The 144179-nt window shown below is 43.1% G+C and overlaps 1 protein-coding gene across 1 annotated transcript; it reads right to left on the bottom strand.

The window, feature by feature from the left end:
- Positions 1-24754: 24754 nt before the first annotated feature.
- Positions 24755-143776, bottom strand: RAB15 (RAB15, member RAS oncogene family). The gene is made up of 7 exons (XM_077464655.1): positions 143307-143776; positions 112234-112294; positions 88887-88947; positions 69540-69617; positions 65613-65702; positions 42108-42173; positions 24755-35922 (listed from the first exon to the last, which is right to left on the bottom strand). The coding sequence occupies exons 1-7, from the start codon at positions 143518-143520 to the stop codon at positions 35767-35769; spliced, it is 726 nt and encodes a 241-aa protein (XP_077320781.1). The 5' UTR covers positions 143521-143776; the 3' UTR covers positions 24755-35766.
- Positions 143777-144179: the final 403 nt, after the last annotated feature.

The following is a 144179-nucleotide window of genomic DNA, read 5'->3' as shown; positions in this document are numbered from 1 at the left end:
TAACACACAACCTGCTTGGTCCACAAAAGTTCTTATAAGGACTGGTAACTTGGTATAGGGTGCTACGGTACATAGGCCTGAGTGCGTTACAGTCTGCTGTTCTGTAAGGACCGCTATCGGTCCACAATACATAGGGTTGCCGTGCACTACTGCTGACCGCTGCCCTATACTGCAGCAGTCCTTCATTGGTATAGGGACTGACGTACAGTCTGCTAATCACTAACACACAACCTGCTTGGTCCACAAAAGTTCTTATAAGGACTGGTAACTTGGTATAGGGTGCTACGGTACATAGGCCTGAGTGCGTTACAGTCTGCTGTTCTGTAAGGACCGCTATCGGTCCACAATACATAGGGTTGCCGTGCACTACTGCTGACCGCTGCCCTATACTGCAGCAGTCCTTCAGCGGTATAGGGACTGACGCACAGTCTGCTAAACACTAACACACAACCTGCTTGGTCCACAAAAGTTCTTATAAGGACTGGTAACTTGGTATAGGGTGCTACGGTACATAGGCCTGAGTGCAGTACAGTCTGCTGTTCTGTAAGGACCGCTATCGGTCCACAATACATAGGGTTGCCGTGCACTACTGCTGACCGCTGCCCTATACTGCAGCAGTCCTTCATTGGTATAGGGACTGACGTACAGTCTGCTAATCACTAACACACAACCTGCTTGGTCCACAAAAGTTCTTATAAGGACTGGTAACTTGGTATAGGGTGCTACGGTACATAGGCTTGAGTGCGTTACAGTCTGCTGTTCTGTAAGGACCGCTATCGGTCCACAATACATAGGGTTGACGTGCACTACTGCTGACCGCTGCCCTATACTGCAGCAGTCCTTCAGCGGTATAGGGACTGACGCACAGTCTGCTAAACACTAACACACAACCTGCTTGGTCCACAAAAGTTCTTATAAGGACTGGTAACTTGGTATAGGGTGCTACGGTACATAGGCCTGAGTGCGTTACAGTCTGCTGTTCTGTAAGGACCGCTATCGGTCCACAATACATAGGGTTGCCGTGCACTACTGCTGACCGCTGCCCTATACTGCAGCAGTCCTTCATTGGTATAGGGACTGACGTACAGTCTGCTAATCACTAACACACAACCTGCTTGGTCCACAAAAGTTCTTATAAGGACTGGTAACTTGGTATAGGGTGCTACGGTACATAGGCCTGAGTGCGTTACAGTCTGCTGTTCTGTAAGGACCGCTATCGGTCCACAATACATAGGGTTGCCGTGCACTACTGCTGACCGCTGCCCTATACTGCAGCAGTCCTTCAGCGGTATAGGGACTGACGCACAGTCTGCTAAACACTAACACACAACCTGCTTGGTCCACAAAAGTTCTTATAAGGACTGGTAACTTGGTATAGGGTGCTACGGTACATAGGCCTGAGTGCGTTACAGTCTGCTGTTCTGTAAGGACCGCTATCGGTCCACAATACATAGGGTTGCCGTGCACTACTGCTGACCGCTGCCCTATACTGCAGCAGTCCTTCATTGGTATAGGGACTGACGTACAGTCTGCTAATCACTAACACACAACCTGCTTGGTCCACAAAAGTTCTTATAAGGACTGGTAACTTGGTATAGGGTGCTACGGTACATAGGCCTGAGTGCGTTACAGTCTGCTGTTCTGTAAGGACCGCTATCGGTCCACAATACATAGGGTTGCCGTGCACTACTGCTGACCGCTGCCCTATACTGCAGCAGTCCTTCAGCGGTATAGGGACTGACGCACAGTCTGCTAAACACTAACACACAACCTGCTTGGTCCACAAAAGTTCTTATAAGGACTGGTAACTTGGTATAGGGTGCTACGGTACATAGGCCTGAGTGCAGTACAGTCTGCTGTTCTGTAAGGACCGCTATCGGTCCACAATACATAGGGTTGCCGTGCACTACTGCTGACCGCTGCCCTATACTGCAGCAGTCCTTCATTGGTATAGGGACTGACGTACAGTCTGCTAATCACTAACACACAACCTGCTTGGTCCACAAAAGTTCTTATAAGGACTGGTAACTTGGTATAGGGTGCTACGGTACATAGGCCTGAGTGCGTTACAGTCTGCTGTTCTGTAAGGACCGCTATCGGTCCACAATACATAGGGTTGCCGTGCACTACTGCTGACCGCTGCCCTATACTGCAGCAGTCCTTCATTGGTATAGGGACTGACGTACAGTCTGCTAATCACTAACACACAACCTGCTTGGTCCACAAAAGTTTTTATAAGGACTGGTAACTTGGTATAGGGTGCTACGGTACATAGGCCTGAGTGCAGTACAGTCTGCTGTTCTGTAAGGACCGCTATCGGTCCACAATACATAGGGTTGACGTGCACTACTGCTGACCGCTGCCCTATACTGCAGCAGTCCTTCATTGGTATAGGGACTGACGTACAGTCTGCTAATCACTAACACACAACCTGCTTGGTCCACAAAAGTTCTTATAAGGACTGGTAACTTGGTATAGGGTGCTACGGTACATAGGCCTGAGTGCGTTACAGTCTGCTGTTCTGTAAGGACCGCTATCGGTCCACAATACATAGGGTTGCCGTGCACTACTGCTGACCGCTGCCCTATACTGCAGCAGTCCTTCATTGGTATAGGGACTGACGTACAGTCTGCTAATCACTAACACACAACCTGCTTGGTCCACAAAAGTTCTTATAAGGACTGGTAACTTGGTATAGGGTGCTACGGTACATAGGCCTGAGTGCGTTACAGTCTGCTGTTCTGTAAGGACCGCTATCGGTCCACAATACATAGGGTTGCCGTGCACTACTGCTGACCGCTGCCCTATACTGCAGCAGTCCTTCAGCGGTATAGGGACTGACGCACAGTCTGCTAAACACTAACACACAACCTGCTTGGTCCACAAAAGTTCTTATAAGGACTGGTAACTTGGTATAGGGTGCTACGGTACATAGGCCTGAGTGCAGTACAGTCTGCTGTTCTGTAAGGACCGCTATCGGTCCACAATACATAGGGTTGCCGTGCACTACTGCTGACCGCTGCCCTATACTGCAGCAGTCCTTCATTGGTATAGGGACTGACGTACAGTCTGCTAATCACTAACACACAACCTGCTTGGTCCACAAAAGTTCTTATAAGGACTGGTAACTTGGTATAGGGTGCTACGGTACATAGGCTTGAGTGCGTTACAGTCTGCTGTTCTGTAAGGACCGCTATCGGTCCACAATACATAGGGTTGACGTGCACTACTGCTGACCGCTGCCCTATACTGCAGCAGTCCTTCAGCGGTATAGGGACTGACGCACAGTCTGCTAAACACTAACACACAACCTGCTTGGTCCACAAAAGTTCTTATAAGGACTGGTAACTTGGTATAGGGTGCTACGGTACATAGGCCTGAGTGCGTTACAGTCTGCTGTTCTGTAAGGACCGCTATCGGTCCACAATACATAGGGTTGCCGTGCACTACTGCTGACCGCTGCCCTATACTGCAGCAGTCCTTCATTGGTATAGGGACTGACGTACAGTCTGCTAATCACTAACACACAACCTGCTTGGTCCACAAAAGTTCTTATAAGGACTGGTAACTTGGTATAGGGTGCTACGGTACATAGGCCTGAGTGCGTTACAGTCTGCTGTTCTGTAAGGACCGCTATCGGTCCACAATACATAGGGTTGCCGTGCACTACTGCTGACCGCTGCCCTATACTGCAGCAGTCCTTCAGCGGTATAGGGACTGACGCACAGTCTGCTAAACACTAACACACAACCTGCTTGGTCCACAAAAGTTCTTATAAGGACTGGTAACTTGGTATAGGGTGCTACGGTACATAGGCCTGAGTGCGTTACAGTCTGCTGTTCTGTAAGGACCGCTATCGGTCCACAATACATAGGGTTGCCGTGCACTACTGCTGACCGCTGCCCTATACTGCAGCAGTCCTTCATTGGTATAGGGACTGACGTACAGTCTGCTAATCACTAACACACAACCTGCTTGGTCCACAAAAGTTCTTATAAGGACTGGTAACTTGGTATAGGGTGCTACGGTACATAGGCCTGAGTGCGTTACAGTCTGCTGTTCTGTAAGGACCGCTATCGGTCCACAATACATAGGGTTGCCGTGCACTACTGCTGACCGCTGCCCTATACTGCAGCAGTCCTTCAGCGGTATAGGGACTGACGCACAGTCTGCTAAACACTAACACACAACCTGCTTGGTCCACAAAAGTTCTTATAAGGACTGGTAACTTGGTATAGGGTGCTACGGTACATAGGCCTGAGTGCAGTACAGTCTGCTGTTCTGTAAGGACCGCTATCGGTCCACAATACATAGGGTTGCCGTGCACTACTGCTGACCGCTGCCCTATACTGCAGCAGTCCTTCATTGGTATAGGGACTGACGTACAGTCTGCTAATCACTAACACACAACCTGCTTGGTCCACAAAAGTTCTTATAAGGACTGGTAACTTGGTATAGGGTGCTACGGTACATAGGCTTGAGTGCGTTACAGTCTGCTGTTCTGTAAGGACCGCTATCGGTCCACAATACATAGGGTTGACGTGCACTACTGCTGACCGCTGCCCTATACTGCAGCAGTCCTTCAGCGGTATAGGGACTGACGCACAGTCTGCTAAACACTAACACACAACCTGCTTGGTCCACAAAAGTTCTTATAAGGACTGGTAACTTGGTATAGGGTGCTACGGTACATAGGCCTGAGTGCGTTACAGTCTGCTGTTCTGTAAGGACCGCTATCGGTCCACAATACATAGGGTTGCCGTGCACTACTGCTGACCGCTGCCCTATACTGCAGCAGTCCTTCATTGGTATAGGGACTGACGTACAGTCTGCTAATCACTAACACACAACCTGCTTGGTCCACAAAAGTTCTTATAAGGACTGGTAACTTGGTATAGGGTGCTACGGTACATAGGCCTGAGTGCGTTACAGTCTGCTGTTCTGTAAGGACCGCTATCGGTCCACAATACATAGGGTTGCCGTGCACTACTGCTGACCGCTGCCCTATACTGCAGCAGTCCTTCATTGGTATAGGGACTGACGTACAGTCTGCTAATCACTAACACACAACCTGCTTGGTCCACAAAAGTTCTTATAAGGACTGGTAACTTGGTATAGGGTGCTACGGTACATAGGCCTGAGTGCGTTACAGTCTGCTGTTCTGTAAGGACCGCTATCGGTCCACAATACATAGGGTTGCCGTGCACTACTGCTGACCGCTGCCCTATACTGCAGCAGTCCTTCAGCGGTATAGGGACTGACGCACAGTCTGCTAAACACTAACACACAACCTGCTTGGTCCACAAAAGTTCTTATAAGGACTGGTAACTTGGTATAGGGTGCTACGGTACATAGGCCTGAGTGCAGTACAGTCTGCTGTTCTGTAAGGACCGCTATCGGTCCACAATACATAGGGTTGCCGTGCACTACTGCTGACCGCTGCCCTATACTGCAGCAGTCCTTCATTGGTATAGGGACTGACGTACAGTCTGCTAATCACTAACACACAACCTGCTTGGTCCACAAAAGTTCTTATAAGGACTGGTAACTTGGTATAGGGTGCTACGGTACATAGGCCTGAGTGCGTTACAGTCTGCTGTTCTGTAAGGACCGCTATCGGTCCACAATACATAGGGTTGCCGTGCACTACTGCTGACCGCTGCCCTATACTGCAGCAGTCCTTCATTGGTATAGGGACTGACGTACAGTCTGCTAATCACTAACACACAACCTGCTTGGTCCACAAAAGTTCTTATAAGGACTGGTAACTTGGTATAGGGTGCTACGGTACATAGGCCTGAGTGCGTTACAGTCTGCTGTTCTGTAAGGACCGCTATCGGTCCACAATACATAGGGTTGCCGTGCACTACTGCTGACCGCTGCCCTATACTGCAGCAGTCCTTCATTGGTATAGGGACTGACGTACAGTCTGCTAATCACTAACACACAACCTGCTTGGTCCACAAAAGTTCTTATAAGGACTGGTAACTTGGTATAGGGTGCTACGGTACATAGGCTTGAGTGCGGTACAGTCTGCTGTTCTGTAAGGACCGCTATAGGTCCACAATAGATAGGGTTGACGTGCACCACTGCTGACCGCTGCCCTATACTGCAGCAGTCCTTCAGCGGTATAGGGACTGACGTACAGTCTGCTAAACACTAATACACAACCTGCTTGGTCCACAAAAGTTCTTATAAGGACTGGTAACTTGGTATAGGGTGCTACGGTACATAGGCTTGAGTGCGGTACAGTCTGCTGTTCTGTAAGGACCGCTATAGGTCCACAATAGATAGGGTTGACGTGCACCACTGCTGACCGCTCACCTATACTGCAGCAGTCCTTCAGCGGTATAGGGACTAAGAGTTTTGTCACAGGGTCATTTAAAAAATGACATGCAGAGGAAGAGGCAGGCCCTTCCGCAGGGGTGGTAGGGGTAGGGCAGGAGCAACAGGCTTGAGCCAAAGTGGGAAGTTGCAGAAGGTGCGTTCAATTACTTTAAAGGATGCACCAGACTTGGTTGAGTGGCTCGCTCAGCCTTACTCTTCTGCACCCTCCTCATCCTCTCGATCTGCACCCTCTTCTTCACTCTCTGCTATGTGCACCCCCAAAGACACTACCACCAACAACACGACCACCACCACCACCACCACATACCTTCCGCTTGAGTCACTGGAATTATTTTCCGATCCATATCAAGAGGACATTTCTGATGCGCAGCCACTCTTGGTATTGGATCAGGAAGAGGAGGTAGCAACAAGCGCTACTCAGCAGTCTGACGCCAGTACCCAGATCAGCCCAAGGAGGAGGTTGGTCCCCGGTGTTGCTGCCTACTCTACTTATAGCGGTGGGGAAGGTGACGTTGATGATGACGTGTCTAGTGATGTCACGTGGGTGCCCACAAGAGAGGAAGAGGAGGGGAGTTCAGAGGGAGATATGGACCAGCAGATAGGGAGGAGAAGCAGCAATGACTTACATTGCACAGCAGGGACAAAGCAGACTGCAAATGTATCAGGAGCGAGTCATCGACCATGTACGGTCACATCTGGCGCTCCCAGGACACCGGCACATGGCTCCGCAGTGTGGGCTTTTTTTAACGTGTCCGCTGCTGACAATAGCGTTGCCATCTGCAATCTTTGCAGTCAACGCGTTAGTCGCGGTAAGCCCAATACTCACCTAGGGACGACCGCCTTAAGAAGGCACATGAGCAGCCATCACCGAGCCCAGTGGGAGCAACGGAACACACAAAGCCACACTGCAGGCTCTCACCGTCCAGCCTCGTCTTCTACTTCTCCTTCTCCTCTCTCCTCACAATTGTCCTCCACTCCACCTTCCATCACGCCAAGCTCACATTTTTCTGCAAAAAGGCAGGCTTCCGTGGGCCTAATGTTTGAGCGTAAAAAAATGATGACGCCGGATAACCCTCTTGCCCAACGGTTGGCGGCTGGCTTGTCAGAACTCATAGCCCGCCAACTACTGCCATATAAACTGGTGGACTCGGAGGCCTTTCGCAAATTTGTGGCCATTGGAACACCACAATGGAAGGTCCCAGGAAGGAAGTATTTCTCAGAGAAGGGCATCCCAGAGCTATATGGCCATGTTCAGCGGCAAGTGAATGTATCTCTGGCACACAGTGTCGGTGCCAAGATACATCTGACCACAGACACGTGGTCTAGCAAACACGGGCAGGGAAGGTATATCAGTTTTACTGCCCACTGGGTGAACCTTCTGACGGCCGTCAAGCATGTAACCCGTGGCACCCGTGTAGATTTGGTTTTACCGCCACGGATTGCATGCAGGCCTGACTCTTCTTCTCCTCCTCCTACTCCATCCTCCTCCCTCTCCTCCTCAGCTGCCTCCTCCTTTTCCGCTGCTAGCGTCTCTTCCACTGCACCGCCCAAGCTCCCCAGAACCTATTCCACATGCCAGGTGAGACGTTGCCATGCCGTGCTGCGTCTGTTGTGCCTGGAAGCAAAGAGCCACACTGGCCCGGCACTCCTTTCAGCTTTGCGTTCACAGGCAGATGAGTGGCTAACACCGCTCAATTTGACAGTTGGTAAAGTGGTGTGTGACAACGGTGCCAATCTGCTTAGCGCATTGAAACAGGGCAAAATCACGCACGTGCCGTGCATGGCACACGTCTTAAACTTGGTCGTGCAGCGATTCCTTGTCAAATACCCTGGGGTCCAGGACATCTTGCGGCAGGCAAGGAAAATCTCGGCCCATTTCAGAAGATCTTACACGGCCATGGCTCGCCTTGCTGACATTCAGCGGCGACACCATCTGCCGGTCAGACGTCTTATTTGCGATTGCCCGACGCGATGGAACTCAACCTTCTATATGCTTGATAGGCTGCTCCAGCAGAAACGTGCAGTTAACGTCTACCTGTATGAACTCTGCGAAAGAAACGGTTCTGGGGAGCTGGGTTTTTTTTCACCGCGCCAGTGGCTGCTCATGCGCGACACATGCAGACTTCTGCGGCCATTTGAGGAGATCACCAAACTGGTCAGTCGCAGCCATGGCGCCATCAGTGACATGGTACCTTATGCCTTCTTTCTGGAGCGTGCATTGCGTTGTGTCATTGATCAGGCTGTGGAGGAGCAGGAGCGGGAAGATGAGGAAGTCGCAATGCTGGATGAATTCCCAGGGGGGGCTACTCTATCTGAGACAAGTCAACAACAGGAGTCTGATGAGGAGTCAGAGGAGGATGGTGCCGGGGCGGATGAGCAGGAGCAAGAAGAGCATGCTTTAAACCTTTCTGGGATCCCTGTTGTGCGAGGATGGGGAGAGGAGAATGAAGAGGACGACATTATCCTGGATGATGAGCAGGAGCCAGGCCACCACACCGCTTCCACTTTAGTGCAAATGGGGGCCTTCATGCTCCAGTGTTTTAATAGGGACCCCCGTATAAAAAGCATGAGGGTCAAGGACCAGTACTGGGTGGCAACGTACTTAGACCCCCGGTACAAACACAAAATGGCGGAAATGTTACCGCCGTCGCAGAGGGCTGTCAGAATGCAGCACTTCCAGGCCTTGCTTCGAGAAATGCTGCATTCTGCTTTTGCGTGCGCTGGCAGAGGAGCAATTCCCACTCCCAGAGAAGGATTTGCGGGTACCAATCCAACAGCGCCTGCAAGAAGAGGCCGGTTTGAAGATGTGTTGGTGACTTCGGATATGAGGTCATTCTTTCAGCCGACCCATCGACAGGTGTCATCCGGATCCAGCATCAGGGAACGCCTAGACCGTCAGGTGTCCGACTACATTGGGTTAACGGCCGATGTGGACGCTCTGAGGAGTGATGAACCCCTAGACTACTGGGTGGGCAGGCTTGACCTCTGGCCAGAGCTTGCCCAATTTGCAATCGAACTGTTGGCTTGCCCCTCATCCAGTGTCCTGTCCGAAAGGACGTTCAGCGCAGCAGGGGGGATTGTGACCGATAAGCGTACTCGCCTAGCTCACCACAGTGTTAACTACCTCACATTTCTAAAAATGAATGAGGCATGGATCTCGGAGGAATTCAACACATGTGATCAGTAGACCATGTATATGTCTATAAACAATTTTTGGAATCAAGCACACAGACCTTCTTAATTCATTTGGCTCACTTCCCTGACCCAAAAAAGCACACCGTACTATATGCCCCTACCCTCCTCTTTGAAGAGGTTGAGCGGTGTCATATTTCTACTGGGGCTGCTTATTATGAGGGGTTCCCACCATCCCTGTGCTGTGCTGACTTCCTCCTGGGTGTTCTTATTATGAGGGGCTCCCACCATCCCTGTGCTGTGCTGACTTCCTCCTGGGGGTTCTTATTATGAGGGGATCACACCATCCCTGTGCTGTGCTGACTTCCTCCTGGGGCTGCTTACGGTGCTGCTGTCAGCGCTGTATGTCACGGAGCTGCTGTCAGCGCTGTATGTCACGGAGCTGCTGTCAGCGCTGTATGTCACGGAGCTGCTGTCAGCGCTGTATGTCACGGAGCTGCTGTCAGCGCTGTATGTCACGGAGCTGCTGTCAGCGCTGTATGTCACGGAGCTGCTGTCAGCGCTGTATGTCACGGTGCTGCTGTCAGCGCTGTATGTCACGGAGCTGCTGTCAGCGCTGTATGTCACGGAGCTGCTGTCAGTGCTGTATGTCACGGAGCTGCTGTCAGCGCTGTATGTCACGGAGCTGCTGTCAGCGCTGTATGTCACGGAGCTGCTGTCAGCGCTGTATGTCACGGTGCTGCTGTCAGCGCTGTATGTCACGGAGCTGCTGTCAGCGCTGTATGTCACGGAGCTGCTGTCAGTGCTGTATGTCACGGAGCTGCTGTCAGCGCTGTATGTCACGGAGCTGCTGTCAGCGCTGTATGTCACGGAGCTGCTGTCAGCGCTGTATGTCACGGTGCTGCTGTCAGCGCTGTATGTCACGGAGCTGCTGTCAGCGCTGTATGTCACGGAGCTGCTGTCAGCGCTGTATGTCACGGAGCTGCTGTCAGCGCTGTATGTCACGGAGCTGCTGTCAGCGCTGTATGTCACGGAGCTGCTGTCAGCGCTGTATGTCACGGTGCTGATGTCAGTGCTCTGTATTACGGTGCTGCTGTCAGTGCTCTGTATCTCCTGCACCCTCTTGTTTGCCTACCCTGGTCCCTGACCTTCCCTCTCCTCCATTGCCTTCATTAGCTCCATAGTCCTGAATTGTCAGAACAATTTCCCAAATAAAAAAAAAATGCTTGTAGTTATCGATCCCAAATTCACCTCATACATGTATTATGCTATTGTCCAGGTGGTGGGACTACGTGCTACCCCCTAATAATTACCCCGTGGCCGCAAATTCGACCTAAAGGTTTGCGAAATTCGCCTCCCATTGAAGTCAATGGAGCCCGCGGCGAACGGTCGTTTTCGCGAACGTTTGTGCCCGTTCGCGTTTCGCGTTCGCGAAACGTCCCGTCGGAAGTTCGTCCATCACTAATGCTTAGGTCGCAGAATGTTTGCATAACAACCTTACATATTTCGCTTCCTGATGTACTTGTTGGCACTGATACTAACTTTATCAACTCTTCTCTCATTGTGTGACCATCAGAATATCGACCAATAATGGCCAACTGAGCATGCGATGTGACATCAGTAGTTTCATCAAGAGAGATGGAAAAATATTTACAATTCCTTATGTCTCTCTTTAATTGCTGTTGTACGTTTGTGTTCAGTCTCATTATTCGGTCTTTTATGATATTTCTACTGAGTGGTAACTCAGATATTCTCTTAATAATTGCATCTTTATTCTGCATATCGTGAAATAGAACTGGCGCACATCTTAGGAGAGTTTCTTTAATAAATTCTCCCTCATTAAGCGCTTTTGCATGCTGAGCTATGGAGTGAGCAATGCTCAAACTTGCAGAGTTTAAATTTGTAGAGCCTTTTATAAATTTAAGGATGGAGTTAGATTGGCTTTTATAAAGGTGTAGCTTCCTGGAAATGTATTCCCTCCTATCATCCTCACTTTTTTCCAAGAGCTGGGAATGATTAGTTTCAAAATGTCTATTTATATTCCACGTTCTGCTTACTACCGTTTCAGTACATAGAACGCAAAATGATCTGCCATTTTTTTCTATAATGCCATACATCTCGCTCCATGTCTCTTGAAAGGGTCGGCCACTGCTACTACCACTCCCTTTACTTAACCTTTGTTTTTTATTTTTTGGGTGCTCCATCAGTGGGCCAGTGACAGATAGAATTATAGATAGCCAATTAGGGGTTAACTAGCCTAACAAGCTAACACAACCTCCCCCTCACTTATCTCAGTTATTGTGGGCAATTACAAGTCCATGGCACCCCAATAGTTTCTGCTAATGGCGCTCACAGTTCCCGTTGGCACTCCGCTGTTCCCTGCTGTGGTGGGGTCGTAACCGACAGTCCCAGGAGTAGACTCTCTGTGCCGGCCTGACTGGAGAGAGGCGCGCACTGTTCCCGCGCTCCTCTCCTGCGGGTCCTCCTTCGCCGCGCTGATGACGTGTGTGCGCACTGCACGCACGCCTTACCAGCAACCCCTGCGCTCAGAAAGGGGCGGCGGCGATACAGTAAGTGAGTGTGGGCGGGGGAGATCACACGTCCCACCCCAACCCCCCCCCCCCCCCCCCCCGGTCCTCCAGCACAGATTCTCTCATCCTCGGCGGCCGTGCAGGAGCCGAGGATGAATCGCATGAAATCCTGTGCGTGTCACCCCAAATGGCTACGCGTGTCAGCACTGACACGCGTGTCATAGGTTCGCCATCACTGCCCTAGACTGACACTGTTGCTGTCCAAAGGTGGCCCCTGTGCTCATTCATCCAGAGTGGGGGCACTCTAATACAGGGGGTGTATTACAGGCCAGATCACCAAGTAAAAACAGAGGGGAAAAGCATAAAAAAAGAAAACCGATGCAGCCACCATATCTAATGATTGGAAATCTGCAATATATTACATTTTGGGTTTTGGATTTAATACTGCTTTAAACTATTTGCATCTGTCATGGGCTCTTGGGCTCCACAGCTCAACTCTCAGTGCCCCTTAGCTCCCTGAACTTTACATTTACCCAGCCTGCTACCATCCTGTTCCCAACCACCAACACAGAGGTCTCACCAGTCCACCTAAGTGTGAGGTGCCAGGCAGTCTGACATGCAGGCTGAAGATTTCCTCCCACAGGCGTCCGAGTCTCAATGGGCACAGTGCGCTCTACTTCCCATGGTGAGACAAAATATTTGCCCCCAGCCACTCTCCTAATGTGGTGAGGAGGAAGTGGGTGTGGCCTACTGTTATGGCAGGCTGATGCTAAGCATCAGGCTGCTTGGCTGTAAGATCACACCCCAGCTTGGGTATATACCAGCATTGGGGCCAAGGGGAGGAAGACCTTTTGGTTTTGTGAACCCCTGTACCTGTAGACCGACTGCCGTACACACATGGGCCAAAGGTAGGACAGTTTGTTGTGTGCCAAGTACACATGGGTCGAATGTGGGATGCATTGGCCGGTTCAATAGAAACCAGCTGACATTCGGCCCATGTGTATGGTGATAACCAGGAGTGGACTGTCCAGGGACAATACTTGTAGCCGCGGATGCTGAACCATAGAACCATTCCTGATCAATATACCAGACCGAGAATCAAAGATAACCTGCAGAGCCTGTCAGGGCGAAGTAGTTCAGCGTGCTGGATTTGAAGAGTGGGTACTACCAAATCCCCATGCACCCTAAGGATTGGGAGTCCGCTTTCATTACCCCGGAGGGGTTCTTTGAATTTGACAAGGTACCTGTCTGGCGCCCCGGCCACTTTCAAAGGCTAACTGAGAAGACAGTGGGTGATATGGACCTGATTGAGGTGTTGGTGTACTTAGACGACATCATTGTGTTTGGCAAGACTTTGGAGGAACAGGAAGAGCATCTAGAGGAGGTCTTAAAGAGGCTCCACGACAAGGGGTTGAAGCTGTCTCTGGAGAAGAGCCAGTTTTATCAACCCTCGGTCAACTATCTTGGCCACATTCTGTCTGCCGAAGGAGTGGCCACTGATCCCCAGAAGTTGGAAGCCGAGACCTATCAACGTGTCTAAGCTTAGGTAATTTCTGGGATTCTGCTCCTATTACAGGAGATTCATTCAGGGATTCGCTAAGATAGCCGGCCCACTCAGTGAGCTGCTGAAAAGTGAAGAGGAGGACGATGACCCAGATCCGACAAGGCCTGTCAAACAAGCTGGAGGGCCCAGAAAACCCAGAGAATCCATTCAGGAACAGTGAACTACTCAGTGTGAGGAAGGTTTTAGCAACTTAAGTGGAGCCTAACCACTGCTCCAGTTCTGGCCTCTGCAGATCTGCCCAAGCCATACGAACTACACGTCAATGCCAGTCGAGATGGGTTAGGCATGTTGCCATATTATGAACAGGACCCGTTGCCTACATGAACAGAACCCGTTGCCTACATGAGCATAAGCCTGGCACCCGCCAAGAAGAACTACTCTACACACAAACTTGAGTTTTTGGCTTAGAAATGGATTATCTGTTTTGGGCGGACTTCATGGTCAAGATGGACAATCCACTTACATACATCCTCACTACCACCAAGTTGGATGCCACTGGTCACAGGTGGTTGGCTGCTCTATTGGAGTTTACCTTCAGTCTGAAATATCGCCCAGGGGTCTGGAACAGATGCGGATGCTTTGTCGAGAAGGCCTAACGGTTCCAGAGATTCGCCAGAAGTATGTACCCAGCTGACACCTGAAGGTATACAAGCTCTATGTCAGGGCGCAGAGTATCAAGCTGGAGGTTGAACTACAACAGAAGAAATTGGAGTCTCAGCAGCTGGCGTCCCCAGTTGTTGTTGTAACATTACCCAGATCAGGGATGAAGGCCTGCCAAAACTTTACAAGAGAGACTTGAGAAAGGATCAGATGAAAGACTCCCTTTGCAGCCTGGCATTGAAGGCTTTGGAGAGCCAGCAGCCTGATTTGTTTTTCACTGACTCTAAGAAGGAAGCCCATCTGCTGCATAGAGAATGGGATCAGTTGCAGCTGTGCCATGGAGTGGTCTACCGAAGGGGCCCCTCTGATGGCCCAGAAGAGAAATGGCAGTTACTCCTACCTGAGAAGCATAGGGGGGCGGTGTTAGCTGCTTTAGACAAGCATGGTCACCTGTGGCCTGAGAGGACTTTCAACCTGGTGAGGGATCGGTTCTACTGGCCCTGCATGAGGGCTGAAATCAAGGGCTACTGCCAATCATGTATCAGATGCATACAGAGGAAGACAATGGGCCATCTGCAGAGCCAAGGGCCCATGGAGTTGGTGTGCATTGACTTTCTAAGCTTGGAACCTGATCTGACTTGACAGGGAAACATTCTGGTAGTGACTGATCACTTCACTAGATATGCCCAGGCCTTTCCTTATGAAGGACCAACAGGCATCCACCGTAGCTAAGATCCTAGTGGAAAACTTCTTTGTACACTATGGTTTGTCCCAACACATCCACTCCGATCAGGGGAGAGACTTTGAGACCTGCTTGGCATCAAAAAGGCACGAACCACCCCATACCATCCTCGGGGAGATTCTCAGCTGGAGAGATTCAATCGGACCCTCCTGAATATACTTGGGACTCTGACTTTGGAACAAAAAAAGAAAATAAGGCAAGCATATAGCAGCCATCATGCATGCTTATAACAGTATCGCTCGTTACTTTCCTTATCTGCTGATGTTTGGACAAGATGCCCGACTACCAGTTGACTTGGCCTTCGGCCCCTCCTTAGACCATACATCAAGGTCAGGTGACTCCTGTAATCTCTTCTGTTACGATCGGGAGTCTGTTACCATCTTGAATAATTGCTGTCATCTGGAGACTACTTGACCTTAGGGAACGGAGAGAAAGAGTTATCCGTCCACCCAAGAGACTGGCTTATGATGTGTTGAGTGAGAACGCTTGATCCGCCTGAACTTTCCACTGCAAATCTGGTGGAGAGCCTGGCTGGGCCATCCTGTTAAAGGTGACCTGTAGACAGGACAACTGCTCCTCTCATGATAATTGGTGAGAGGTTCTTCTGTCTACTGTGTCAAGAAATTAGCTGTTTGAGCGTGGGTTCATGAAAATTTTAATTATTTGCTTGTTGTTGCATTAACCTCTTTTGCTCCACGTGTACTATAAAAGCATGTACTAGGTAAAGGACTATCATTTCCTTTGGAGGACCAAAGGTTCTTTGGTGGGGGGAGTGTGTAGCGGATGCCCTGTTATAACGGCACCTTGCCCAGCTGGCTGTCGTGAGTACAAAGGCTCTCCACTGAGAGAGCGTGCCTGTCAGCCCTGCAGGGATTTCTCCCACCTCCTTTTTTCCTCCTCACTGACCCACACAGAGCTGCTCATTCTGTACCTTCCCCTGGTTCCCTATTGGCTGGAGAAGAGCCAATGACCGAAGCAATTACAGGAGCAAATGAGGACTTTAACAGCAGCAGCAGCTGCTGCAAAGGATTCTGGGATATGTAATCCTCATCCAAAAATGGCCCCATAGCTTTCTATGAACACAGAATTACAAGAGCCAGCCTGCTCTGGGAGAGAGAAAAACGAAAGAATCCATCTTGATCTCCTGAAGGGATTCAGTCACCACGAGGCCTGAGAACAGACTGGACTTAGGGGAGAGGTGCTTCCTCCCTGGACAGTCCACCTCATTGTTCCAGGTATCCACAGCCAGTCAGGATATCCAGCCTGAGAGGAGGGGAATTCCAGTTGCAAATCCAGGCACACCTGCACCAACAGTGTGAAGCGTTCCAGTATGAGGTGACCTGTCGGGCAACCAGAAGAGCCTGCCTTATCCAGGATGTTCACTGGGCCTTGATCACAGGATTGGTGAGGACACTTACCCATTTGCAGAAAACAGACACTGCACACAGAGTTACTTCACTTTGCATATCCAGCTTTATGAACACTGTATACAAACATTATTGCTCTTAGTCACCTAGCTTACACCTGTAGTGCCGCAGGACACTAGGTCATCCAGATACAGAGACACTGTATACAGACACCATTGTCTTCTTTCATCTTGCTGATACTTGTCGTTCCACAGGATATAATGCCTTTAAACTAGCAACCACAGTGCTCTTTCTTTACACTTTGTCAAAGCAGGAAGATCCTGTATTCTGAGGGGTCTAAGTGCACCAATGAAAGTGGCTAGCTGAAGATACAAGGCCTCATCTTTTTTTCCAAGGAACTGAATTTACAGGTTCCCTACGGCCACACATGTCCAGGGCTCTGTATATCTAGTGGATGTGTGGGATAGTCTGCCTTGGGAACTGATCTATTAATAGTTGACTTGAGTACAGTGTTTGAAGTTGGGCCTGTGGTGTCAAGGGACAGAAGAAAGAGGTCTGACATAACAGAAGGTCATTCCTCTGCTCTCCTCCTGCCTGGACTCATAGAGTCACAATAAGTAAAGGTAACCAATCCAGTATAAGTTGCCATATTGTGCCCCCCTTTCGGGATGCCAGGCGCATGAATTACAGCAGTGGGGGTGTTTTTTGAAGCACCTGATTAGAGTCAGAGGCTCTAATAGGCTTCAAAATAGAGTGGGCTCGTGGTGCAGGGAATTGCGCTACAAGCCCACCCAGGTGTTACAACAGTGAATTAATATTCCCTATTGAAACACTGATCCTCAATCCGGTCAACCAGAAGTGGGTCTGAGACCGTTTTACATTTGGCCGAAAAGAGTCCTGATTGGCCGAGGAGAAGAGAGGAAATGGAAGCTGCCACAATGCCAGTGGAAAGCAGGGGAAGGGGAAGCCGCTGCCGCCGAGCAGGGGAAGCCATCAGTGAAGCCCAGGAGAAGTGATGCCCACCATAGATGGGGTAAGTGCTCCAGATCTGACCAATGGACCGAGGGGGGTATTACTGTTTGCTGCCCCCCCAAAACAAAATAATTTACCTCCAGCTGCCACTGTTACTGTCTGTTACCCTTTTTTTACACAGAAAACTTACAGTAAAGACAATTCTGTGTTTTATCATAACGTGTGTGTTTTCCATGGGTCCTCGCACTTGCACTATTGTCAGGTGTGCCAGAGGGGCAGAGGCTGTTCTTGGGGTTGAGAGGCAGAGTGTGGAACCAATTATACTAAAGCGGGTCCTGCGGGGTAGCGCTACATATACTATGCGGTAAGAGGCTGCTTTTTTTTTTTAAGGAGCGCTTTTTTTTGAGCAATAGAGCACCTTTGTCCATAAGCACTGAGCACTTTATTTGACACAACTTTGTTGGACGCCTCTTAAAGGGCCACGTACAGGTACGTTAGTTTTCCTGTACGAGCCCTTCTGCCGACGTATATCGGCATGAGGCGGTCGGCAAGTGGTTAAGACTGTCCATACATTTTGGAGGGTGCCTTGAGATTGTCCAAAATTATAAAGGGTGCCTTGAATGAAAATTGAGAATCATTAATCTAATGTAGCAGGTAACTTTCCATCCAGGCTGAATGAATCCACGAGGGAGAGAGCTGCCTGCTAGCAGCTGCATGGGCTTCCCACCTTCCTCTCCTCTCTCACACAGACACACAGAAACTGTTTACTTTGTAGCCTTCCTACTGGAAGAGACTGAGAGCCAATCATCAGGGAGCAGCAGAAGAGAACTGTGGAATATGAAGTCCCAGCACAAGGTAGCCTGACTGACTGTGTGAGGGGTAAGGTGACCACATTTCCAAACTGCCATTTAGGGACACCCCCCCTTCCTAAAAATCCGCTTGTGCTGTAACGAATCACAGCACAGCTGGGGCGGCGGGTGCGCAGTTTACCCAGAAGCACTGATCACGCCCCTCAAAAAAGGCCACCGCATCACCACTTTATTCACTGACAGTACTTGTCCTGGCCGCCTGAGGCCCGTTATACCTTGTTCCAATGCTGTCTCTACAGCGATTACACGCAAGACGCAGGATTTATGATTTCTCCAATCACAAGCAGGGGGTGGGGATTGTGCCTCTCTAGACATTCCCGGCCAGGACAAGTACTGTCAGTGAGTAAAGCGGCAATGTGGTGGCCTTTTTTGGGGGCATCAGATCAGTCCTGGGGGTGGGTGGCAGTGTCAGTTTCATTCCGGGACACTGTATTGTCCTGGAATAAAGGTGCCCCCGGACAGACCTGCAAAATGCGGGGCTGTCCCTGGCAATCTGGGATGCCTGGTCACCCTAGTGAGGGGGAAGGACTGCAAATCCCTGCCTGCACTGCAGAGAGTCAAGAGGATTGTGGGGGAGACTATAAAAAGTACAGGGGGCGGACCAGGCCAGGAGGCCTTGTTTTCTGGATCCCATCAGGAGAGCAACCCTCTGTTGCTGTGTGAGCGAATTTGCGGCCTACCAAGAGGAACAGAACCCACATGCTTCCAGAAGGATGCTGCGCAGCAGCGTGGAATGTCACGGAATTGGCCGATTCAATGGGACGGAGATGGAAAGCCATCACGACACATCTGCAGCCAGGAGAATCAGTTGATCGCTCTTTGGAGGACAGCTGAATGCGTACAGGATTGGTGAGGGGGCTTCGCCCGGGAATCTTATTGCCTTCCATAAAACACCACACCCGAATACTGTGCACAGACACCTGTTATCCGGATCACGCAGAGGAGTGCTTTATCACAGCACCAGCTATTTTACATTCCTTCTCATTACCCTGTTATATTGAGGGACCCTTGTCCACAGAGCTCCTACATGCCAGTGAAGAGAACAAACGCAAAGCTTTGCTCCTAGAACATTATTGTGGTGGCTCTTAAAGGGCATACGCCACTGGTGTTTGTATTACTTCATTGTGTGTGTATTGGAGGTACTATAGGCTGGCCTGGGATTCCCCTTTAGCCATAGTATTATATATCAATCAATAGCTTGTTTGGGGAGTCCATTTATTCTTTGTATGTTGTTGTTCTTTTATTGTTACATAGTGCTATTGACTGTTTTGAGAACTGTTTCAACCAAGTCCTGGCTACTTATACAGGACTTGGCTGACTAATATTAATTTAAACTTTTCTCTGGTCCAAGTACACTTGAGAGAGCAGAACTGAGTTTGTGTATTATTATTATTATTATACATTACTAGGTATGCCAGAGGGGCTGGGTTCTTTGGGTTTGAGAGGTAGAGTAACGGACTGAACAAACAAAAGCAGCTCCTTCGGGTGTATTCGCTATACTAGTATTCAGATTTATTGGTTTGCAGCAGTTCTCAATATTGGCTAAGCGCAATAGTTCTTTTTATTATTTTGGACAGTCTATTGTAAGGCCTCTTTCACACCATGGCTGCAGTTTTTCGGCCAAGCCCTTCTTCCCCCGGACAGCCCACCAATAACCTACAATACAACTTAAAGGGGCGATTCACATGCTGTGGCTGTGATGCTTTGTTTCGCATCGGCAGCAGATCCAATCCAGCATGTTGAGTTGACCTCCTGCCATTCTAATTCAATAAGGCTGTGCCGCAAATGTGAGCCGAGGTGACGCATTTGTCCCATTTAACATAAAAGAGACATTCAGGAGATGGCAGGATCACTTGGGCCCCGTTCAAAATAGATGAACTTAACCGAAAAACTTGCAGAATCGTATGAAAAATGTGCCAAAACACAGAACGCAGGTTTGGGTGGCATTCATCTTTAATTGCAGTACAAAATGCACAAAAAAAGCGAACAAGCACACAATGTTAAATAAAAAAAAGGCTCTAAAGTCTGCTCCAAAAAAGGTTACATGAGCTATTTTGGAATGTTCTTTACACGTAGGGCTATTCAGGTGACCGGGCTGCCCTTCACTGTCACTCAAAAAACTCAGCACACCACTCAGATGTAAACGAGACCTGACTGCTGCTGCTTATCCACACTTTAAGGCCCCACTCACACCTTCACATCTCATGAACATGCACTTTTACTTTTTTTTTGTGCAACACACATAGGTGACAAATGTGCTGAGGAAGTTCCTGCACCTTTTTGGTTGTTTAGCATCACAGGTTTTTTCACCCCACATTTTGTCGCATGTGAAAATGCACATCTGCGGACTGCATTTGGAAAGCCATTAACAATAAATGGCACTGCACGGGTGACACAGGTTTTTTACTGTACACGCAGATATGAGTGTGAACTAAAACCCTTAACTGGGCCAAGCATGAGGCAATGGAGCTGGGTGACTGGTATTTTCAGCCTATGGATTTATGATAGTTCTAGATTCCTATAATGGGACACGCCACCTTCCATACAAGAAATAATATAACCTGTAATTGCACATTCTGTCAATAGAGGGCACATTGACACCAGCTGGCACGCTATAAGGCGATCATAACATGCATGAGCTGCTTGTGTGCACACACACCCCCATGTACCATGAAATCTTGTTGCAATGTGTTATATTCAGGGTTTTTTTCCTAATTAAAACTTCCATTTAATTCTATGCAATACAGTGCGTCAGAACACACTGTGCATATGCATTGATGTGAACTGAAATTGCATAGCTTATGCACTGGGGCAATGCTTGTATTGGAATATACTGTATAAAAACTTACATTACACTCACTGTTGCCCTCTAGTGGTCATAATGAGGTATGTTCCTGTAGTGACAGCACTACTGAAGCTCACGTTCTTCCAGTTGCAATTTATCAAACTTTTCAATAGAGAGAGAGTGGTTGCCGGTGTCTTATCATATAAGGTCCTCCATCCAATAGTGTCCGCTGCGTACTGCGCAATTTTCGGAATCTGTGTTGCTGTGTACTGCGCATGCGCAGTACACAGCAACACAGATTTCGAAAATTGCCGAGGATGAACGGAGCCTGCACTATATGATGGCTGGACACTATATGGCAGAACACCGGCGGTACGCGTGCATGCCGCAAACCCGTGATTTCCAGCAGGAGAGACACCCCACCCCCCGTATATGTACGTTGGGCGGTCGGCAAGTGCTTTATGGTACATTTCCTCAGTTTAAACGTTCAATATGTTTTCTATTGTGGATAAAATATGGGTTTATGAGATTGGCAAATCATTGCATTCTGTTTTCATGTATATTTTACTTAGCGTCCCAACTTCATTGGAATTGGTGTTGTATAATAGTATTAAAGCGGAATTCTACAAAAAAAATTAAGTCAGCAGCTACAAATACTGCAACTGCTGACTTTTAATAATCGGACACTTACCTGTCCTGGAGTCTAATGATGGCATGTCAGGGAGTCATCTCCCTTAAAACGGAAGTTCAATTTTTGGGTGAAACACCGCTATAATAATAATAATGCAACCTGAAAATTTAAGATTTGGTCTGATTATGGTTTTATGCAAACAGGCATCAGAATTGCTGCTTAACCTCCCTGGCGGTATGATTAGTTCTGGTTTTAGGTGCTGAAAGCGGTACAATTATTTTGCATGGAAATTTGGCGTTTTATATTGTAGTCCTGTAATTCTTAGGAATAACTCTCTTAAATCTGTTCAAACCAAAGTCTAGCAGACATCCCGGGTATGATAAAGTTTATAATATAATAAATAATAATAAAAATTATTCAATAATGTAATCAAATCCCAAAACACTGAAATTTGCTCATTTGAAGAATTGTCGCTGTCATTAGATTTAGTGTTTGATGACGAATTTCCCCAAAAATCACTATCGCTCAATTCTGCAAGTGATTCTAATTTATTATCGCTGTTTTCTAGTTGGTCTAAAATCACTTTTGACATAAAGGGACACTTTTTGGTTGCTATGGGCAATCTCCAAATTCCAGGCAGAAAAAACTGTATTTATAATATAAAAGTGCATGCAGGGCACTGCACAGACCACTAGGGACAAAGGGGGTGTGTAATTTTTTTTATACAGTACTGTAATCTGTAAGATTACAGTACTGTGTGTGTTTTGTGTGTTTTTACTTTTTTGAATTTGGCGGCGATCTCCGCTCCCGTGCGCCATAACGTCGCAGGGAACGGAGCTCGGCGGCATTCGGGCACTGTGTGAATCGAGCGGAGGACAGCTCGATCACACAGCGCAGAGGACATTGCTGGATCCAGGGGACAAGGTAAGTAACTTCTCCCTGTATCCAGTGATACGATCCCGAGTCTGGCTCGGGGGTTACCGCTTATGGTACTGAAATCCCAGCCCGAGTCAGACTCGGGATTACCGCTAGGGAGGTTAATACACACCATCTTCCTCCAGTATCGCTGTACGCCCAATAAAGGCCATGTCATACTGGTGATTCTGCCATCAGCAACAAATTCAACTTCCATTATCTTACAAAGGTGCTTTCTTTCTATCCCAAACCTGTGAACAGCTATTGCATCATGGTGCCCTCCCTAAAGACTGCAATGGCAGTGATGGAAAGACTTCCAATAGAGATAATGGAAGTTGGATTTCAGTGATTCTGCTGCTGGCAAAGTGTCACCCACCACCCTAACCACCTGCCAGAGCAACTCCAAAACTGCAGCTCTTGTGGGATGTTCCCAGTCTGCAGTGGTCAGGACCTACCAAAAGTAGTCTTAGGAAGGAAAATGGCAACCTGGCAACAGGGTCAAGGGCAGCCAAGGCTTGCTGATACATAGATGGTGGAAGGCTGGGTCATGTAGTCTGATCCAATGTAAGAGCTACTGTAGCTCAAACTGCTGAAAAAGTTAAAGTAGAGCTATAGGCAACACTTTTTAAAAAAAATGTTGGACAGAGTAAGGGAGGGTTATAACTCCTGTCAGTTTATTTTTTGCGACCTGTGTCCCATTGCGGAGATTTACCTTCACTTCCTGTCCCATAGCTAAAACAGGAAATGGGAGGAGAATCCCTGCAAATGAACCGCTTGCCGACCAGCTCACGCCGATATACGTCGGCAGAAGGGCATGTACAGGCATATTAATGTACCTGTACATTGCCCTTGTGGGAGCGCGCCTGCCGCAAGCTCCATGAATGTGATCTCAGGTCCTGCGGACTCTGTCCGCAGGTATACCTGCGATCGTCTCACGGAGAGGAAGAATGGGGAAATGCTGATGCAAACAAACATTTGCCTGTTCTGTGTAGTGACACTGACACTGATCACAGCTCCTTGTAATCGGGAGTGGTGATCAGTGTAGTGTCACACATAGCCCCCCCACAACAGTTAGAATCACTCCCTAGGACACACTTAACCCGTACAGCGCCCCCTCCTGGTTAACCCCTTCACTGGCAGTCACATATACACAGTAATCAATGCATTTTTAATCGCACTGATCGCTGTATAAATCTGGTCCGAAAGAAACTCTGAACAAAGCGGGATGACGGAGGAACATAAACTGACCATGGTATTATGGAATAGCAGCCATGATCACTATGGTCAGAACACGGGGACACAGGCAGGATCAACCAGGTATTTTACAGCAACCCTGTCCTCAGGGGCCACTAACAGGCCAGGTTTTATGCATTACCTTGGGGAGATGGAGACTAGAATTCTGCAATCACTGAGCAGCAAATTAGATCACCTGTGATGTATTTCAGTTATCTTGCAAACCTGTCCTCTTTTTTTTTTATTTTTTTTTTTTAGGGTTACAATCGCTTTAAAGGATCTGCTACAAATGGCTTAGTGGCAGATACCACAGCATACCTTCAGAAGCCTAGTGGAGTCCATGCTTTGATGAGTTATGGTGTCTGGTCATAATGTTATGACTGATCAATGTACATTTCTAAAGCATATAGTTCACTGTTTACCTTGAGTTCTGCTTTAAATCCTTTAAAGCGGTTGTATACTCTTTTTTTTTTACTTTTACCTACAGGAAAGCCTATAATAAGGCTTACCTGTAGGTAAAAAAAATCTCCTAAACCTGTACGGTTTAGGAGATATTGCCCTCGGTATGCGCCGCTGACTGCAGCGGCGCATGCGCACAAGGGGATTCTCGGCTGAAAATCCGGCAGTGGCCGACCGGCCAGGATGAAATCTCCCGCGCGCATGCGTGGGAGTAACGATATCACGGCTTCGGACACGCACAGCGCCGGAGCCGCGATACCCGGAAGAAACGCTGAGGGAGCATGTCAGCTCCCTCGGCGTGGATCGGGCCAGATGTCGGGGCCTCGTTCTAAGGTATTTCATAATGAGCTAGTATGCGGTGCATACTAGCTCATTATGCATTTTACTTTGCAGGTGGTAAAAAAAAAAAAAAAAAAAAAAAACATTAGCGGGTTTACTACTGCAAATGTGTATTGCCTAAAGAGTGTGTGCATTTTTCTCAGTTTGTTTTCCTGAAATCACATTGGGGGCTGTGTTGCGTGGCTGGTTTACATGCAAACAGTGCTTAACAAAGCCGCTCTGTGCGCCAGTATGGTCTACTAGAATAAAAACACTTAACGCGGTAAGTGATGTAAAATAGATGTTTATTTTTAAAGAGCAGTTAGCTTTTGGTAATATTATGTTGTCGGACTTCTGCCTGCGGTATTTCTTCCTCCGAGCACCGTAAACATAGAAACAGTCTGTAAACATGCTGACACACCATACGATTGTCTCATTGTTCAAAATGACCTACGTCAGTATGGTATTAAATGGTATTAAACAATATTTAATTAAGCATCAAAAGCACAGCAAGTACAAATGACATTATGTTAAGACTAATCAAGGGAGAACATTTCTTCACACTATGTACCACAACTACTGTATTTTATTGTGTTATAAAAGCCTTTGTCAATACTGAAAAGACTGGCTTCAGTTATCAGATCACGTGTGATCTAGGCGACCAGATGCTAGACAGACATTTGTAAGTACTGATAAGAAACAGGATATGGAAAAGGGTCTTCTGCTCTCTTGGTGTCGTAGGCTGCATACAAATAGGTGATGGATGTAGAAGTGGACACAGCACCTATGTTGTAATCAAAGCATTGGCTCCAGTGCTGAGAATTTTCTGGCACAATATAAGGGGAGCAATAGGGGAAGCAGTTTTAACTCAGTATCGGTGCTCAGAGGAGCTAAACTAATGAAAATATCCGCACCCATCAATTGTAACCAGGACACAGGAATGTGAATGCATGCTATTCCTATTTAATGGCATCCCTTTAGTGTTGTGACTGTAACATTGATTATGTTGCCACCTCGTCCTTTTTTAAGACACACATGAATCACACAGGCACCATGGCTAGCTAAAGTGATCATTTCTCTTACTATCTAATGTAAACATCTAACAGTACCTGTGGATACAGGCCAATGCAACTTCTTCATGTCACTGCTCTCTGCAATTCCCAGAGTACAGCTGTGAAAACTCAGTGTAAAAATTAGCTTTATTTACTTTCACTTTAACTTCTTTTGTCTCTCCTTTTTGGACCTCAGTACAGCAATAACGTTTTTACAGCAGCACAGGTACTATTAGATGCCACAGCAAGAGGAAAAAGCTGCCTCTGGATCTGGTTCTGAATGGAAGTTTAAATTACACCCAAGCTGTGGCTTTTTCTCTGGTAAGGGACTCTATAGATTTTCACCTAATTGAGAGGCCATAGATGTCTGGTAAAAAGCTAGGCCACTTAGCATGGGACAGAGAGAGCAAGATTGGCAGTGTTCCAAGTGGCAGCAAAGGATCTAACAGGTGGAATGTTGACCAGTATGTAGGTAATGGTAGCTGAAGAGTAGTAACTCTTTTTCAGGAAAACATTTTGATGCATAAGGTCCTTTGCCTTTACCTAATTGGCCACAGATAATATGTAATTCATGTACATCAGGATTTAAAGGTTTAAAGGTGGCAATCCTACTCTTCTAATCCTAGTCTGGATTGATGTCTGTTACCTATGTCTTTCTCTGCACATCCTCTATCAGTGCGCTGTTGGTGTGGAAACACAAGGGCAAATTTTAGTAGCTCAATTACACTACTAAAATGCTAATAAATATACAAAAAGAGTAGGGATCCTTTGCGACGCAGATGGAATAAATGGCTTCTATTGTAAGAACTGCACAAGTAGTGCATAGCAGCAGTTTATCGCACATGATTACACAATGTTTCAAATGGGTGCAGTTAAAGCAGACCTTGCACATCAATGTGGCAACCATCTTCCCCCACCAAACCCGATTACAAAATGCTGGAAGAAAACTGTAAAGTAAAAAAAAAAAAAAAAACATTGAATGCAAAACATGGAAATTTGATAATCCCAGATGCCGTGTGTTTTGGGGCAGGGTCTGCTTTACTCTTACCTAAGTGCTAGTTGTAGATCTCACATCATAGGAAGTCACTTGTTCTATCTTTGCAGGGATCAACTGCTACTCCAACTAAAATTGTGTGTGTGGTTTACCCAAAGGTGGCCATAGTCATCCAGGTTGACCAGCCTTTTAGATTATGGTATATGAGAACTTTTAGATTATGGTATATCCCAATCACCTGCAGTTATGCATTTGTCTCTAAACCTGCTTTGAGATGTCTCCCCAGCTATATCTTGTCTGATCAAGGGTATTTAAATTCTCTGCCCCTCCAGGCATTTGTAGCATATTGTGTGGATTAATTTACATTCCAGCCCTTCTTCCTCTATACTCTGCAATCTGGTACTTCTAGGCTTTGACTTTTCGATAATGTTTGCTACAGTTTGGGCTTTGGCCTTCTGATTCAGTTCTTTAATTTTGTTATTAGTTAATCTATTACCCTCTTAACATATTCCCCTAAGCCGGCCATACATGGATCAAAATTCAGCTGGCTCAGCAGGGACTGGCTGAATTTCGATCCATGTATGGGCAGCCTGGTTCCACACAAGTCGATCTATCCAAGATAGACTTGTATACAACTTGTGCCAGATATAGTCGGCAGCACTGATCATTGGATTCTGCCTGTGTGGACGTCTCCCTGCTGTCAGAATACAATATCACAGTGCAAGTGATTCCCCCATCAAACTCAAGTGTGTAGATAGGAAAATTTGATTTTTGATTTTTTTTTCATGGAACTCGCTCATTGAATGAACACAAAAAGGTCAATATTAGCCAATTTTTGTGTTCCGATTTCTGACTTGTTGCTCCATGTGCATTTTGTTTGTTTTGGATGTTTATGTATACAAATCTCCCAATGAACATAGTAACGCATGTCAACAAATCCAAAAAAGTTTATAACAAAATTAACAAATTCATACGGATGATGTCACAGTAGTTCAGGCCCACAGGGAAATCAATTAAATTTTAAAAAGTGTTTGATAATTCGAATAACGAATGGAATTTCATTCTATTTGTTAATTCAGATGCTAATGACGCCAGTCAATATTGTGCAATTAGCTCACGCCATTTCTCTTGGTGGGTTGAACTAGTATCCAAAAATATTTAATCTCTCCAATTCGAATCCCTCCGATTCGATGATATATTGAATATATACGGTAGAAATCGTCTGAGAAAGCTGCAAATTTTTTTATGCCTAATGCCTAAGATATTAAAGTGGTTTTAAACCCTTACAAACTCCTTTTTGCTACAGGTAAGCCTATAATAAGGCTTACTTGTAGCTACCCTGGATATCTCCTAAGCCTGCACGGTTTAGGAGATATCCCCTGTATCTACATGTGCCAACGTCATCGGCACATGTGCACTGAAGCAATGGCACGTACATGCCGTCTGCTTCAGTGAGTGTGTCATTACCCGCGGCTCCCGAGTGCATGCGTGGGAGTGATGTCATCGCGGCTCCAATCACAGCGCCAGAGCCCACGATACTCGGAAGTAACTACAGGAGTAATGTCCCCGGCTGGTGCTGTGTACGGGCACCGCAGCACGGGCCTCAATCTCAGATAAGTATTGCATAATGAGCTAGTGTGCTATACATACTAGCTCATTATGCCTTTGTCTTGCAGGTCTTTTTTTTTCTATGTGGGTTTACAACCACTTTAAATGAATTCCAAAAACAAACTAGTTCAACATAGCAAATATGGCAAAACTAAATTCTTCAACAAACGAATGCATCTGAAACGAAATGAAAATTTCTGGTGCGCACATGTCTACTTCTTAGCATGTACCATATCCTGCATGTTCTCTGGTATTCATTTATTCCTGAATTATTTTCCCCCTATGTCCCTGGTCCTCTGTGAAGACCTAAAATTATGAAAAATCAAAGGTATATTGTAGGCACTATGTAGGTGCCAGACACCATCTGCATTGTTTCAAGATCCCCCTTCAAAGCCCTGCTGGAGCCATCATTGTAAATACCACATGTTAGGTGTGTGTGGATTACAAGCATGCCCTATGCAACCACCCCCAATCCACCCCTCCCAAGTGACAGTGCCCTATGCAACCAATTGCCAGACATGAATTCTGTCAAAGCTTATGTGATTACATGAGTGAGGACAAAATTAATTTATTCTTTTAAAGTTAAACTAGTGTTTCATCACTGAAACTCTACAAGGAACCTCAGCAAAAATGACTTCTTTGCTTAGAAGATGGAAAATTTTGCATATTTATATGCATATGCCATTTTTAAGTACAAACGTGGCACAGTTTTTCTTTTTTGATCTAACCTTAAAGGACTGCATATTGAGCAGTAAAATCCGTAGGGGTCTTTCACACTACCTTGCTGTTGCGGTTTTTGAAGGATTCAGTTCAGTGAATGAGGTCATGCAGTTTACAGCTTGGCAGTGTGAGTCCTATAGAAAACAATACATTTTTGTGTTTTGTCTACATTTTAAAACCCTGCAAAATTATTTAAAATGTGACAAAATTAAACAAACGCAACAATAGAGAGGTGGTATTAAATAGGCATAAAGTATATATTGAAGTATTCTTGACTTTGTAATACTTTTTACAATTTCCACCATAAATTTTTTAAAGGCATAGATAGGAGAGCTGGCAAATTAAACCTAGTTATGGACAAAGTTATGGGGGGGGGGGGCTGAGAGAGAGACACACTTGTTCCAGCGACACCTGTCTATAAGGGGATTTCCCTTAACTCTGTGAGATTTACTCATTACGTGTTGTGTCTCTAAGACAGGAAGAGAAGGTAATTCTTTGCAGTAGGACACAGATAGCAAGCAGAACTCAGAGGAGTTTTGACTATTTCCTACTCTGTCTAAAACCAAAAAAAATATTGGGCTTTAGATGCACTTTACCACTTTTAATGATCATGTATTTAAAGTGTACATCCAGTCTGACTTAACACCCCTCACCTAAGCCAGTTATGTATTTATAAAAATACTTGTATTTTGTATATTACAGTACCTCGATCTGTATTTCCAGTAATCCCTGCATGCTAGTATTCAGTCTGGAGGAAGGTTCAGCAATATTGGCCAGTCTGGCTTTACTGCCGCATTTCTCAACCTGGGTGCTGTGGAGAGTCCTTAGGGGTGCCATGGCAAAAGGACAAAAACTGCCCCAACCCTGCACACTACGATCTGAGTGTATTCTGTGTTAACAACTGTATGCAGACAGGATAGAGAGAGCACAGTCTGCACCTACTCCTTGCTTTCTCCTCTTTGCTGCTATCTGTACTCCTGCCGGCAAGCCAGAAAGCTGTGCGGGTCACACGCCAATGTCCTACCAACCAAGTATGTCATCTGTTGTTAAGGACACTACTGGCACCCGCACATCTGTCTGGCTTGCCAAACGGAGTACTGACTTGCCAAAGAGGAGAGAGCCAGGAGGAGGTGCAAGCTGGGCTCTCACTCCTTTCTGTATACAGGATTTAAAACAGAACATTCTCAGATCAGACTGTACAGGATTTGATTATCACCTCCTATCTCCTCCCTAGAATGCTCCTGTCCCAGCAGCAGAAATTGTGGATAGGGCAGTAATCAAGCCCTGTACAGTCCCGATCTGTGTTAATTTTTGTATATAGGCAGGAAGGAAAGGCGCTGGGGGGGGGGGGGGGGGGGTGGAGAACACTGCCTACACCTCCTCCTGGCTCTCTTCTCCTCTCTGTGCTGCTGTCACTACTCCTGTAGTTGTTATGAATGATATGTTTCTTTAAATGCAACTCTTTGGTGCAGAGAGGTTCATTTTGAACTTCATCCTACCATTCAACCTGTGCAATGTGCCTATCGCCATTAAGCCACAGGTTAAAGCTCAACTAGATGTATATGAAGCTGAAGGACATCTAACTTCAGTATCAGAGCCTACAGATTGCATCAGTAACATGGTTGTTATAAGAAAGCCTGAAAAGATCAGAATATGCATTGATCCAAAGTTTCTGAATATGGCCCTGAAATGCTCACACTACTTAATGCCAACACTCGATGGTATTTTGCACAAACTACTTAAAGCACATGTCTTCAAACTTGTTGATGCTAGAGCTGCCTTTTTACAATGCAAACTGGATAAAAAGAGTAGCTACATGACCACGTTCTGGACTCCTTGGGGCAGAAAGAGATGGCTCAAACTACCATTTGAAGTCTCTGTAGGACCTGACGTATACCAGCGAAAGCAGCATGAACTATTAGGTGGTCTGCGGTAATACAGATGAGGAGGCTGAGCATGACCATGATGAAAAGTTAATAGCACTACTGGATCATTGTAGGCAGGTGGAGCTGAGGCTTAGTGTAAAGAAATTGCAAGGTGGAAGAAGTCAGTTTCCATGGACATATCCTGTCTTCACAAAGCTTAAAATCTGACCCGGATAAGATTAAAGCCATTGTGGACATGCCACAGCCTGCTAATGCCAAAGCAGTACAGAGATTTATTGGCTTTGTTACATACTTAGCGAAGTTCCTGCCACACTTATCTGAGGTGTGTGAGCCATTAAGGCCACTTCTGGATAAAGATGCAGTTTGGCACTGGCTTCCCAAGCATGACCGGTCAGTAGAGGATATAATTGGTCACCTCTGCCCCAGTGTTGAAATACTATGATGTCACAAAGCCTGTTACGATACAAAGGGACTCCAGTAAAAATGGTCTAGGTTGATGCCTTTTGCAGAAAGGTCAGCCAGTTGCATATGCGTCCAGAGCTCTTTCCTCAGCTGAGCAAAATTATGCTCAAATTGAGAAGGAATGTTTAAGCATTGTATTTGCTTGCAGCGTTTCCATCATTATCTTTATAGACAGGATTCAGTTACAGCTGAAACTGAACACAAACCTCTGATGGCCATATTCAAAAAGCCCCTTTTTGTGTGCTCCCAAGCATTTGCAGAGCATGATGCTTACATTGCAGCATTACAACCTCAATGATGTCTACCAGCCAGGCTGTGAAATGTGTATCAGCAATACCCTGAGCAGAGCTACATCAGATAATGTGGCACCTGGAGGTGAGCATGAGCATCGTACAATTTGTCTGCTGCAACAGGAACAAAATTTATTTGCCGATATCAATCAAGCGGACTGTCTTAATGTCACAGATCAGTGACTACATCAACTTATACAGCACACCAACAGTGATGCAACTTTACAAGCTTTAAAGTCTATTGTTTTGAGTGGGTGGCCAGATGAAAAAGAGGCAGTACCTGGAATTGTAAGGGAATACTGATCTTTTAGAGATGAGATCAGCATACAAAATGGTATCTTGTACAAAGGTCCAAGAGTCATTGTGCCAAAGTCACTGAGAGCAGAGATGTTATTTACGCATACACACCAGCCATATTGGTGGTGAAGCATGCTACAGACAAGCTTGTGATACTCTTTACTGGCCCAACATGCATGGTGAAATCAAAGACTTTGTCAGTAATTGTCCCAACTGCAATGAATATGCCCATTTATAACAAAATGAAACCATGATGTCACATGAGATACCTACACGTCCTTGGCAGATTATCAGTATGGACTTTTTCAACTACGCAGGCAAGGAATATCTGCTATTAGTCAATCATTATTCAGACTTCTGGGAAATAGACCTTCTTCCCGACTTATCCACTGAAGCTACAATTAAGAGGTGCAAGTCTCAGTTTGTACGTCATGGCCAACCAGATACAGTGATCTCTGACAATGGCCCTCAGTTTGCAAGCCTACAATTCAGAAAATTTGCCTCTGAATGTGAGTTTGAGCATGTTACTTCCTCACCACGTCATCCACAGGCTAATGGCAAAGCTGAATCAGCTGTAAAGATTGTTAAAAATGTATGCAAGAAAAAACAAAGTGATGGTAAAGACCCAAGGAAAGCCATTTTACATTGGAGAAACACTCCAAGTGAAGGCATGGATAGTAGTCCGGCACAAAGATTGATGTCAAGGAGATTAAAGATCTCTTTACCAGTAGCAAATAGGCTGCTTGAACCCTCTGTCATACAAGGTGTTACTGACAAGTTAAGGATTAAGAGACAAGTGTCAAAGGCACGATATGAAACATCATCCAGAAATTTGCCAGAATTTAATATTGGGGAACGAATACCTATGAAACCATTACCTGGACATCAAACAGGCCATTGGAGAATAGGTACTTGTCTGCAAAAGGTTGCACCGTGCTCCTATCTTGTGGATGTTGAAGGAAATCTATATCGATGCAATCGAGTGGATTTGAGAGTGGCAGAGCAGCCTGAATCTCAGTATCCCGTAGATAGATCAGACTTGCCCAGTATCACAAGGACATACTCACCCAATGACAGTGAGGCATGTACAGAGGCAATGCCTCATACCAATGACAATGACAGTTCTGGGCAAGCAAGTATACCTGACAGCTGTCAAGTGCAGAGCATGCCAGTACGTGATGAGAGGAGCCCAGTAACTAAAGTAAAGGAATCCTTGCACAAGGGCCAGTCTTCACCCGTAGTGGTAGATGTTCAAAACCACCTATGAGACTTAACCTATAGAATGTGTAATTGCTGTGTCCCTTTTGAATTTCACAATGCTCATTTATTAACACTAAAAGGGGAGGATGTTATGGATGATATGTTTCTTTAAATGCAACTCTATGGTGCATCGCTGTTGTACTTCTTCCTGTGTGATGTTTCCTGTTTTTGCTGGGTCTTTCAGCAAACATGGCTTCTGAATAGTAATGGCTTGTGCTGTCTCTTTACATATATCACATCAAACAGTAGTAATGAAAGTGATGTGATGGGAAGAGAGGTTTTGTACTAGTTGGGGGGATTTGGGGGGGGGGGGGGATTCACAATCTACAGACCACTGCACTCTGCCTCATAAACTACATTTTAGGGCTTGTTCACACCATTTGCAGTGCAGTAACATGTGCCAAACCATGTGTTCTCCCTCAACACACAGAAATGCACTACATTTTGCAGACGCATGCGGGTGCCATTAGTTCTTACTGGCAACACCATGCATCTACCAAACTTGCACCTGCTAACATGCATAGTACCACAGTACCATGTGCTTTGGTGTGTAGTAATTTTAATATAATGGCTCCTTTTTTGTGTTTCATGCGCAAAGAGCAGCCCATTAAAAAACTGCGTTGAGTTGGAACGCAGAAAATAAAGTGCATACTCGCATGCACCTGCTGGTGTGAATGAGCCCCAGAATTGTGCACAATTCTAAAGGGTGCTTTGACTGAAAAAAGGTTGAGAAACACTGTTTTAAAGCATTGAGCAGCCTAGCAAGTCTAACAAATAGAATACGTTGATTGAAGGAGAACACAGAAATTATTTTCTATCTACCCAATGCAGTGGGAAATAATAAATGATCAGAACCTTGTATAGTGTCTGGCAGGGGTGCGTGGATTGGAAAACAGGCTGAGCAGAATTATAAATCCTTTGACAGGCAATTCACTTACATGTATCAGATTTAGCCAAAACCATATAATATGAGGTCAAACCTTAGGAGTTTCAATGTGTATGCAATCAGGCAGCCCCTTGCGCTACATGGTTTTTGGTAAATCTGAAGACAGAATTCAGCAGAAAATCTGATAGTGTGTATGGGGCCTTAGACTTTTTTTTTTTTTTTTTTACAATGCAAACCCTACACACAGTACTTTCTGAAGTCATGCAACCTTTATGAATCCACATTAGCCCACTAATCTTTCCAGGGATGCCAGACTGACAAATACCAAGGTTACCAGTCAAGTCTTGATTTTAAGAATAAACATGTATTTTTAAATGTAACATCACCCTATAAATGAAAAGTATGGAAGATATGAATATTTTTCTTAGCAGCAATGATGCAGATTTCAGAGGATAAATTAATAAGGCAAAGCTGAGATGTCCTGCTGTACTGGAGATTGCAAAAGGTTTGTTTGTTTTTATGAGTATCATTGGTCCAAAGTTATATCAAGTCTTCATCATTGCCACTAACTATTGAGAACATAGGAACAAGGAAATCTGAGCTCACAGTAATTAAGTACCTACCAGAAAAAGCACTTGTCTAAGTCCAGTACAGTGAATCAGTAGTTCAGCTAAGTGATGTACTTGTCCTGGAACTACAATGAAACTACAAGCAAGTAGGAAATACATATATACTGTATATATGTTCATTTTTAGTATGGAATATCAATTTTTAGTTGTGCATAGCTTTCGGACTTGCAGCCATTGGTCAATCATTTGGCTATCTACATCCCTTCTTTAGTTCATCTTGCTCTTGAGCTCTTGAACCTACTATGCTTTGGAAATCTTATGTTGCAGACGTATTAGATGTCTACACTACATCTAAAGCCATCTGATGTTTAGCACCGTCAAAACCCTATTAAAGAAAAATTACTTTTAGCTTAGTGTACAGTGCATGTCAAGCTGTAGGACCTCTAGGCCAGTGTTTGCCAAATTTTTTATTCCATACCAGTAAGACATCCCTTGCAATGCCTACACACCACCTATAATTAAATTATTATAAATTATTATAAATTAGCAGTCATGTCACCTACCAACACAGCCAACATCAATTAGGATGTCATTTGCTTTAAAATGACTTCAGGAGCCCAAGAGCCTGCTGTTTTATAACTTTCGGTTGAATCAATACACTCTCGCCAAACACTAGAGTAAGCACAGTTTTCTACAAGTTGTTATACAATTAAATATTTGGACTACCTACAGTGAGAAACTATTGGTATGTGTCACACTTTAGAAAACACTGCTCTGGGATACTGTTTCTCAGATAGGGAATTCAGCAACTTGTCTAATGTAATGTGTTTCAAATACAGACCAATAGCACAGGGTTATATCTGCAGGTCTCTTGAATAATTATATTATTCGTCATTATGTGTTTACACAAAAATGAACAAAGGAAATAAAATTATATCTGAAAATATTCATCCGTTTTCTTTGCTTCCCAATTTCGGTTTAGAGTGCACCATGGATAATGTTCATGGAAACACCTGAGGATCAGTATTACCCTTATTGTGATGTTGGCAGCCATCCATTTCCCTGGAGTGGTAGACATTTCTTACTTTCTCTAAGAAAATATACAATTCCATAACTGAAGAAATTTGCAAAGCTCTAGTCATGTCTAGTAATTGGGGCCTTAAGGATTAAAACATTTGACGCTGAGCTTTCACAATAGATCCGTAAAGAAAACATTCCATCTTTGAACTTGATCTTTACACCTATCCCTTTCACTCTCTCTTCCACACAGAGTTGTCTAGCACCAACAAGACTTTGAGTTTGCCATTGCATCTGCTTTGTGGCCATCATCTTCCAGATCAGCTAGATTCAGTTCATTGTTGGAAGTTAAGCGTAAACCATCTAATTCCTTCTTATGAGCCATAAGAACCAGTTCTGTCAGTCGGGTGAATGACTAGAAGGGAAAAAAAAAAAAATTTGATAATATTACTAACCAATTATTTAACCAGGTATTTTGTTTAATGTACTGAAATTCCATATCACTAATGTAACATTAGTGGTATAATAAAATATGTCACATATAGGCTAAATCAATAAGCCAAAGTCAGTTTACAATAATTGGAGCAATTAAACATGTATCTTGGCGTGCTATGGATTTCTGCAATTTATACAGCTATCATTGCTCTAACTATTGTAAATTGACGCCTTACTGGTTTCTATATGTCTATATACTGTATTTAGCACAATCGCTCTATGGTGTGCTTTCCTAAATAAGCTAGCATGCATATTACATTTCTGCCCCACACTACAATACTGCTAGTGTGGGGCAGAAATGTAATATGCAGTGAGTCTGAAAAGTACACATTTCCACCGCAAATGGAAGGCAGGACTAACACACAGATTATAAAAGACAGATAATGTTTTTTTCCCAAGAGGAAAGAAAATGCTTAATTTCTGTCACCTCAAGGAATTTGCTACCAACCCATCAGGCTTCTCATCGTATCTCCTTGCCACAACACCTATAAAGTAACCATACTCACATCATAACGCCTACGAGTAACCATATTCAGTTACTACAGTATAGTATATACTGTACTAACGTACATAATTAGCAAGGCTGATAAAAACACATGTCCAGCAAGTGCAACGAAAGGTAAAAATAAATGTAGCGCTACCCCGCAGGAGTCGCTGGTGATGCTAGGTCTCCAATAACACACTTGGTCATATACTAAAGATCGTTACAGTGGAAGAGAATACTGGAACTGGGGCCTCTATTATCAGTTTCTCCATCACAGAAAGTGTCACACTTGATGCTGTTATACAGGGCCTACTATACTCCCAAGAGACTGTTTTTGTTTGGAAGGAGGACGGACGCCAACTGTCCTAGATGCCGAGGCTATGGGGACCTTCTACATATGATGTGGAAGTGCCCAAAGCTGTTTCGATACTGGGAAGGAATAGCAGAAACTATAAATAAAACATTTGGGATTAATCTGGACCTAGATCCTAAAACCTGTATACTAGGACACAGGAAAGTGCCGGGCGAACAGAAAAGTACTACGCTTGCAGTTACACGCTGCTTATTTCAAGCGCGGAAACTGATAGCACAGAAATGGCAGTCCGAGAGTGCACCTCTTGTGAGTGAGTGGTCCCGGGTTATCAACGATTTAATTTGGAAGGAGAAAACTGTATATATACGTAGAGGAAACCTTATAGGGTTTGAGAAAATCTGGAGGCCGTGGCTGAATGAAATAGGGTACCCACCTAATCAACAATAGTGGTAGAAAGAAAAGAAGGGAGGAAGAAAAGGAAGGAAGGAAAAGAAGAAGGATAAGGGTAAATGAAGTACAAAGTAGCTTGAAAACCATGAAATACAGGCTTAAAAATTAGTCTAGAGATAACAAAGATAAATCTAGAAAAGAGGGATACTAGGAGAGGGAGGGTGAGGGGGAGGATGGGGTAAGGGAGGAGGGATGGGATGGGAGAAGAGGGGGGGGGGGGTAATAGAATGTGGGATAAATTGATACCAAAGGAAGTGTGAATATGTATAGTGGATAAGCTTAATTGTTGTTTATATAAGCTGTTTGTTATGATATTTTGTATAACGAGGAAAAAAATAAAAATAAAGAGAATTTAAAGTTAAAAAAAAGATCGTTTGCACCTGTGGATTTAAGAGTTAGCAGGCTACTACTCCAAGAATGCACAGGAAAGAGGCCACAAACAGCTTGGCAGTAAATTAACTGAATGTATTAAGGCAATTCAATGCAATACGGTGAAAATCAATAGAGCGATAAATACATAGACAAGGAGCACTATAATACAAAAATGGGCAACAGTTCTCTAACTTGCACTTAAAGAAACTTCAGCACTGTTAACTTGAATCTTAACTGAGCTACTAGAGTCTCTAAATAACCTCAGTCTATTTGGAAGAGTCAACAAGTTCCTGGTGTACACCTTGTGCATACAACCCCAACAGTGGGTGGGTGTATGCATTCCTAGAGTGGGGGTACCCCTGGAGGTGGTGAAATAACCTGGTGCCTCGTAATTAATGTTGGCCAACTTTTGGTGGGGCCCTTCTTTAGGTGGTACACAGTCCCTTTAAGAGTTTTAATGCATCAATAAAGGTTAAGCAACTAAGCAGATGCTGTCTCTGTTTTGGCTAACCATGTGTGGCGGGTGGTTATGGTGGCTACTCTGGTCCCAACATCCTGGCAACTTGTGATTCCCATAGATTGGGTCCACAATCCTCACACAGGCTGAAGTCTCTCAGCCCGGACCCTGAAGATACAGCAATTCTCTCAACTTAGTCTCAGAAAACAGCTCCAGCAGGCTAAGGTACGGGCCTGTCCCTTTTCCCTGATGTGGGGGAACAGGCGCAGCAACAGGTCCTCTTAGCTCCCCTATAATGGCTTGGGTCCATAGGCTGTGGGGCACAGACCCTGGCTGCAGATCTGTCCTTGTTGCTCTCTTGCCAGGATTGCCCACATAGCTTTATACAGTGCCTTGCGAAAGTATTCGGCCCCCTTGAACTTTTCAACCTTTTGCCACATTTCAGGCTTCAAATATAAAGATATAAAATTTTAATTTTTTGTGAAGAATCACCAACAAGTGGGACACAATTGTGAAGTGGAACGAAATCTATTGGATATTTTAAACTTTTTTAGCAAATAAAAAACTGAAAAGTGGTGCGTGCAAAATTATTCGGCCCCTTTACTTTCAGTGCAGCAAACTCACTCCAGAAGTTCAGCGAGGATCTCTGAATGATCCAATGTTGTCCTAAATGACTGATGGTGATAAATAGAATCCACCTGTGTGTAATCAAGTCTCTGTATAAATGCACCTGCTCTGTGATAGTCTCAGGGTTCTGTTGAAAGCGCAGAGAGCATCATGAAGACCAAGGAACACACCAGGCAGGTCCATAATACTGTTGTGGAGAAGTTTAAAGCCGGATTTGGATACAAAAAGATTTCCCAAGCTTTAAACATCCCAAGGAGCACTGTGCAAGCGATCATTTTGAAATGGAAGGAGTATCAGACCACTGCAAATCTACCAAGACCTGGCCGTCCCTCTAAACATTCAGCTCAGACAAGGAGAAGACTGATCAGAGATGCAGCCAAGAGGTCCATGATTACTCTGGATGAACTGCAGAGAACTACAGCTGAGGTGGGAGAGTCTGTCCATAGGACAACAATCAGTCGTACACTGCACAAATCTGGCCTTTATGGAAGAGTGACAAGAAGAAAGCCATTTCTCAAAGATATCCATAAAAAGTCTCGTCTAAAGTTTGCCACAAGCCACCTGGGAGACACACCAAACATGTGGAAGAAGGTGCTCTGGTCAGATGAAACCAAAATCGAACTTTTTGCCCACAATGCAAAACGATATGTTTGGCGTAAAAGCAACACAGCTCATCACCCTCAAGACACCATCCCCACTGTCAAACATGGTGGTGGCAGCATCATGGTTTGGGCCTGCTTGTCTTCAGCAGGGACAGGGAAGATGGTTAAAATTGAGGGGAAGATGGATGCAGCCAAATACAGGACCATTCTGGATGAAAACCTGTTGGAGTCTGCAAAAGACCTGAAACTGGGACAGAGATTTATCTTCCAACAAGACAATGATCCCAAACATACAACAAAATCTACAAAGGAATGATTCACAAATAAACGTATCCAGGTGTTAGAATGGCCAAGTCAATGTCCAGACCTGAATCCAATCGAGAATCTGTGGAAAGAGCTGAAAACTGCTGTTCACAAACGCTCTCCATCCAACCTCACTGAGCTCGAGCTGTTTTGCAAGGAAGAATGGGCAAGAATTTCAGTCTCTCGATGTGCAAAACTGATAGAGACATACCCCAAGAGACTTGCAGCTGTAATCGCAGCAAAAGGTGGCCGAATAATTTTGCATGCCCCACTTTTCATTTTTTTATTAGTTTAAAAAGTTTCAAAAATCCAATAGATTTCGTTCCACTTCACAATTGTGTCCCACTTGTTGGTGATTCTTCACAAGAAATAAAAATGTTATATCTTTATGTTTGAAGCATGAAATGTGGCAAAAGGTTGAAAAGTTCAAGGGGGCCGAATACTTTCCAAAGGCACTGTATATACACACATACATACACACTGTATCTCACAAAAGTGTGTACACACCAAACATTTTTGTAAATATTTTATTCTATCTTTTCATGTGACAACACTGAAGAAATTACACTTTGCTACAATGTAAAGTAGTGAGTGTACATTTTGTATAACAGTGTAAAATTGCTGTCCTCTCAAAATAACTCAACACACAGCCATTAGTGTCTAAACCAGTGGCAACAAAAGTGAGTATACCCCTAAGTGACTATGTCCAAATTGGGCCCAATTAGCCATTTTCCCTCCCCAGTGTCATGTGACTCGTTAGTGTTACAAGGTCTCAAGTGTTAATGGGGAGTAGATGTGTTAAATTTGGTGTTATTGCCCTCACTCTCTCATACTGGTCACTAGAAGTTCAACATGGTACCTCATGGCAAAGAACTCTCTGAGGATCTGAAAAAAAGAACTGTTGGCCTAGGCTATAAGAAGATTGCCAAGACCCTGAACCTGAGCTGCAGCAGAGTGGCCAAGACCATACAGCGGTTTAACAGGACAGGTTCCACTCAGAACAGGCCTCGTCGTGGTCGAGAAGAAGAAGTTGAGTGCACATGCTCAGCATCGTATCCAGAGGTTTTCTTTGGTAAATAGACATATGAGTGCTGCCGGAATTGCTGCAGAGGTTGAAGGGGTGAGTCAGCCTGTCAGTGCTCAGACCATACCTTGCTGAAGAAGCTGAGGGTAAAGGTGATGGACTGGCCAAGCATGTCTCCAGACCTAAACCCTATTAAGCATCTGTGGGGCATCCTCAAACGGAAGGTCTCTAACATCCACCAGCTCCGTGATGTCATCATGGAGGAGTGGAAGAGGACTCCAGTGGCAACCTGTGAAGCTCTGGTGAACTCCATGCCCAAGAGGGGTAAAGGCAGTACTGGAAAATAATGGTGGCCACACAAAATATTGACACTTTGGGCCCAATTTGGACATTTTCGCTTAGGGGTGTACTCACTTTTGTTGCCAGTGGTTTAGACATTAATGGTTGTGTGTTGAGTTATTTTGAGGAAACGACAAATGTACACTGTTATACAAGCTGTACACTCACTACTTCACATTGTAGCATTTCTTCAGTGTTGACAAATGAAAAGATATAATAAAATATTAAAATATTTACAAAAATGTGAGGGGTGTATTCACTGTTGTGAGATATTATATATATATATATATATATATATATATATATATATATATATATATATATATATATATATATATATATAGGTATATATATAAACTTTGCATCCTTAAGACTCCCAAACCTGCTGTAAAAGGTGAGCAGAAACCCCTAAAGTGTGATCCAATCTGTTCTAACAAATTTCTTTTTGATACTCCCTGGATCAATAATCTACAGTATTATTTCTTTTACAGAATTATTATTTAGCTTGTTATAGTTTTAAATACATATCCAGCTCCTTTTGAAGCAATCTACGGAGTTGGCTAAAAACAGCTCCTGTAAGAAGACTAGTGCACATTTTCACAGTTCTTACTGTAAAGAACCATTTGCACGTGAAAAGATTAAACCTATTTTCAGGGGGGCATGTCAAAGATGGCGATGGGAGAGGGCGCTCTGTATCTGAGCTCCTGGAATCCAGACAATATATCCTGCTTTTCCCCGGTGCTTAGGCTGTAATTGGGCTGTGGATCGGTCTGGAGTGCATAGCAGAGGCTCTGGGACATGCCCAGCGGTAAATCCCGCCGTTCCAACTCAGCAGCGGCTTCCCTGGACAGAGCAAGAACCAGAGGGCAGGCCACCATCACCGCGCACTGATGCTAGCATAGTAGATATTGAAAATGTTATGTAGGTTATTAGGTTACAGTCATGGGATTTCTGGTACTTTTTCACCTGTTCAAATCACATTATGGCTTAAAAAAGAGCACGCCTGCTCGAAACTGTTGCTACTGAGCTGAATGAGTTGAATTTTTGCTTGTACTTGGATTACAATTAAAATATATACACACGCTCATACTACAGTGATCAACAAAAGGTCATGCTAAACATTGCCTCTCTTACCTCCTTTATGTTATAGTTAGTGCAGGCACTTGTCTCATAGAAGTCCATGCCATATTCTTCTGCAAGCTACAAAATAAAAAAATAGGGGATTAATAAACAAAGCAATTGGTAAAAGCACATAACTAATATTGGAAACCAATCATTAAAATGTTATTTATGAATCTAACTTGTCAAAGTATTTTCAGTTGTAATTTTTAATCATAATAAATCTGGATATTTAATTTTGGTCATCCTGCCATGAAGGTTGTTGTTCAGGCACTTCCTGTTGTAGGGTGGCAATGTCTAACATATGTGTTCCTGCATTGTCACTAAGGGCTTTTGATGGAGACAAGGGACCATTTCAACACCCACTATGCAGACATAGTCCACTGTTGTCACCATCAGGAATACTGGACTGAGAAAAACCACTCAGCTATTGCTGAAGTGTATGAAGACAGGAACTAGTTGCAAAGAGGATGCCAGTAATCTGCAGCACTGAGACATACCAAAGAATAAAAAAAAAGTGAAAACTGTATTTTATTTTAATATATTTACAATTGTTTATGATACCAAGTGCTTTAGCAAACTATTTTAGAGGATGCTATTTATAATAGGATACATTCTAAACATGTTAGTACTTAGCAGCACACAACCTAATCATACTGTACACTTCATGAACCAAATTTACTCAAATGTGAAGTCAGTTACAATTAACTGACAAGACCCTGTGTCCCACATATAAGCCTGTGATCCAGTTATATGCATAAGAAGTCTTGTTTTCTAAATTCACCTTCACCCGTCACCAGACTGAATGATTATAGGAAAGACTTGACTTCTGCTCATTTCACACTCATGTAAATCAGACCCTATACATGAAAAGATTATACCTTTAGAATTGGTTACATTCTTCCCATTTATCTAAGCTTGTACTGTCTGCTATCGGGGACTAAAGCATTTTCTAAATCCATCCTTCTGCCAGACTTTGGGCAGGTCAGCAAATTTGCATTTACCTCAGTAATGCAGCGTGGATGACTTTCTTTGTGTTGTGTTTCTCTGGATACAGCATGTCCTATTGAAATGAGTTTGTGTTGAAGGAAAATCAGGCCTTTTGCTGAGATCTCCGTTCGGTGCTGTAACTTTTCAATGAAATAGCCAGTGTTTCAAAGCAATGGCATGTACACAAGCCAATACGGTTGACTATTGTATGTGGAGAAATGTTTGTGGACACCTGATCATCACACACATATGGTTTGTTGAACATCTCCTAAAAATATGGCCATTTATATGAAGGTGCCCAATCCTTTGTGGCTATAACAGCTTGGACCCTTTTGGAAAAGCTTTCCACAAGATTTTTGGCAATTTGTGCCCATTCAGCCAAAAATGTATTTGCGAGATCAGGTACTGGCATTGCTTGAGAAGACTAGCTCACAATTGGTGTTCTGATTAGTTCTAAAGGTTGTTCAATAGGGTTAGGGTTCTCTGCAGGTTACCAAATGAATCAAATCTTGTCTTTAAGGACCTTTGTACACAGGGCATAGTTACACTGGCACAGCCAAGGACTTTCCTTAAACTGTTGCCACAAAGTTGTAAGTACGCAATTGCAGAAGGATCTCAATCATATTGTCAGGTTACACCCAGACGTCTGATTGGAAGCTGGCTCAGCCTCTCAGCACAAGGCTGCCACTCCCACCCCCTCCTCAGCCCAGCTCAGTGCTCAGAGCGGACCCAAGAACTGAGCGACCAGCGGTCATATAATCGCTCAGTTCTCTGGCTTAGAGCCAGTGGGGGGCAGCTACAGTATGATGGTGAGTATGAGGTATAAAACTTCTCCTTTATTAGCATGTCTACAAGTTAGGATAGAGAACAGTGTTGAGGTTAGCAAGTAAGCAATGACAAGCACGTATATTTGTTAGTCATTCACATTCACTCTTTTCCCTAAAGAACTGTCAGCTGGATAGAAAGCAATTGTGACAAGGACAAGCATATCTTCAATGTGAAATCTGCATATCAATGGAGAGCCTTCAGAGTCCAATTTCAATGATACACTCCCAAAGGTCAATGATATCTATGCACTGAAATATTAATTTTCATCTTTGTAGGCTTAGACAGATTCGGTAAGATATAACCTACCATCACCAGAAACTCTACTCCCTTAGGTACAAGCCTTCAAGACCTTTCCAAAATCCTACGCTTGGCTGGTTTACAGCGGCTTAAATCTAAGCACAACTCACAGGTGTGACATACAAGGGGAAGATGCCATATTCATTAGAAACAAACATTTGGCAACAACTGGTTTAGAATTGTGCAAAACAAAATCAAACTTCAACTTCTCATTTAATCCTATTTAATTAAAGTGCAACTAAAGCCAATTCCTTACTCTGGTTAATCACCTGTGACCATTGTGGTGTCCCAGTGACAATGGTCATGAGGACAAATAGAGAGAGAAAGAATCTGACCAACCTGGACACAGACAATAAAAACCTGACAGGAGTTGTAGCCCTTCCATAGGAGAAATTGTATATTATAGCGTTGTTAACCCATGGGTATGAGCGGTGTGGGAAGAGCCAATAGAAGGATAAAAAAAGTTCGAAAGGGCAACAGTCAGATGAGTAGAAGATAGTGTTGTGCACCTAAAATAGGTCTGCAGTTACCTATATTGTCGATACAAAAAAGACAGGGGGGTGAAGCCATCTAAATGTAGGCTGTTTATTAAAATAAATCAATAAAAATAATAAAATGCACTCACTGCATTAGCAGGAAAGTAGGCATGTCTGTGTGTGGAGAAACATCCCAGTATCCTGGCTCCCCTGTGCAAAGTTCAGAAGACAGAAGCTGGTCTGTGTGCGGGGATCGGCAGGAAAGCTGCTGCTGTTTCTGCAGTTCGGCCAGTGGGTTGGAGTGTTGTGCGGGAAGACTGTCAACCTGTCAGGCATGAAACGCAAGCCGCCTTCCCACGGTTAAGGCTTCCTGTCGCTTTTGGCAATCCTTGGGAACACTCGTCGATTATTTCAGGAAGTTGGGGGTGTGATTGCAGGTTTCAGGGAAATATGCTTCGCCCCTTTGTCAAACCAAAGTCCTTGGTTTTAGAAAAGGGCAAAGCTAGGTGCCTTGAAACATGTAGCCATGCCTCCAATGTCCTGACATCATGGCCGAGTGCTCCTGAGGATTGCCAAATGCTCCTCGGGAAAGCTTTCTTGCACTAAGTACTTAACATTGAGCAATCTATGCTAATATGCTTTTACATTTTACATTGCGTTTTCTAATCGTTAATGGGGTCAAATCGATGCTCATTTTGGTCTACAGTGACAAGAAAGCTCGAAAGAGCAGAATTTAAAAAAAATTCTAATGCCGCATACACACGATTGGATATTCCAATGGGAAATTTTGGATGTGAGCTTGTTGGCGGAAAGTCTGACCGTGTGTATGCTCTATTGAACATTTGTTGTCAGACTTTCCACCAACAAATTTTGGCTAGCAGGTTCTCAAATTTTCCACCAACAAAACTTTGTTGTCAGACTTTCCAATCGTGTGTACACAAGTCCAGCGCACAAAAATTCATGCTTTCTTAGAAGCAGAAGCGACCAGTCTTGTAAACTAGTGTTCATAATGGAGAATTAACATTTCTAACATGGCAAATTAGGAAGTCTCCAAATGCAGTGCACGATTCTCTTCTTCTTTAATGGGATAATAATGAAGCTGCTTTGCTGGCGATACTGATTTGAGTTATTGCAAACGAATTTTCAAAGGCTTTTTTTTTTCCAAGTGATATCAAGAATAATAATAATAATAATAATAGTAATAGCGCAAAATAAAAAATGCAAAAAGAAAAAGCGTGAATCAACACTCACCAAACTTCTACTAACAGGAAATTAGCAGAAAGAGACCAAAGGGTGTAGCTAAACCACGTAGTACGTCACTACGTTTGTAATTGTTGGCCAACATTTGCGTGACCGTGTGTATGCAAGACAAGTTGGAGCCAACAACGTTTGAACAAAATTCCACGGTTTTGTTGGCAGAAAGTCCAATCGTGGGTATGGGGCATAACAGTTTATGTGGCTTTTGTTTAGGAAAGTCCATCCAGTCCAAAATCGAATGTTAAAAGCAAACAAAATGTTGAAGTACTTTCAAACAACATGCATTAAATCATACAATGTACGGAGAAATTTCGTAGGAGTGTTCATACAAATTTCCGTTCAAAAATCTACTAGTGTATGGCCAACTATACTCTATCTTTGCCTGCAGTGCTATTACTTTGGGAAGAATTGTATCCTTTACAACAAAAAAATGTATGCTAATGTATGGTAGTAATAGCAAATAAGTAAATAGTGTGCAATACTGATACTGATATTATTAGGTTGCTGCAGTTTATCCATTTTCATAAAATTATTTTAATATGTATAATGATAGCTCCAGTATATTACAACTATGAAAAGGGAAAATAACATATGAGAAAGCAGCACCTCCATGTTAATGTTTGCACAGTAAACTGTTTAAATATTAAGCCAGATCAAATGAATTAGTTAGGAGGAGGGAGGTTCCTTTGTCATGAATGTTGGGATTACAAACATAAAAAGATAAGACCATTCTCTATTGCATTTAATTAGCTTCTTGTCTTATTTGCAGAAGTGAATAAACTATATTCATAAAGGTTTACAAAGGGATAATATATTATTTACACTCTGTGTTTACATACCAGTTTCTCATTACTAGCTATACGTAATTATGAATTACAAGCACAGTTAATGTGCACTGAAATGTTGTTTTATATGCATTAGAACTCTTGCTCCTTATTCAGCGTATTAAAGCTGAGGTCTGAACAAGGTTGAAAAAGCTAATTTTCTAATAAATAATAGCAACGTTTACTGCTATACTTTGTATGAGCTGTGTTGTCAATCAGCATGATATTATGGACTAGACCAGGGGTCTCCAAACTTTCTAAGGGCCATTTTACTCTTCTTCAGACTTTAGGGGGGCCACACTGTGGCCATTGGGAGTAGACATTTTTTCTGGCGTTAGTGGGAGGAATAGTGCCCCATCATTGGTATCAGTGGGAGGAATAGTGACCCATTGTTGGTATCAATAGCAAGTATTATGCCCCATTGTTAGTGTCAGTGGGAGGAATAGTGTCTTGTATCAGTAGGAGGAAAAGTGCCCCAATGGCCAGATAAACGCAAGCAAAGGGCCAAAATGTGGGGATCCACTGGACTAGACAACTAAAAACTAAGGTCTAATTGTTTGCTATGGAATCTAAACATCTTGGCACTGTTAAAAGAAGGCCACTAGGTATTTTTTGTTTGTAATCCTAACTAAAATTACAGACATGCTAATTTCATATATTATTAAAGCGGTTCTCCACCCAAGTGGAAGTTCCGCTCATGTGATCCCTCCCCCCCTCCTTTCAGGGGGGAGGGGGGTGCAGTTACCTGGATAATCCAGGTATCTGCACCCACTTCCGGGACAGACCGCCGCAGACCCCCGAAGATCCCCCCCCCTCGTGGTGTTCTGGGAAACACACAGTTCCCAGAACACAGCGGGGACAAGAAGAGACGGGCAGTGAAGCCAAAACGCTTCACTTCCCGATTCCCTGACAGAGGATGGCGGCGGGGGCAGCAGAGAGACGAGCGATCGCTCGTCATCTGCTGCCGACATCGCTGGACCCTGGGACAGGTAAGTGTCAATTTATTAAAAGTCAGCAGCTGCAATATTAGTAGCTGCTGACTTTTAATATTTGTTTTTTAGGTGCAGAACCGCTTTAACTTGCATTCTACTATAACTTGTCTATGAACCATAATTTTAAATGAGTTTAAGTCTTTTTCAATTTAAAAATACAGCTAACGTAACTGTTACCAAAGTGACTGCCTACTCTGAGGATAAAGCAGCCCATAGATGGTACAGTTTTTTTTTTGGTTCAAGAAAAAACCGACTCAATTCTCCCATCAACACACTCGATGTGGATGAGGGACTCCTCCCTGCTGAGTCTTTGTTCAAACAGCAGGAAGATTTCCCTGCTGTCAGAATACACTGACAGCACTTGCAGTCTATAGCCTACAGCGCTGATTGAATGGGGAAAATCCAACAAGGCTGTTGTACAGAAATTGATTGGTAGCTTGACAACCAAAATGCCCATACATGGATTGAAATTTAGCCAGTCTTTGCTGAACCAGCCAAATTTCGAACCTTGTATGGGCAGCTTAAAGAGGGATTCCACCAAAAAAAAATAATATTAAAAGCCAGCAGCTATAAATACTACAGCTGCTGACTTTTAATAAATGGACACTAACCTGTCCCGGGTTCCAGCGATGCCGGCAGCCGAGGCCGATTGATCGCTCGGCACTCGGCTGCCGCCACCATTCTAGGTGAGGGAATCAGGAAGTGAAGCGAATCGGCTTCACTTCCCGGTTCCCTACTGCGCATGCGCGAGTCGCGCAGCGCAATAGGAATTCTCTGCGCTGTCTCCCACGGGAGTCTATGCCCGGAAGTGGGCAGGTATCTCCACCCCCCTCCCCCCTGAAAGGTGCCAATTGTGACACCGGAGGGGGGGAGGGATCCGATCAGCGGAGGTTCCACTTTAGGGTGGAACCCCACTTTAAGGTCTCACGGCAGTGAGAAAATATTCCTTCCTAGAAAAACATGAAATTCCTAATACCTTATTCTACAGCAAATAATGTTATATTCAAGTGGATATAAATATTGGAATGGAAATTAATTTGTAGCACAATCTCACTGCTGGAATATTTTTCTTTAAAGATTGGAATGCAGGGATATACAAGGTAATAATAATATAATCACACACATAGTTTGGACTTGATGGACTTGTGTCTTTTTTCGACCTTACCTACTATGTAACTATGAAGGTTGGCACCTTGTTTGACCCAAGTGTGTAGGTTTATTTCATAAGTAGAGTGTGTAGACCCCACCAGCACCATTATTTATAATAAAATTTACCTAAATATTGATGAACAATCAGTTGGGGGTGTTGTATGATACTCACAGACATAACTGAGTTTATTCAATCCTTCCAGCATTGGCTGGTCAGTAGTCACTTTTTATCCATGGGTACTTTAAAACTAAACTACAAGCACACAATAAAACTTTTACAATTTGCAACAGTGGCCAAGCCAAAAAAAAAAAAACAACTCTCAACATGTATTGCATGAGTGCTTTATTGAGAAGCAGCAGGGGATGGTAAAGATCATGTTGATATAGCAAGGAGTGGCTTTAGCATGTGCTTCCCTCCTTGCTGGTGGGTCACTCAAAACAGACAAAAATGAGCATGAATGGAGATCAGTTTTTTTTTTTTCAGTAACTAAAGTAAGAATACTGGACTTCATTCCAGGTAATGTTTTCAATGGGCAGTCAAATTCCGCTTTAAATAGCGAATAAAGAGTTTTTACAATATCTTTACTTCTCCTTGGTGGCCCACTTCCCTGCACTGAGAATTTAATTAATAGTATACAGTATACATGTGTTGCTTCTCTTTAGAGCTCTTTGGCCAGCCAAGTGTGGCACACGCTTACTTTTATAATATTTCCAGCCAGTGCACTCCTACATATGTGTGAACCAAACTCCAATTCAATGAATGGCTCATCATCAGGTTAACGAGCTACAGACAGGCTTTCAATTAACTTGAATGAAATTCAAGCTGTGCATGCATATGGTGCACACTGGCCAGAGTTTAAAAGAAAGGTTATACATAAATGGGCAATCTGCATAGTAAAATATTAACAGGGAAATGTTATAGGTAAATATAAGCTATTAATAAATGCTCAGCATGGAGAGTGGGCTATCACAAATAAGTTCCCTCTACCTGCACTTTTTGTAATATTTATCTTGTCTTGCTAGTACTGGAAATCAGCAAGGAAGGGGTTATACATGCTTTTATCCTTTAAGTCCATCAACGTGACTTGGTTGTTCTTTTATTGTCCAAGGGTGACATATAGATGCAAAACCACTGAATTCCAGGCCCCTAACAGAGTCACAGATAGCTAAAAATACAATTACAATTCCTTATTTTGGACATAATATGAAAGTTTTGGATAGCATTGGGAAGATTAGAACGCCTTTAAGGTTTTACTACAGCAAGAAGCTGCATTAAAGAGATTCTATCTCTCAATGGAGCAATGTTTGCTTTTGGGTTTAAAACTAAAAAGATCTTCATAAGGCATGTTCATAATGTATGTGGCTACATCTAGCTACTGTATTACTGTGCACTTTCTTCTTATTTTCCCTTTAACTTTTCCAAACATTGTTTTTTTCCAAAGAGTTTGTTCCCCCCCCCCCAACTTTTCCCCATTCTAACCAAAATAAAAAAATAAAATGTATGGGTATAACTACACTTTAAGAACCAAATGAAGGCTAGATCATTCTGGAGAAATCCTATCCATGTGTTTGCCAAGAGTGGCTATTGACATGACGGCACATAATCAAAGTAATAATGTCACTAGTACCATATGTGCTGATAATGCTACCTAAACCAATCTATGCCTACTTAAACTATATATATATATATGCTTCAAATATACACAGATTGATGGTCTATAGAAGATTACTTCTATTAACCTCTCAAGACAATTGCCTAGCTGCAGAATCAGGTCACTGTTTGACAAGTTGCACTATAACTACTGATGTGTATGTTTTGTGCTTTTTTGACCTCAGAATTTGTCTTACTTAACATTCTGCCAAACCTTAGTGTATTAATACTACTTGGACTTTGAAGAAGGGGTACACCCCAAAAGCAGATCCTGAAAATTTGGATGTTCAAATAAAAAAAAGTATCATGGACAGTACTCTATTATTCTTGTTGACAAGTTGCACAAATTCTTGTTGATCACTAGAGGCAGCCAGTAGACCAGATTCAGGATTCAGTCCATGGTGATACTGACAGTTTAGAAAAAAAAATAGTCAAGATAAAATATCCTTCTGGAACTTTACTGTACTGCTCCTTATCTCTTCATTATCCAACATGCCAATCACTTTGGCCAACCTAAATTTCACCCTAATATTAGAATGATCTTCATATGTATTCTGTCAAACAATGTCTCTACTGTTTATACACTAAGGTGTATAATACTACTTTTAGAAATTAAATGATTCATGCATCAAATATTAGATACACAAACTTTCACTATCAAATACATACTTATCTGTTTGTACATACATTTCTCCTTAGTTCATGGTCCACTGAAAATGTTGTTCAATGACTGAACATTGCCTGTAAAATAAAATAAAGGGTTAATATATATCTACATACACAAGACACTTCTTAGTGTTCAAAATATAGAATTCTCTATTGCTTTTAAAGGGGGACTTTCAGGTGTATCTTAGGATCTGGATATGGCATGTGTATAAAGAATTATTACACATCGCAATCTCCAGCACTTAATAACAGATTTGCACTAATTTGGAACAATCATGCTTTGCAAAGTTGTACAAAGATCCGATATTTCAATATCTTTATGTTCTCTCTCCAACACAACAACTAAGCAAAAGTTACAACAAAACACCCATAGACACTATCTAGGGCATCAGGTTATGTACAAAAAAACATTTTTTTGTCCAACCATTTTATTCAGTGGTGGAGCCAATTGAAAAAGTCACAAGACTTTCCATAGCTCATGTAATATGCAACTGTCTTTTTTTTTTGTCGTTTCATAAATCAACTGTTTTCTGTCCCATCTGACTGATGGACCATTGGTCCAGTTGCATCTCTACATCCAAAGCAGATATTCTAAAACCTCAAGTAATTATAATTTAATTTTTTTTACAGTAATATTCACAAGCCACGATTGAATACAGGAGCAGTGAAAGTATATGAAAATAAATAATCATGTTCATATGTCTAAAACTGCAATTATTTTAGATAAGGCCTTTATGAATAGATTCCCCAAATTTGCCCTGCTTTTAGGATTTTACTTCTACCCCCAATTAAGAGACTGTCTCTATGGTTAACCACAACCACTTCCCAGCATAGACAATAACAGCCATAAATATTGTGGGGTTTATTCACTAAAGCTGGAGAGTGCAAAATAAGGCTCACTTCTGCATATAAAACAATCACCTATCCTCTGCTTGTTCATTTAAGCTTTGGCAACAAAACATGAAAGCTGATTGGTTTCTATGCAGAAGTGAGCTCGATGTTGCATTCGCCAGCTTTAGTAAATAGACCCCTGTGTGTTTAACTCTTTTCTATTGTATTGGAAACAAAACAAGTGGTTGGCTTTAGGCTTAACGGCTATACATGTATATGCTAAATCCCAAACTGTTCTTATACTTTGTTTTATGTTGATACTGGTGGAAAATTAACCAACACGCTTCTTCAAAGCCCCACCCACCTGCTGTAGACATTTGGTGCAAGCTTTCAACACCCAGTGGCAGCAAAGGCAAAAACAGCATCATTGCCAGTGGGAATAGTGCGAGAGCCAGGAACTCTGGCAGGACAATCACCTATTTACAATCATCAAGTGATTCCAGATTCCATTGGATGATCAAAGAGTTTCTTAGATATGATGGAAGATCTGTGTTTTTGTTGCCTTGAAATTAAAATTTTCTCCCAGGGTTATTTACATTGTTTCCTTTAACTGCTATATGAAAGTGAATGTATGTGTTTGATGAACCGCGCTCCCTGTGGGTTAATACCTTAATTTAAAGTGCATACAGTGCAAAATAAAAATGTACAACCACCGGATTCACTCCAATGAAAGTCAAACACTAAATGATAAACACAAGTGTACATAAACTGCGATCAAACCTACAAATTCCATCAACTTGATAAGAATCACAAAACAATGTCCAAATTACCAAGATAAAGAATATAGTTTAAGTCCAAAGCTGCTCATCAGACATTTTCCAGTGAGAAGGTGACTTCATTAATCCAATGAATGGATGACTGTAGGAATCCTCCACCAACACCAGGCACTCAGCCTACTCACCAGATGGAGATGATCCCTATTACAGAGATCATAACAGCTTTGGAAAATTAGATATTTCTGGACATCTGCCTCAGCAATGGCCACAGAGATGGCAACACATATATATGTGCTCCACCTGCGTTCCACTGTGGGCGTAAGCGACGCATCACGCTCAACCACACCCATGTCTGACCCAGATATGTGTGGCCATCTTTACTTAAATAATCGATCAGAAGTAACACCAGTCTTGCTGAGACGGATGTCCAGAAATATCTAATTTTCCAAAGCTGTTATGATCTCTGTAATAGGGATCATCTCCATCTGGTCAGTAGGCTGAGTGCTTGGTGTTGGTGGAGGATTCCTACAGTCACCCATTCATTGGATTAAATTAAGTCACCTTCTCACTAGAAAATGTCTGATGAGCTACTTTGCACTTAAACTATATTCTTTATCTTGGTTATTTGGACATTATTGTTTTGTGATTCTTATCAAGTTGATGGAATTTATATGTTTGATCACAGTTTATGTACACTTTTCATATAAGCCTCTTTCACACTGGGATGGTGGGTGCGTCCGTGGTAAAGCGGCGCTATTTTTAGCAGTGCTTTACAGTCAATTTTTTGGTGCTATTCGGCCGCTAGCGGGGTCGCTTTTACCCCCGCTGGCAGCCGAAAAGGGGTTTCACATTGAAGACACAGAAGCAGCTCTTTACATTGGAGACACAGGAGCAGCTCTTTCAGGGTGCTTTGCAGGCGCTATTTTTAGCAATGTATCGCCTGCAAAGTGCCCCAGTGTGAAAGGGGTGTTAGTGTTTAATCAACTTTCCACTGGAATGAATCCGGTGGTTGTACATTTTTAATTTGCACTGTATGCATTTTAAATAAAGGTATTAACCCACAGGGAGCGCGGTTCATCACACACATACTTTCACTTATTAGTTTATCACAACTTTAGAACGGGCGGCTCCATTAGACTAAATTTTTATTACACTTTTTTTTATTATATTTCTTCATCCAACTGCGCAGGTAGGGAATAATACTAATTGTTCCCCTACTAAACATTTAACTGCCTACTCAGCCACAAAAAAAAAAATGTATTTGTTTGTGTTAAGTGGCCTCAAAGTCTTCAAAATTTTGATGTATCCAGTTGTCAAGGCATTGTCCAGTTCATTGCACTTGACAATGAACCTACAATCACATTGACATTGGATTTACATCATGGAATTTTTTAATATTTTTTTACTTTTTCAATGGATTGTTTGCTCTATTTGCATTTTTTTTTAGTAACAAGGGATACTTATGTACCACTTATTTGTGTAAGGTGCCCACTTATCCTACAGGGGAAATTCAGAATGCAATAACTATTTCCTTCAGACCAGTCATGTGGGTAGAAGGCCCGTGTCCTCCTCAACAGGGAGGTCTGGTAGGGTATGTAGTCTGGTATAGTTCAGGATGGGGACATATGCACACTGCCCCTCTTTTTCCCAGGCTTGCAAGGCTGTATGTCTGGATAAGAGTCTGCTATGGATTTTGGTGGAGGACCCCATGTCATTTATTTTAAATTTTTTGCATGGGGTTCCCCTTCAAAATCCATATCAGGCCCCTATCTAGAATAAAGGTCTAGTATTGATTTTATGAGGAACTCAATGCAGTTTTTTTTCTGCTGGGAAAGTGGCCTTGTATGTTTGAGGATGAGAAGGGGCGGTGAGGGGGGTGCTCTCTGACCACTCTTTTACTAGTCTCCCAGGTTGCATGCCTGGATAAGGGTCTTGTATGGATTTTTAAGTAGGACCTCAAGCAAAAAATGAAATAAAAAATGGCACAAGGACCCTCTCAAAATCTATAGCAGACCCTTATCCTTGTAAGAGTTCTGGCGTGGCTTTTTAAGTGGGAACCCAACATAAAAAAAAAATCCAAAACAAATCTGGTTGGTCAGGAAAGGGAGGGACAATGAATGTAGGATACCACCCTCCCCTCGCCTCCTTAATCTTACCAGGCCATGTGCCCTCAACTGGCATAGCACCTTGCTCCCATATTGATGAGGAAAAATGGCCTCTATCCCACACACCTGTCCCAGTGAGTGTAGTGATCAGCAAGGAAATGGGAATTTATCATAATCTGAATGTATTCCTTAGGATAAAGGTAAACTCCAGATATCTGCCCCAACGTCAATAGGTATGGGATACACAGTACCCTTTGTTACTCATCTACAAAAAGACACACTATACACTGTATTAAAAGGATTTTGGTAAAAAAAAAACTAAAAAAACTGTCAATCATGTCTTGCACCAATTTAAACCCATTGTTTATCGCTATGAGCAACGTCTGACGACCCGCGTCACACTCCTTTCCTGTCTGTTTCTTGCCGCAAATGACAGGGATGCTGACTGTCATCACTGACCACTTATAAACATGACCATATGTGGTCAATTACATCACCTGGGATCCCCAGGATAGGCACTCATAACTGTCATTTAGTGGCTCTTTTTTTTTTATTATTATCACTTTTGTGGGCGTATATCCCTCATGCACTGGCATTTGAAGAGCAGTGCACCCTCAGGATATTATTTAAATGAATTGTGTATTTTTTATTGTTGCTCTATAAGCCTTATTAAACAACCCTCTCCCCACTGAACTGTATTTAAAAAAAAAAAAAAACTCTAGGAAAAAATCTGCTTGCAAATCTACTTGCACGCAAGGAGTTAAGTGCAACAAGGTGCATGCCACCTTAGGGTTCTTTCTGTTGTCTTTTACAATTTACTGTTTTACTAAGTGATGATAGAATAGGGATACTTTCAGTGCTCTGACAACCCAGCAACATGTGTCCTATACAGCCATACTGTTTGCAGCTGCACTGCCCAACTTTATGCTCCCCTTGCCCAATCACAGAGTGCTTTGCATTCTGAAAACCCTCTCACAAAATGCACAGCTTTCTGTGAATGGGAAGGGGAGAGGAGAGGCAGACAGAGTGGCTGTATCTCTCCCCTTGTTGCACCGGAGTATAGCAAAAGGTATACTATTGGCATTCAGTGAACCAGTAAATTCTAAACAGAATAGAGAGACCCAGGAGGTAGCATACACCTCTTTGCAACTAAGGCTGAAATAAACTCTGCTTTTTTTAAATTAAATGTCCCCCCCGGTGGTTTATGCTATAACGTGCTAGTATGCACCGCATATTAGCACATTATGACAGACTTAACTATAAAACAATTCCCTCCAGCACTGCGCTCTCAGTGCTCCTGCTGGTCCCAGACACCACCATCAGCAATAGCTGATTTTGTCATTTTATTTTTTTAATGGGCTATTACTTTTATCTTGTAATTTGTGGCCACAGTTCTTTTTTTAGGATTTCTTCTGATGAAAACAAATATCTTCATGAATTATGCAGGCTAAAACTACTGGTCATAAAGACTATAGTAAGCCTATGCTACCTGCATGGCTGGAACCCAACATAGGATTTTTCCTTTTTGGTAACTTTGGAAACCACAGTATAGTCCAGTGATGGCGAACCTTGGCACCCCAGATGTTTTGGAACTACATTTCCCATGATGCTCAACTACATTGCAGAATGCATAAGCATCATGGGAAATATAGTTCCAAAACATCTGGGGTGCCAAGGTTTGCCATTACTGGTATAGTCCATTGCTTAGGACAGCCTTTCTCAACCTTTTTACTACGGAGAAAGTCTTGAAATAATTTTCAGCTTTCACTGAACCCTCACTAAAATCTATAAAATCAAGAGTTCACTGTACATTTGTACAATAAGCAAGTTGTGGTTGTTATCATAAGTAAAAGAATGTGGGGTCAGAGTCAAAGGCTCTGCCAAGTAATGTTGGTGCTGGAACTATGCAGGCAACTATAGGCAGTAGATTAACCACTTGGGTACCGCGCTATTACAAAATGACGGCAACAGCGCGGACCCACATTTCCGGGACGACGTCTATTGACGTCGTCCCGGATACGAGCGGCCTGCGCGCCCCCTGAGGGGCGCGCGCGACGCGCTCTGTGATCGGCGAGTCCGTGAGACTCGCCTGATCACCGATCCGTGTAAGGGGTCGATCCCGACCCCTTATCACGTGATCAGCTGTCAGCCAATGACAGCTGATCATGTGATAAAACGGAGCCGGTAATCGGCTAGTATTCCTCCTCGCGCTGACAGCGCGAGGAGAAAAAAAAAAAGCCGATCGCCGGCGGCCGTGTTCGGGACATCAGTCCCGATCACGGCCAGCAATTTAAGCGGACACCTGCCCCCTGCCAGTGCCCACCTGCCACCCGCAGTGCCATCCTGAAATAAAGTAAGTGCCCCCCTGTCAGTGCCACCCAGCAGTGCCCATAGTGCCCACAGTGCCACCCAGCAGTGCCCACAGTGCCACCCACAGTGCCACCCAGCAGTGCCACCCACAGTGCCACCCAAAATCTGCCTCAAAGGTGCTGCACCCCAGTGCCGCCCATCAGTGCCCAGCAGTGCCGTCCATCAGTGCCCAGCAGTGCCGCCCATCAGTGCCCAGCAGTGCCTCCTATCAGAGCCACCTATCAGTGCCACCTATCAGTGCCCATCAGTCCCATCTATCTGTGGTACCTATCAGTGCCCATCCGTGCCACCCATCCGTGCCACTTATCCGTGCCACCCATCCGTGCCATCTTATCTGTGCCCATCTTTGCCCATCAGTGCCGCCTTATCTGTGCCCATCGGTGCCGCCTTATCTGTGCCTATTAGTGCCGCCTTAACTATGCCTATCAGTGCCCACCAGTGCAGCCTATCAGTGCCCACCAATGCAGCCCATCAGTGCCCACCAATGCAGCCCATCAGTGCCCACCAATGCAGCCTATCAGTGCCGCCTAATCAGCGCACTTCAATGAAGGAGAAAAATGACCCGTTTGCAAAATTTTATAACAAACTATTAAAACATGATTTTTTTTTTTTTTTTGCATCTTTTTTTGTTTGTTTAGCAAAAAATAAAACTCCGAGCTGTAACTAAATACCACCAAAAGAAAGCTCTATTTGTGGGAAAAAAATGATAAAAATTTCATTTGGGTACAGTGTTGTATGACCGCGTAATTGTCACTCAAAGTGCATCAGCGCTGAAAGCTGAAAATTGGTCTGGGACTGAGGGGGGTTTAAGTGCCCAGTAAGCAAGTGGTTAAACACTTCAGCTCCGGAAGGTTTTATCCCCTTCCTGACCAGGCCGATTTTTGTGATATGGCACTGCGTTGCTTTAACTGACAATTGCACGGTAGTACGACCCCCCAATAAAATTCACCTCTGCGTTTTTGATCTGAAAAGATCACCTCTGCATTTTTTTTTGCTCTGTAAACAAAAATAGACCAACAATTTTGAAAAAAAAAACAATATTTCTTTACTTTCTGCTATAAAATGCACCCAAAAAATGTTGAATTTCTTCATCAATTTAGGCCAATATGTATTCCGGTACATATTTTTGGTAAAAAAAAAATCCCAATAAACTTACATTGATTGGTTTGCACAAAAGTTATAGCGTCTACAAACTATGGATTATTTTTATGGACTTTTTTTTTTATTGTTTTTACTAGCAATGGCAGCGATCAGCAATTTTTAATGGGACTGTGACATTGTGGCAGACAAATATAACACCAAGTGACACTTCTTGGGGACCAGTGACAGCAATACAGCAATCAGTGCTAAAAAAAAAATACACTGATATGTATAAATGACACTGGCAGGGAAGGGGTTAACACCAGGGGCGATCAAGGGGTTAAGTGTTCTCTATAAATGATTTCTAACCTGTGGGGGAGAGAATGCACTGGATTAAAAGAGATCCGTGTTTCTGCTTAGCAGACACACAAGATCTCTCTTTTACTCCCTGACAGAACAGCGATCTGCCTTGTTTTTATAGACAGACCTCCATTCTACCTTTCTTTCAAACAATTGGTGGGTCCCGATTGGCCAATGGCAGTGGGAGCAGCATTCCAGTGGCATGAATCCCAGATCGCATGCACAAAATGACGTACAGGCACGTGATTTTGCGCAGCCGGGTTGCCCTGCCGCAGTATATATGTGGTGGGCGGTCTGGAAGCGGTTAGTCTGCCACTGCTCAAGGAACCCTTAGCAACTTCTGGAGGAACCCTGTTTCATGAAATCATGGTTGAGTAAGGCATGCTTCAGAAATCACTAATTTTCTATTCCAAACAAATGACACACAGACATATAGAAAAGCACAGATTAAAAAAAATCCCGGTGTTTAGATATACTAATTGCATGGATGAATGCCTGATTATCAGTTGACATTGATTTTTATTACTTAGCTTTTCTGGACCAGTGATTTAGACCTACTCTTCCTTGGGCTCATGTTATTATGTCTTTTTTTTTTTACAGAAAAGCCCTGGCAAAACATAGAAGTTTCCTTACCAAGATGAATGAAATACAGTTTTCGCTATTATTAAAGTAATTGTAAAGGTTTTTTTGTTTTTTTCTTTTAAAATAGCAAACATGTTATAATTACCTGATCTGTGGAATGGCTTTGTATAGAGCAGCCCTGATCCTCCTTTTCTATGGTCCCCCGCCAACGCTTCTGCCTTCTCCTGCCTTCTGAGTGTCCCCAATGCCAGCCACTTGCTTAAATGGCTGGGCCACAATGACACCACTCATGCACATGGAAGTCACTTTATCACGGCACAGAGCTGGTGCCATAAATGTGGCCTGAACTGGGCATGCATTGCTCATTGCTTAATGGTTCATTGCTATTTCAAGGCTTATTTCTTTTAAACTTGACAGGAATAATTAAAAATCACCATATGTAACAAGCCTTATAATATAATCCTTTCATAAATCTGAGTTATCTGTATAAATCTTGCAGAATTATAGGCTCAATTCACAAAGCTAGCATTAAGCATCCTTAAAAAAAAAAGGAACAGCTATTTTCAGCCCAAAGAGATGTGAAAATTACAGTCATTTGGATGAATTGAAGATTCTTATCCTTTTGTTAAAGCTTTGTGAATTGAGCCTTATATGTGCTGCATGATACCATCTGATTATTGTTACTAATGGACAATTGCAGAAAACAATGTATTTGCTTATCATTTAAATCTGCAGGTATATAGACATCAATTAAATAATTTACCTGAATTTGTGGTGAAAACAGACTCCTCAAATCTCTTGCACATCAGCACTAAAGCTGGCCATACACTAAAAGACTTTGGGGTTGAAAGCCAAATAGACTGTGCACTTTGCAAAGTGTAGTTGCCCTCTGCAAGTGTAGTTGCTCCAAAGCTTAGTAAATGAGGTAAGGCTTCAATTTGCAAAGAGCACTCAATCACTTGCAGGAAAGATATATTTTTTTTAAAAATAGCATTTTTGCTTGCACATGATTGGATAATGGAAGTCAGCAGAGCTTCTGCTTATTTACTAAGCTCTGGCGCAACTGCACTTGCAAAGTGTACTGTCTTTTTGCCTTTAGTAAATCAATCCCTTGTAAGTTTTTCATTTTAAGAAAAGTTGCTTAATATTCTAATTATTAGTGGGGGGTCACATCAACATTCATTTTTGACCATAGTGATGCGAAAATGTTTTGAATGTAAAGTGCTAGATATTTCTTGAGCGTAAAGAAACTTACACTAGAAAAAACTAAAGCTGACCTTACACTAGTAGAATTAGGTTTACATTTTTAAAGAAAGGTCAGTTTTCTAATTGTTAGTGGGTCAAATCAACGTTCATTTTTTAATGCAGTGATGAGAAAACTCAAAGGAGTGGGATGGAAACATTTTTTCAAACTAACCAACTAACAGTGTATGTGGTTTTCATTCAGGAATTTACATTCATTCCAAAATCAAATGTTAAAAAGCAAACAAATATTTGAAGCACTTTCAAACAACATTTGTCAAATTATCAAACATACTGAGAATATTTTGCATGTGTATGGCTAGCTGCTTACTAGGAGCTAATCAGCACATTGTGAGTGTGTTCTTAAAGCCTAATGGCGCGTACAGATGATCGGAATTCTCGTCAGAAAAAGCTCTGATGGTTTTCCCAACGGAATTCCGACAGAATTACACTCAAACTATCTTGCCTACACGCGGTCACACCAAATTCGGACCGCCAAGAACACGGTGATGTACAACACGTACGATGGGACTAGAAAAAGGAAGTTCAATACCCAGTAGCAAATAGCTTCCATCTAGTAGTTGAATCTGAGCATGCATGAGTTTTGGCATGTCGGAATTGCATACACACGATCGGAATTTCCGATAGAAAGTTTTACCGTCAGGAAAATTGAGAACATGCTATCAATTTTTTGCTGGCGGAAATTCGGACAGCTAAATTCTGATGGAGCGTACACACTGTCGCATTTTCCGAAAAGCTCTCATCAGTCTTTTGCTGGCTGAAATTCCGATCGTGTGTACACGGCATTACTCCAACCAAAACATTTTATTTTGGACATATTGCGCCAAAGTTAGAGATTTTTTCATGTTTAAGGTTTAATTCAGCTTTAAGTGTTATGCGTGACCATGTCACATTGCTAGGAAAATCATTCTGAAAGTATCAATCCTTTCTTTAATTTTGTCCCAAAAGATATATTCACTGGTAATGTCTCGCCAGTCCTAAAACTATTGCAGGAAATTCCCAAAACTGAGAACAAAACCATTGACAAACAGAACATACTAGTTTAGAAAACATAGTTAATTTGTATTTATCACAAAAGCAGGTGGGAATTGGTGCAAATCTGTTATTCATTACTATTCTAGATCTGGATGACGTTTATTTTGGATTACCAGAATTGCAAAAAATTACAATATTACTCTTTTTTTTGCAATTTTAAGTCTTATTTTGAACACCAAGATGCATCATATGTAGATATATATACCATTTACCCATTTTCTATTTTGTTTTACAGGCATACATAAGACTAACATTAATGTACATGAACCATAAACAGAGAAATATAGAACTTACTTCAACTTCTCAAAAAATAAAATAAATACAAATCAATATAAAATAATAAAAGTGCACATAGGTTTGGTATTATATTAAAATGAATGTGTATCTAGAGTGCAGCAGGGAAGATTTGAAATCACAGTATCATCTAGCAGTAAAAGGAGGAGGTCTCAGATATAGGTATAGTTCTCACCAGGAACACCTTTAAAGCAAAACCATGGCTGTATAACAGCTAACATATACACACTTACTATGCGTTAAACGCTCCTCCAGGTTTTAGGATGTCTGAACACCCTTTCAGTACAGGGCTCAGACATGCAGTCATCTTTTTGGTTGCCTTCCCTGTCTGCCCACTCCCTTCTCCTGAGTTTATTGGTTACCCAAAACAATGATGGGCTAATAACATGGGTCATGAGGTGGCAAAAGGTGGACAGAGGTGCCATAGTATTGGGAGTCCATGGGTCGCTTGGCCTAGTATTAGGGACACATGGAGCTCTCTAATCAGGAGGCCTTGACTACAGAGCAAGAGGCATTTTTTTATAGTTTTGTTACTGCTGTAAGTTAACTATAAATTCTATTATTTTAGATAATTTTAGCACTTCACAGCATGTTCTTTATGTTTAGCTCTTTTACACACCATACACAATTAATAAGACATAAATAAAAAGTTGCTTCCTGTACAGATTGCTTTAAAACTACCTGAGGCCTTTGTGAACAAGGCGGGAAACCTGCACTGAGATGGTGCGCCTTGGGGCCTCCTTCTGACCCAAAACAAGTATGCGGGTCAGAAAAAGTCAGAACAGCTAATCTGCATGCCTGATCCGGTTGGTGACTCCAAGTACTGAAGCAGTTGGATTAGAACAGTACAGGTTTCCTTTCGATCTGTGAAGTGAGAAGAGCAATGAGCCAATCAAAATATGACAGCAGATAGAAGAGAGTGATTTGTATACAAAGCAGTATACAGACCCCACCACCACTACCCAGTCTGCCACATTGCAGTTTTACATTTGTGACAGTTATAGAAGATTGCAGTTTTATAAGGAGCACCTTATATTTTTTGTACACACTTTTAATATTCCATTGGGATTCATTTCTCCATTTGGACTGTTGCATGAATTTTAAGAATTCTGGGACTATTGATTTCTCACTTTTTGATATTGTTTATTGATGTTTTCATTAATTATGCTTTTTAAATATCTGTATTATAATATGTAAAGCACTCCACACTTTATTAGAGAGCACAACACATTTTTCTTTGAATTTAGTATGTATATTTTTATGTGAGGTATAGTGTGTGCGGCCATCTTTATTAAACTTATATTGTTTTACTTGGGTAGCTATTTGGATGGAATACACTTAGCGCAGAACACAAATTTATATTTGTATAAATTAAAAATTGACTAATTCTAAAAGTGGTTGTATCAGGCAGAATAGGCATATTTTGTAGTCTGGTGTTCTGGAAAAGAAGCCTGATGTTTTAAACTTTCAGGTAGCCTGTTGATACATCAGGCAAGAGAAATTATATAGTGTTATCTGGATAATGGGCTAATGTGGAACTTTCACTGACACAGACCTGAAATAAAAAAAATCTGAGTGAGGTCAGAACTGATCCACATACTTGTTCCAAATCAGTGCTATTGGATTAGAACCGCAGCCAGGCAAATAAATATATTTAGAAAAAAAGGTCACCATAGTCTCTCAATACAGGTTTCCTTTAAGTTAGAAGATCATCTGAATTATCTTTTAAAAGACATTTCAATAAAAATTATTGCGTCTCATGGCTGGATCTTTGGGGGTGCTGGGGTGGGCTATGCCCCCCCAGATTTTAGTTGTGCCCTCCCAAAGCCAACCACCCCCTACTCAACCATTAATGCTCTGCATACAGCTGCACTTCCCCTCTTTGCAGCTTTGTAAAAGTACTGCCCATCTGCATTGATGATCGGATCAGCAGAGGGCCCATGATGCCAGGGAAAGTGCCTGTACCACTATCCTGTTGTCTAATTAGTTTACATTGTCCCTCAGGACTTTAAATATCTCCCGAGGCAGTCGGAGTTGGTGTGTCTGGGGGTGTGTCTGCCTTCTCTACTCCTCCCGAAAACTCCTTCAATCAGGCTAATCCCGAAGTTGAAGAAGGGGAAAGGGGACAAGTGGACACAGTAGCCATGGGATAAGTAACTGAGGACACTATCACATTGTCACTGTCAGCCCTAAACTGCCACTATACTTCCCTAACCTGCCACTATACTGCTCTAATCTGCCACTATGCTGCCCTAATCTGTTACTTTATCATCCTAACCTGTCACTATACTGCCCTATATGAGGGAGGCGTAAGAGCAGTAATATCTTTTTCAGGGAAATAAATAACCGTCAGTTGAAAAATATCCAACATGCCAAATTCAGATGCCCCTCCCAAGACTGATTGGCTGCGGAGGTCTGGTGCCAACACACATTGGAATCCATTTGTGCCCATGTCTACGGGGTCCTTTCATCTTCCAGATTCCAGATAATGGGGACCTTTGTGCTGTAATCTTATAATGTTTTCTTTGAGAACACCAGTGTAAACCAATCTTATTACCTTGAATGAAATTAGTTGGTTATGATTGTTACTGCTGTACTTAGAGCAACAAAATATTTGCTCTGGGCCAAACAAAATGAGTCCATTTTGTGATTAGCACCTCTAGAGATGCTACGTTCGCATGCATGAGCACAGTAATAATTTAATAAACAAAATATGAGATATATGTACCTATGTTTCATTACATAGCGAATGGATGATATTTTCAGAATAAAGCCAATGGTTTCTATCATCCACTTTAGTTCACCAGGGGAGAATTCAATATGTTTCTGCTCTTGTCAGCTATAAAATGCACAGCAGTGAAGTTGGTGCACATTTTGTCCCTTGTGAAAGATGGGAGGTGGTTGCTATAGGAACCAATCCACCAATATAAGAATTTCAAGGATGCTCCTGGAGCATCTCCATTCACACAGATTAACTGTTTCACTGCTTAACCACTGTAATTAAAATGAATAATTACTAAGAATGGTTGAAAGAAGGCTGACTGTGCCATTGTGTCCCTGGCAATGAAAACAAGTACAACTAGGAAATGTGATTTTGGGCAAATAGATCAGTCACATTATAGTAGCATGTGATGTGTAAAAGCAAGCTTTGGAAGCAGCCCTGTGTCTACTGAAGATAAATGTATGATATGTGAAAGGTAAAAATATAAAACAGATTCAAAAATACTTTTTTGTAAAGGAAATTTACCCTAAAACTATATGTTTTTATCGAAAAAACAAAACTATAACGCGTTATTTGTCAAACATTTACAGCAAGTTCAGTGGCTGCAATATTGTTGGTCATTGGCAGCACAATAGCTAAAGGGTATGCACTCTCGTTGGGTCCTGGGTTCAACTGCTAAACTCAGCTATCCAGGGAAATATCTGCATGAAGTTGTATTATCTCCTTGTGTTTATACTGTTTTTTGTATAGTTTCCTCCCACAGTCTGAAAAAATTCAAATAGGTAAATTGGCTTCCTACCAAACTTTCCCTGCTGCATATGAATGTGATGGGGACATTAGATTGTGAGCAGCTTCAGGGGATAAGACCTACATGAATTGTTCTAGGTACCCTATAGAGGATTGTGTAATATATCAGCGTTGTAATAATACTGGAAATAATATAGATTTTATTTGCATTTCATGCAAACTTACCTTCATCCCCTGGCTCTTTCCAACTTGTCTTTTCTGTTCCTCATCGGCTTTGTTCCCTATCAAAATCTTCTGCACTCCATCCGGTGCATACTAAAAACATAATGTATATGTATTAATATCAAAATCACTTAAACGTGCTATTAAAAAAAAGTCCAAATGTATTAGCATAGGTTATTTCAGGGAACAGACAACCCAAAATCGGTATTTCAGTCATGTGTTGAGGCCAGTCAGCCACCAATGTCATCAATACCAGTGAGGTGAGGCCTTCCTACAGGAGCCGGCAGCTCTGTCATTTAGAGAAGTTCACTCCTCCTACTGTGGTCTTCATAGTGTAAAAATGGTGATAAATCCCACACAAATAGTTGGGGCCTCTTGTAACAGTAATGGTAAATAGTGGGTGAGGCCAAATGACACTTTAATGGGAGAGGCTTAAAAGATAGGTCTGGAGTTTAGAGTAAGATACAAATGAATACTGTTTTATAGGCTATAGCAGTGATGGCGAACCTTGGCACCCCAGATGTTTTGGAACTACATTTCCCATGAGGCTCAAGTACACTGCAGAGTGCATGAGCACTGTGGGAAATGTAGTTCCAAAACATCTGGGGTACCAAGGTTTGCCATCACTGGGCTATAGGCTAGACTCCCCCTCTCTTAGCCCAATAGCACCAAGACTTTATTTTTGCTCAAGTGGCTACACTATTTCCTGCCACCATCCTTACACCATTACCCCAGGCATTATCCTCCCCTTACCCTGATACCCCTTCTACACCTCCTGCTGCCTGTTCACCTAAATCCAGTTGAAAGGGACACTGGCCCCTAACGCAGTGGCAGCACAAATGCAGTTTGGGACATTACCCTTCTCTCCCTTCTGAACGCAGATATCAGGTGTCAAAAAAAAAAAACATTCTGTATCTGTAGCCAATTAGGGAAGGAAACATGGCAATATCAGAACTTCCCAACAAGAAGCTATTACGCTCACTGTGCACACTGCATCATGCTTATGGACATTACAGGGATTGCACGTATTCTCACAATGACCCTGCAACAGCATAACAATCTGGTATTACAGGTCAGTTTTCAAGTATAGTTATAAATTTAGAGCTTGGTCCTTGATCTCTGTTTGCAAGCAGCTAGAATGCAGATGTCAAGGGTCTGGTTAGAGCCATGATGTCTCTTTGATTGGTCACACCAAGCAGCAGGAGACCACAGTGAGGGGATGAAGGTCATCACCTAATTGTGATCAACAGGTCATGTGATCACTCCAAGCCTATATGCAGTGGGACTATGGAGAACAAATGTAGTCACCCTCTAACAGGAAGTCAGATCACAGCAACAAAAAAAGAAATTCAGAGATTTGAAGAAAGCTGAGTGCAATAGAAGGTACTTTTTGAGTTAACCATATATACCTAAATACATTTTTTTCTTTTTTTGTGTCACTTTAAGGTTCAGCATTATAGACAAAACCCTAATTAGTCTAGAAATACAGTATCTCACAAAAGTGATTACACCCCTCACATTTTTGTAAATACTGTATATTATTCTATCTTTTCATGTTACAACACTGAAGAAATAACACTCTAAACTGCTGGCAACTAAAGTGAGTACACCCCTAAGTGAAAATGTCCTAATTGGGCCCAATTAGCCATTTTTCCTCTCTGGTGTCATGTGACTCGCTAGCGTTAGAAGTTCTCATGTGTGAATGGAGAGCAGGTGTGTTAAATTGCTGTGTTATCGCTCCCACTCTCTCATACTGGTCACTGGAAGTTCAACATGGCACCTCATGGCAAAGAACTCTGAGGATCAGAAAAAAAGAATTGTTGCTCTAAATAAAGATGGCCTAGGCTATAAGAAGCTTGGCAAGACCTGAAACTGAGCTGCAGCACGGTGGCCAAGACCATACAGCAGTTTAACAGGACAGGTTTCACTCAGAACACTCAGTTTCACTCAGAACAGGCCTCACCGTGGTTGACCAAAGAAGTTGAGTGCATGCGCACAGCATCATATCCAGAGGTTGTCTTTGGGGAATAGATGTAGGAGTGCTCCCAGAATTGCTGCAGAGGTTGAAGGGGTGGGGGGGGTGGGGGGTGGTCAGCCTGTCAGTGTTCAGACCATGCATCATACTGGTCTGCATGGCTGTTGTCCCAGAAGGAAGCATTTTCTAAAGATGATCCACAAGAAAGCCCACAGACAGTTTGCTGAAGACAAGCATACTAATAATATGGATTACAGAAACCATGTCCTGTGGTCTGATGAGACCAAGATAAACTTATTTGATTCAGATGGTGTCAAGCATGTTTGGCGGCAACCAGGTGAGGACTACAAAGACAAGTATGTCTTGCTTACAGTTAAGCATGGTAGTGGGAGTGTCATGGTCTGGGGCTGCATGAATACTGCCAGCACTGGGGAGCTACAGTTCACTGAGGGAACCATGAATGCCAACATGTCTAGGCCATTCCAACACATTTACATGTTTCCCCTTAAACCACTCAAGTGTTGTTTTGCAGTGTATTTGGGGTCATTGTCCTGCTGAAAGTTGAACCTCCCTCCGTCCTAGCCTTAAATCACACACAGAGTGGTATAGGTTTTGCTCAAGAATATCCCTGTATTTAGCACCATCCATCTTTCCTTCAACACTGACCAGTTTTCCAGTCCCGAGTGCTGAGTGCTCCACAGCATGATGCTGCCACCACCATGTTTCACTGTGGATGGTGTTCTTTAGGTGATGTGATGTTGGGTTTGCGCCAGTCATAGTGTTTTCTTTGGCAAAAAAGTTCATCAGACCAGAGCACTTTCCTCCATGGTGGAGGACTGGTGCTCCATTTGGGGGGGGGGGGGGGGCAAACCTCCCAGAGCACCCCCCCCCCCCAGTGCCCTGAGCCCACCCTTTTTGAAGCCGTCTAGAGCCTCTGGCTCTAATCACCTGCTTCAAAAAAACAAACCCCATTGAAATCCATGCATCTGGAGATTAGGGGCCGGGCGCATGCATTAGGGGGCGGTGCTCCTGCGCCCCTTATGGAGCAGCTGTCACTGGTTTGGACACTTTTTTGGTGCTGCATATTTCAAATTTTACATATGATATATTTCTCTGCTGCTTCATTCCTTCTGACAAGTTTAACTGACACCAAAAAAAAATTGGTGACAGGGAAGAGCACAGTCTGTGATTGACAGCCTCAGCTCTGTTTCTGTGTGCTGTATGAACAGGGCGGGGGGTTCCCTTTCCTCTAATCAGCTCTCAGAGCTCTTCTCACTGATGTAACTTCAGCTCTCCACCCCCTGCTTTTCAGAGCTGAGAGATCCTGTGTACATTCTGCACTTTGAATGTATGTAGGGGAAAGGGGGCAGTGGATAGACATGTACAACTTATGTAAGAGGATTTGTTTCATTACTGTGCATCACCTGAAGCCAAGCACATCACTATGTATATGTAGGGGTTTACAACCACTTTAACAAGTATACATTGTGTATTGTACTTGTGTCTTCAAAATTGCATTGTATTTGTGTGTGTGGACATATTATCAATATAGGTTTGACAAATATTCTAGAAGCATAGTAGGATGTAAAAAAAAAAAAATGGATACTGTGCTTTTAATTATTTAGGAACTATATTCGTTGAAAAAAACTTGGCTTTTAATTGATGCTGAAATGTATACTTAATGTATTTGGTCATCATATTTGGTTGATAGATAGGCTAGCAGTACCACAATAATTTATAAAACTGGATAAAAAACATGTCTGCTTAACCTATATATATATATATATATATATATATTATATATATATACCAATAAACTGAATTTCAGATGTTTATAGTTTAGTTCAGAGAAAAAAAAAAGTAAGTTGTTCCATTACTTTAAGCAAAGGATATGTATATTTTCCCTGTTTTAATAAATTAATTTGGGTGATTAAAGTAAATGATAAAATAAATACCTCATCTACATCACTGGCCCATTTCATTATATGCTGGTAGGAACGCTCACTTGTTATGTCGTACACTAAAAATATTCCCTAAAACAAAGCAAAAATAGAATTAGAAAATAGAATTAGTGACACAAAATTAAAGCATTAAATATTTTACAAGTCTCCCTGATTAAAAAATAAATAAAAAATCTCCCAGGAATGACTGTTTGGCCCTGGCTATGTCTCCAGTCCCTTAATATACCTGGGAGTAATAAAATGCATCAAAATGTAAGTTAAAAAAAAAAATTAATTTGACATATCACTTTCTCATATTTAAATATCAGCATGCAAAACTGCATGCACCAAGAATTTTAAAGTAATTAAAAAGGAAAACATTTGTTTTGTTAATTTTGAAAAGACTTTATTTTAACAATTAAATGAACAATAACTTACAAGAGACTATTACTTTACCAGCAGAACACATTTAGGCAATAAATGACAATAAACAGAAAATGACAAAAGCTCCCATGGCGTGTCTACATTTTAGTAGCTGTGCCAGTTTCTCACAACACAGACAAGTCATGGTTCTGGAGCTGACAAATGTTGGCTTGAGAAGGTGGAGGGAGCATTTGTGCTGATAGATTTTGCTAGTAGGGAAACACTGGGGCTATCGTTGGGCAACGCTGGAATGGCATGAGAACATAGCAGCTTATGTGGCAATATTGACAGCCTGCATTGCGTGAGACAGCCTGTGCAAAGTCCACATTTCTCACATACAGGCAGGACTTTGCTCGTACAGTAATGCCTGTCAATACAGTCATATTAGCTGCCAAGGTCCCAACTGGTGTTGGCATTACCTAACAATAGCCCTAGCATTTCAGCGTCTGCCTTCCCACCAGCATTAGCTCTCAATGACCCAGTTGACAGAGTTTTTTTTTTAGTTGCCAATGGTGACCAGGAATTTTCCATCCCAGGTTATATTAGACATAGTCCTGACCATTTATTTTTTTCCACTGTAGTCAAAGCAATGCTGCATGGCCAAAGCTGTGATTGGCTAGTAAAGGAACAGCAGATTATTTCTGTGCTTTCTCCTCCACTCAGAAAACTCTTGATTGACTAACGGAACTGCTCCTTTCTCACCTAGTCTGTATGCTGAAGTGCAGGGCATTACAGGAGGCTGATGCAAACACAGGTCGAGTTACCATTTCAAAATACAGTAAAACCTTGGATTGTGAGCATAATTTGTTCCAGAAACATGCTTGTAATCCAAAGCACTTGTATATCAAAGTGAATTTCCCCATAAGAAATAATGGAAACTCAAGTGATTCATTCTACAACTATTTATTCATAGGTCCTTCAGTTTATAGTCCATATAAAACGATTATAGTAATGTGATAGGTTGTGTAACCATACAATGTCCATACACAAATGAAAGCCTCCACAAGGGGATTAGAAGCAAAATCCAGCAGGAGCTACAGAGTATAAAAGAGAAGAGAGGCGCCTCTAAGTGTAGCAATATATTGCTAAATGTTGTACCTTCATTAAATGTAACCATATTGCTACACTTAGAGGTACCTCTCTTCTCTTTTATACTTAGTTGTGACATGACGCTACTTTTATATCAAGACATCGCTTGTATATCAAGTCAAAATTTTGCTCGTCTTGCAAAACACTCTCAAATCAAGGTTTTACTTTACAAATACACATTAGTAAATGCAAACATTGAATAAATTAGTTATTTTCTTATATCTGTGTATGCTTTACACATTAAAATTACACCCATTCTGGCAAATCTTTACATTACATAGTTTATGGTAAATTTTGTTGATCTGACCGATTAAAATCTCAAATGGATCGGAAGCACAACTAACTGTTTGGAGAATCACGGCATAGATCACACCAGATTTTGTAAACCTTTTCTGAAAAAATGTGTGCATCCAAAAATAGCCTGTTACCTGCTCCCGGCCACAGCCTCCCTCTCACTCACCGAATGCCTCCCAGGGTTGCAGAGTTGCAGAGTCCCTAGTCAACAACCACACAAACCACAACTTTATTGGTAGGGCCAGGATGTCAATATAGCAATAGTCCCGGCATTTCAGTCCTCGCCTCCCAGCTGGCTACAGCATAGAATGACCTGGTCACCAAAAGGTTTTATCAGTCACCATGGTGATCGAGAATTGTCCATTAGACTGTATCCGTGCTACATGCTAGTGGTTATTTAAGCACAGTTGGCCCAATGGCACAAAAGAAAGATTTGTGGCTGGGTCTACCGTCCTAAAATGAGTATTAACCGCTTCCCGACTGCCTCACGCAGATATACTGTGGCAGAATTGCGTACCTGTACGTTCCCCTTTAAGAGGGGGGTTGCAATCGCAGGTCCAGAGGACTCTGTGTCCGCGGGGAAACCTTCAATCATCTCACGGACAGGAAGAATGGAGAAATGCTAATGTAAACAAGCATTTCCCTGTTCTGCCTAGTTACAGTGTTACTGATCGCGTGTTGTCACACACAGCCCCTCCCCCCCACAGTTAGAATCATTCCCTAGGACACACTTAACCCCTACAGCATCACCTAGTGGTCAACCCCTTCACTGCCAGTCACATTTACACAGCAATCAATGCATTTTTAATTGCACTGATCGCTGTATAAATGTGAATGGTCTCAAAATCACGCCAAAAGTGTCCGATCTGTCTGCCATAATGTCACAGTCACGATAAAAATCACTGATCGCCGCCATTACTAATAAAAAAAATATTAATAAAAATGCCATAAAACTATCTCCTATTTTGGGAATGCTATAACTTTTGGGCAAACCAATTAACCACTTACAGACCGGACCATTTTGCTGGTCAAAGACCAGACCACTTTTGCGATTCGGCACTGCGTCGCTGTAACTGACAATTGCGCAGTCGTGCGACGTGGCTCCCAAACAAAATTGACGTCCTTTTTTTCCCACAAATAGAGCTTTCTTTTGGTGGTATTTGATCACCCCTGCGGTTTTTATTTTTTGCGCTATAAACAAAAATAGAGCGACAATTTTGAAAAAAACACATTATTTTTTACTTTTTGTTATAATATAGATCCCCCAAAAATATATAAAAAAACATTTTTTTCCCTCAGTTTAGGCCGATACGTATTCTTCTACATATTTTTGGTTAAAAAAAAATCGCAATAAGCGATTATTGATTGGTTTGCGCAAAAGTTATAGCGTTTACAAAATAGGGATAGTTTTATAGCATTTTTATCAATCATTTTATATTATTTTTTTTTACTAGCAATGGTGGCGATCAGCGATTTTTATTGTGACTGCGACATTGTGGGGGACCCATCGGACATTTTTGACACATTTTTGGGACCATTGTCAGTTATACAGCAATCACTGCTATATAAATGCAGTGATTCCTGTGTAAATGACACTGGCAGTGAAGGGGTTAACCAGTGGGTGGCAGTGTAGGGGTTAAGTGTTCCTAGGGGTGTGTTACTAACTGTGGGGGGGTTGGGCTTTCATTTAGTGAACACTGATCTCTGCTCCAATCACATGGAGCAGAGATCAGCGTCACTAGTTGCTAGGCAGAATGGAGAAATGCTGTTTACACGGCATTTCCTCCATTCAGCCGCCCCTTGAGACGATCGCGAGTATGTCCGCGGCGATCGAGTCTCACGGGGGTCCCGACCAGCGCGGGAGTGCGCCGCCGGCGGTGCGCTCCCGATGGCAGGGCGGCATTGAAGATTGGACGTACCTGTACGCCAGTATGCCTGCCGGTGCCATTCTGTCGCCGTACATCATCGTGCGCTGGTCGGGAACCGGTTAATAAACGCTTATTGCAATTTTTTTTTATTTTACCAAAAATATGTAGAAGAATACACATTGGCCTAAACTGAGGAAAAAAAAAATTATATATTTTTGGGGGATATTTATTATAGCAAAAAGTAAAAATTTTCTAAAAATTGTCGCTATTTTTTTTGTTTATAGCGTAAAAAAGAAAAACCGCAAAGGTGATCAAATACCACCAAAACAAAGTTCTATTTGTGGGAAAAAGGACGTCAATTTTGTTTGGGAGCCATGTCGCACGACCACGCAATTGTCAGTTAAAGCGACGCAGTGCCGAATCGCAAAAACAGGTTTTGGTCTTAGGCCAACCAAATGATCCGGGGCTTAAGTGGTTATATCCTTTGTTTTTTGGATTTGTGATAGAAGTCAGACATTCGAATACCTTCTATTCTAAGAGAGCTCTACTGTGTTTTGCACTGTTTTGGCAAATGGCTTTTCAGTTGTACACTTTCTAGTTAAAAACAATACGATGCTTTCTTTAATAATCTATGATATACACAGAAAACATAAATGCCAGTTATTTTACAGGTTGTATGAAGTTATATTTTTATCAAAATTTTTAAACAGGAAATTCAACTCATACTGGTTTATTTCAAACATTACAAAAGTGCCAGAACTACGTTTTAAAATGTATGCTATTATGAAAAAGAACCTGTACTAAGATATAAATATATATAAGAAACCCATTTCTCCGTTATCTGTAAAGATTGCCTATGCCCAACATCACCTTGTTACCGCCTCTGCCCTGACAGCACGAGAAGGTTGGAAGCTACTGATTAAATAATGACATAACATTAGGCAGTAATAAAAAGCGATATGTTCTTTCTACTTAACAGCTGTTCAGGCTCTCAGGAAGATGGCAGAGGTAGGTCTCTGAAAGCCCATCATTTTTGACATGGCATTCTTTGCACCACAAAACACATTCATCTTCTGATTCAGGAATAAGGGATAATACCAGGTGACTGAGAACCCAAAAATCTGACTTCTGCAGAAGTAAAATTCTACTTTAAAGCAGACCTCTGTGTAGCAAGGTTTCCGGCCTCCTTCAGCCTAATGAGAACCTCCAGGGCCAGAGATAGCTGACCTTTTTTGTGTGTGGTGGGTTGTGAGGCATAGTGGGTGCAAGGTGGATAAAGCTATTGGGCACCAGACACTTCTTGAATGCAAAACAGATGTTTACTGCTCTTACAAACTTTTTTGTAGGGAAAGAGGGTTAGGGCCAGGACATCCTTGGATAGTCGTAAGTTCAATTAGCAGACTCTGAGACTTCAATTGGAGGACAGCCATGCAGGGAAAGGCCTCCAGCAAGAAACCACATCTGTGCCTGCAGAAATGCTGTCTCCTATGGTAACAGTCTTTAATAGTTCCAAACACAAAGCGTAACAGTTCTTTCACCTTTACTATAACTTCTCCTTGTAGTTCTTCAGCCCACTGAGCTCCCAGTCTCTCACTAGACCCTTTGATTCACTGCCACTGAATCCCCTTCACAGTGGTATCTTCCACAAGCGTCACCCCCGCCTCTCTGCTGGGTCCCTATCTTGGCACTCCCGATACTTCTCAAGCTTCACCCCACTGGCCTGCTAGGTCCCTGGCTTGACACACAAGGCTGCTCTGCAAGCGTCACCGTCCCTGACTTTATCACCGCCTGAAGTTTCCCGATTCTCCACCGTGCCCGTTCGGTGAGAATACTACTCCGGTACTTGCTTCAGTTACTCACTGTGGTCCCTGGTAATAAGGCGATTGGTCCCTTAGTGGCGACAGCTTCCCTTTTACCTCCAACCACTGACAGGCTCTCTGGCCGTCAGAACCATCACTTCTGGTTGGACTGCAAGCCGCAGTCCCAACCCTGCACTGCTCTCTTGCTTCTTGATAGGCCCTCAGACAGCATAGCAGCCAGACGCCCCCGGGATAGGCCCAATCTCTGGCCTAGCAGCCCGGAGCAACACGACACACATCCACCCAGACAGTCATCCAGGTGGCACAGAACATAGATCACCTGACTACACCCAAATATATAGGCTCTCCGAGCAGGCCAAGGGATTCAAGAAAACCCCTGCCCATTGACTGAGATACCCCATACAACCTGACCTTGGGTTTCCCTTCTCATATCTAGTACCAACAAGTACCCGGCCACCTAGCGGTAGAAGAGAAAAGTGCAACAAGGCCAAACTTAGGGAGAAATCAATGAATCCCTAACAATCATCCAGGATAACTACTCCTGGCAAGTAAATCTGTAAGGAGCATCCCTGCCTAAACTCCAGGGTGCTATATCTGCAAACCCATAAATAGCCTGTTACCTATTCCCCGGCTTTAGCCTCCCCTGCAGGTCTGCTAAAGAGCAACGCATTTTGCATGCGGGTTGGCGAACACATGCAATTAGCCACCTGCTCCTTACCATGACAGTTACTGGTTGTTAAGGATGCCAGCGGTCACCTGCTCCTTAACAACCAGCTATTTATAGTGTGTTAAGGATGCCGGCTTCTGCCAGCAGTAAATTACTGCAGGTTTTCACTACTTAAATACTGTATGATTTCATAAAATAACGAATGCAGCGTTTTTGTAGAGTTTTTTTTCTTTTAGTAAATGCCAAAACACACGTAAAAAAAAACGCTGTGTGGCATCTCACTGCATACTCGAATGCGGTAAACTACCGTTTTGTGAATGGAGCCCGGTATCTCAATTTAGCATCACAGCCAATCAACCTCAAAATATATTGCAGAGCCAATTGTATATTTATCAACTGCACATGTATGGGAGAGATATTTTGAAGAATGATGTGATTTGTACATGTTCACTTTCTAGTCTGCAAGTAAAGGTAAAGGACTAATGAATAAAGTTGTCATTGTCACTTACTGGGGAGAAGTGTCTATTATGGGAAAACAAGCAGCCCTGAAGGTGTAGTGGGACCGTTGTGCTTCTTGGTCCCTCACCCTGTGTCACTCGGTCTCCATATTGGAGCCTGCTGTGGCCCAGGGTCAGTCTAAGCCTGGCCTGTGGGTCATGAGAGTGAAGTTTTACATATGTGTACACAATGTGACATCAAGGTGAGACATAATGGGTTGGTGAAGATCGACGCATGTTCAGCATCCCTGCCTTGAAATGCGGTGGAATACTGTAAGTGAGAGTTCAAGATGTGTCCCTGGGTTCAAAGAGTTTACTAATCATAAAATACAATGATGTGAAGTGCTACCTAATATAGCTTGTGGGTGCATAACCTGCCCCTAGGCGATGTCCTCCCTACAAACTGGAAAAAGGTCTCATCACCAAGTTACAGAAAGTATAAAAAAGGTCTTTACAATCATTCAAATGCTGCAGTATGTAGACCATAATGGTAATGCTGCTATACATTTCACATATGTCAAAGCACATATGAATGGATATAGTGATACTTAGGGCCGGTGTTCTGCCAAATCCAAAGATTCGTAGTAACATACTGTATGTAACATTGGTAACAGTAGATCCCATCTTAATATTCTATATTTCATTTTATATATATATATATATATATATATATATATATATATATATTTATTTTTATTTTTTTCTCAACATGATTCACAAAAGTAGTGATAAACATATTGATATAGAATCCATTGTTCAGGTTAGATGTGCAGATACATTATCTTAAAATTTATAATAATGAGGATAAAATAGTTGATGAAATGCATAGTCCTGGAGAAACTCAAACACATGATTGCAAGATGTAGCATATAACGGCTCTACGCGTTTCGTGGAGTTATCCACTCATCAGGAGCAATTTGAGGTAAAAATATCTATACAGAAATAAATGAGTGCAAAAGTATCACATAGTTGGCACGAGGGGAAAGAATGAAGAGGAGGGACAAAAGTTCCCCAGTCACTCTTATCTACAGATAAGCTAAATCTTCAGGAGGTAGTGTTGACAGCTGAGGGCACCATGGGAACAAACATCCACGTGATCAGAGGTAGTAGTCTCTACGGCCACGTGGTGGCACAAACAGAAGGGAGTGAAACATCTAAAGGACTGTAGTTCCCAACTACAGCTGCTGTCAACACAGACCAGGTAGAGCCCCCCTGCCCCAAAGCACCCCCCCATGTTGAGGGCATGTGGCCTAGTATGGCTCAGGAGGGGGGGGGGCGCTCGCTCACCCCCAAATCCTTTCCTGGCCTGCATGCTCTGATAGGGGTCTGGTATGGATTTTGGGGGTGGACCTCACACCGTTTTTGTTTGGAAATTTGGCATAAAAAGCTCTCATCTCAAAGTCAGATTGGATCCTGTTCATTAAAGTCGCATGGAAACAAGATCCAAAGTCGGAGGTCAAAGTCAGATCGGAAGTTGTGTGACTTTTGTGTCGCACCAGTGTAAACAGGGCCTTAGTTACAGTGTGTCTAATATCAGGATCTCAGGACAGTGAAAGAACCAAAACTTATGATTTTCTTGTGCTGACTATCCGGAGACATGCCTATTAAAGGTCAAATTAATTTCTATATACTTCTTTCTATGTTAGAATATACAGGCTGATGAAAATACAGTCTTCCTGTAGATATACACCGATATTCTACATGAGCAAGTGAGTATTAACAATGTAAAAAAATCATTACGAGCTGACTTGCATAGGAGTGACCCAGGTCAATACATTATTCTAGTGCACAACACTCTGGTTGTATAATTATTTTTAAAGGCTGGCATTTAAATAAAAAATAGATAAAATGTCATTTTAACCATCCCACACACTAACCTTTCTATTGCAGGGGACTCAAGTCTAACCTCTAATCCTCTAAATGTCATTCGACTCTATAGACAGGGGTGTACCAGAGCTACTTCAGTAAGAGAACTGCTTGACCTGTGGTCTCAGTGCTTAAGTGCTTGTCTATGAAATCTATCTTCTTCTATCCTATGAAATAAATTAAACTGCAAAAATACTATAACAGACCTGAATTCAGTTTATTAAAACAGTTAGGACATTTTATTTGACTACACAAGAATTCTAGAACATGCAGTTAAAATGCACCGCTATCCACAACATATACTCAAAACAAAAGGCATCCATAGACCGCACCCATAATGCCATAGATGGCCATGGTAGCACTAATACACTTAAAAATAAATGCCTTTTGCTTAGTAGTCATTTTTTTACTTTCTGCTTTAAAACATATCCAATAAAAAAATAGAAAAAAAAAAAAATCAAATGTCTTTATAAATTCAGGTCAATATGTATTCTGCTACATATTTTGGTAAAAAAAATCCCAATAAGCGTATATTCATTGGGTCGCGCAAAATTTATAGCGTCTACAAACGATAGGATATTTTTTTTCTTTTTATTTCTTTATTTTTTACTAGTAGTGGTGGGCAATCAGTGACATTGTGGCAGACATTTGGACACTGACACTTTTTTGGAACCAGTGACACCAATACAGTGATCAATGCTAATAATATGCACTGTCACTGTACTAACGACACTGGCTGGGAAGGGATTAAACACCAAAGGGTTAACTGTGTGCCTGACAAGTGTTTTTCTAACCTGTGGCAGGTGCTTTTACTAAAGGAAGACATGGATTGTAGTCCCTGCTTTGCAGAGACATTTTCAGAGACATAGGATCAATGCCTTCCCTCCTGTCAGAATGGCGATCTCCCTTTATTTACAAATTGCAGCTCTGTCTCTGTGGTTGATGATCGGTGGGTTCTGGCAGACAACGAGTCTGCAGTATCCGCTGATCACCTCCTGCTGTGTGTAATAATAGTGGGAGCGAGCCTCCGGCTGTTTTGCGCATTTGCTCCCCCTACCCAAAAGTGCAGGATTACGTGTATATATAAGTGATCCTGTGCACAGTAAAACTGCAGTAAAAACAGCTATAAGACAGTTAGCAAGTGTTTAAAGTAACATGAAATTCTGGTTTAAAAATAAAAATAAAAAATTCTACTAAAGTTTGTGTTCCTAGTTCAAAAAGTACCTTCTTTTTTTTGCTTGTGTGATCTGACTTCCTGGTAAAGAGTGGCTATGTTTGTTCTCCATTCTCCCTCTGTATCTAGAAACTACAGACTGTGGGATTTGTGCTGTCCATAGAGCAGTGCACATGACCACAACTAACATGCACTGTGTACTGCCTATAAGGGATGGGCGAACGGTTCGGTCCGAGCATAAGTTCGGGCTGAACTTTGATTGTTCGGATGTTCTGCGAACACTGAAAAATATGCAGTGTTTGGGGAAAATTCGGAACGCCATTAAAGTCTATGGGACACTAACATGAAAAATCAAAAGTGCTAATTTTAAAGGCTTATATGCAAGTTATTGTCATAAAAAGTGTTTGGGGGCCTGGGTCCTGCCCCAGGAGACATGTATGAAGGCAAAACATGTTTTTAAAAATGGCTGTTTGTTCGGAAGCAGTAATTTTTTTTTAATGCTTAAAGTGAAACAATAAAAATGAAATATTCCTTTAAATGTCATGCCTTGGAGGTGTCTATAGTATGCCTGTAAAGTGGCATAGTTTTCCCGTGTTTAGAACAGTACCGCAGCAAAATGACACTTCTAAAGAAAAAATTGTCATTTAAAACTGCTTGTGGCTATAATGAATTGTCTGGTCTCGGCAATATAGTTAAAACTCATTGAAAAAAAAGAGCATGGGACCCCCCCCGCCAGTCCATTACCAGGCCCTTTGGGTCTGATATGAATTTAAGGGGAACCCTGCACCAATTTATTTTTTTTAAATACCAAAATTGGTATGGATTTTAAGGCGTAGGGCGTAGGGGTCCCCCCAAAATCCATACCAGACCCTTATCTGAACACGCAACCTGGCAGGCTGCAGGAAAAGAGGGGGAGAGAGCGCCCCCCTCCTGAACCATACCAGTGTGTGTGCGCATATATATATATATATATATATATATATATATATATATATATATATATATATATATATATATATATATATATAAAACACACACACACACATACAGTATCTCACAAAAGTGAGTACACCTTTCACATTTTTGTAAATGTTTTATTATATCTTTTCATGTGGTAACACTGAAGAAATTACACTTTGCTACAATGTAAAGTAGTGAGTGCACAGCTTGTATAACAGTGTATATTTCCTGTCCCGTCAAAATAACTCAACAGACAGCCATTAATGTCTAAGCCGCTGACAACAAAAGTGATTACACCCCTAAGTGAAAATGTCCAAATTGGGCCCAATTAGCTATTTTCCCTCCCTAGTGTCATGTAACTCATTAGGGTTACAAGGTCTCAGGCGTGAATGGGGAGCAGGTATGTTAAATTTGGTATCGCCCTCACTCTCATACTGGTCACTGGAAGTTCAACATGGCAGCTCATGGCAAAAAACTCTGAGGATCTGAAAACAAGAATTGTTGCTCTACATGAAGATGGCCTAGGCTATAATAAAATTGCTGAGACACTGAAACTGAGCTGAAGCACGATGGTCAAGACCATACAGCGGTTTAACAGAACAGGTTACACTCAGAACAGGCCTTGCCATGGTCGACCAAAGAAGTTGAGAGCACATGTTCAGAGTCATATTCAGAGGTTGTCTTTGGAAAATAGATGTATGAGTGCTGCCAGCATTGCTGCAGAGGTTGAAGGGGTGGGGGGACAGCCTGTCAGTGCTCAGTCCATACACCGCACACTGCATCAAATTGGTCTGCATGGCTGTCGTCCCAGAAGGAAGCCTCTTCTAAAGATGATGCACAAGAAAACAGTTTGCTGACAACAAGCAGACTAAGGACATGGATTACTGGAACATGTCCTGTGGCCTGATGAGACCAAAATAAACCTATTTGGTTCAGATGGTGTCAAGCGTGTGTGGTGGCAGCCAGGTGAGGCGTACAAAGACAAGTGTGTCTTGCCCATAGTCAAGTATGGTGGTGGGAGTGTCATGCTCTAGTGTTAACCCCTTCCCTGCTATTGTCATTTATACATTAATCAGTGATTTTTTTTTAGCACTGATCACTGTATTGGTTTCACTGGTTCCCAAAAATTGTCACTTAGGGACAGATTTGTCCACCGCAATGTCGCAGTCCCGCTAAAAATCATAGATTGCTGACATTACCAATAAAAACCATAAAAAACTAAAATGAAAGTCCCTAAATATATCTTCTATTTTGTAGACACTAACTTTTTTTTTTTTTGGATATGTATTATTGCAGAAAGTTTTTTTTTTTTTTAATATTGTCGGTCCTTTTTTGTTTTTAGCGCAAAAATTAGAAACCGCAGAGGTGATCAAATACGACCAAAAGAAAGCTCTATTTGAGGGGGGAAAAAGGACATCAATTTTGTTTGGGTACAATGTCCCACGACCGCCCAATTGTCCGTTAAATTATCTCAAAAAATGGCCTGGTTGTTAAAAGGGGGTAAATCCTACCGGTGCTAAAGTGCTTAACTACTTGACCTCCGGAAGATTTACCCCCCTTCATTTTTTTGCAATACGGCACTGCGTTACTTTAACTGACAATCGCATGGTCATGCGACACTGTACCCAAATAAACGCCCACGTCTTTTGGTGGTATTTGATCACCTCTGCAGTTTTTATTTTTTGTGCTATTAACAAAAAAAAAAAAAAAAGGCAACTTTGGGAAAGGAAAAACTATATTTTTTTACTAGTAGGCATTTTTGAAGAGCGGTCATTACAATGAAAATAGTTGTAAAGCAAGATGTTGTTATACTATTTGATGTTTTCTGGTAGAAGTAAGTGAGAATGCTCAGCTATAACAAGCAAAATCTACAAGAAATGGGTCATGACTCCCACCAGTACATTTTAACGAAGGTCTGATGCCCCCGATAACAGACTCGCTGTTACAGAAAACATTTTCTGGGCCATAGCACATAATAAGAATAACTGTACCGCTTCAGGTTACTGCAGGCCAATTACTACATTGAAGACAGCGTTGTCAGATGCAGAATCTTAGTATTGTACGGATGTTTCCGTTTCATTTTTCAGCAACATTCCTTCAAATAAACCATACACGCCTACTTGTAAATCACCAGAATTATTATGTTTGCTATGTTATTTAAAAGCCCTATTATGCAAAGTGCTATACTATGGTGATCATAATCATCATCACATGCAATGATTACTACAAGCAGACACTAAAATTAACACATTTTACAAGAGAGAGCAACACAGAAGAAAAAGGGTGCTTTGTGAGAGCAGTCATTTATCTTGCCATTCTGAAGCTTCCCTCCAACCACTTTGTATATTATTTTATATATACTGAGATTCTGTACTTGCCAAATATGCTGCAGAAATCTGCCTCCACTGAGTCTGGCGGCAATCATTTTAACTGTGGGCAGCTGAAGCTGCTGCCTGTTAGTTTCCTAGATTTACACAGAGGAACACCTCCAGCTCTGCAACCCTGTAGCTCTCATTTGCCCTCTTATGACTTATAGCCCCCTCCCTTCCTGGCAAACTCTCAGGAGAGTGAGAAAGCTGTGAATGATGTCATAAGCCTAGGGTTTTTACAAGACAAGAAACAGGAAGTGGGCTGTATAAGGTATTTACTGGCAGAAAAAAATGTTTTACTATCCAAAGTTAAAACAACAAGGGCAAAAGATTTATTAGATGGAAAGATTAAAAAAATGTTCTGCTTTAAGTTCATAGATTCATACAAAAACCGTTGAAAAAAAACTGATATGAATTGTGGATGGTAGACATTCTTTATCAGCTTGTGGCCCAAGGTGAATGTCTCAGTATATTTACCTTAGATTCCGGGCCTCAAGTTGCCTTGGAGCCAGGGCTGCTGTTAGAAATCACGGGGCCCCATACATCCTACCTGGCAGGGCCTCCTCCAGCTGAAAGTTACTGTGAACATAGATTTATCAGTCCCTTTTTCTCTCCTTGTCTTCCAGGACAGCCACTGAGACATGGGCCTCCTCCCTTCAGAACAGGAAACACATTCACCACACCACAAACTTCAAAAGTTGCCTCCCCTTCAGTTTTAGTGTTTCCCGCCTGATGGAAAGGAAGACTTGGAGGGTGATTCTGCGTCCAAGCTTAGGCTCTGCAAGTTGCCGTTTTCTAGGGATAATTTGTTTGGTCCTGGCCTACAGGAGGCCCTGGAGCAAACCCAGGACAGGAAAAAGGCGTTCCCGGAAAGAAAAAAGAATGCAGGTGGCAAGAAGTTTTTTTCAAAGCTACAAGCAGCTGAACCAGCAAGACAGGGAGAGTCACCCTAAGAAACACTGGACAGGACATAAAGGTCGGGGTAGAGGAGGTATCTTATTTAAGCCTCCTCAAGCCCCCCGCAAAATCCCAATGACTCTTGGGTGCCGGTGGGGGGCCCTTCTCCCACAGTGGGCTTCAGTGACCTCAAGTCCGTATATCCTGGAGATCAGCTCGCCCCCCCTCCTGACTTGAGGGACGCATACCTCCACATTCCGATAAACCCAGATTTCCAGAGGTATCTGAGGTTGGGGGTCAAGATTGGCAAAGAGATCTGTCACTTCCATTTCAGGCTCTACCTTTCCGCCTTGCCTCGTCACCAAGGATCATTACAAAAGTCCTTTCAGAAGCACTGGCCCCGCTGTGGATGATGGCCATCACTGTCATTCCATACCTGGACAACCTCCTTTTTATCACCAGCTCTTCTCAGCAGCTGGAGATGGGCCTGCAGAAGTCGTACACAGTCTCTAGGTTGGCTAATCAACAGAGACCAGTCCCATCTTGTCCCCTCTTGCCCTCTCTCAGGAAGTAGTATACTTGAGCTACATAATCTTCTCAATAGAGAAGAAGAAGATTCTTCTTCAAGAGGAGAAGATTCAGAGGATGGATCAGGCAGTGGCACCATTGCAGGCCAATCGGAAAGTTTCAATCAGGAAGTCATGAAGGTAATTGGCCTAATGACATCTTGTTTTCTGGCAGTCCCTTGGGCGAGATTTCATCAGTGTCATCTACAGAAACTCCTTCTTCGATATTGGAACAGCAGCCAGAAAATGTTGGGCCTGCCTAGTCGCCTAACGACCAGGGTCAAGAGGTCGCTATGGTGGTGGCGAGCCCACTGCAATCTTTCCCAGGGTCTTCTTTGGATTAGGCCAAGGTCGCTGATTCTTACAACCAATGCCAGTGTCCTTGGCTGGGGTGCCCACTTGGACGACAACCTGGGTAAAGGGGTCTGGACTCCAGAGGAAGCCAGGCTGGCCTCAAAAACAGAGGGAGCTGCTAGCTATTCAAAAGGTATTGGAGGCTTTCAAAGTGCTTCTGGGGGGACGCCACCTCCAAGTTCGTATCAACAGTGTGGCTGCGCTGAGATACATAAACAAACAGGGGGGACCAAGAGCCTTTTCCCTGCAGCAAATCTTTACTTGGGCCAAATGGAACCTGACCTCAGTGTTGGCCATCTACCTAAAGGGGGCTCAGATAACCCTGGCGGATTTCTTAAGCCGCCATCGAGTAAAACATGACGTGTGGTCACTCAAACTTACTGGTAACTCATTTTCTAGGAGTCTTCCAGGAAAGCCTGGTTTCCCAAAGGGTTGTGGTGTTATATGTCTGAGTTTTTCTTCCTTCCTATGCTTCTGTGATGGACACAAGAGTGATTGGTACTGATTGCTCACTGTGTTTATTCAGGAAAAGAAGGGGCCAGTAGGATGACATGTTTAACGGCCCCTTCCCCCTGCTCTGCATCCTGAAACATACTCCTGTGTGCCCGTGCCCCATGTGCAGGAGAGGGCAGGAGGGAAGCCAGCAGCGTTGTGGGAGAAAGAGGTTGGGGCTCGAGTCCAGTACAGAAGTGCTGGCTGTACTGCCTTATCAGCGGCCCTGCTTGAAGCGCTAAAGCTGAAGGTCACTGGTGCATCGGTAGACTACATTAGGGTCTACACAATTAGTGTTTACCTCGATCACCATTGATCGGGGGTCCACGTGGTTAGTGTTTACCAACATGACCTTTGGTTAGGTGCAGGACTTGTGGTGTGGAAGTAAATAAGGTTTCTTTAGCAAACATTTCACTGCAACACCAAAAATAAGATCATCATCTATAACAGTGATGGCGAACCTTGGCACCCCAGATGTTTTGGAACTACATTTCCCATGATGCTCAAATACACTGCAGAGTGCATGAGAATCATGGGAAATGTAGTTCCAAAACATCTGGGGTGCCAAGGTTCGCCATCACTGATCTATAATCTCTTGTACCTGTTTAAGGTGTTGCAATTTCCTGCATATCCAAAACCAAAATGTTATTGTATAACAGCTTCCAGTCCTTATATATGGTGGCTGCATTGGTTTTATTTTTTCAGACTAAGCTGCTGCATCAGTGCCGAGACAAGGTTATCTAGAGCCCAGAGTGGCATGCCAAACTGCGCCCCACCCAAGATGTATGAACATTATATAGGTTAGCAAAAATTCCTCTACAAAAACACTGAGCATTAATCTACATGCTTACCCCCCTAAGCATGGAATTCCCCCTCTCCCCAATACAAATCTGCCCCCTTGCTGAAATACCCCCTCTCAGCACAAATCTTTAACCCCAAACCCCCCCAAAAATATTCACCCCTCCTGACACAGATACTCTACACCTAAAATGTCCCCTCCTAGTACACATCTTCTCTCCCCCACTTAAAATCCCTCCTCCCAGCACAAATTTCCCCCCAAATCCCTCCTTCCAGCACAAATCTCCCCCGCCCCAACACAAATCCCCCTAAATCATCACTCTTAGCCCCCTCCTAGAAAAATACTTGCCCCCTGCCACCCCCAAAATCCCATCTTCCAACACAAATCCCCTCCCCCCCAATCTCCTTGTGCCCCCCCCCCCCCCCCCCCACATGACATGATATAAGCTTTAGTCAGGCAGTCAAATATTTTATCCTACAGGAACCCTGGTGCCTAAATAACCCTGTCAAAGTTTTAGGTTCAGTAAATGTATTTAATGTAATGTATTTTTAGTTCTGAGTGTTTGTAACTGCCTTGGCTGTGTTGGTGCTCATGTAGTTTTTTCTATTATCTCCAATTGCTTTGCAAACCCTGGTTTTCCAGGTCTACAATAGAATTGCAAAAGCCCACCTAGACTCTTCACCTCTTCAGGTTAAATAATTGTAAAAGTCAATGAGATTTTATTAGGACATCATTAATTCCCTAAGTAAGTAAGAAAGAGTCTCACTCGCTGTAATCATTTGTGAACAGGGAGCAGATAGGATATACAGTACAATGATGACCTGCTGTCACAAAACGGCAGCTCTCACTCTGATTGCGGTGTCTCAATGCACTCAGGACCCCCAGTCCAACACATATTATCTGTGCTGACTTGGATGACAAATTCCCCCCTGCCCCGTCCTCCCCTGCATCCAGTAATTGGATGTGATTGTTCCGACCTTTTCTTCTTTGTTTGAGCTACAGTCCTATACCTAACCATTAAAGTAAACCCAATCCTACTATTATAAGAAAAAAATGATCATGATCAAAAATCAAAAAAATGCTGTCTTGTTAATAAAACCCTTCCATATCACATTGACTTTTTCTTTGCATCAAATATCCAGGATGCTGTACAAATAAGCTCTATTATGAAGTAATGGACATGCCTTGCAAACAGTATTGATGTCAAATTTCAATTTAGCTTTAGTCATAGTCTTTTGACTAAAATGCTATTTTCATTTTAGTTGTATTTTAGGTCATCTGAATTGTTTTAGTCATAATTCAGTTGACTAAAATCTCAAGTATATTTTAGCCGATTAAAATCAAATAGGTTTAGTTAAATTGCAATGCATTATTTAAGTATTTCTCTAGCATTTCCAAACTCATTATATAATCCAAAGTAAAAAAATCTAACAACATGTAATGGGGATGGGGAAGTAAATGGGAGTGGGGGAGGGCACAGGGCAGAGAACTGGTCTGGGGAGGATGTTATTTTACACAGTGCTAAGCACAGCTACCTTGCTGGGAGGGGAAACACTCACCATGTGGTTTGCAGGGCATTGTTCCAGAACTCCCAGGCAGCAGGCAGACAGAGGGAGCCTGCATCTCTCAGACAATATAGCTTGCCAGTACAGTAAGGGGACTGAGGCTTTAACAGACAGGCGGAGCTCTGAAGAAAGTAGGCATTCTGGTGGGTAAAGGTCCCTCCCTCACATTTTTGTTCTGTTTCATTTCGTTGATGAAAGATGGCATTGTGTAAAAAGGCTGTTAGACACTGTCTTCTCTGATCCTCCCCTTCTTCCACTGTCCCAACGCATCTCATTATAGAACAGAGCCTGGGGGGGGGGGGGGGGAGAGCTGCAGATGCTCGGTTTGGTGTGTATGGCTAGAGAGTTCTTTTTTTTTTCTTGGGAGAGTGGCCCTATGCTTATCGCATGCAATCAGCACTGTCCAGACAGAGGTTTGGGGTCCTGAAGCCTCATAGGACAGTCAGAGGAGAATGAAAACTTCCCCTACAAGCTTTACCCAGTGCTCTGCTGAACACTGATAAAGGGTATTTAGAAGTTTATATTTACTAAAATAATTGCATGTCCATGTTCTGTGTACTGTGGGAGACCAGATATAGTGAATGCAGGGTCCAGGGTTTAGTAATAGTTTAATTGAACAAGCTGAAGTTAGACGCTGATTGGCTACCATGCACAGCTGCGTCAGATTTGAATTTTTAGTAGATCAAGCCATCAGACTAAGGCCCCTTTTACACGGGACTGATCCGTGGTGATCCACCCGTGAACATCAGATTGCTCAGCGGGATTGCTCTGTTGATCCCCGCTGAGCCGGCGGATGACACTGTGCAGGGACCGCCCTATCAGATCTCCGCTCTCCTCTATGGGGGATCGGATGAATACGGACCGTCTGTCCGTGTTCATCCGATCCGCTCTGCAGACGGATAGAAAAAATAGAATTTTCCTCTCTCTGCAGTATGGGACCATAGCGGAGACGGATGATATCGGGTGTCCGCAGATGTTCATCCGCTGACACCCGCTATCCCATAGGGATGCATGCATGTCCGTATTTCATCCGAAAACTGATGGATGATATACGGACATACGGTCCGCACGCGTGAAAGGGGCTTAACACGGAAGGGCGTTTTAAAGGCAGAAAAAAAAGTTGAATACCCTTAAAAGTGGAATTTTTGATGCCCTGTGTGCATGAGGCATGTTACATGTTTAGAATATTATGATAATGTAATGATGATGATTCCTACTGCTGATGGGAAAAAATGTGTGGAAATCAATCATACAGGGAAAAGCTCCCTTTGCCCCCGCTGCCTATAGGCACATGTTTTTTTAGCACCGTGCTAATGGAATCCCACTTCATTGTCGACATTTGGTGATCAAATAGCTAAATTCCAAAGCCCCTGCATGAGGTACCCAGGCCTAGCAATGCCCCTGAAGTACCACGTATGAGACCTGACCATCTTTTGAAGACTACTCCAGGCAGATGTAGCTGGAAACTCAAACACAGGGAAGCAAGAGTTTTTGGCCAATTTAACCAGGAGCATTCATTGAGGACAGGGATAATAGTTTTGGATAGACGTAAAAAAACAAAAACAAAGAAAAACATATACATACACATTATATTATAATATATATATAATCTCCATCCATCCATGAAAATAACCTGCGGGCAGTTAGCACAAAAACATTTACCTGTGCCCTTCTGTAGTACTGCTTGGTTATTGTCTGGTACCTTTCTTGCCCAGCCGTATCCCTATACAAAACAAAAGCACAAAATGTTTCCTGGTTAACAGATTAAATAACAGATGTATAAAATGTCAGTTACTGAAGCGTGTAAGATAGGCATTATTATGTCAGCTTTTCAAACCCTGCCTAGAGACTAAGATCACATTATGGTAAATCAGATACTTTCACCCAAAGCCACACGGCTTTACACGATGGATGTCTTGACACAAACAATGGATATACGGTACATAGAAATAGATTTTTATTTCATCCCGATGCTCAGTCTAGACAGATACCTGAGCACAGATGACAATCCGCTTTCCTGCATGTTTAATTTTCCACACTGTGAGCGTTCCCTGTGCTGTACGGAAACTGGTATTCCTGAACTCTGCATGCATATGAACATCCAGCAGGTTGGCTGGCCAACTACAGGCAACTGGGAAATACCCAACTACTTTATACATATATTTGGACAAAAATAAATAATAAAAAACCTACTGTATAGTTAAACAGATGTGAACATGGAATTTATTAATCAAATGAAATAAAATATACAGTACATTAAAGCCCAGCTTTGGAATTGTGAAAATCATCCTTTGCATATGTTAAGAATATGTTAACGCCAGCATTTCATATTCTGATATGTGCCTTTTCTACCATGTACTTGTGTTTGGAAGTACAGTAAAACCTTGGTTTGAGGGGCCCCCCATCCTGAAAAATGTCTTTATTCTTGGCTGCTGGACATTTTTGGTACAGATGCGCCCTCATTCTCCCATGTTAAAGAGCACGCACACCGCACCCCTCCTCACCCCCCTCCAGAGGGTGCCCCACCATGCTCCATTATTGCACGCATCCTCAGTTTCCAGGATAAAGTTACCATTCTGCACCTCGCACAAGAAAAAGGCCCGTTGAAATACAATGGTAACAATATCTCCGTCTATCCTGACTTTTTTCCTGAAGTTCAACGCCAGCGAATCTCCTTCTCGATAATGAAATCTCACTTGCGCACAAAAGGCCTGTCCTATGCCATGCTCTTCCCTGCCAAACTGCGCATCATCCGTGATGGTAAGGCTCACTTCTACACCAGCCCCAAGGAGGCCATGGCTTGACTGAATAACCAATATGGCATTGCTCAGACACAGAAGGAACTGACGATGTCACTGATCTAGGACACCACCTGCCAGCTGCCTTACTACCGGACCCCTGTGCATCCCTGTGTGTATTCTGTGCCTTTTCTGTAATCTACAGTGTCTGTCGTTCTCGCCACCTTGTCCCCTTTGCCGGGTGATACTCCTAACCTACTGAGCCGGATACTGTGATTTACTTATCTATCCCTCCAGGCCTCCATTTCTAGACTTTATCCTTCACCTGTACCGTTTGCCATCCTGCTCTGTCTGGAGTGGACGCCACCAGATCCTGCACCCCCTTACAGCCAACAAGGCCATGCATTCTACACCAGGACATATATACCTTTTTACCACCAGTTGAGAGCCCCACCGGATTCCACACTACCCTCTCATCAGCTAGTGGCGTGGCCCCAGGAACAGTTTTTTTTTTTTTAAACTCCACTAGTTTTAAGGTCAGGACAGTCTTTCGGTTTGGGATCCAAAGCTCGCTATTTTTGGGGTGGCTGAGCAGGGAGTGGGGCAAAGGGTTTTACGGGGATTTTGTTGATGTTTTTTTTTTTTCCCCTTTTTCTCCCCCTTTTTTTTTCTCGTCCCCCCTTTTTTTCCCCTTTCGCAATCCATCTCTATACCTTTTTTTATCAATATCTTTTACGTTTTTGCTTTTTTCAATTTTGCCTCACATTTTCCTGCTGGCAGATCCACTCACTTTTTTGTTCATGTGCTTGTATGTGCTTCAGGGGACATGGCCTATTTGGTCATTTATGTACTTGTTTTCATGCTCATCCGTGCTTATTTACTACTGTATATTTTGTTATGGCAAAGCCCCTAAGGGTAGTCTCATGGAACACTAGTGGTCTGAATGCACCCCAGAAGAGATCTCTGGTTTTCTCTGTATTGAAAAAGTGTTGTCCTCATATTATTTGCTTCCAAGAGACTCACCTTACAGGCTCCAAGACGGGGGCCTTAAAACGCTCGTGGTTGTCTAACTCCTACCATGCCACTCACACAAATTATTCCAGGGGGGTTTTTATCCTACTGGCCAAATCTCTTCCAGCTGAGATGATAAAAGTTAAAACTGACCCTGAAGGGTGGTTAATTGTTCTTACTTTACAGATTTCCACTGTGACCTATACTCTGGTAAACATATATATTCCCCCCCCCCCCACCCCATTCTCATTGGAGGTACTCTCCAAGTTGATGCTTCAGCTGCTGACTAGACCCCTCTGGCCCCCTACTTTATGTGGGGGACTTTAATGCTATTTTAGATCCAGCAATGGACTGCCTGGGAGGTGGAGGTAGGCCCTTTCCCTCCTTTTGTAGACTGGATTCAGGTTCATGGCCTTACAGAAATATGGCGCTGGAAATATCCGGATGTGCGCCACTTTTCCTGCCATTTGGACTCTTTTCACACCATGTCCAGGCTAGATATGGCGTTTGCCACAGCTGAGACCCTCCCTGTTATCTCTGTCCTTTCATATCTTCCCAGGGGGGTTTCTGATCATGCCCCTCTCTCTGTGGACCTCCTCCTCCTCCCAGGTTCAGGGCCTGCTGTTTGGCGCCTGAACTTCTACTGGTTGGAGGACGAGCTAGTACAGGGAGAATGTAGGATGGGCATCACTAATTACTGGAGGGACAACCTGGGGAATGGGACACATTCAAGACAACTCTGAGGGGCACCTTTATGTCTATCATAGGGGTCATATGCAAAAACAATAGGATGCTCACTGATGAGCTTGAGACTGTTATGGTATGTGCAGAATCTACTTATGCCTCTAACACGAGGGAGGCATGGTTACAGAGCTGTAGGGAGTTTGAACTCCATATGCTATATAAAACACATGCTGCATGCTACTCAGAAATCGTTTGAACATGGTAATAAAACCGGACGTCTCTTGGCATATCTGACTAGACCTGACCATTTCCATCCCACGTATCAGTAATGCCCAAGGCACCATTAGTAATGACCCAGGGGATATCTTAGACTCCTTCTTATGCTTTTACAAAGACCTGTACACATCTAGGGTTGACTATGATGAATCTCAATTGAATGACTACTTGGCTGACATATCTCTCCCCTCCTTATCGAGTGAGGGATGTGATATGCTGGCGGCCCCTGTCTCGGTCGAAGAGATTGCTGCGGCCATTTCACAAATGCCTTTACATAAGACTCCTGGCCTAGACGGTTTTCCGATGGAATGGTATACACAATTTAAAGACCTTTTGTGCCCTTTTCTTTTGCGGACCTATAATGAAGTCCTAGATGTTGGAGTCCTCCCCCCAATGATGTGGGAGGCTGTGATCATACTTCTATTGAAACCCCGTAAGGACCCACTCAAATGCGAATCTTACCATCCAATTTTGCTTATTAATGTGGACGTTAAGATTCTGCCCAAAATACTAGCTAATCGTTTGAACAACGTAGTTGCGTCCCTGGTCAACAGTGACCAAGGGGGCTTTATTCCTGACAGGTCCAACAGGATGAATATTCACAGGCTGTTTCACAACCTGCAATATCCACATGACTGTCCTCCTACTCGTGCCATTGTGTCTTTGGACACTTGCAAGGCATTTGGCAGTGTGGAATGGCCATACTATTTTCAGGTATTACAAATATATGGCTTTGGCCCCCATATTGTAGCATGGATAAAACTCCTTTACACCTCCATGGTAGCTCGGGTTCGAGTCAACTCCTCTATTATCGACCCCCTTTCCAATAAGTAGGGGCGCTCGACAGGGGTGCCCATTGTCACCCCTCTTGTTTGCCCTGGCCATGGAACTGCTTGCAGTTCGCATCTGCCCCTCCCCCTCAATTAAAGGACTCCCAATTGCCAATATAAAGGTACACATTTCACTTTATACGATGACACATTGGTGTATCTAGCTGACACCAATGAGTCACTGCGGGCCCTGTTAGTGGAGGTTACTGCCTTTGGAGACTATTCTGGCTTCCGGGTAAATTGGGATAAGTCCAACCTTTTCCCCTTGGATGTGACTGTGCCCCCCCAGATCCACCCTGACTCCAAGCTTCGGGTGGCGTTTTCCTTTAGGTACCTTGGGGTTCTGGTGCAGACCCGTTATCTTCATATGTCACTAACAAATTAGATCCTCTCTTGGTCCGCCATCAGAAGCAGACCAAGCAGTGGATGGATCTGCCTTTAGACCTCATGGGGAGGGCCAATGTTCTTAAAATTATAAATTTACCGAGATTACTCTATATCCTTGTTAATTCCCCATGCAAAATACCTAAATCTATTTTTAAACTTATAGACATGACATGTACTACTTTCCTGTGGAAGGGTGGTTCCCCCAGGGTGGCACTTGAAACACTACGGCTGCCAGCACATTTGGCAGGCTTGGCGTTTCCCAACTTTTTCTTATATTATTTGGCATCCCAGCTGGTGCACATCCACGATTGGCTGTGCCCGGTCCCGGCTAATGCCTGTACCTCTACGGAGGGGGCCATCCCATCTTCTCTGGAAACCCTATATAATATCATCTACAGAGGCCGGGTCCCTGACCGCCCTGGAACCTCCATACTTGCCACTTCCCTTTCATCATTCCGCTATATTGTCACAAATATATGCAAACATACTTGGCTGAAGTCCCCCAACAACCCCCTATGGTTTAACCCCCAATCTGCAGGAATTGTACACCCTTCCTGTCCCCAATCATTGGTACTCCAAGGGGGTTAAATATTTATGCCACCTGTACAATGCCCAGGGCTTTAAAAAAAACTTTCTCTACATTTAGACTTTGACCTACCAAGATTGTACCTATTTTATTACTACCAGCTTAAGCATGCTGTGCATGCCCAGTTTGGCTCCCTGGATGATCCCACTGACCTGCCCCGTTGGAAAAACTACTCAGACAACTAGATCCCACTAAACTAGTCTCCACCTACTATGCAGCCCTAATGACTGACTTTAACCCCAGGTTTCACAAAGCACAATTGAAATGGACCTCTCTGGACATCTCTGATGGACGAAGACTGTTCAGAATTTAGTGACGCTTATAAAACCTCTGTTATTGCTTCCCAGGACTGCATCATACAGGTAAAGATTTTTCATCAGACCAACCTCACCCCGGCTAGGTTGCACAAGATGGGTCTCTTGCCCTTGGATGCCTGTTTCCGCGGCTGTGGCCAAGAGGCCGATTTCCTACATTGCTTCTGGTCATGCCAGATAGTCCAGGATTTCTGGGAGGAAGTGGGTGCTTTCATGTGTTCAGTGTTAGGCCTCCCAAATATAATCCACCCCAAGAACTGCCTATTGGGTGCATTTGGTGGTGATTTACCCATATCTTCCCCTGCCAAGAGACTGCTCAGCATACTCTATTTTTTTGTAAAAAAAAATGTTCTACTCTCCTGGAAGGGTGCACAGACCTCTCTGAAATTCCTCTGGCTAAACCTTATTAACGACTCTATTCCACTGTACAAACTTACTTTTAAACTTCGGAAACAGAACAAAAAATTTTCACAAAATTTGGGGTAGATGGTTGGCCAGTCCGTTAACCCTCTCCCAGCACTAATTGTACTACCCTTATTTGTCCATTGATGGGCTGTGCCCCAGGGATCTCTCATGTTTGGTCCTCCACTATTACTATGCCTTGGTAGTATACCTGCACCTCTTACCATTGTCCCTATTTTATACCTTTTGCACGTATATCTGTTTAATTCTCTATGCTTTAGCATATTGCCTAATGTTACATACCTCTGTATGACCAGGTTGTCTGGTGTTATTGCTGTTTTTTTTTGTGTTTGTGTTTCTTTGTTTGTTGGTTTGTCTTAAACTTAATAAAAATATCTTTAAAAAAAAATAATAAAATAAAAAAAACCTTGGACATACTACAGAAGATTACCAGACTGCGAATGCGACATAGTACAGGAGATGACCAAACTGCGAATGCTACATACTACAGGAGATGACCAGACTGCGAATGCTACATACTACAGGAGATGACCAGACTGCGAATGTGACATACTACAGGAGATGAACAGACTGCGAATGCGACATACTACAGGAGATGACCAGACTGTGAATGCTACATACTACAGGAGATGACCAAGTAGCCATTTTTAAAATTTAAACCTGTCCTCAGCCCCTTTATAGCACCTTTATAGCACCCTTCTTCACATTCCTGTCCTCACCCCCTTTATGGCACCCCCTTTACATTCCTGTCCTTACCCTTTTTGTAGAACCCCCCTTCACATTCCTGCCCTGCCGCCCCTTTATATCACCCCTCCTCATTTCTTTCAGTTTCTGATACTTTCCCCCTCCATCCTTCATAACAGTGCCCTCTTCCCTGTCTTACCTTACACAGGACGCAGCAGATGACATCGGAGGCACAGAGCTGACATCGGAAGTGCAGCAAAGGGATGAACAGAGGGCGAGACCTGCCCCAGTTAACGGATAGGTTGATAGAATGCAGAGCGGTTCTAGCAACCAGTTGGTTAACTGAGCCAGCCCCTGCCCTCCATGCATCGCTTTGCTGCTCTTCCGATGTCAGCTCTGTGAAGACAACAGAGCTAGCAGGCAGCGGCAGTGGCAGCTGAAGACAAAAAAGCAAATCTTAAATGGCATGACCACGGTGGGGCCGCACAGATCATTGACGAGGCCCAGACTTGGCCGACGGTCCGCCATTTAGTGATACCTGTGCTAGAGCCTCGGGCGGCTCTAGTCCTGCAAAGGGAACAGCGTTCCTGCTGTGAAAAAGTGTAGGGATGCCGTTCCCATGCGTTCCCGCAGGACTCAACCCCTGGTCCTAACTGGTGCAACTCTGCATTTGCAGCGCCGCAACAATTTCAAAAAGTAGTTTCTGTACTACTTTTTGTGATTTCAGGTTGTGATTTCCATTGACATCTGTGCAGAAACCCGCACAGATGTCCGTGAAATCAGGACTGACATGTGGGAGTGAAATCATGCGAGCTCAGCTGAACTCACACGGCTTCATTCCCACAGCTCAGTGTGAATCTGGGCTAAAAGAGAAGAGAGGTGCCTCTAAATGTATCAATATGGTTACATTTAACGAAGGTACAACATTTAGCAACTCACATGGTTGATGACAAACCTCCCTGGCTGTAATCCCAAGTGTGGCTCAGGGTTAATTCCCATTACCATTAGGCATAACCCCCAGCCACACTCAGGATTGCTTTGCAGATTCCTGGTATAGGCAACGTCCCTTGTCCCCAGGATACTGCAATGTCCCCCCCGCTGTATATTCTGCCGGATCCTCCGCCCATTACTCTGTGTTCCGAGCTCCAGTCCCTGCAAGCATTGCAGCGCAAGGGGGCAGACCCCGGCAGCAAATTCAAAAAGTACAAAAAACATAACACATACAGTACACTGTAATCTGTAAGATTACATTACTGTATCAAATCATTTCACCTCCCTTTTGTCCCTATGGCGTTGTCCAATGCCCTGCATGCAGTTTTATATTATATATACTGTTATTTCTGCCTGGAAACTTGAGAATGTCCATGAAAAGTGTCCCTTTTAATTTTATTATTATATTATTATTTTTTATAATTATTATATTATAATTTATGATTTCATGTTTCAAACTTTATCATACCCGGGATGTCTGCTAGACTCTTGTTTGGACAGATTTAAGCAAGTTATTCCTAAGAATTACAGTCCTACAATATAAAACACCAACATTTTTATGCAAAACAATGTACAACTTTAAGATTCAAAAATCTGACACATTCATACTGCCAGGGAGGCTACAAGAGGCACGTCTAAGTATGCAGGCATCTGAGGTAAAGCTGTCCACATATACCATCCTCCTCACCGCCATCAAAGTCATCCCTTCCACTCTGCAAGCCACACTTTAAGGTCACTCTACTGCAGGGTAGTCTTCCCGGCAGTGGCGGCTGGTGAAGTTTTAAGATGGGGGGGCGCTAGACCACGCCCACCCTTTTGACCCATCCCACTTCTCATAAGCCCCACCCATTATAGAATCCACCAACTCCGTCCCCTGTAGTACATCATATACAAGGCTCTACATTATACACAGGGCCCTATACTTCATATACCAGGCTCTACATTATAGACAGGGCTCTGTACATCATATACCAGGCTCTACATTATAGACAGGGCTCTGTACATCATATACCAGGCTCTACATTATACACCAGGTTCTAATGACACATCAATATGTCTGACAGCCCAGCCACACTCCTCGTTCACCAGAGAGAAAAAAACAGGAAACACAAAAAAGGTGCTCGGGAAACAGCAATAGGCAGAGGTCACCGCAGACAATGAAGTACAAGAAAGCCTAATAAAATAAAACAAATACAGTCATCACATTTAGTGACTGCAATAATGCAATATCTTACATGTTTTCCTTTAGTGGTGGGATCAGAGGGATGGTGATGATCAGAGACAGAAGGATGGAGGTGGGGTGGGGAGTTGGATCAGTGGTGGGTGGGATGGGATCAGGGACAGAGGGATGGATCAGGGACAGAGGGATGGATCAGGGACAGAGGGGTGGATCAGGGACAGAGAGATGGTGGGTGGGATGGACCAGGGACAGAGAGATGGTAGGTGTGATGGATCAGGGACAGAAGGACGGTGGGATGGATCAGGGACAGAGAGATGGTGGGTGGGATGGACCAGGGACAGAGAGATGGTAGGTGGGATGGATCAGGGACAGAAGGACGGTGGGATGGATCAGGGACAGAGAGATGGTGGGTGGGATGGATCAGGGAGAGAAGAAGGATGATGGGACGGATCAGGGACAGAAGGACGGTGGGATGGATCAGGGACAGAGAGCTGGTGGGTGGGATGAATCAGGGACAGAGGGATGGTGGGTGGGTGGGATGGATCAGGGATCAGGGACAGAGAGCTGGTGGGTGGGATGAATCAGGGACAGAGGGATGGTGGGTGGGATGGATCAGGGACAGAGAGCTGGTGGTTGGGATGAATCAGGGACAGAGGGATGGGTGGGTGGGGGGAGGCTTCATATGGGCTGTGTGTTTCACAAGAGCCTCCACTGGTATAGACTACATTAAAAGGCTAAACATTTTGAACTGGCATACAAATTGTTCTTTAGGTTTAAAGGCAGGAGAAATTGGCTTAAAGCTCACAAAAAAATCAAAGGCAGTGAGCAAATCTTCAATATTACATATCGATAAAGATTTACTACTACATACTAAAGGGACAGAAGTCATCAGATGATACACAGAATGCAAGCACGATGCGGAGAATATTTGGCAACTACTAAAAAGGCTTCTATTGAAACCACAGCTACAGGAGGTAAAGCTGAACAGCAACCACAACCATGCAGACATAGCAGCGGGACCTAGGCATTCACATCCAGATGCAATACACTGTCAGGGTTTGATGAGTATATTTTAGTGAAGCAGTGGGGAACTTTTGCTAAAGGTAATGTTATCCTGGGGTGTTGGGGGGGGGGGGGTAAAACACTGGAAGGAGTGTTGGTTTCCGAATGGCCAACAAGTGCCTATACTAGATGTCACTGTCTGCAGTAGACAGGCTTTTGGAGAGATTCAGGTCTGACTGCCAAACCGAGACACAGCAAAACCACTGAGTGGAGATAATAGAAGTGCTGATCGTCAGTGCTGCCCGTGTAAAGCCTCCCCCTCCATCCATCCTGTAGCTCTGCCCCCCTCCTGTGGATTTCCAGCAATGCTACCTTGTTGTTTCATAGTGCAGCAGGCCATCAGCAGTTCACATTCCTCTGCTCCTCCGCTCGGCGCACTGATCCGACAGGGGAAGACCGGAAGTGACGGCTAACTAGTCTGTCACTCAAACCCATAGCATTGTAAACCTATGGGCGCCGGGCGGATGCAGATCGGCATTTGTACTTGCGCCACAAGGCGGGTTAAAACCCCGCAAATGAAGCGCCGCGTCTGCAATCTTGTGATTGCGTTGACGTGGCGTCTTCACATAGTGCACTGTGTCCAGCGCTGCACTGTGTCCGGCGCTCGTACACAGTGCACTTAAGGACTTTTTTTCATTTTTTTTTTTTTTAAAGGGCCATTTCCAAAAAAATAAAATTTTTTTTTTTCAATTTTTTTTTTTTTTTGTGACTGCCTGGAGGGGGGGCGGCGCCCGGGCGCCCCCTATGGACGGGCCGCCACTGCTTCCCGGTCACTTTTGCAGACTGGCAGCGGTGAGAGCCAGCAGTGCGGATGTTGGCATGTATATTTCTTGGAGATTTTAGCAGTCAGGGCTCCCTGCCAAAGTTTCCAGCTTAGTGCACAGTTGAGCCTCATTTTTCCCACTCTATTACCCACATTATCACATGGATTCAAAACTCTTCAGAGAAAAGTTCACCCACATTATTGCTGTGTAACATAGCTGTCCCAGTGCACTGAACATTAGTTTTTGCATTTACTATAAGACAAAGCTGATGGTCATGGCTATATGAAATGCTGAATTCACGTTGTCTTCTTAGATTTTAGCCATCTGTGCCAATATCTCATGAGAGGTTAAACTCCCAGAACAGTGAGCCATTTTGTATTAAAAACGAGCCTGCTGCTGTTGACATAAGAATAACAGTGCTGATGAAAATAATATTACTGTAGCTAAATTTTCAGTACTATTCACATCAAGGAAGATGATATGTTGGCTTAAAATGGATAAAGCCACTAAATGGATTGCATTTAGTTTATCAAAGCATGTTGTATTGAAAACAATTGTTGTGAGGTTTCCTTCTCTTCTATATTCTGTTCTCTTCTTTTTTTCACACCTTTTTTCATCATTTTATCTTGGCTCTATTGATTTCCTCCATTTTCATTGCAGCCACTTCCTGTTTATATGTACTATGTATTTCGGGTAGCCTCCTGACAGTGACAGCAGGGTAACATATCTGCACAGTGAGCATCAGTATGGCCACTTATAGTCTCTACCAGCAGTGGATGTGACAGGGTGGAAACGCAGGAGAGCAATTGGTAGACAAGAGTGTTGGCACCTTATAACAGAAAGAGCCTAAACAAGGGTCTTCATAGCAATGTTACCTAGTATTATTTTAAAGACACCCTGGTTCAAACGACAGGACTCACACACTGAGAAAGATTGATTTGTGCAGAACAGCTAGGGACATCCATAGCCAGTGATTTTTCATGGCTTTGACCCAGAGGGACTCTAATAGAACTCATCTGACCACCTTAAAACGTACCTTGAAGATTCTGAGGCCACATGGAAAAGTGTTATGGTCAGATGAGTCTAAAATGTAATTATTTGGCCTCAACACCAAATGATATATCAGGTGGAAATCCAATACAGCTCACCATCCAAATAACACCATTCCTTCACTAAAGCATAGAGGTGGTAATCTCCTGTTATGGGGGTGCTCTTGAGAAAAATCTGCTGCCCTCTGCCAGAAAGTTGTCAACAGGAAGAAGTCAACATGACAATGACCCAAAGCACACAGCAAAAATGACCACACAGTGGTTGAAGGAGCAAAAAGGTGAATGTCCTTGCACGGCTTAGTCAGAGCCCAAACTCCATTGAAAATCTGTGGAATGATTTGGACACTAACATCACCATCAAATTTTTGAACTTGAGCAGTTCAGCAAAGAGTAAAGGGCAAATATTGCAAAGTATAGATGTGCAAAGTTAGTAGAAAAAAAATCAAAAACAGAATCACTGACATGTTGTTGTTATAAGTTGCACTAATAAATACAGCTGGATAAAACAAAAACTGTGTCTGTCTTTATTTCAGACCGCAAGGCAACAAAATGTGATTATTGTAAAGGGGGGCGATTATTTTCTATACCCACTGTATTTTTTGCTTTGCATAGAGTGGTGAGAGGTATATTTATCATTCACCTTTGTTTGTCTTGGTTATCCATGTCATGAAGATTGAAAATTTTACAGTAGTAAAAATGAGGAGAGATTTGGGGTAAACATGTGCAAAAGGAAAAAATTTGTTTAGTTTCGTTTCGTTTTAATTCGTTAATTCATTAATTTCGTTTAGTTATATTCGTTAACTTCCTTAAATTCGTTTTCAGATTTCGTTTAGTTTTCAACCGAATTCTAAAAATCGGCCACATTCGAAAATATTTCAACCAAATTCGAAAATATTTCTACCGGATTTGAAATGATTTCAACATGATTCGACATTATTCCAACCGCACTCGAAATTATTTCAACATGATTCGACATTATTTCAACTGCATTCGAAAATATTTTGTGACCCGACTTTAGGGCCATGTATCTCGGGGTCACTTGGATATGTTGTAGTGCTAGTACTATTGTGTTTGCATACCAAATTTGGGGTTTCTAGCTATAAGTGACCCTGAGATATGTGGCCCTAAAGTCGGGTCGCAAAATGTCATTCTCTGCTCTAATAACTAATAACATTTTGTGACCCGATTTTGGGGCCACATATCTTGGGGTCACTTATAGCTAGAAACCCCAAATTTGGTATGCAAACACAATAATACTAGCACAACAACATATCCAAATTCTAGCACCAAGTGACCCCGAGATACATGGCCCTAAAGTCGGGTCACAAAATATGTTCGAATGCGGTTGAAATAATGTCGAATCATGTTGAAATCATTTCGAATGCAGTTGAAATAATGTCGAATTATGTTGAAATAATTTTCGAATGCGGTTGAAATAATTTTGAATCATGTCGAATGTATTCGAATTCATTCGTTATATTTCTTTCGTATTCGTTGTAATTTGTTATTTTTTCGGCCGAATTTCGATTCGTTATGAAACGAATTGCACAAGCCTAATTTGGGGTAACAGCTATCTTGGAGGAGAGTTCTCCTCACAATGTGGATATATCCTCTCACTTCCAGTTGAGACACCATGACACAAAGTAAAAGGAAATCTTACCAAATGGACAGCAAAAATAAACTGATGAAATTTTAATCATTCTCTACTCTATGAAAAAATGTTAGTGTTGGCTATACATAGTCATATTTTAGCATAAGCCTTTTCTGTAAGTCCAGTAGTTCCCATGTGATTTGTTTTTATCTCATTTTAAATGCACAAATGGTGCTTTACAGCCAATATAATATCATTCTAAACCAGTCTTAAAACGTTTTAAAACATAATGGCATAGGCTATAGTACTGTGTTAAATAAATTCTCCTATTGTAGCCCAAAAGTCTGGAAGCATTTCTTACACCATATTAGCCCAGAAATGTGTGAGATTCCTAACTGGAAGCAATACTAATAAAGCTCTGGTCAGGAAAGGGCATTTGTAAGGATCTGAACCTAGACCCTTATAATATTGCAGTCTTGCCCCTTAGCGATAGATGCGTATGCGGAAATTTAATTGAATTCTCCCCCTGAGCAAAAATGTCAACCCAGTGTCAGAATGTAAGGCCCCCATGGAAGGTGACCTTTCTCCTGCCTAAGTTTCAGGCTGATAACTGATGTTCTGTGCTGTTGGAGTTTGTATCTGTTATTAAAAAGGGGGGGTTTATTTCTTTCTGTGTAATCCTGATAGAATCTTAAGCCCTATACACATGGGCCAAATGTCCGGAGACAACAGCCAGTTAGAAAAAACGTCTGACATTCAGCCAATGACAGAGAGCGTTGATCAGTGTTCTGGCAGGGGACAGCTCAGCAGCGGAGATCGCTGAACTAACCTTGCATGGTTAGTACTCTGACCGGAGCTGTCAGGTTTTTTTCGTGCAAGCCAAAAAAAAAAAAAGTGTGCACCCAGCTTTAGTTTTATGACAGCTTTTTGTGTATCTCTTATCAGCAGTGATCTCAGGCAGAAGAAAGGACACTCTAATTGAATAACAATTCTGCTCTGAAAGAGAGAGGGAGAGAGAGAGAGAGAGAGAGAGAGAGAGAGAGAGAGAGAGAGAGAGAGAGAGAGAGAGAGAGAGAGAGAGAGAGAGAGAGAAAAGGAGACCACAAGTAAATAATAAAAGCAAATAATAATAGGTAAATAAAGATTAGGGCTGGCCATATATAAGTCATTTTTATTCGTACTTGATTCCTCCATCCACACACTCAATGTGAATGGGGGAACCCTCCCTGCTGAGCTATTGTATTCTGACAGTGGGGACTCTTCCCTGCCATTAGAATATACTGATAAACACTGCCACGCTGATCAAGCAGCAAAACTACGACAGGGCGGTTGTACAGAAGCCTATTGGTAGATGACATGGATCAAAAACTTAGCCAGAGTCTGCTGAACTGGCCGAATTTCAATCCATGTATGTCCAGCTTAAGTTGAGGCTGCACTGCTATAGCAATTAAAGAGGGATTCCACCTACAAAAAAAATATTAAAAGCCAGCAGCTATAAATACTACAATACTACTTTAATAAATGGACACTCACCTGTCCCAGGGTCCAGCGATGTCGGCAGCCGAGCCCGATCAATCGCTTGGCTCTCGGCTGCTGCCGCCGCCATTCTAGGTGAGGGAATCAGGAAGTGAAGCGTTGTGACTTCACTTCCTGGTTCCCTACTGCGCATGCGCGAGTCGCGCAGTGGAATAGGAATGGTCCGCGCTGTCTCTGGGACCTGTGTGTGTCCCAGCAGACAGCGCGGCGGGACAGGAAACAGCATAGACTCCTGTGGGAGTCTATGCCCAGATGTGCGTGCAAATACCCGTCTTAGACAGGTATCTGCACCCCCCTGAAAGGTGCCAACTGTGACACCGGAGGGGGGAGGGTTCCGATAAGCGGAAGTTCCACTTTAGTGTGGAACCCCGCTTTAAAGAACAGAGATTTTGATTATTACAAATACTTGGAGATTGGTACTCTTGCCCCTGACATGAAGTAAATATGTGGACTGCTACTGCTGACCTAAAAAGTCTAGGTGCCTCTCTGTGCCTCAGTATTTCTGAGTCACAGACAGTGGTGGCTGGTGGTATTTTTTTTTCTTTCTTTCTTGGTGGGGGGGTGGCAAACAATCCAGCCAAATTTGCTACCCCCCAGTCGGGTCACAGGCAGCCCCCCCCCCCCAGTTGGTCGCCAGCCCGCACTTACCCCATTTAGATGGCAGGCAGCGAATCCTCCGGGCAGCAGCTTTACCCTGCTTCTCCACCTCCTGGGCTTCATGGCAGCGGGAGGAAAATCAGGAGCACAATAGTGAATATTAATTTGCTATTGTCACACAAGTGGGTGGTGTGCCCCAAGCCCATCTGTTTTTTAAGCCAATTAGAGCCTCAAGCTCTACTCATGTGCTTCTAAAAAATAAAAATAAAAAAAAACCCCATTGGAATCCATTTGTCCAGCCCCCTCGCGTGTAGATTAGGGGCCTGGAGCATGAATTGGAGGGGTGGCACCCCTGTGCCACATATGGACGGGCCGCCACTGATAGACCTGTAAGAAATATGCAGCAACTGAAAATCAACTTCCTATCACTACACTAAAGTTCTAAAGCCAAATCATCAACTAGCATTTTTAGGTCAGCTATGGCAGTTTACATTTATCTCTCAGTCTGCAATAGTGTCATGATTGGTACTGATTACTCTTTTTCTTGCATGTAGGGTGGGACCTTCATCTTATCACATAAATTCCAGCTGCAAAGAACCCCACTGCATTACATATACTAATAACCATTCTGGTCCTGTCTTAGATCATGTTTGTTTTGCTCTTTTTATTACATATACAGTATAAACTGATCAGCCACAACTTTAACCACTGACCAGTTAAGTGAACACTGATTATATCATGAAAACGTAATTTGAAAGTCATTGGGATATATTAAGCAGCAAGTAAACATGTCCCTGAAGTTGTGTGTTGAAAGCAGAAAAATGGGTATCACAGTTTGTTGTGTATGGGGCTGCATAGCCACAGATCGGTCAGGGTGCCAACGCTGACCTGTGTCCACAGCCAAAAGCCCCTACAATGGGCACGTGTGTATCAGAACTGGACCATGGAGCAATGGAAGAAGGTAGCCTTATGTGATAAATCATGTCATCTTTTACAGCATGTGGATAGCTGGGTGCGAGTGTATTGCTTACCCGAGGAAGAGGTATGGCAAAAGGATACAGTATGGGAAGAAAGCCTGCAGAGGCAGTGTGATGCTTTGGGAAATGTTCTGCTGACAAACTTTGGGTCTGGCCGTACAGTACCATCTACCTAAACATTGTTGCTGATCAAGTACACCCCTTAATGGAAAAGCTATTCCCTGACAACAGTGGCCTCTTTCAGCAAGATAAGGCACCCTACCAAGCTGCAAAAATGGTTTAAGAATGGTTTGAGGAACAAAACAGGTTTGATGGGTTGACTTTGTCTCCAAATTCTCCAGCTCTAAATCCAAATGGACATCTGTAGGATATGCTGAAAAAACAAGTCCAATCCATGGAGTACCCAGCAGGAAGAGCCAAGGTAAAGGACTGCCATTTTTTTTTTAATAAGACTATCTACTGTATGTGTGTTTATATGTGTGTACATGCATGTGTGTATGCATGTGTGTGTGTGTGTGTGTGTGTGTGTGCGCACGTGTGCATGCATATATGTGAGTGTGCATGTATGTGTGTGTGTGTGTGCGCACGTGTGCATGCATGTATGTGTGTGTGTGCACATGTGTGTGTATGCATGTGTGTCTGTGCGCATGCATGTGTGTGGGTGTGCATGCATGTATGTCTGTGTGTGTGCGCGCATGTATGTATGTGCGCGCATGTGTGTGTTTGTGTGTTCATATATGTATGTGTATGTATGCATGTGAATGTGCATGTATTTATCAGTGGCGGTGCATCCAAAAGGGCGCATAGGTGCCGCCTCCTATCTTCAGCCAATCCCTCTATGACCAATAGAGTCATGACCACCGCTGCCACCCCCATATTTAGGTATCCGGTCCCTTTTGGGGCGCCGGGGGGCCTGAATTACAGAGGCGGGTGGGGTGGTTTTCTAACCGATTCTTTCCGACGGATTTTGACCGAAACTGGTGTTGCATACACAAAGTTGGACAAAGTTGTCGGAAAATCCGATCGTTGCGGCTAGTAGCCAATAGCTTTGGTCTCGTAATTTGATCTGAGCATGCGTGGCACTTTGTCTGATCGGAATTCTCTACAAACAATCGTAAAAAGTCAGATTTTTTGGGCAGAAAATTTGAGATCCGATAGAGCCCACACACGATCAGATTTTCCGACAATATAATCCAATCGGACCTTTTCCGGCGGAATTTCCGACCGTGTGTACAGGGCATTATTGCCCAATTTCCCTCCTCACGCTTGATACTAAAATATTGGCCAAGGTCCTTGGTTTAAAGGTTAAACAAAAAAAATAACTTTGAGGGGAGGTAGACACCCTGGCAAACAATAGCCATCAGACCTTATACAGCAGCCCGTAGTACACTGCAGCCGAAAGCCAAATCCTCAGCTGCTCGAACACCTACTTGATAAAATTTTGTGAACATATGCACTGAAGACCAGGTAGCAGCAGCCTTACACATCGGAGCCACAGATACCTGATGGTGAAAAAAGCCCAGGAGGTTCCTACACCCCTGTTAGTATTAGCTCTCACCCCAAAGGGAGGAGCTTTACGTTTCAGACCATAGGCCTGAATGACCAATTGACGGACCCAATTGGCAATGGAAGCCTTGGAAGCTGCCTGCCCCTTCTTGGGTCCTTTTGGTAAAATTAAAAAATTTGTCTGATCCTCGGATCTTCGCAGAGCTAGACAAATAAATCTTGACTGCCCGGACAACATTCAAGGAATGTAGTCGTCTCTCTTCCACTGAATGAGGCTAAGAGAAAAAAAAGAGGGCAAAATAATGTCCTGATTTAAATGAAAGGCTGACACCACTTTTGGCAAAAAGGATGGAACATGTCGTAACCCGACCCTGTCGTGGTTAAGGATCAAGTATGGTTCCCTGCATGAAAGGGCTGCCAATTTCTAATGGAATTTCCTTGATAGGTTCAAATGGTTGTTTCTGTGACACAGACAGCACCAACGAGTTGTCCCCTGCATAAAAGTTCTGACCGGCAAATGGGAGGTTAAAGGCCTTTGGAAGAATACTGACAGGGCCGAAATCCAAGCCAACAGGATGTCTTGTTGTATAGGCCTGGAATGGAACTGGGCCTTGGGCTCTGCTTCGAAGGAGGACACCATCCACGCTAGAAGGCTCATACAGAGCCAGGGGGTTGTCTGGTGCCCCTTATTTGATGCACCTGATCCTTCAGGGCACAGATCCTTACGGGTGGCAAAAATACCCTTGCTTGAACCGTATCTAGGATCAGACCTAAATACTTTAGACTCTGAGCTGGTTTCAAGGCTGACTTTTCGGTATTTATGATCCAGCCTAAGCTTTTCAAATACCGCACTGTGCATGTTATGTTTTGTTCTAGAGCCTGTAATGAGTGATCTCTGTGCAAGAGGTTGTCTAGATACCCGAGCACCAAGATCACTCGGGCCCTTAAAAGACCCAGTACTGGTGCTAGGACCTTTGTGAACACCCGGGGAGCTGTAGCAAGCCCGAAGGGTAGAGGCACAAACTGAAAAGTAAATTCCTCTACTGCAAATCGTAGGAACCTCTGATGATGATGAGGCTGAAAGATAGGTATGTGTAAATATGCGTCCTTTAAATCAATGGAGGCTAGAAAGTCTCCCATCTGGAGTGAGACTACTAATGAGCGGATAGACTCCATCCGAAAGGACTGGACCAAACGGAGACCAGCCTTGTGTCCCCGTTTTTTTTGTTTTTGAACCATAAACAGGTTCAAGTAAAACCTCTTGCCCCTTTCGGATACAGGAACCTCTACAATCACTCCTTGATGCACTAAATGATGTAGTGCCTTAAGCAATCTCTTTTTGGAGGATTAGAGGAAACGCTGGATCTTAGAAACCTCTGAGGGGGAACCCCCAGCAACTCCAGCTTGTAACCGCGGGATGTAGTTGAGCTGACCCACTCGTCCTGAATTATTGTTCTTCAAATGTCCGCAAAGTGCAGCAGCCTTCTCCCCACCTGATAGATTGGGGGCGTCCCCTCAAAAGGAGGGCTTGGTGCTGGAATCTCAGCTGACCAGTTCTTAAGCCACAAAAGTCTGTGCATATGTATAGACAAGAGAGCCAAATGAGAAACCTGCTGTATTGAATCCTTTAAAGGCGTCAACAGCAAAACACAGCGCTCAAGGAATATATGTCTTATTTTCAGCCAGATCATCCTCCTGGTTAGGCCTGTCAAACTGTCTGACCTGATCCTTTATGGACTGCCAGATACCAATTGCTGCAACAGCTGGCTGAATAGTTGAACTGCCCAAAGCAAAGGAAGCCTTTAATAATGACTCCAATTTCCTGTCAACATGGACTTTCAAGCCCTGTACGTTATCTACCGGACAAGTCAAGTTCTTGTTTAAGGAAGAGACTGCTGCATCTATGGCTGGCGTGCTCCACTTCTTAACAAACTTTTCATCCATGGGATATAAAAATGGAAAACTTCTTAGGAGGAACAAAAATCCTGTCAGGATGTTCCCAATCAACCTACACCACCTGTTACAACAAAGGGTGTAAGTGGAAAGCCTGTGCAGCCTGAAGAGCCCTTAGGGACCCCAAAGAGGACCAGGGGGCTCAGTAGCCTCTGCAAGAGGAAATTTAAAGGCAGAACAAACCATTTCAGTAAGAGTCGGAAACAAAAGCCTCTGCAACTGAGAGGCAGACATCCAACTGGATATCTTCTTGTCCAGATTGCTCAGAAGCAGACTCATACGCCAGGCTCTCCACAGAATCCTGAGCTTTTAGCTTTTCCCCATCCTCATCCCATTCCTGCTCCAAAGTAGGAGGCTCTGGGGAGGGGGATCTGTCACACTTCTTGCCACCCTGCGGGATGGAGGCAATCATGCCAGCAATTCTGTGCTCTAACCCGGCTAGGGCCGAGAACAGTTCCTCGTGGTGATAAAAAGGTGAAGCAGCAGTGTTGACTGTAGGCAAAATACCAGATAGGTGCAGCAGCTAAGCCTCTGGTCTTTCAGGGGACACAATACTAGGGATACAACTAGGTTCATCAGGAACTACTGACGACATAGGTGTGCCCTTCCCTGTAGTGTTAGTCCCGCTCCTTTTTTTTAAGACATTTACTAGCCACAAAAAGAGAGTACCTGGGTATAGTATTAACCCCCCTAGCGGTAATCCCGAGTCTGGCTCGGGGTAGGAATATACTGACAGGAGCGGTAACCCCGAGCCAGACTCGAGATGGCTTCGCTCGATGCAGGGGAGGACACAGGGAGCGTTACTCACCTTGTCCCCTGGATCCAGCGATGTCCGCCGCGCTGTGCGATCGAGCCGTCCTCCTTTAGATTCACAGTGCCGAATGCCGCCGAGCTCCGTTCCCTGGGACGTTACGGCCCACGGGAGCGGAGAACGGCGGCAAATTCAAAAAAGTAAAAACACACTAAACACACACAGCACTGTAATCTTACAGATTACAGTGCTGTATTAAAAAATACACACCCCCTTTGTCCCTAGTGGTCTGTGCAATGCCCTGCATGCACTTTTATATTATAAATACTGTTTTTTACTGCCTGGAATTTGGAGATTGTCCATAGCAACCAAAAAGTGTCAATTTTTCAGTGTTTTAGGATTTTATTACATTATTGAATAATTTTTATTATTCTTTATTATATTATAAACTTTATCATACCCGGGATGTCTGCTAGACTCTGGTTTGAACAGATTTAAGAGCGTTATTCCTAAGAATTACAGGACTACAAAATAAAAGCCAGATTTCCGTGCAAAATAATTGTACCGCTTTCAGCACCTAATTCCAGACTGAATCATGCCGCCAGGGAGGTTAACATACCTCAGAAGGGAGACCCTTTAATAGGCCTCACCAAGCCCCTATGCAACAATCCTGCTAAGCATCTTTAGCCTGCCAAGCAATATCTGGTGACTCATGTGACCCGGGTAAGGAGAAATGAAGCACTGCAAATGCCTGATTCAGAGCCTGCTCTGTGTCCCACAGCTGCCTTCTGGAAGCACCGCATGTTTGGCATACACAGCTTAAATAAGCTGGCTGTGTGCCCGAACGTTCTGTGCATGCGTGCGCATGCACATGGCTGTGTTTTCGTATGGTGCAAATCTTTGTGCGCCCAGATAAAGGCTATGGCGCATGTGCGGCAAAGCCACGTGCACCATGGCTGCCGAACAAACTGATAATCACAGCAGAACTTTTGCGAATGCACACGCACCATGATGAACCAAGGAGAAATGGTGCGCCATTATACAGGTAAAAAACAGCCAGACACAAGCAAAAAAAGCTACACTTTGCAAACACCCACAGCTAGCCCAAAACTTCCGTATGGTCACCGCACACAGTTGTCTAGCCTCTAACCAGTTTGACTGATCACCCCACAATAAGTAATTAAAGGGGTTTCACTTAACCGTCCAGGTGCAGGGCAGCTTAGTAAACTACAAGCCCAATCTTCACCCACCACGCGGGTTTTTGTCACTTGAGGAAATTCAAGGACTGGATACCCTTTTCATGTTTGGGGTCCACTCCATTGGACCTGTATAGCACCCTGTAGGAATGCCTAAGCACTGTGGTGTCCAGGATTCCACTTTGCAGGGTCCAGCACCTGGAGGCCTTATTACAGGCAAAACCTTGCAGGATCTTGAGTCTTCTTTGCGAGGCTCGGGTACCATTTATCTAAGCATATAGAGCCTGTGTCAAATGGATCCGATCGGTCAATCCCTTCATTCATTTAAGAACCGTTTGTGGGACTAGAGACCTGGAGCTCAGAGAGCTCAAACAACCATGCTATCCACCTTGCAGACACTGGTAAAAAAAAACTGAAGTACTTCCTGTATGGGAGGGGTTATATAGGGGATCACATCTTGTCTAAAGACCTTTGGTCTCCAAGTGTTCATTCACCTGGAGATGAAGTATAACCCAGCGGGTAATGAATATTAGCCCAACTCTGTGTCCCATGATGTATGAAAAAGAAAATCGGATCAACAGAGGAAACATCATGCATCCAATATGGTAGTGCAACTATACACAAATGTTAACATAATGCTTTGTCACGCAGTACTTTTGAAAGGGATAAATAATTTTGGAAGAACTAAAAAGCTTAGTGCTGGTCACATATCTGAAAGCTTAAACCATGGGTGCTCAACCTGTGGCCCTCCAGCTGTTGCGGAAACGACAAGTCCCATCATTTCTCTACCTTAGTGAGTCATGCTTGTAACTGTCAGCCATGCAATGCCTCATGGGATTTGTAGTTCTGCAACAGCTGGAGGGCCACAGGTTGAGCACCCATGGCTTAGACACTTGGTCATATAATCTTTGCATAAGGGGTTTTTCAAAAATTCTGAATTTTATTTATCCCATTCAACACATAACGCATGACAAAATACCTACATAATCAGAAATTATGTCAGCATTGAAGGGATGCTTTGACTATGCATCTCTTCACTCTTAGAATATCAATATGAATTCCTGTAAATGTATACATGCTGGCTTGAACATCCTAATAATCCACTCATCACTGGATCCTCAATTTTTCAGTATTGTCAGGGTTGTGTGTCATTGAAGCACATGGTTTAAAAATAAAGCTTCCTAATACACCAAAGCAACTTTCATTCAAATGGAGATAAAGTACTATAGCATTTACAGTATAGGACTGTGTGATTTCCTTTCTATTTGCATTAAGTGATGAAGGGGACCTAGAACAGAATTTTCCTTAGGACAAATACAGGATTTCTACCATCGTGTTATTCTTTATACCTATTCCGGCAAGGCTGTTAACAGTTTTTTGATAACAGCTGAGCATAAAACACATTGATCCTATGGATAAACATGAACCATTGTCGCCCAACGAAGTAGGTTTTACAACTAAATAAAAGTAATATAAAAATCTAAGATACATCATTGTTTGACAGATGGCTGTTCCTCCACTGCGCAGTATTGTTCCATCTGCTGCCTTGTACTCCACTACAGAATAAAGTTGTAATGTAGGGACTAGTGGATAAACCACAGCATGCAAGGAGGACCTTGCATCATGATCTGACACTCCTGGAAGTGTTGAATTCACAAGATTCTTTAGCTAGCATAGCTTTGTAACAGAGCATAGAATTGCAGCACAGGTGGCGGGGCACGCGAGTTTACAGGATCGTTTTTTTTTAAATTGCAGTACACATAAGGAAGAAACATAAGTTCATAATATGGCATAATATACAAAATGACTACTGATTTCCTACATCTACGCTAAAAATCTAAATACTACTGCATAATGATCGGAAGAAAGATTTGACTAAATTCTATAAATATTAATGCAATTTACAATAACCAATTGCACTTACCAGATTTGTATCCGCACTTTGATTCCATCAACGTCTATTGTCTTCATTTTAAAATCCACTCCTGAGGAAAAAAAAATAAAAACTGTATGTCATTGTAATCATTTACCTAGTACAACGTTTTCACACGCAGACACACACACACCGTACCGATTTGAACAGTGCCATTGCCGACAATAGGGTGCGACTTGTCATGCAATTTGACCTGTCAAATCGCATGACAAGTCGCTCCAATGTGAATAAGGGCTAGGTACAAGGAGCTATATTGATAAGAGCAGAGTGACAGATAGATGAGCTAATTAGTGTGCTGCTTCTCCTTTACAGTCCAGTCACAAGTTGGGGTGGGGAGGAAACCTGCAAGTGAAAGTGATACAGCAGCAAATAAAGGACTGTGCTGTGTGGCAGAACTGTGTAATATCCTTTTGGCGGGTAAAACCGTTGTAAAAATGTTGGTTACTTTCCCTGACCCCCTATGTAACTGCAAAACTCAGAGTATTGAAAGCTAGGGAACATTTAACTCTCCAACAATATCAACAATGCAAATTTTAAACAGACTGGTTTTTAAACAAAAAGAACGAATTAATTTGGAAAATACATTTATTCCACATAAAAAAACATTGAACACTAGTGATAGAAGGCACATTATTCAGCCTGGTGAAATATTCCCCTCCAATAACATCAGTGATTTACATGAATTCTGACAATGGAACGTCCAGACCTTTCAGCATTAATAAAATATACAATAAAATTGATGTCAGAAGGCTCCCAACCATACTTGAAACCATTCCAGCAGGATCTGAGGACAATAGAGATCTGTCTCCAGTGCTCTAAACAGGAATGTACTGGTGTGGTGTATTCTGATTCAAACAAATTGCCTGAAAACAATAATTGTTGTAAATTTATTTAGCACCATCATCTTTCATGGCCATACACTGAGTATTGGATAAAGCAATGGAGAGAGTAATATTATGGTGCATTCAATGTTCCAAATACAGTAGGTGCCCGCGATATTGTGTCAAATGTTTATTTTCCTTTCCCAATAAGTGACAGGCATGCTGACATTGAGGCCGGGTTCACACTGGTGCGGGGATCCGAATTGGATTCCCGCCAATACCAGGCACTGTATTTGGTATGACAGTTAAGGGAGAACTCCATGGCAAATTTAAAATAAAAAACCAGCATGAGTTCCCCCTCCAGAGGCATACCAGGCCCTTAGGTCTGGTATGGATTTTAAGGGGAACCTCCCTACACCGAAAAAATGGCGTGGGGGTCCTCCCAAAATCCATACCAGACCCCTATCTGAGCATGCAGCCCTGCCGGTCCGGAAAGGGGGTGGGGACGAGCGAGCGCACCCCCCCTCCTGACCCGTACCAGGCCGCATGCCCTCAACATGGGGGGTGGGTGCTTTGGGGAAGGGGGCGCTCTCCAGTTCTTCTCCGCGCTCTCTGGCCTCCTCTCTCGCTCTCCGGCGTCTTCTTCCGGGCTCCTCCACTATCTTCTTCCAGCTCTTTTACTAGCGGAGGAGCCCGGTATCCTCCGTCCTTCTTCCCTCTTCTCTCCTTTCTTCTTACGATGTTGACACAATGCTCTCTCCCGCTGAAATGCCATGCGAGCGCTGCGCGATCACTTATATAGGCATGGGGCGTGGTCACCGGGTGATGTCACACTGTGACCCCGCCCCTTATGACGTCAGGTCATGGGCATGCTGGGACTGTGACATCATAAGGGGCGGGGTCACCATGTGACATCACCCGGTGTCCCGCCCCTTATGCCTCTTTATGGAGAGATCTGGGGTCAAAAAGACCCTGAATCTCTCCTTTACTGTTAAAAGCAAAAGATCAAAAAATAAATAAAATACAAAAAAAGTGATATTTTGCGTTAAAATAATAAAAAATTGTTTACTTCCACCCTAGAGTAGAAGTGACATCATGGAGTCGCTCTGGGCCTCCAAGGCCATAGAGGTGATCAGAGATGATCTGGTCTCTGTGACCAGCTGCCCGCACTGCCCGTCAGAACATTTCTCAGGCACACAGGTGAAAATGGTAAGCCTGAGAAACACCGGCGAGCAGCGAGAGGGGGGGCGAGACACCCCTTCCACCTCTTCTGAATGCAATCCAGCGGATAATGAGCTCACTCGGGCCACTTTTTTGAGAATGCCAGCCGCCAGCTGAAAACAATATATATACTCAAGTTGTGGCTTCAACCATAATCCCCCCGGTAAATCACAATGTACTGTATATATACACATTGCAGTCGGCATGTGGTTAAAGAGGAAGTAAACCCTTCCAAACAACTTGGACCTACAGGTAAGCCTAGATTAAGGCTTACCTGTAGGTCCAAGCAATATCTCCTAAACCTATATGGTTTAGGAGATATTTGCCCGAAAATGGGCACCGCTGTCTACGGCGCATGCGCCGTAGACAGCGGCGCGCAGGCGCACTAAATGCGGCAAATCCATGAATGGATTTGCCTAATTTGTCGACTCCCGTGCGCATGCGCGGGAGTGACGTCATCGCGGCTTCGCCGAGTGGCAGCGGCGGAGCTGCGAGACGCGACTCCCGTGCGCATGCGCGGGAGTGACGTCATCGCGGCTTCGCCGCTGTGATTCGTCGGAGCTGCGAGACGCCACCAGCAACATGGATGCGGCGGACTACAGGGATCAGCGGCGACTTCGCTGGCTCCTGTGTCAGGTAAGTGACACATAATGAGCTACTATGCGATGCATAGTAGTCCATTATGCTTTACCTTTGCAGGGAAAAAAAGAGGAAGTAAACCCATCAGGGTTTACTTCCTCTTTAATATTATCAACAGTGAACTTTAGCCTGCTGTTGACTGAATACAGCAGGCAGGAGTGAAGAACTTCTTCTTGGCCCTACTTCTCCTTTAAGCGCATACTAGACCAGACTTTGTTCCTCCAGCAAACATACTCCAGAAAGAGTCTTCAAGAACAGGATTCTATCAGACGGGTACATCCTCCATGTACCAAGGATAAGTTGATCTAGAAAGCTAAAAATTGAGCTCTTCTAGTTCTGCATTCATTGGGGAAACTTGCTTGTGGGAAAAAAGAGTCTTGATAAAATGTAGAAGACATCTTTGCTTCTCTCTTTGAAAAAAGGCATCCATTTTCCCAGAACATTAGCAAAAAATTCTGGAGTATGATAGGAGTGGAAGGCCTCATACTAGACTGTCCTACAGTTTTGTTTGCTTTGTGTCCAACCTCCTGAAAGCAACCGCATAACCCAGTGTCTCAGAATTTCTTTACCCTTAATGAACAATTTAGAATTAGTATTTCTCCACTTTCAGTCCTGATAACAATGGTCTCAAGGACAAATACAACAAGTGAACATGCCCATCAGGAACACAGCGGTAAAATCTGACAAAGGTTCTAACCCTTTCAAATGTACACCTCATAATTCCAGGGCACAGAAGAAGACAGTGTCTGATTGGATGGTTTTTGTCAGCGGTGTTCTTGTAAGTTGCTCTTCTTTTTTTTTTTAACTATCCATATGATTGGCACTGACTTATTTCATTTTTATTAAGTAATACATGGTTTGCCTACAGGGGCTTTGTAAACGTTTTCTTTAATTTTAAAGAACAAATTATCTAGAATGGGATTCTGTTAAATAGCTACTGGTCACTTTACAGATTTACAGTATATGCAAAAGCCGCGATTGTAGAAGAAAAGATTTCCATAATAAATGTAGAAGTGGTTCCTCATTAGCAGGATTTGCAAACTGTGACCATGAATTAAAAAGATAATATGAAAAATACTATGGGAAAAAAAATATATTTTTCTACAATCGGACAAAAATGGGCTTAAAAAAAAAAAAAAAAACACACACACAGCAGAAAGAGCATTAGATATAAAGTGCTATAAGCCACAGGAGAAAATCAGAATTTTACTGAAGTATGCCTTGTACAAAATATATATTTGATTTGATTTGATGGTTATTAGGCAACATGCAACTTGTACCAAGTGCTTTGAACCTTGCATTATAGTAATAAAAAAGCCTGAAGGTCCCCACAAACCAATCTCCATAAATTATAACATAATGTATTGCATTTACTGTACCACTCGAGGACTGGCATGTTACACCTTCTTCCTGTGGAGGCCATTTTTCATTAATATGGTAGTTTGACTGACAATTGCTCTGTCATATAACACTGTACCCAAATTCATTTTACATACATTTTTAAAGACAGGTGGTCTTTAGTAAAAAAAACGAAAAAAACTGCCCACAAAGCACCGCTGCAGCGACGCTTTGCTGGCGGGTTTGCAGAGCTGCCCCATTGTTTTCAATGGGAAGGGGCGCTTTAGGAGCGGTGAAAAAATCTGACGGATTTTGTGGTTGGAAAGTCCAACTGTGTGTATGGGGCATTAGAGTCATTAACCACTACTCTCTGAATTCTGTCTTTTAGCCAGTTTTCTGTCCATTTACAAATTGAGCTTTCCAAGCCTGTAGCCTTTACCTTACACATGAGCTGTGTGTGGGGAACTGTGTAAACGCTTTTGCAAAGTCCAGGTATATCCACTGTTTTTTTAAATTTTATGTATATATAAACCTCGGTTCACACTTGTTTTGTACGAGACACTGCACGTGATTTGGATAGGAATTGCACGGCATTTCTATTAAAATCACATGCGATCCTTTGCAGTGTGATTTGAGCCCATTCATTTTGTATGGACTTAATTCACAAAGCATCGTACGCAAAAGGTGCAGGCACCTTTTACTTTATTTTTGCCGCACCGAAATCGAATGTGTGTGTGTGAACACCCATGCAATCTGTTTCTTACAATCGCAAAGCGTTTTGTGACCTGTTTTGTGCGATTTCAATGCGCTGCGGGAAATGCTTAGGATTCGCTTACATCACATATATGTGAACCGGGGCTTATGGACAAAAAATTGTTTGTGTCATAAATCTAAGCAAATAAGAATGCCAGGACAGTACAAAAAACCCTGAAATTACCTGTTTTTGGAAAGAAGTTACCCCAAGGTGAGCTTACATTCTGTGTTTGAACTGCACTGTTCAATGGACAGTGCATACACAGTGCAGTGCTCGCATGTGAGCTAAAGAGCACAAAAAAATTAGGTTTTAAATTGTTGTGCCCAATTCAGGAGTGTGTGATCTGTCTGTTCTGAGCTCACACTACTGCGATACAATTTTGATGAGATTTCCAGTGCGATTATTTAGTTGGTCGAGTTTGGACATGCTTAGCATATGCTGTGGAGCCAAATTGCACTAAAATTGAACCAAAGTAGCACAGGAACCTTTTCCACAATCAGGTAGGGAAGACGATACAGCAATTTTGGCGCCGTGCGTACCGACATATTTTGTCAATACAGACATGTAATCCCAGTCTTCCCCTGGGAAGACAGGTCACTAAGGTACATAATGGCATTACTCCTAAGATATCGTTTCTAATATTGGATAGGCTACATGCAGGGATAAAAGGTGGGGACTTAAACAAATTACTTCTCCAATCAGAACAGCGCTGGATTTTTTGTTTGAATGCTACTAAATCACCAGGCCTAAATGGCGCGATTTCATACAGGCCTTTCTTGGAGGGCTTTTCCTCTGGGGGCTCCGAATGGGAGCCTCTGGAGTGAATGACCCTCTTTAGATCGGTCTGGTTCCTCAGGGACCCCAAAAATGGGAGTTCAAAATCAGGAGTTCCAAACGGTAGTAGATCTTTGTATCTAAGTTGTTTAAAATCTTTCAGCACACCCTTACTGAGGTGGGGCTTTTGCTGCAAGTTGAATGCACCCTCCAGTAAACAATAATGGACATATGATGTTGTTGTATAATTTTTTTTTTCTTCCGACAATTTATGGTCGATCTTTCCCGGCAGCAGCACAATCAGGGCCTTTTCCTCCCTTTTGAGGTGAGGGATACCAGACAGGTCTTGAAATAAGTCTCTTGGTGGTCTGTGTCTTACTTCCCTATTTTCTTTCATTTCCGGGTCTCTGCCTTTCACCTATGGTGTCACTCGGTGCAGGGGAGGCCGGTGCCCGCCCTACGGGCGGGCCAGACCTTCATTTGTTCCGGCGATCTGCTCGCGTTACGCGAGCGACCATGCCGGATCTGCATCGTGGGAGGGTGACGCAGGCCGGCCTCGTGCATGCGCCGTGGGTTCCGCCATGTGCAGGGCGCGCCTCCCTGGCATCTCGGTGGAGATTGCCGTTGGGGTGACGTGCTAGTGGGGGCACCTAATCTAGCGGGGAAATGCCTAGCCCCAGTGGCTCTTCAATCTAGGAGACACGGTTGAGCTGAATTGGCCTAATCAAGGGCACCATGTGACGCCTGTATATAACAGGCTGATCACAGGTGCCCTCTCCTGCCTACAGCTGATCACAGGTTCTGAGACAGATAGAAACCAATCTGGTAAGTTACATGGACATATATACAATATGCTGTGGCTGTTAGAGGCATGTTTGGACATCAGAATGGAGTCATTAATTTACCTGTGTATATTTTATGCCCCCAGATTCTGGGTATTGGACACTTTTCCAGTGTAGTGATAATTGAGCCCTGTCCCTGTAGAGGGAGGTTTCAAGCTTGGTCCCTATGGGTGGATCCACACCTGTGATCTAATATATCTTGCACCAGCAGTGAGGGTAGGTCTTTTCAGCTCAGTTTGTATGTAATCACATATTTTTTTGATATTACCGCAATGTTGATGTGGATGCTTGGGGAGATACTTATATGATATATATTTGTATGTGTTTTTTACTCTAACTAGTTTGAACACCCAATTGGAGCGTGGCGGGTCCGTGTGGTGGTGCCCTCTGTGACACCGTGTGGTAGCTAGGATCCTCGGATTGATTAACAGGAACACGAGATCTATGGTGCTGGGGGGTGTACGTTTTCTCCCCAATAACCTTCTTGTCTTGGTCATATACTTGGATTTTCCTTCATTCCTTGGCCCTCTGATCTCGGTGGAGCTGGGGTAGATCGACCTTCTTTTTGGATATAATATGAAGTTCACCATTTACGCATATGGTGGGTAATGTGTGTATATGTATATGTATATGTATATATATATATATATATATACACACACACACACACACACACACACATTTGTTGCTATGTGAAATATGACTATGTCAGTGTACTATATTGAAATGTACACATGATCAGCTATTAAAATTGTATTTTGTTTATGGGTATCTATGTACGAGACTGACATGAAAATTTGCAATGTATTTTTTTTTCTCCTTTCTTATCACAGATCTACATGAGTTGACCATGAATTGCCCCTGAAGAAGAGGTCAACTGTTTATATATACCTCGAAACGTTGGGTTACTTTTGGTAAAGATCATTTCTTGCAATAGACCTGGTCATTCATTGTTCTATGTATATATGTTATGTACTTCTAGCATACATCCATTTTTTATGTGTAATGCTACTTGTTTTTAGTGGCTTTTTTTTTCTCTTTTGTTGAATAAATAATAATTTCAAATAAAAAATATTTTTTATCTATTAATACAATGCCAGCAACCCAATTTAAATTCCCATAGAGATTATACACGAATTATTTCTTTGAGTGTTTTTTGTATTCCACAATCACACCACACAGAATGGCATTAATGTGACTGAACAGCATTGAAAATGGTGTGATTTCTCCTGTCATGCGATTCTGTGTGACTCTAGTTGCATCAGAAATCACACCAGTGTGAACCAGCACTAAAGGGATGGATGTGGATAAAGAATAATTTCAACTAACAATATTTGTAAGCAATTTGTTGTATAAAGTAGGCATCAAATTACACTGTGTCAAAAGTATTGTGACACCTGGCTTTATGTGCACAGAATCTTCAACTCTTCTGGGAAGGCTGTCCACAAGGTTTAGGAGTGTGACTATGGGACGATAAGGCCTGGCTCGCAGTCTCCACTCTAATTCATCCCAAAAATGTGTTCTATAGGGGACTCTGTGCAGGCCAGTCAAGTTTCTCCACCCCAAACTCACTCATCCATGTCTTTATGTACCTTGCATTGCACACTGGTGTGTAGTAATGTTGGAACAAGAAAGGGGCCATCCCCAAACTGTTCCCACAAAGTTGGAAGCATGAAATTGTTCAAAATGTCTTGGTATGCTGACGACTTAAGAGTTCTATTCACTGGAACTAAGGGGCCAAGCCCAACCTCTGAAAAACAACCCCACACCATACTCCCCACCAAATTATTTGGACCAGTGCACAAAGCAAAACCAATAAATGAATGTATTTTATCCTGCACCCTCTTGATTATTGTGTAACACTAATACAAATTTTGAAGGCAGTAAGTCAAATTATTGTGTTCCCACAACTAGTAGAGTAAACATAAATATTCCCATAGACACACTCCTAAACCTTGTGGACAGACTTCCCAGAAGACAACTCAATATTGAACCCTACGGACTTAGATTGGCATAGTGTGTGTAACTCAAGGGAATGTATACTTCTTTTGTATATATTTTCTTTAATTATTTAATACATTTTTAAATGGTAACTTTTTTTTGTCAGGCAACAATGAAATATTGCATATTGTTATTATACATTTTTATTTTTAGGAAGTTGAGTGGAGCTTAAAGTGGAACTTAAGTCATTTTTTCATTTTTCCATATATTAAATCTTCTGCCCTTCTTGTTTTAACTTTGGGTAGTAAAACATATTTCTGTCAGTAATTACCTTATACAGCCCACTTCCTGTTTCTTGTCTTGTAAAAACCCTAGGCTTATGACATCATGCACATCTGGGAAAATTTCATGTTTTACATTTTTATTGCAAAACAAAGATTGCAGATGTATAGAAAAAAAAAAATCAAAAATGTAATAAATGCCTAAATATAAAGTAGAACCAAGAAAATGATAGCTCGCTTTTAACATGTTGTTAACTAAATGATAGCATTGCAATGTGCGAAAAACAGCAGGCACACATGCACAGTAAACTAGCAGAGATGGCAGGCAGATGAGTCAGCTACACTTGGAAAACAATTTGCTGGGCTCAAGGAGCAGCTGCTTTGGGCGCTTCAACAATGACTGGGCCCAGGGGAGCAGCCCCTTTTGCCCTGTGTTAAAGACAGCCCTGATTAGAGGTACTAAAGTCATAAAGAGAACCTCAGGACAAAATGCTAGCTGTAAGAAGTTGGGTCTACTGCTTTAATGCAATTGTTTTTCTGCTGCCTAGTAGCTGTCCACTTTTTCAGGAAGCAGTGAAATTCATATCTTTGAGTGGCCATAATCCTTGAAATGCAAGGGTAAAACTACATACTCGCAATGTAAGGAGGAACCTAAATAAAAAGATTGTATTTATTTAGAGTGGAAGACATCACGAAAAAGACTGTCTCTTGGAATAGCACTCTATTGTTCAACTACCAAGTAGGGAGATTGGATACATTTACAGGTAATGTAAAAACCAATTTTAAAGTAACTACGACTAGCCTGGGGAATTCAAATTAAATATGAAACGCATATTCCTGTGAAAGTCTATTTTGCTCATCTCTTTCCTATGCTATGTTTTCATGTGATGGTCAGCCTTACTGACCAATAGGAGATCCATGTGTGTGGGTTGGCCATTTATACAATAAAAGTGATCATTTGTATACATTCAGCTACCCATATCTCTGGATCTGACGATTGCTTTGGCATGTGGTTTTTAACTTATGCCCCGTACACACGATCGGACTATCTGGCGGACTTGGTCCGGCGGACCAGAGTACGCCGGACAATCCGCCCGTGTCTGGGCTCCAGCGGACTTTTTTTCCCCCAAAAGTCCGGCGGACTTAGAAAGAAGTTTTGAATCAAAATTGTCCGCCGGACAATCCAGCCGTCTGTGTGCTAGTCCGCCGGACTTTTGAAATGAACAGACTTGCCCGCACACGGAGAAAAGTCTGTTCATTTTTAACGTGGCTCCAGGTAGACGGGACTAGCGAAGGAGGTCAATGTGGCCGCCTCCATCGACGAGATTGACACCTCGCTGGTCCCGTAGCCTGGTATGGACTTAAAGGGGAAGCCCTACGCCGAAAAAAATGGCGTGGGGGTCCCCCCAAGGTCCATATCAGTCCCTTATCCGAGCACGCAGCCTGGCCAGTCAGGAAAGGGGGAGGGGACCTGCGGCCCCCCACCACAAAGCACCTTGTCCCCATGTTGATGAGGACAAGGGCCTCTTCTCGACAACCCTTGCTGTTGGTTGTCGGGGCCTGCGGGCGGGGGGGCTTATCGGAATCCGGGAGCCCCCTTTAATAAGGGAGCCCTCAGATACCGACCCCCCACCCTATGTGAATGAGTATGGGGTACAATGTACCCCTACCCATTCACCTGGTGCAAAAAAAGTGTAAATAAAACCCAACACAAGGTTTTAAAATAATTTATTGCACAGCTCCGGTGGTCTTCCGTCTTGGGGGGTCTTCTCGCGGGACTTCTCCGTTATCTTCTGCTAGCGCTTTTACTATCGGAGGAGCCCGGCTTTCTTCTTGCGACTTCGGGGGTCTTGTCCCCCTCTTCGGTTCTTCTTGCCGGGCTTCCGCTTTCTTCCTATAGCTCTTATACTAGCGGAGGACCCGGTCTTCTGTCGCCGCCTCCTCCTTTTCTTCTTCTTCCTTGAGATGTTGACTTGACGCTGTCTCTGGCCGCAATGAAAGGGACGCGTTGTGCTGCGACTTATATAGGGACAATGGGCGGGGTCACCAAGGGATGTCCCCGCCCCTTATGATGTCACAGTCATGGAGGATGCTGGGACTATGACATCATAAGGGGGCGGGGTCATCATGTGACCTCAACGCGTCCCTGTCATTGCGGCCAGTCAACATCTCAAGGAAGAAGAAGAGAAGAATAGAAGGCAGCGACAGAAGACCGGGCCACAGCTAGTAAAAGAGCTGGAAATAGAAAGCAGAGGCCCGGCAAGAAGAACCGAAGAAGGGGACAAGACCCCCGAAGAGGGGGACAAGACCCCCGAAGTCAGAAGAAGAGGCAGCGGCGACAGAAGACCGGGCCACTTCTAGTAAAAGAGCTGGAAGAAGAAAGTGGAGGGCCCGGCAAGAAGACCCAAAGAGGAGGACAAGATCCCAGAAGTCGGAAGAAGACCCCCGGATGGCGGCGGCAAAGAAGAAAGCCGGGCTCCTCCGCTAGTAAAAGAGCTAGCAGAAGATAGCGGAGGAGTCCGGCGAGAAGACCCCCCCAAGACGGAAGAAGACCCCCGGATCTGTGCAATAAAATTATTTTAAAAACGTGTTGTGTTTTTTTTCTTTACACTTTTTTTCACCAGGTGAATGGGTAGGGGTACATGGTCCCCCAATATTCATTCACATAGGGTGGGGGGCTGGTATCTGGGGCCCCCTTATTAAAGGGGGCTTCCGGATTCTGATAAGCCCCCCGTCAACCAACAGCCAGGGTTGTCGGGAAGAGGCCCTTCTCTTCATCAACATGGGGACAAGGTTCTTTGGGGTGGGGGGGGCAGCAGGGCCCCTCTTTCCCCAAAGCACCCCCATGTTGAGGGCACGCGGCCTGGTACGGCTCATGGGGTGCTCGCTCGTCCCCACCCCCCTTCCTGGCTGGGCTGCATGCTCGGATAAGGGTCTGATATGGACTTTGGGGGGGACCCCACTCCGTTTTTTTGGCATAGGGCTTCCCTTTTAAGTCCATACCAGGTGACGGGGCCAACGAGGTGTCAATTTCGCCGCCGAAGGCGGTGACATTGACTTCCTTCGCTAGTCCCGTCTACCTGGAGCCGCATTCAAAATTAACGGACTGTCCGTTCATTTCGAAAGTCTGCCGGAAAAGTCCGGTCGTGTGTGGGCAGGTCCACTCGTTCGGAAAGTCCGGCGGACCGCCACTTCAAAGTCCAGTTTGTCCGCCAGACTAAGTCCATCGGATAGTCCGATCGTGTGTACGCAGTATTAATGTAACCTTTGCTTATGTTTTTGTCCACTATATGCTCCTAGGTTTGCATCAAGTTTGCTTTTTAGCTCTTTTTATATAACCTTTTTAAAACACCATGCGCAGACACCCATTTTAAACATATTTTATGACATCTTTGCTACAGTAATTATAATGCAAGCACTTCAATTCATCTTCGAACATAATAGAACCTGTTTAGTATGTCACATCTGCTCTTCCAACTCCATAAAATGTGTTAAAAATCTCAAGACAATTTATAATAGTGTTGAGCGCTTCACACATTTTGTTCTCACATATTAAAAAGCGGTCTGCAAAATGAAATACATTTGTGGGAACAAAATACTTAATTTTTTTCCTTAGAAAACTATGTGAAATTACTTTGTATCAGATTTAGTAAAGTTTATAGAGGATAACAAGGTTGAATCAAAAGTAAGGCATTTTAAAAAGGACAATTTATTGGAGAAAACCAATTGAACCGAATCCAAGTCTCCAAAAATAAATAGGGCCGGGTGGGAGATCAAGGGGAGACTGCACCTGCATAATTCTAATTCTCTGCAAGCAAAAACTTTTAATTTTCTTTAAAAAAAAAACAGAATAATAAAAAAAAAAAAACTTACGGCACTGTAACCCAGCCAGGCACTGTAAAAACGGCCATCATTGACCCTTTGCACACACTTTTTTGAATACCAAGTACTGGGTTACAGAGCCTGACTTGTAAATGTTATTGTTTTATTCTAGTTTTTTAAGAAAATTAAAAGTTTTTGTTTGCGGAGAGCACTATATATATATATATATATATATATATATATATATATATATATATATATATATATATATATATATATAGATATATATATATATATATATATATATGCTTTTTTTTATTTACATGATCAATGTGGCTCTGGAGTTTGGTTGTTCTGCACTTGGTATTTTGAAATTGGTATCGCTTATCAAGAAATTACCGATCAAGATCTGTTGCCTATTTCGGCTGACATGCTAATACACCCTATGAGGAAAAGTGCATATGACCCTCTGTAATTTAAGGGTCCATTCTGTGGGGTAAGCAGACATTTCTTCCATTGGTGGAGGTTTACCCACGGAGTCACCTGCATTTTTACCATATTGTAGCACCATTGAAGATATCACACATTGGTGGACCTTTGACATATGGACTTATTATTAGCGCTGCACTGTCTTTTTATATATTCCTAAAGAAACACAGACAGCAATAATACCTTACAGTGTTTCCAATCCTTCCCTACTCTTTTCGAAACAACATAACTCTAACCCTGCTGCCCAAGGTACAGGCCCACAAGTCCATGCAGTGTACATACACTTAAAGGTTAATTTGACATAGGACCACTTATATGCACTTTTATTCATAAATTTCCCAGGTGTGTGACAGATTTACCTTTAATTTGGTGCATCACTTGAAAGTGATAAAATGTTTTTTCTGTTTTAATATCTACTCATCCTATATCGTGTATACAAGTGTTGGGGTTATAAGGACCTTTGAACATTGGAGAGCGATGACTTCATTACACAAAACAGAAACGATAGAGTGAGGAGCTGATCTTCCAAACATTTCAAGAATGAAAGACTAATGTGATCTTGACATTTATATTTAATATGTCTTTATATAGGAGAATTAACTTGGCAAATGTCAGCAATGATACGCTGTAAGGTGTGTAAGGCCCTCAATGAAGAGTTATTACATGAGATCATTGTCAGGCTCCCTGTGATTCATATTAGAAACTATATGAAAATAGTTATTTTTTATTACAATCACACCCAACCGAAAGAATAGCTGTCATGTTGAGGCTTGACAACTGAGACTCCATTGACAAAGCTAAATCTCAATGATATCTACACTTCTATAAAACTATCAAACACCTCCATTCATTTCAGTTTTATAGTCTTCCAAATAACTGGCTTTAAATGGCATTATACTAATATGCCTCCCATTGAATTCTAAGTTCTTAATTTATCCATGTATGACTACTGAATTCCTTTAAAGAGACTGTCTCTAAAAAAACGGAAAAAAAAACGCCACATTCATGCCATGTAAGCACGTAGATGTACTTACATACTGTTAGCAAATTAAAAACCATGCAAATAGGGCATCATTCTGACACATCCACATAGTCTCAGAGCTAACAGCTAAGCCATAGCTCATCATTAATGAACAGGGCAAGCTTCGCCACCAGTGCCAGATTTTTTCATAGCCAACATGCTAGGTAGGCAGGGCTGCCAGGAGCATTGATTAACCATTCACACATCACATGATTGACTGTCACTAAAACATGTAGCATCCTCTAGTGTGTGCTAGAAGTAAGAGTAGGAAAAAACACCTGAGTCACAGAATTTGGTCAGGGTTATAAGAGGCCAGGCCTGGATGACTTATCTTGGCAGCTCTCTCTGATACAAAACCCAACCACCCCCCCCCCTCCCCCGGTCTAGAAGGTTGGAGAATCTTAGAGGGTGGGGGTTAAGAGGGTTGCCATGTAGATTTGTGGGGCCTCAGCCAATACGCAGAAGTGGGCCGGCAGGGGACTGAGACTTCCCCATAAATAGACATGGGTCATGCCACCAGAGAAAGTCAGGTGGAACATGAAGATGCAGTGTTGAGGAGGCTGACAGTGGCCCTGATGGGTGCTCCCTAGTCTGGTGGGGGGTGACCTGCCTTGGGCCGGGGCGCTGGAGAGATCCTGCCAAAGACACAAGGAAGGAATCCTTACTGCAGGCAGGGGAGCAAAGAGAAAACAGAGTAAGTAGATTAACACTGGTGGGGACCAACATAGGGGGGAGACTGCCACATGTAGCCAGTCTACCTTGAAGACAGCGGTATGCTTAAGTCTTCAGTCCTTCCCCTGAGAGATCTCCAGAGAGTCAGTCGGGTGGACTGGTGTGAGAGTCAGCCAGGGCGGCTGTTAAAAAAAGAGGCAATTGTAGCCAGGTAGGCTGGCAGGGCCTGGAGAGGTGGTGCTGGGATCAGTGACCAAGAAGACTGTCAAGTTTTTCCTGGGAGTGTACCAGCTGAAGCTGAGCAAGAGCATGCAGGAGGAAAGTGAGAAGCAGACTATGTATGGCTGTATATAGGAAGTTGTCCCTGAAGGTTGCTGAAGTCAAGTGGGCATCCCATAACTTCCCATCTCTATCCAAGCTGTTAACCCTCTAAAGGGCTGTCCCAAAACATTGTGCTGCCTGTGTTCAAGAATGAAATTCACACACCTGAGCTCGTCATGTGTGCTCAGGTGTTTAACAGCTGCACACCAGCCTGTGTGCAAGCACCCTCATGCCCAGCAACTATGAGTATGTGTGCTGAGGGCAACAGGGCAGCGGATCGGCCCGGGGGGCAGTTGTTACCTGGCCCTCTCCGCCCCTGGATGACACACAAAACTGCTGGAAAAAAAAATCTTGGGTGTCAGTTTGCAGCCCCTCTCAAAGTGCCGCTTGGGTCCATTGGACCCAGTGGGACCCATAGTAGGGCCGGCCCTGACCCTCTAATAAACAAAAGCAAAGCTATGGACTGTTTTCTGTCTGTGAGTATTTGGTGTGCCTGGCTGTGCAGGAGTGGGGAATCCCTTTCATCTGCAGCTCCTGCGTGGGGTGTGCAACACACATTTTTGTGTATAATAAAGAATTAAAAACTTCCTCCCCATCTGCCAGTGAAATGCCAGGTCCTCATTGTTACTGTCTCTGCATAGTTTGGGCATTTTTATAGGTGGAATAGTTTACTGTAGAACGATAACTGACAAAGTCTTATTCTACCTTGAGTACCTATGACTTCTGATCTCCTTAGTTTGAAACAAAAGCCATCTTACATGGTGCCTCAGCAGGGACCGGCTGAGATTTGAACCATATATGGGCAGGCTGAATGTACCCAAGTTGATCGATTGATTACATTGGTACAACCTGCCTGTTCCCCCAGGGGTTGCAAGAAAGAAAAACGCTCTGTGGCCGGCTTTATGCTAACCAGGTGACTAAAAGGGAGAAGCAAAAGATGGTTGGGCATAGCGAGGCAGGAAACAGACATGGTCTTTTTGAAGATGTCTGAGAGCTTTGCCTAGACCCCTTTCCTAAAGTAGGAAGCCAAGGTCAGAATCGTGAAGTCCACTATTCTACTATTCTTCATCTAACAGTTCTGCAATATTATAATATATATATTCTCTAGGGCAGAATATACATGAACTAATATGAAAGATACCTTATGCCAATCCTTAGCTCTCAGGAACACATTAGGTACAGTGTTCACAAAGGCATTTGCTCCAGAGCTTAGCAGAGTACAACTGCACTTTCAAAGTGTACAGTCTATTTGCTTTTAGCAAATCAACCCTATTATATTGTGTACCGCCCTATTTAAGAGCAGGTTGTCTAGCATACCCAGGCATAAAGTTGATGCATGTAACAGTAGCTCTCTGTATCCATGGAAATACCAGTAAGGGGTTCATTGTGGTTTTTGATGAGTGCAGCTATGGACACAGTATTAGCAAAACATATAAAATCACAAAGTTCATTTATGCTAAACAAAGGCTTGCAGCTTTAATGGTCTCCAGATAATGCTTTTTGCCTCATGTGAGCAATAAAGACACTCTCCACTACCCAAGTTGTACTTTTCAGTTACCCTAACAGCTAACAACTGTGAATTATTCAAGCCTGCCTTACATATTTTAATTAATGGTCAATAATGTATGGGATTTTATTTTCCTGGCAGGCATTTTCTTGGCAGGCTTTTTCCGTTGGGAATCCTTTTGTTTTAAAATTAGGTATAGTCGATAGATAAAAAGTCATGATGCATTACTGATAAGTAGAACCTATATTATACTTTGTCAAGAAACAGACATTAAAATATCATTTTTAAACAAGGTAATTTGTTATATAAAATTATTTCAGGATGCTCTGATGAGGTTTACAAATGCTAACTGATATACACTAAATGGCCACAAGTATGTGGACATCTGACCATCACACCAATATAAAAACAATCCCATTCCAAAACCATAGACATCAGATATTAACCCTTCCCCCCTCAATTTTTTCTAACCACTGCTTACATGGTTGCGGGTCCTGCACAGTTAAGGTACTCACCTGCCCAGCAGATCCAGTATATGGCCCTGCAGAATGCTCTTTTCTTCACCCACACAGTCCTGTGCGCCATCATCTTATGTGACGTCGTCGAAAGGCTGCCAGCTGTTCCAGGCGCAGCCAGAGGGACCTCCAGCTAGGCCCGCCCCCTCTTTTGTGCATGAAGAACTATGCCTCCTGGTATATGTGACATGCATATCACAGGAGGCACAGTGAGCCTAAGTGATGTGCATGGTGGCAGGCCAGAATTTTTTTCTAATAAAAAAAAAAAAGGAAATAAACAAAAAAAGCAAAAATATGCACAGCAGAGGCAAAAATAGGTGGAGAAGAAGGAACTTCAAATTAAAGGTGAAGATCAAATTTAATATTAAGCACCCCTACCCCTCGTTGTGGCTTTAACAGCCTACAATCATTTGTGAAGACGTTCCACAAGGTTTTTGGGTATGTCTATGAAAATGTTTGTCAATATAGCCAAAAAAAAGAGCATTTGTGATGTCAGGTGTTCAATAGGGTTGACGTCAAGACTCTGTGCAGGCCACTTGAGATTATCTACACCAAATTTGTCAAACTTTGCCTTTATGGAGCTTTAGGCACAGGGGCACATTCATGCCGCAACAAATTAAAAGGCCTTCCCCAAGTTATTGCTACAAGGTTAGAGGTGTAAAATATCAAAACTACTTGTAACTTTCCCTGGATCAAAGGGGCCCAGCATAAGCCCTAATAGACAGTGGCGTCCACATACTTTTGCCCATATCATTTATGTATAATATGGTAAGGAATAAATCACCATATAAAACACAAGAAAATAAAAATAAACACATATTATTGCATGTCGGCAGAGGAACTGGACAGAAATTGTAAAATATAACGGGTGGATAAGCCATACACTAGGGCACATCAAAATTATTTCATATTTTTACTCTCCTGGAAACTATGCACTACAGTAGAGGTATATTGTAGCACAGCATACAGTACATGTTGTGTCAACTATGTTAGTCACTATTGTGCTTATGTTACAAGACAATTTTTGGGGTCCCATTATTAAAATCCAAATATACATGAATCAGTAGGGCCTTAGGAGCATTATCACATCACATTATTATTATTTTGAGTTAAAAGTAGCAATTTCTTGTCATTAAAATAAAAAAAACAGACACTCCCTGTCTTTTGTTCTCACACTGTCAGTAGATCAGCACAGCACAACCGTCATACAGTAATAATAAGCATGTTAAATGAGCAAATATGTATTTTCCCAATGTATAAGCTTCATAACATGACAAACTGTTCACCGGAACAAGGCTTTGTAATATATTTGTACACATTGATAAGATGGTTTATATTATGACTATTTCACACAGGCACTGTCACGCGGAACAAAACCAGAACATTGGCCGCTGCACAGTCCCATAAATATTGCTTTAGCTATGAAGCTGTGCATTGCAGGACAAATTACGCTCCGTAAAGTCTTCCACTGCGCCCCATAGGAGGTGAATGGGGCTGCTCCACAACCGTGATGTAACTGTGTTAAATGGACATAGTTGCCGTGAGATGTCCGTAGGCAATACTGCCTGCCACTCTGCCCTATAGAGCTGAAAAAATATGTATTTTAATTGTTTCTTTTTATAAATCTACAAAGCCCAAAATGAGGGAGAAGAAGAAAAATCTAAATTAAACCAATATTTGGTGTGACTACCCTTTGGCTTCAAACCAGCATCAATTCTTACACTTGCACACTTTGTACAAAGAGAAAGAATACTGCCAGCCAGGTTGTGCGCAGATTGCAATCACTAGACGATTCCACTCTGAGCCACGGTGGCACCGAAAAAGACACTGCCAGGACTGCTACAGATGAAAAGAAATATGCTCCTAAGGCTTCTATCACAATGAGGTGCTTTGCAGGGGCTAAAATGCTAAAAATAGCACCTGCAAAGCGTCCTGAAAGACCCGCTCAGTGCACTCCAATGTGAAAACCCTGAGGGCTTTCACACTAGAGCGGTGCGCTTGCAGAACGGTCAAAAAAGTCCTGCAAGCCGCATCTTTGGAGCGCTGCAGGAGCGGTGTATTTAGCGCTCCTAAAGCACCCCTTCCCATTGAAAACAATGGGGCAGCGCTCCAAACCTGCAAAGTGCCGCTTTAACCCTTTTTCGGCCGCTAGCAGGGGTTAAAACTGCCCCGCTAGCGGCCGATCAGCACCGCTAAAACGACGGTAAAGAACCGCTAAATATAGCGCCGCTTTACCGCCAGAGTGCTGAGTGCCCCAGTGTGAAAGTAGCCTTTGTGTATCTATAGCTCAGACTTTTTTTTACTTTTGGCCGGGGGTGGGAATGATTAGATCCCTGGAAAGGTTTTATGCCTAGTACACATAAGAATATCGGACGAATGATTGTACACTTTTTTTTGCATGCTAGTCTCGTATCGAAAACCAATAGTATACTAAAGTTATGAAAATTTTCGCATGACAAAATACAACTTTGGAAGTTATGTAATGTGTTGTACTGTAATGTACTCTTTTGTTTTCGAGCATGTGTGGTCTTATTCACGATTTATCTAATACCATACTAATTGTCCGTTCTGTTATCACATGAGAACATTTTTCGTGCTTTTCCCTTTGGATAATTTTGGATGAACTGTCGTGATCAGCTCTCGAAAGCCTTGTACTATTGATCAGATTATCAGACGATCGCTCTGAAAGCGGTACTTATTGTCCGATTTTCTTATCATGTGTACTAGGCATTACTGCTGTCCGTGCCCCCGCTGTGTAGATGAACTTTTCTGTTTGTCTTGATGACTGTTGTCACCAAGACAGAAAGTTCTGCGAAATCCAAATTTTTTCAGATGTCACCAAAAAGGAGGGGGAGGTTAAATCTTCTAACAGGAAGACTGATTTTGGCGACAACCGTCTAAGACAGGGATATGAAATTAGTGGACTTCCAGTTGTTGCAAAACTACAAGTCCCATGAGGCATAGCAAGACTCTGACATCCACAAGCATGACACCCAGGGGCAGAGGCATGATGTGACTTGCAGTTTTGCAACAGCTGGAGGTCCGCTAATTGTATATCCCTGGTCTAAGATATAATTTCTCCTTACTTGTAGAGAGTTCTATTTAGTTCTTGTGTTTGCATCCCCCTTCCGCAATAAAATACAGACTTTATCTAAAAAAAAACTAAAAAAAACTAAAATAAAATAAAAATGTTTGGCTGCCTAATTCATTGGATATGTCACTTCCGGTCCTCAAGTAGATCGATGGGATTATTATTATTTTTTTTCTTAAAGTGAAAATTTTTTTTTTTTTTGCTTTTAAAAAGATAAAAAGAAATTTGTGGTCTTTTTGACCCCAGATCTCTCAATAAAGAGGACCTGTCATAGCTATTTTTATTACAAGGAATGTTTACATTCCTTGTAATAGAAAAAAAAAAGTGATAAAAATTAAAAAAAATAAAAAAATGAAAAGGGACAGCGTAAAAATAAAAAATAAAAAGTAAAAGCCCTCCGAGTTGGCACGCAGAAACAGAAGCATACGTAAGCCCGCATATATAAACGGTGTTCAAACCACACTTGTGATATATTGCTGTGATCATTAGAGCAAGAGCAATAATTCTAGTGCAAGACCTTCTTTTTAACTCTAAACAAGTAACCTGTAAAAAAAAAAGTAAAGTGTTGCCTTTGTAGATTTTTCAATTTTTTGCAATAATCGCCATTTCATTCTCTAGTGTCTTTGCTAAAATAATATATATATATATATATATATATATATATATATATATATATATATATATATATATATATACATATTTATTTATTTTTTATTAGTTTTGGATGTTCGAAGTAATTTACTACCAAAAAAATACAGATTTTTTACTTCTAAACAAAAAAAAAATGTCAAAAAAGGGCCTGGTCTGTTAGTTGCTTGGCTGCCATGCTGGCCCTCCGATTTCAGTAATGTCAGCTGTCATATCATGTCATCTGTATTTAATTAATGACAAGTTTACGTTAATAAAATATAAAACAAAAACAATAAAACATAAGACAAATCATTTAACATAAGACCAAACAGTATAATAATATTTGACAAACCTGCACATGACAAATACGCACACAGAAGTATGCCCCAGGGCCATCGGCTTATCTGGACAATTTAAAACAGAATTCCAGGCAAACAGCTTAATACATTTACCAAAGGATTTGTAAGTCTGTCTATCCAATCCTGAGATATACACAGATCTACCACACCACGCACTGTTTGACAGGGTAGGAGACCCAATTCCTGATTTTTGTCTCTTGCAAAGTAAAGTGATTGTAAAACATTGTCTTTTTGTTTTATTTTTTAAATAACAAACATGGTATACTTACCTTCTCTGTTGCAGTGGTTTTGCACAGAGCAGCCCGATCCTCCTCTTCTTGGATCTCCCATCAACACTCCTGGCTCCTTCCCTCCTGCTAAGTGCCCCCATACCAAGCCACTTGCTATGGGGGCACTCTGACTCATGCGGTCTCACTCCTGAGCCTCGCTCATACACACATAGTGCTGTTCAGCCCCACTCCCTCCTCACTGGTCATGACTGACAGCAGCAGGATCCAATGCCCCCCCCCCCCCCCTACTGTGTCTGAGCCAAAGAGGAGGGAGGATTGAGATCAGGCTTACGTAAGTATAATGGGGGCCTGGTGGGAAGCTGCGAAAAAAAAATATGATGATTTAGAACCACTTGAAGTAATACTTACAGGTCTTGTTTCTTTGTTCAGCCTGTGACTGGACAGTGAAAAGAAAAGCAGAACACTGCTGAGCTCATCACACTGGCAATCAATTTTCTAGTCCTATCAGCATTACACTGCAGTACTGATTGGCTCCCTGCGCTGCTTCTCCCCCCCCCCCCCCCCCCCACCCCAGCCCCCACCCCACCCCACCAGTCTATGCTTTGCTGTATAGGGACTGTAAGATGTTAATATCATTATTCAGGTATATACACTAGTTACTTTAAAAAATAAAAAAAGGAGCTGTACTTATTTTTTATCTATTACATCTGCCTTTACAATACATACATTGTTCTATACAGGCTAAACTGACCTCATGTGTTGGGATTTGGCACTAGCAAGTTGCTAAGTCCTCTATGTCTCTGCTGTGACTCAATACCTAAGGTCAGTATAACCTATATACAATATTCACCATAACAATTGCTTAAAAGGTAATACGCACTTTTGTGTTTATGCCTATAACTGGCGACCACGCCACATCTAATCAGTCTCTATGGTGATCTCATATTTAGCACATTAAAGGATTTTGGAACATCTTGCTCACAAAAATACGTCAGAATTCTTCACAGTGCAGTCACCAGAACACTGCTGCATAGCAACCGCATTATAAGATGTGCATTAAGTATATATGATGGAGTGGGGGTGTTAAGACTTCAGGTCATTATGCATGGATGGACACTGCCTTGTGTGCAGTGAGATACATGTATAGTTGGTTGTAAGGACTGCTAACAGTGGCATTTCTATGTATAAACTTGTTACAGTAGTGAGTTAATGATATACCAGACCCAGTTAATGCATGCAACACTATCTATGCCATAGATATTGTTATATTATTGAAAACCCTTTTGTACAGTCTCAGCCTGACTATATATAATTACACATACACACTGTATTGTCAAAAGTACTGGGACACCTGCCTTTACATGCACATGAGCGAGGCGCAGAATCGGCCTCCTAAAGTAAGGCCACTAATTCCCGCTGTACATCTCCCGCAGGGGCACTGATCACTGATGTCTGTCTCCCACAGGGGGCGGGGGCACTGATCGCCACCATCCATCTCCCTCGCGGGGGGGGCATTGATCACCGCCATCCATCTCCCGCGTGGTGGGGGATTTGCTTGCCGCCCCCCCCCCCCCAAATATCGAGCACCAGCCACCACTGTTTAAGAGTTCGCTGGAACTACGGCGCCAAACCCAACCCTTGAAAAACAACCCAACACCATAATCCCTTCACCAAATGATTTGGTCCAGTGCACAAGTCAAGGTCCATAAATACATGGATGAGTGAGTTTGGGGTGGAAGAACTTGACTGGCCTGCACAGAGTCCTAATCTCAACCAGATAGAACACACTTGGGAAGAATTAAAGCAGAGACTGCGAGCCAGGCCTTCTTGTCAACATCAGTGCCTGAAATCACAAACGCACTTTTGGAAGAATGGTCAAACATTCCTATACACACACACTCCTAAACATTGTGGACAGCCTTCCCAGAAGAGTTGAAGCTGTTATGGCTGCAATGGGTGGGCCAACTCAATATTGTAACTTACAGACTAAGACTGGGATGCCATTAAATTTCATGTGCGTGTAAAAACAAGAATCCCAATACTTTTGACAAAAGTGTGTGTGTGTGTGTGTGTGTGTGTGTATGTGTGTAATATATATATATACACACACACACACACACACACACATATACACACACACAGTATCTTACAAAAGTAAAAGTACACCCCTCACATTTTTGTAAATATTTTATTATACCTTTTCATGTGACAACACTGAACAAATGACACTTTGCTACAATGTAAAGTAGTGAGTGTACCGCTTGTAGAACAGTATGAATGTGCTGTCCCCTCAAAATAACTCAACATACAGCCAGTAATGTCTAAACCACTGGCAAAAAAAGTGAGTAATCCCCTAAGTGAAAATGTCCAAATTGCTCCCAATTAGGCAGGTTTCCCTCCCCGGTGTCTTGTGACTCGTTAGTGTTACCAGGTCTCAAGTGTGAATGGGGAGGAGGTGTGTTAAATTTGGTGTTATGGCTCTCACTGTCTCATACTGGTCACTGGAAGTTCAACATGGCACCTCATGGTCAACGACTCTCTGAGGATCTGAAAAAAATACATTTTGCTCTACATAAAGATGGCTTAGGCTATAGGAAGATTGCCAAAACCAAGCTGCAGCACGGTGGCTAGCAGTATAACAGGACAGGTTCCACTCAGAACAGACCTCACCATGGTCGACCAAAGAAGTTGAATGCACATGCTAAGCATCAAATCCAGAGGTTGTCTTTGGGAAATATACGTAAGAGTGCTGACTGCACTGCTGCAGAGGTTAAAGGGGTGGGAGGTCAGCCTGTCAGTGCTCAGACCATACGCTGCACACTGCATCAAATTGGTCTGCATGGCTGTCCTTCCAGAAGGAATCCTCTTCTAAAGATGATGTACAAAAAAGCCTGCAAACAGTTTGCTGAAGAACAGCAGACTAAGGACATGGTTTACTGGAACCATGTCCTGTGATCTGATGAGACCAAGATAAACTTATTTGGTTCAGATGGTCTCAAGCGCATGTGGCGGCAACCAGGTCAGAAGTACAAAGACAAGTGTGTCTTGCCTACAGTCAAGCATGGTAGTGGGAGTGTCATGGTCTGGAGCTGCATGAGTGCAATGGGGAGCTACAGTTCATTGAGGGAAGCACCAATGCCAACATGTACTGTGACATACTGAAGCAGAGCATGAGCCCCTCCGTTTGGAGACTGGGTTACGGGGCAGTATTCCAAAATGATAATGACCCCAAACACACCTCCAAGATGACCACTGCCTTGCTAAAGAAGCTGAGGGTAAAGGTGATGGACTGGCCAAGCATGTCTCCAGACCTAAACCCTATTGAGCATCTGTGGGGTTCAAGGTCTCTAACATCCACCAGCTCTGTGATGTGGTCATGGAGAAGTGGAAGAAGACTCCAGTGGCAACCTGTGAAGCTATCGTGAACGCCATGCCCAAGAGGGTTAAGGCAGTGCTGGAAAAGAATGGTGGCCACACAATATATTGACACTTTGGACCTAGTTTGGACATTTTCACTTAGAGGTGTACTCACTTTTGTTGCCAGCGGTTTAGAGATTATTGGCTGCATTTTATTTTGAGAGAACAGCAAATATACACTGTTATACAAGCTGTACACTCACATACTTTACATTGCAGCAAAGTTTAATTTCTTCAGTGTTGTCACATAAAAAAGATATATTAAAAAAAATTACAAAATTGTAAAGGGGTGTATTCACTATTGTGAGACTGTAAATAGCACCAGGCTTTTTTGGCCACTGACAATAAACGGTTAACCAAAATTTTCCATCTCAGCCAACCAAAGCTTGTTATATACTCAGGATATACAGTATGTCTCAGGAATTTTAGAAGTATGTTGTAGCTGAGGTACCAGACCAAAGATGATCATCATCTGCTAAGACTGATAAAGTAACATCTGTAGAGCATTTTATATCTATAAGAGATATCTGTAGCAGCCTGTCTAAACTTTTTTTCACCAGATTAACCCTTAAAATTATTTCCAGGTCTCGAGGAACCCTTGCTAAAAACTTCTCTGTGGTCAGTGGGAAAAATGCCCTTTACAATGCTTGAAAGAATGCTCCCCTACAGTAGCAGTCCAACTGCCATCCTGGTGTCTGTTTGCTATGCCAAGTGGTGTTGGCTCCAGATCCATGCAGGCACTATCAGATGGAAAATCAAACCACAACTTAAGGGACTCTTAGTAGTCTCTGGAGGAACCCTGGTAAATAATGGCTCTATAGGATAACCTCCACCACTGCAGACAACCCCAGGATATATGGAACTTATTAGACATTCACTACCATTCCCATGAGTTAAAGACATTACTTGGGCGTCTTTATAGGGCATAAACATTTATGCTTAGCTGATAAGATCATACATGTTTATGTCATGGCTTTTCCATTTCCCTTCTACACAAAATGAGCCATCATTTGCGCTTGATTGTGGGTATCTTAGGGGCATGTGGTAGGCACAGTGATGAAATTTGCATATATACATACAGTATTGTGGCCGAGCGAGCCCGTGCCATGGTCAAAAATGACATTGGGGTCAGTGTGTGTTAGGAGCAGAGAGAGGTACACGTCTGCACAATGGTGTCCAGGACAGACATGAGGCTGTGAATGATGGAGCTGCAGGATAAGAGACCAGCTGAGAGTGGTACAGTGGTTGGTACACAAGCCTTGGGATGTGTTTGATGGACAGGAGGACCAAAAGGTAATAAGCATGAGCAGAAAGGCTGAATACTCTTTCGTTTATTTGATTGTGGAAACTCCTGGGTGGCCAAATGATAATTTGTTCATGGAACTTTTCTTTGTCTTTTTAAATAAAAGTGGACAGAAAAGGCCCTGAAAATTCACTTCTGGTGTGGAGTCAACTCACTGTTTTGCACTACCACTGAGCTACAAAACCCCTAGATTGTCACAAGATAAATATATACTGTATACGCATACTGTATGCTGTGCTAACTCTAGGAAACAGGCATCAGTATCCAGAAACATTATTAGTTGATAGATAACATTTTCAAGGTCTTTCCATTGCCATCAATAGCATAGTGCTCCATATGAGATGGTGAGGTTGCTTTACTAAAGGTAAATAAATATCAACCCCATAGTCTGCTAAAGCACTGTTTATAATAATAAATAATTGTCTTTTTTTTTTTTTTATAAAATGTGTTTCCCCCTTTTTTTAATCTTTTGCTGTGATGCTGATCTCTCAAAGGGTTCTTTGCAGCCACTTCACATCTACAAATATGCATTCCTGGTGTTGACAAAAATGGACCATGTATGTGTAGTTTGTGTTAAAATGTGCCAATTATATGGGCCGATTTATTAAAGGGTTTGAGAAACTTCACACACAAAAAAAAAAAATGTGAACATCCCTTTCAATTATCTAGTCATGTGGAGATGAAATAAGTTAACAGTAATTTGCTTTTTCCGTGATTGAATAATTTTGGTAAATATTCACACAATGGGGGTTATTTACCAAAGGCAAATCCACTTTGCACTGCAAGTGCACTTGGAAGTGCAGTCGCTGTAAATCTAAGGGGTAGATCTGAAATGAATGGAAGCTCTGCTGAATTTATTATCCAATCATGTGCAAGCTAAAATGCTGTTTTTTATTTTCCTTGCATGTCCCCCTCGGACCTACTGCGACTGCACTTCCAAGTGCACTTGCAGTGCAAAGGGGATTTTCCTTTAGTAAATAACCCCCAATGTATTTGTGAAGGTTTTTAACTCTTTTAGTAAATCAGCCTAATCTGCATCAGAAGTCTGTGTGACATATAAAAATGCAGCAGCACATTTGGGACATAGGGACAGAGCCTAGTGACCCTAGAAAAGAAAGCACTTTAACAAGGACCTGGCAGGGTTGTCAGACAATTACAGATTTAAAAATAATAAAAATGGCTCCTGATGTTAAAATTACACATTAAATCATTTTATTAATTGCATTTACATACAGTGCTTTGCAAAAGTATTCACCCCCCTAGCATTTTTTCGTATTTTGTTGCCTCACAACCTGGAATTAACATGGATTGTTTGAGGATTTGCATCATTTAATTTACAGAACATGCCCACAACTTTGAAGATGTTTTTTTTTAAATTGTGAAGCAAACAATAGGACAAAATAAGATTAAAAAAAATCAATGTGCATAACTATTCATCCCCCTAAAGTCAATACTTTGTAGAGCCACCTTTTGCAGCTATCACAGCTCCAAGTCGCTTTGGATATATCTCTATGAGCTTGCCACATCTTACCACTGGGATTTTTGCCCATTCCTCCTTGCAAAACTGCTCCAGCTCCTTCAAGTTGGATGATTTGCGCTTGTGAACAGCAATCTTTAAGTCTGACCACAGATTTTCTATTGGATTGACGTCTGGGCTTTGACTAAGCCATTCCAACACATTTACATATTTTCCCTTAAACCACTCAAGTGTTTCTTTAGCAGTGTGTTTGGGGTCATTGTCCTGCTGGAAGGTGAACCTCCATCCTAGCCTCAAATCACACACAGAGTGGTACAGGTTTTGCTCAAGAATATCCCTGTATTTAGCACCATCCATCTTTCCCTCAACTCTGACCAGTTTCCCAGTCCTGACTGCTGAAAAACATCCCCACGGCATGATGCTGCCACCACCACGTTTCACTATGGGGATGGTGTTCTTTGGGCGATGTGATCTGGTGGGTTTGTGGCAGACATAGCATTTTTTTTGATGGCCAAAAAGTTAAATTTTAGTCTCAGACCAGAGAACTTTCCTCCATACATTTTGGGAGACTCCCACATGCCTTTTCGCAAGTTCAAAACGTGACATTTTGTTTTTTGCTGAAAGTAATGGCTTTCTTATGGCCACTCTGCCATAAAGCCCAAATCTATGGAGTGTATGGCTTATTAGCGTCCGATGTACAGATACTCCAGTCTCTGCTGTGGAACTCTGCAGCTCCTCCAGGGTTACCTTAGGTCTCTGTGCTGCCCTCCTTGCCCGGTCCGTGAGTTTTGGTGTGCAGCTCTTTTACAATCACTTTAAGAAAGTACAGATTTACCCCAAGGACCAGTTCACATGAGATGCAGTCCCGTGTGCTTTTTTTCTGCACTTAAAATGCATGCACAGTGTTTTCCATGTATTCCAATGGCTCTAGATCACACCAGTGCAGTCAGTTATAGTCAGTTTCGGCATCGAAACTGGCTAGAACTGACTGCACTGGTGTGGACTAGAGCCGTTGGAATACACGGAAAACACTGTGCATGCATTTAATGCAGAAAAAAAGCACACGGAACTACACTAAAAATGCACGCAGTGTTTTCCCTGTATTCCAATGGCTCTAGTTCAAACCAAGGGAGTCAGTTTTCGGGGCAGAAAAAAAAATGCGTGCTGCATTTTTTCTGCACAGAACTGTACTGAAACCTAGCAAATTGTATCAAAAATGCACTGGAACTGCATGTGGCGTCAATTGGAAGCAAAAACTGATCCGGAACATATCCAGAGTACATTTTTGTGGTGTGAACTGGCTCTAAAAATGCCTGCACAGTGTTTTTCATGTATCCCAATGGCTCTAGTTTACACCAGTGCAGTCAGATCCAGTCAGTTTCCGGTGCAGAAACTGATGGGAAACTGACCAGAACTGACTGCATTACTGTGAACTAGAACCATTGGAATACATGGAAAACACTGTGCATGCATTTTTAGTGCAGAAAAAAAGCGCATGGAACTGCATCTGGTGTGAACTGGACCCTAAAAGGAAAGTATGGCCAGAGCTTTTTTAGTCAGGCTTCTCATTTGGGTCACAGTTAAAGCCCACTGTCAGCTTACATCACAGAGCCAGTCCAGGCTCTGGAAGGATCCCTACTTGGATCCTTCCAGATGCCTGACCGGCAGCTGGGTCAGCTTCTTAGCACTCCGCTGAGAGCCTGAGGCAGCCACTTCTGCCCCCTCCACAGCCCAGTGCTCCAGTGAGCGCTGGAGGGGGCAGAGCAGAGAGCGGTGACAGACTGTCTTTGATCGCTCTGTTCTCTGTAGAGCCAGCAGGGGACAACTGCAGCATCATAGCGATTCTGCAGCCATATAGGCAAGTATGTGTTTTTTTTTTCCATGTAGCCCACACTTCTCCTTTAAGATGTCTGATGGCTCTCAGTCTAGACTACCTGGCTCCTGAATTATACAGTCATATGTCTGCATTTGTGTGTTACACATATGCTAATCGTGAACAGAATACAATTTCTGTTGCATATAATCTCATATTACTAAAGCAGTCTGACTGCATCGCCTAATGACCTCCTTCCCGCAAGTGTGCAGCAATTTACATAATCAGTTTAAAAAGTGATTTACACGGAAATGGGGATTTTTTGTTAACATTACCATAAAGAAACTGGACGGCATACCTATCTTTTCTTATCCTCTGTACAGACTGTCTAGGGTTACACTGCATGATGTCATTTACAAAAGAATGCCAAGCACAGGGAGTAATTGACCAGTTAATGGGTGGTTCTGATAGAGGAGTGGTAAATTCCTTGAAATATTACAAAGCACTCCGGCCAATGCCTATTCTCTAAATATTATGATTCAGCAAAGCCATCTTGAATTTAAGTATGACAGCCCTGCAGTCACAACAGTCACCTGTACAGCTGTATATTTACAGTATTAACCAATGCAATTATATATTTGCATGATATGGCTTACTGTAAAGAATTAAGATAAATTGATAGATTGGTAAAGTGATATATAATATGTGCATAATGTCTACACTAGCCTTTCTCAACCCTCTTACCCCAGAGGAACCCTCAAAATAATTTTTAGGTCTCCGGGAACCCCTGCCAAACAAATTTATTGGGGGTCAGTGGAAAAATGCCCCATACACTGGTGGGCAATGAGAAAAATTCCTCCTTTAGACCCCTTACAGGCGCTATTAGGTGTGAAAGCCGTCTTAGAGTGGTGGTCAGAATGTCACCCTAACAGACAACACAAAAAGATCCCTGGTGTCCTGTAGCTGCCTCTGCCAAGTGACGTTGGCCCCAGAATTATGTGGACACCATTAAACAGGAGGTCAACCAACCACAGCTCAAGGAACCCCTCAACAAAACCTGGAGGAACCCATGGAACCCTAGATGAGAATTACTGCTCTGTACTATATATCTTAATATTTTCAACACTATCCCTTCTGGAAATGGGCACGCTTTGTTTTTAACAATCTGATATCTGAATTTGTAAATGTCCCCATTATAACAAAGATATCGCAGGAGAATCAACACTTTTCCCTAACAGGTATTTGGCTTTAATCTGAACTAGGATCTGCCAACATACCCCTTTTCAGCATAAGGGACAGCATTGTGGGTCATCAGCTCACAGAAGCATAAAAAGAAAAAAAACTGCCATTAACTCCCAACCAACAGCTGATGTTTTTAGTCATCTGGGAATTACAGGTGGAAGAAATGAAGGAATGGGACAAGCTTTGAAGAGAACAAGGATAGTTCTGCTAATTCATGGCAACAGGGTGGCCAAATCAGAAAAAAAAAATGTTTTGCATCTTTAAAAAGGAAACAACATGAACCAAGATGTTTTCTTTTTGTTTACATAAAAACAACAGTTACAATAAATGTATCATTGACTGAGTCTATGAATAGCCCCATTATTAATGCTGCTCTCTATGTACTAATTAGAGGCACATACAAATAAGCCAAGGGTATATTTATGAAGAAAAGCCTGTACATATGTTTTCTCGAGCATTGACAGCATGTAAACACACATTGATCACTATAATCTCCAATTACCGGAGGCAGCTCATCAATGCAAGCAAGCAAAGCCTTTCTTACCTATTGTGGAGATATGGGATGGATGGAATTCGTTGTCTGTGAATCGGCACAGCAAACATGTTTTGCCAACCCCGGAGTCCCCAATCAGCAGCAGTCTGAATAAAACATCATATTGTTTGGCCATTGTGTCTTCTGGCAGCCTGATCGCACAGTGAGGAGTAGAGAAGGGAGGAGGCTGGAGATCAGACAAGTCAGGAGGCACCCATCTCCCCATCCATGGCTGATGATGATGGGGGGGGGGGAAATGGATTATCCTGGATGAGTCTGCCTGGATCCTAATGAGAAGCAGCTGCAGATCTATGCTGTCCCCTTCCTCCAGGATATTCAGGATTGTGTGAAATGAGCAGATGGCAGATATCTTATCAAAATGGTCATGGAGGAGGAGAGACAGAGGCTCCACCTTATGCAGCAGACTACACTGGATTAGGGTGCTACACCTCTCTCCTAGGTGGCGATTGCTGGGTGTGGAGGGAGCAGGCAGGCAGGTGTAGGGACTACAGGCGGATGTCACCTGTGTTCCAGCAGCTCAGTGACAGCTGTCATCCTGCTTTCTCTCCACACATTCCACAGCACTAATCGATAGCACTGGGGAACCGGTTCCTCCTGTTCTTCTGCCATCAAAAATTGCCTAAAACTGCAGACATGAGTCGGTGAAAAAGCAGAGGAAGAATGCACGGTATACTTTAAATATATAATATCCATCTTATTATATAGAGTGCATTCTGTTATACATCTGTGTTAGTTACTGATTTAAAACATCAGCAATAGAAGCCATGCTGTGCAGATTGTATTAGTGTTATGATGATATGTTCATTGGAACTGCTAGTGTAGTTCATCCACTATACCCTGTTTCCCCGAAAATAAGCCCTACCC

This window comes from Lithobates pipiens, unplaced genomic scaffold, assembly GCF_037356315.1.
Source record: "Lithobates pipiens isolate NorthernLeopardFrog02 unplaced genomic scaffold, aLitPip1_a1.2 Scaffold_30, whole genome shotgun sequence".
Lineage (NCBI taxonomy): Eukaryota > Metazoa > Chordata > Amphibia > Anura > Ranidae > Lithobates > Lithobates pipiens.
Note: the sequence above shows the minus strand (reverse complement) of the source record. Positions and strands in the feature narration are given on the sequence as shown.

What these genes read in the sequence shown, in the direction of transcription:
- RAB15 (XM_077464655.1), bottom strand. Translation starts at nt 143,520, where the DNA reads ATGGGGAGATGGGTGCCTCCTGACTTGTCTGATCTCCAGCCTCCTCCC. An exon ending in AGTACTACAGAAGGGCACAG is followed by an intron (nt 69,618 to 88,886) that starts GTAAATGTTTTT and finishes GCTTTGTTTTAG; the next exon opens with GGAATATTTTTAGTGTACGA. An exon ending in GGGCCAGTGATGTAGATGAG is followed by an intron (nt 65,703 to 69,539) that starts GTATTTATTTTA and finishes TTATGTTTTTAG; the next exon opens with TATGCACCGGATGGAGTGCA.